This window comes from Rhinatrema bivittatum, chromosome 15 (assembly GCF_901001135.1).
Source record: "Rhinatrema bivittatum chromosome 15, aRhiBiv1.1, whole genome shotgun sequence".
NCBI lineage: Eukaryota > Metazoa > Chordata > Amphibia > Gymnophiona > Rhinatrematidae > Rhinatrema > Rhinatrema bivittatum.
In genome coordinates this window covers 25594113-25738291 of record NC_042629.1, presented here as the reverse complement: position 1 = coordinate 25738291, position 144179 = coordinate 25594113, and positions in this window count along the sequence as shown.

The following is a 144179-nucleotide window of genomic DNA, read 5'->3' as shown; positions in this document are numbered from 1 at the left end:
TCAGAATTGTGTAATACGTTATCAGATTCAGTATAATATTCATGAGCCTCCTTGTTCATTTTCATTTACGCGGAATCTTTCTGTTAAGGTCGCCAACATCTGGATGTGGATAGAGGAGGCACACTAAGCATGCTTTTAGCATGTTAATGGTTCAAACGAAGAGCAAATCATTTTTAAAAGGGTTTAAAAAACCCCTACTGGTCTGACAAAATCCATTGTACATTTCTGCTGACTCATGATGGAATTCTTTTTGCCATTGTCACCTTTTCTTGCTTAAAAAAGAAAGAGCTGTAACTTCCCCCACTCACATTCACAGATGGTGAGGAATTCTACAGGTTTTGATGGAAGTGAAACTGGTGAGACAGATCCACCTGCTCAATTGTCGGGGTCTGATTCAAATACCACACAGCAGTCACATTTTTCAGTAAGGTTTAATGGAAGCAACAAAAGTTCATAACATAAGATGGGTTTCCTGACTTATAGGTTACAGAAAACAAAACTGGATAATCCAGTAATGTGGATTCTCTTACCGGCCAGGCAAAGGGGAAAATCCAGCACAGCCCTGTGTATCCAGCAGGACCTGTTCTGTACAATCAAATAATGTTGGGCCTGCAGGGAACTCCCTGCTGGCTATCACTTAAAAGCAGCTGCGCAGATAGGGTGGGTCTACCTGCTAACCAATAACAACCTGCTTTGTCATAACTCCACCCATGAATACCTAATACTGGCTGCTTTCTCCGTTCCATTCATCTGCTCGTTCTCTGTTAGAACTTCAGGCTCACACCTCCTTATGGACCTTACACCATCCCCCCTTCCAAAAGGGGACCCCTGAGCCAGAATGGGCTATCCCAGGGTTTTCACCACACTTCCAAAATTCAGCAGCCTGCAACTCCCCCCACCTCCCATTCTGCAAGGCACATATCACATATGGACACAATAAAGGAGAAAGAAAAGTCAAAGTTTTTCTTTTATATGTCATTGCTCCTGAAGGATGTGTCTGCCGTCCTTTCAGTCTCCTTACACTGTTAATATTCAGTGGAAAACATTTGACAAGGCTTCTACTGTTCACATGTCTGTGTACCTAAGATTATCTCCGCTAACTTACCGATCAGAGGAGTCTCGGCCCAACTCTGTACTTGGAACTTGTCTTCTTGCTGCTGCTAACTTTCTTCCATCACAGGTTGCCTTTTTCCAGTGTTCTTTTCTCGTAAAGGCAAAATCCCCCCCCCCCCCCCCCCAACACTAATATTGGATCTTGAGGCCTGTCTATGCATGTTCCGGCCTCTGCTGCACTGTCCTTGGAATCTGTTAGTAGTCACTCTTGGAGGTCTTGCGTCACTGCCCATAAATCTTTTTGAATGATTCTGATGGACTCATTCAGATTACATATGACGGGAATGACTTCAGTGTCCAGCTCATCTCAACGTGAGATGAGAAGTGCCATCACCTCTCCCTATCTCTTGGATTCAGGATTTTTGGGCTTGCTCCGTGAGTTCAGACAGTTTAAGGTGACCTTGCTGCCTGGCTGTTGCCACTTGATACTGTATTGCTCAGGTAATTCATTCTCGTATGATTCCTACCCCATTGTTATGTGGGTTCATTGGGCCATGTCCTTCTCCAGTCATTTGAGGTGGCAGGTTGCCTTTCGGAGCCAGTCTCCGGGGAGGACACTGGACCATGAAGTACCCCAAGCCCCCACACCATAGGCAGTGGGACCGGGCCCATTGTTGTGGTCGTCGACTGTCATTTCCTGCAGCTGGTTCCCAAGAAGGAGTAGAACAGATCTGCATAGGCTCTAGGGTGTTCTGTATGTCAAATCCTGAAGGATAGTTCTATAAGAAGGGACGGGATCACCCTAGGTTCCCTCTCTTTTCTCCTTGGCGTTCTTCCAAACAAGTATCGATTTGAATGCAAGTGTTAATTAAATCTTCCAAAGAGGAGGGGAATTCTATCTGAGCCAGTTCCTACTTGATCTCTTCTTACAGGCCCAGTCAGAACTGATGCCCTAGAGGTTCTTCACCCCATCCCACATCCACCTGTAACTGGCAAAAGCGAGCCACCTAGGATAGTATAGAGTCCATCCCTTGTCATAGGTGTAGTAGGCCCCTCTCTGCTGCATGTTTCTGGTGGGGATCAGAAAACATTTTTTTAATTCCAGCATAAAGGAATTCCATGTAGGGCTTGGGTCCTGCTCCATCAGGGTGGCAGCCCATTTTAATGCAACTCCTATAAGTAATGTTGTCACCCAATATATCTTCTTTATTTCATCTGTAAAATATTCTCAGAGCAGCTTAAAATGGAGTTTACATTGATGGAGAAATCCTCTAAGGTGCTCTCTATCCCCATCAAATCATTCAGGAGGTAGCTGGTTAGGAGTTGGAACATTTTTCCTATTTCAGCCTCTAGCTGAAGACACATTTGCTCATAAAGTTTGTGCATCTTTCAGTTGCTGACATTTTTGCTGCCAAGATTTCATAAGCTCTTAACCTGTATTTGCATTGTTCTTGTAGCAGAAACTGAATCTGCTGCTGTTGAGCTTCTGATGTAGTCATCTTTTAACTTGTAAGGGGGAAGGCAGAAAAACTGTTTTTACTACAGTGGTAATTAAAATATTTTTCTCACTTCCCAGCACAAAGGAATTTTCAAAAGGTGCTGACACAGGGTGTGGTCCTCTTGTCAGTCAATGTTACAACTGGCTGTGCTACCAGGAGGAAAAGAAAAAATATCTGAGCTCTTCCAAGCTTTAACTGCCTGACTTTAGTTTCCCTTTCTATCTTCTACTAATAAATGAAAAAAAATTCACCTGCTGGATCTCTCAGGCGGGCTGGCACAATATGTCAGGGCAGGTTGTGCCAGCAATCATGAAACAGTCACACTTTTCAGTAAAGTTTATCTATTTATTTAGTTCTACACACTTGATTAATCATCTATCTTACAATTGTAGCCTAAGTGATATACAATAAAACATATTCAAGCTTTTTCATGGCCTGCACTGTGTACGGTCATAAGTTTAATTTAGGTTTCTGAGAGGGAGGTGTGACTTGTTACAGATTCCTGGTGAGCTTCTGTTGCTGTATTCTCCCTTTTGTAGTTTGCTATTTGAAGTTTACATCTAATCCATAGTAAATAGTGTGGCTCAGCCATGGGCCCTTATTTTCAGAGCAAGGATTTTTCCATTCCATTACATCAATAACGAGGCTCAGTGATTCCACAGTCACTCATCCTAATTTATTATTCTCTGAATACATTAATAGATTTATTTCAGCCTTGACTACGTCTTGTCTGTGGTGCAGACCTTTGGTGTACAAAGCAGTAGGAAGGAGGTGGGGGCCTTGTTGCCCAGATCTCTCTAGGCACCAAGCAGAGGACACCACTTTCCTTGGCAATCTGCATAAAATGTGCAGGAGAATTATAAATGTTTAGGACTGTGTCTTGCAGGAAATTTCAGGGAAGATATGCAAGTAAATTCCAGACTAGCTGAGTGGTGGTCTCATCTGTGTCTAAAAATAAATATTATGAATGAAGATATAATAGACCAGAAATAAATCTGATAATTAAATCTCTGAAATAAAGGAAATGAAACTTGAGTTCTATGAAAGATTGTTGTAGTAGATTAAAAACCTTTCTTTTTGTGTCTTGAATAATGAGGTGATAACTTTCCGTCCATCCTAAAATGGCAGCACTCATCTTTCTTTTTTCTCTCTGTTTCTTAGGGTTCAAGTAGCCCTGGATAAAACCTGAATTCTTCACAGCTCGTGATGCCTTTTCTTGGATCAACTTTTGAACTTTCCCAAAACAATGATGCACGTGAGCATCTGTAATCACACAGGTTCCCATCTTTGAATGGGACACTTCCATGCCCATAGCACCACCAGTGCCTTTTGCCATCCCGAATATGTGCGGTGGGAAGATCAAGAGACGTCGATGTGGTTGCACCATCACTCTCGCGTCTCACAGGTCAGTGAAAGAGCTGGTTGATCATCTGTGAAGAAGTATTTATAGGTGGGAAACAGAGTGGCTGCTGAACTAAAACAGGAAATCAAATGACTACAAAATACTTTCATATGAAAGAAAATGCTCATTCATATAGCCCTATTTATGATGTCCAGGGTTCTCATACATTATTGGCTGAAAGCTCGGTTCCTAACCAGAGGTAACGTGATGAAAGCATGGAAATCAGGGAGAGTAGTAGATAACTACAGCTCTTGGCCCTGGCAGTTGGGTCAATGACTAGTTCATCACCATCTCTAGTCAAGCAGCCAAATACATCCACAGAATTCCAGCAGACAAGCAGAAGGACTAAAACTCTTATGCCCCCAACTCAGAAATTTAGCAAAAAAAAAGTGTGACTGTAAACAATTGGTTTGTTCATCCTCTCTTGCTCTTAAATCATAATAAAAATAGAAGTGACTAAGAATTTACAGCTCTAGAAATTACATTTTCAAGTTCTCATTTCTCAGTGTAATTGAATGTTATTAGTGGGGTGTGCAGTGCCAGTGCTTGTATGAGTTGCATGCAGTACATTTCCTCTGTATAATTCATCCTTGAAAAGTCATAATGAGGACTGTTTAATTCAAGCTTTAATCAAACATCTGACATATCATCAAAGAGCCTGGCAATGGGTTAGCTATGCAGGCCATGGTTTTCTGCATGTAACCTGTGTTTAGGTTTCTGTATCTGATTTTGCTTAGCTTTATTCTAGCATGGTTGAATTTTTCATGTCTCTTTACATACTGACAAGTAAAATATTTTAATTTGAATTGCTACCAGCCTGTCTTTAATTGTTTGTACATGGCATATTATTTGAGGATAAATTTGCAAGTGATGATGCTGATTCTCATGTTCCAATGGAAGGGTTTCATTTTGTTTTTCTTGTTTTCTTAAAAAAATTTTTTAAAGCTATTGTATTGGTCCTTATGGGTTTATGTGAAAGGACTAAGCAATGTTACTCTCTAAGCTAGCGGACTGCGGGCCTTGGCTGTCCAGAGGAAGATGCATTAATCACCATCCTGAAAACGTGAGTGGGTCCTATAGTGCATCGACTGGGCGGCATTAAGATGGGATGTTCTTGTGGTTAGGTTGGGATGGAAGAGAGAGTTAAGGAACATGCATGTAGGGCAATTTTCAAATGCACGCTTGCTATTTTGACCTTTGTGGCAATCCATATAAATGGCGGGCATAGAGCACACCAATGCCTGTAGCGTGCACTCTTTACATGATTTGCAAAGGGAATGAGTACAGGTTGGCTCCCCTTTGCATAAAGGATACGAATTGAAAGCACCTGTGTTGCTATTTGACATTTACCCCATAGAAATCCTGGCCCTGTCATTCTTCTTTTTCTGGGAAATTTTCCCCTCACTGACAGAGATACAACTGTGGGACAATAGGATTTTGTAATCTTTTATTGCTGTAAGATTTCATAATAGCTGCCTGATATATTTAGCTTCATGTGGCTTGTCCTAGTTTATTTTAGATGAGGAGCTTCTAAATGTTTTATTATTGAAATGCCTGTTCCAGTTTTTCTTATATTTTTAATTCTTAGCTTCTGAATCAATAATTTTTATTCTTCGCTATTATTGAATGGCATTGCTTTGTCTATCTGTTTTTGTTGTTATTGCTGTACTTTTATATAGTTATTTATGTTGTAATTCACCTTGAACTTATACTGGGGAAAGTGGACTACACATTAAAAATAAATAAATACTTAGGGGTAGATATTCAAAAGCCAATTAGATAACTAAAAAATTATCCATCTAAATGTCTAAGCTGCTATTTAAAAATTTTAACTGACTATATTCTAGCCGGATACAGAGTATAGGACTGGTCTAAAGTTAGCTGGATACACTTATCCAGCTAACTTTAAGATTTCTGGTTGCTGCACCGCTGAATATCCTAGGTATATCTGGCTAACTTTACTAGCTGCTCAGTGACTGAATATGGACCCGATAATATCTTGGTCACTGTTATATCTTCCATTCTCTGACCTCGTTTGGCGGTAAGGGTGGAATTTAACTCTTTCATATGAAGAGAGGGGTAGAAGAGATGTTCTATGTGAATAACAATGGCTCCAGAAGGGAGAATGCAGCATGTATGCGCAGGGCAAATTGCTTCCATCACCAGAACTAGAAGGGAGAAGGGTTTACAGAGTAATGTTACTAAAAAGGAGTAGCTGATAGAGAAAGAAAAAAGGAACCAGATTAACATAAGAATAAGAATTGCCATACTGGATCAGATCAAGGGACAATCAAGCCCAGCATCCTATTTCCAATAGTGGCCAAGCCAGGTCACAAGTACATTGCAGGATCTCAAGAGGTAGAGAGATTCCAAGATGCTTATCCCAAGAATAAACAATGGATTTCTGCAACTCTTTTTTAATAATGGTTAATGGACTTTTCCTCCAGGAACTTGTCCAAACCTTTTTTAAATGCAGCTACACTAATAGCTTTCACCATATCCTCTGGCAATGAATTCCTGAGCTTAATTATGCATTGAGTAAAAAAAATATTTTGTTATTAGTTTCTTTGCAAATTGTGTATTCCCTTTTACTGGATCATTGTTAATAATTAACCAGGCATAATCTTGCATGTGCAGAGTGACAGAGGTCTCTTCTTCAGATATATGAGACAACAGAGGGACAGCTGCATGGTTGGTGAGGATCAGACCTTTGAACTCATGATATAAAGCTCCAAGGCGATAGAGGAGTAACTTGCAGAAGTTACTTCTTTTGACAAAGTGTTCTCAAAAGTTCATGCCTCAATAAATTGGTTAGTCTATAAAGTGCCTCCTGCCTTGTCATTTATGCTACACCACTGCGAAGGAGTTAGAAGGAAAAGTTTGCCTTTCTGCAGATGATACTAAGATCTGCAACAGAGTGGACACGGCTGAAGGAGTCGCGAGAATGAAAAGTGATTTAAGAAAAATTGAAAAGTGGTCGAATATTTGGCAGTTGCGATTCAGTGCCAAGACGTGCCGAGTCATGCACCTGGGGTGTGAAAATCTGAAAGAGCTGTATGTGATTGGGGGGGGGGGGGGGGGCTGAAAGTCTATCGTGCATGGACCAGGAGAGGGATTTTGAGGTGATTGTGTCTAGTGATATGAAGGTTGCAAAGCAATGTGACAAGGCGGTAGCTAAAGCCAGAAAGATGCTGGGCTGCATAGAGAGAGGTATAATTAGCAGGAAAAGGAAAGTGATAATGCCCTTGTACAGATCTTTGGTGAGGCCTCAGCTGGAGTATTGTGTTCAGTTCTGGAGATCATATCTAAAAAAGGATAGAGTCTGTCTAAAGGAAGTCGACCAAAATGGTGTAGGGTCTGTTTCAGAAAACCTATGAGGAGAGGCTGAAGGCTTTAAATATGCACACCCTGGTGGAGAGGAGGTGCAGGGGAGATTTGATACAGACCTTCAGATACCTGACAAACATCAAATCTTTTCCACTGTAAAGGAAAGAGTAGAACTAGGGGTTATGATATGAAACACCTGGGGAGGGACAACAAATAAGAACCAATATCAGGAAATATTTCTTCACAGAGAGGGTGGTGGATGCCTGGAATTCCCTCCCATAAAAGGTGGTGAAGATGAGAACAGTTAATGAATCCAAAAGTGCCTGGAACAAACACTGAGGATCCTTAAAGACTTAAAGAAAGGGATAACATTTCTGCATGTGGGTAACCTGCACGGAGTGGCAGTTACTACCCTTAACAGACACATGGGGGTAATCTGGAAGAAGCGGCAGTTACTATCATAAGCAAGTTACTTGGTAGACTAGATGGACCATTTGGTCTTTTTCTGTTGTCATTACTATGTTACTATGTTAACATGGCTATCCCTCTGAAGATCTTCACAGAAAGAATGGTGTGGATAGTGGAATAGCCTCTGGGGCAAACAGCAGCAGTATGAGACTTGAAGAAAGCCTGGGATAAGCACAGAGGCTTTTTAGTAGGGAAGACGGGAAGGTAAAACTTTGTAACCCTCTCTTCAGGGACCTTCCAGAATGCAGGGGCACACTGTTGTCCCCAGGGCCACTTTTTTCACCGAACTCCCTTTTCTCACCACAGTCACAGTCCACTTCTTCAGGGGTGCCGTGGTTTGTTCTGGCGGGGAGAAAGATAAACTTCAAGGGCCCTAGGCTCATGGGGGTGGGGACTTTTAAACTCTCTTGATCCACTGTACTCGTGCTTGGCAGGTCATTTCTTCAGGACACTTCTGAATTTAAATGAAGATGCTGGAAACTCTGGTTGGGTGTTCAGGAAAAATGTAATGCAACTGAAAAAAAGTCCAATTCATTAATCTTCTCACAAAACAAACAGGCCAAAAGTGCCTTTTTCTCAGTTCTGTTAGCTAAGTCAGTGTCCATTAGGATGGAAAAACTAGGTAGACCCAACACTCTTGAGAAAGAGTGGGCTTCTAGTAGAGCTGGGATCTCTTATCTGCTTCTGTGATGGCAAAACCTTGGACTTTTGTGATAGAAAGTCCCAAAAAAGTATTCAAAATCCAAACTCTCAGAGGGGCAGCTCACTGATCTCTCTTATGAGAGATTCCCCTTCCTTCCAAATTCTTTCTAGTTATCTTGTTCTCACTTTCTTATTAATATGGTGAAGCAGAAGGAGAAAGTAAGAGCTTACCTGACTGAGCTCTCTGATACCCCACCGGGACCTATCGAGCACTTTGTCGTCCAGAAGAACACCCAGCCCAATGCCTCTGTGAGTTCGCCTTGCAGTGAGATAGTAGGGAAGGGTTTGCTACCATCTCCTTCGGTGTTGGATACCTCACTGAACCTGGAGGAGAGGAAAGCCCTGGCGATTTCGATTGGAGGAATTTTTTCATCCCCAGGTGATGACATCATTCTTGCCGACACACCGAGGAGGACATAGATGGAACCCGCTGTGATGGTGGGGGCATGCAGTTCCAAAGAGATGACGGTCAGGCTGCCGAAGACTAACCATTTGGATGCCCAAGAGATGGCAATTGCTCAAGAGGGAGTCCAACTGCTAGAAGGTTCAGATGAAGCTACAAGTACTGTTTTTTCATTGCCTAAACCTCAAGAGTTTTCTTTGGAGTTAATATGGCTGGTGAACAAAGGACTTGAGAGAACTCTGACTACACAAATCTCCCAAGTTGCTATTAATATAAAAGACACTAATCTGCATCTTGATGCCCAGGAGAAATTATTGACAGAACACTCTAAACGTGTAGATGAATCCCCAAAAAGAATTCCACTTCCCCTGGCTGTGGGCCCAACAATGGGAAGAACTCCAAACCTGTAACTCATCACTAAACGAAACCCACAATGTCCCACTGCTTCTCGTCCACATCCGGCTTTTATAGTGCACTGCTGACCAATCCAGACAAAGCCTTTGTGGAGGTGCCTGCAGGGATGGTCTACAAACTACTAAATCCTAACCTAGGGATTTAGCTAGGGACCAAGCTGGATAGTAGAGGGCTAGGGGTCTCTACACTTAGAACAAATCTGGTCTGTGGTATTGCAACAGGGCTGGAAAATTGGCCGACTAAGATGAGCCTTGCAGTCTTTATCTGCTTTAGTATTCTATTTATTTATTACATTTATACAGAAGCCTGAAAGGGGGAAACAGTATTAAAAAATTCAATCCAACAATAAAACATTTACAAATCACATACAGCAGTAATAAAAAAAAATACACAAGAAATGACCCATTAAAACATAGGACCCACAGATTACTCATACTTTTCATATCCAAATAACATTTAAAACCCAACCCCTCCTCCCCAGTCATATTCCAGATTTTATTCTCTGTTTCTTTGCTGCTTTGGAAGGTTGTCAGGCTATCAGATAGTAGAATGGGCACATGAGGAAAGCACGGAGAGGTATAAATGTCTGCATTATGATTAGATGAACTAATATCCCTGAGTTTTACAGATGCTGCCTAACCTCACCACATTATGCCTCTCCTGGAGCCCGACTATTTATGATTAGCAATAAAGAACAGAAGTTTTCCTTAATTCTAGAAAATCAGTTAATGTCCTTTTTTTCATAACTATAATTAACATTTTTATTATGTTTCCATATCTAGGGTGGTTTGATTCAAGAGATGTTTTTTTGTGTGTCATTTATTAGTCAATCATTCTTCTGCTTATTTATTGCTTAATTACTTGCTCTACTTTCCAAATATGCGACTGTGTTTCATTCATATTTTGTGCTGTAGCAGCCTAACCCCTGCGTCTCCTTTCCGACCTGTTGTCAAAGTGCTTTGGAAACTGGAGAAGGCTGTGACTTTATTCTGGGCAGGCAAATCTGGCTGTCAAACATCAGCATTGAAAAATATTGTCTGGGATTGTGTCCAAGCTTTGTTAATAAGTTTTGAAGCAATGTTTTCAATCCTTCGCCCACCTCAAGGTTAAACTTTTCAGTAACTGTTTTGTTCCATTTTGCGCCTACTCAGTGACATTATGGTAACTAATCAGTGCGGCTTCAATTCAGCCTCCTTTCTCTGAGGACAAGCAGACTGTTATAGTCCTCATAGGTGATTAATGTCACCCAGTGGAGCCCAGCCAGTGAAGTTTTCTACAAAGCTTCAACACGCTCTATATTTGTGGTGCCCCCTCAATTCTAGTTTTATCATGGAGCCTAATGCTTGCAGTTTTTGTTACTGATTTTTTTTTTTTTGCGTGTTTCATCACAGGGCCTTCTGGTTCACCTTCTCTTACCCTTTTTAGGTTTGCTAGGTAGGCTTTCCTTGATAAAGTTGTCATTGTTTTTCGTCGTCCACCAGTGCATCAAATGGTAACAGTAGGGTTGTTTCTAATATCGAGCCAAGTCAAGCATGCATGGGACAGGCACAAAGGGATTGCAGTGGGAGAGAAAGAAGGCCCCATAGATCAAGTAAGACCTGTGGCAGCACAGGAGACTGGTACAAATGGACAGACTGGATCTACCAAGTGAAACGTTTCTGCCAACATCTGTGTTTGTATGTACCCTGCAAACAATCTGGAAAAACCCTGTAAATAATTATTTTTAATGGGTGTCCCTGCCATATGTAGGTATAAGGAAAAAAAAGGATATCATCATGGTCTTTTGCTAGGCAGTAACAAGGATACTTTCAGAATTACAACTTACATTTTGGCAATCCAGACTCAAATATCTTGGCAAAGAGGATTCTCATTGTGGGGAAAATGAGGGTAAAGTCAGGTATTAAGCAGGGTTCTTGGGTATTGCAGAAGGTAGAGAAAATGTTGGGCCTTGCAGTGTTTATCTGCCATTATGTTTCCATGTAATGGCCTATGCCCTTACTGGCAGGTACCAGGGATATAATTGATGTCTTTATGGAGAATTGTGCCCTTAAGAAGTTGCCAAATGAAAGTTGTCCTCATGACCTCTGGAATTTGAAAAGGACTTGTTGGGACTTCTGGTTATAGCAGCAGGGTGATCATTGCATGAGGAGAGAACTCCTGACTGATTTCCTCCAGCATACTATTTTCCATCGGATATTTGAGATTTCAGCTTTGCTGAGCTGTAGCTTAGTGCACCGCGAGCAAGCAGTGGTGTTCCGGTCATATTTTGGCAGTCGGTGCACAAAAAAAAAATGCAGCAATTATGAGCTCAAAGCCACAGTGTAGTACCAAAGAGTAGCGGCGTGCAGAAGAAGTTCTGCAGGCCACTACGGAACCCACTGAAAAACATTTTGCAGTTATGTCGGAAGAGATGCTCTTCCAGATTTCAAATGCTGTAATCACAGGTTTGGATGACTGTCCCATTAAGCTACAGGCTGGTATAGATGACTTCAAAAGCAGCTTAAAGGCCCAAGCACGTCAGTTGTCATGACGGAGAAAATGCTCCGTGACCACAGAGACAGGATGGTGCAGATGGAACAGCAGGTTGCATTACTTCAGACACAGAACCAACGCCTGACAGATCAGATGGAAGAACAAGAAAATCATGGACGCTGGAACAACCTAAGAATAATTGGGCTGCCTGAGACAGTGAAAGAGTCTGAGCTGGTCTCAGTTTATGAACAATGGCTGCCACGTGAGTTAGGCCTTGAAGGCCACGATATGGCACTCATGTGCAAGCACGCCCACAGAATCGGCTCACAGAGAGATCAGCAAAATAGGCTGAGGCCGGTTATAGGCCGTAATCTTAACTGGTCACAAAGTGCAACTGCTTAAAAAATATCCAAAAAAGGCACATTGAATTACAATGGGCATAAACTGCTGCTTTCCAATGATTTTTCCCAGCATGTGGTAGCACTGCGTAAGAGCTTGGTGCTGCATCAAAAGGGTTTCCGTTTTGTTTTGCTCTATCCAGTAAAACTACGGGTTTTCTGTGAGGGCCATTCACACATGTTTCTGGAGAAAACTGGCAATGGAATTTCTGCAGTAGATCAGTGTGGCCGACTGAGCAGGCAATATGTGTATGGCGCTTTCATGTGGTCAATTCTTGAATTGAGAATTCTGGCATGCTGCAAACTGTGTCTAAATGTTTGCCAAGTTATTTGGTTTAGATGGACTTTTGCCTTGCAAGGGTGCTTCTTATTGTTTCCCTGAGTAGTGAAGAAGGGGGAAGAGAAGAAAGAGTGGCATGTTACTGGCCTATATTTATTTATTTTTATTTTTCTTGGGTTGCTGACTGCAAGGATCTTCATCCTTGCAGTCATCGGATGACGTACGAGGAGAGATTGAAGAATCTAAATATGTACACCCTGGAGGAAAGGAGGAGCAGAGGTGATATGATACAGACTTTCAGATACTTGAAAGGTTTTAATGATCCAAAAATGATACAGACTTTCAGATACTTGAAAGGTTTTAATGATCCAAAAACAACGACAAACCTCTTCCGTAGGAAAATAATCAGCAGAACCAGGGGTCACGATTTGAGGCTCCAGGGAGGAAGATTCAGAACCAATGTCAGGAAGTATTTCTTCACGGAGAGGGTGGTGGATGCCTGGAATGCCCTTCCGGAGGAAGTGGTGAAGACCAGAACTGTGAAAGACTTCAAAGGGGCGTGGGATAAACACTGCGGATCCATAAAGTCAAGAGGCCGCCAATGAAGAGTGGGTGACTCGCCAGAATGATAGCTATTGACACAATACCCTTATTAAATAAACATACACATGCTTACTGTGACTCCTACATCGCTCTAAGCTTCAACAGCAAGAGGTAATAGAAAAAAGGATTTGCACTCACAAAGAGGGGAGTAGCTGGCTTGTTACGGCGGTTACTACCCCAAACCAAATATGCCTGATACTTCACTTTCAATGCATATACAGCATAGCTCTCTGCTTCAATGACAGGGGAGAAGAATAACTGATACTTCACACATCCAGCAGAGCTCTCTGCTACAACGGCAAGGGAGAAGAAAAAGGGTTCGCACTCAAAAAGCGGGGAGTAGCTGGCTTGTTACGGCGGTTACTACCCCAAACCAAATGTGCCTGATATTTCACTTTCCATGCATATCCAGCATGGTTCTCTGCTTCATCGGCATGGGAGAAAGACTGATACATCACGCATTTCCAGCATAGCTCTCTGCTTCAACAGCAGGGGAAAAAAAAAACAAAAACAAAAAACTGATGCTTCACGCATATCCTGCATAGCTTCAACGACAGGGGTGAAGAAAAAAAGGATTCGCAATCACAAAGCGAGGAGTAGCTGGCTTGTTACAGCGGTTACTACCCCAAACCAAATGTGCCTGATACTTCACTTTCAATGCATATCCAGCATGGCTCTCTGCTTCAACGGCAGGGGAGAAGAAAAAAAAACCAACAAGGGCTGTACAACATAGTCTAGGTAAAACAAATAAGCATGGGTGTAGCTTGCTTATCGCGGCGGTTACTGCCCCTACTACCCCTAACTAATCAAGCTAGATATTTCACTTGGATGCAGCTCCATCACTGCTCTCTACATTAATGGTGGGGGTGGAAGGGGAATAGAACCAAGAGCTAAGAGAAACAGATAAGAATGAGAGAAAAATGTGTGAGGCTTGCTGGGCAGACTGGATGGGCCATTCGGTCTTCTTCTGCCGTCATTTCTATGTTTCTATGTTTCTATATTTTGTTTTCCCTTTTTGGTTCTTCCTGGGAATTCTTCCTTCGGCTCCTGTGGATCATGTTGTATGAGAAAGCAAGGGAAGAGCTCAGTAACCCCCAATCCAGTGGGAGCACTGAGAGGAAAGGATCACCTTGCTGGTGGCTGAAAAGAATCAGTAAGCTTGGGGAAATTTTCAAAACTTTAAAGTATTGGGGAGAAGTAAACTACTGGGGTATATTATTTAGCATGTTTGCATGTTTTGTATTAAATAGGTAGTCAGAAAGGCAGGCAAAAAACAGAAGTTTGTGTGTGATTGACAAACTGAAGAGTAGTAAATCACCTGAACCGGATGGGTTCTGCAAGAACTATGAAATGAAATTTCAGACCTACTTCAATTAATTTGTAACCTATCATTAAAATTATCCATTGTACCTGAAGATTGGAAGATGGCCAATGTAGCCCCATTATTTAAAGGCTCTAGGGAGTGACTTCAGTGCCGGGAAGAATCGTGGAAACTGTTATAAGAACATAAGAACATGCCATACTGGGTGAGACCAAGGGTCCATCAAGCCCAGCATCCTGTTTCCAACAGTGGCCAATCCAGGTCATAAGAACCTGGCAAGTACCCAAAAACTAAGTCTATTTCATGTTACCATTGCTAGTAATAGCAGTGGCTATTTTCTAAGTCAACTTAATTAATTGCAGGTAATGGACTTCTCCTCCAAGAACTTATCCAATCCTTTTTTAAACACAGCTATACTAACAACTTGAACTAACCACGTCCTCTGGCAACAAATTCCAGAGTTTAATTGTGCGTTGAGTGAAGAAGAACTTTCTCCGATTAGTTTTAAATGTGCCACATGCTAACTTCATGGAGTGTCCCCTAGTCTTTCTATTATCTGAAAGACTAAATAACCGATTCGCATCTACCCGTTCTAGATCTCTCATGACTTTAAACACCTCTATCATATCCCCCCTCAGCCGTCTCTTTTCCAATCTGAAAAGTCATAATCTCTTTAGTCTTTCCTCATAGGGGAGATGTTCCATTCCCCTTATCATTTTGGTCGCCCTTCTCTGTACCTTCTCCATCTTAATTATATCTTTTTTGAGATGCGGCGACCAGAATTGTACACAGCATTCAAGGTGGGGTCTCACCATGGAGCGACACAGAGGCATTATGACATTTTCCGTTTTATTCACCATTCCCTTCCTAATAAGTCCCAACATTCTGTTTGCTTTTTTGACTGCGCAGCACACTGAACCGACGATTTCAATGTGTTATCCACTATGACGCCTAGATCTCTTTTTTGGGTGGTAGCACCTAATATGGAACCTAACATTGTGTAACTATGGCATGGGTTATTATTCCCCATATGCATCACCTTGCACTTATCCACATTAAATTTCATCTGCCATTTCGATGCCCAACTTTCCAGACTCACAAGGTCTTCCTGCAATTCATCACAATCTGCTTGTGATTTAACTACTCTGAACAATTTTGTATCATCTACAAATCTGATTACCTCACTCGTCATATTTCTTTCCAGATCATTTATAAATATATTGAAAAAAAGGGTCCCAATAAGGATCCCTGAGGCACTCCACTGCCCACTCCCACTGAGAAAATTGTCCATTTAATCCTACTCTCTGTTTCCTGTCTTTTAGCCAGTTTGTAATCCATGAAAGGACATCGCCACCTATACCATGACATTTTACTTTTCCTAGAAGCCTCTCATGAGGAACTTTATCAACCGCCTTTTGAAAATCCAAGTACACTACATCTACCGGTTCACCTTTATCCACATGTTTATTAACTCCTTCAAAAAAGTGAAGCAGATTTGTGAGGCAAGACTTGCCTTGGGTAAAGCCATGTTGACTTTGTTCCATTAAACCATGTCTTTCTATATGTTCTGTGATTTTGATGCTTAGAACACTTTCCACTATTTTTCCTGGCACTGAAGTCAGGCTAACCAATCTGTAGTTTCCCGAATCACCCGTGGAGCCCTTTTTAAATATTGGGGTTACATTAGCTATCCTCCAGTCTTCAGGTACAATGGATTATTTTAATGATAGGTTACAAATTTTTACTAATATGTCTGAAATTTCATTTTTTAGTTCCTTCAGAACCCTGGGGTGTATACCATCTGGTCCAGGTGATTTACTACTTTTCAGTTTATCAATCAGGCCTACCACATCTTCTAGGTTCACCGTGATTTGGTTCAGTCCATCTGAATCATTACTCATGAAAACCTTCTCCGGAACGGGTATCTCCCCAACATACTCTTTAGTAAACACCGAAGCAAAGAAATCATTTAATCTTTCTGCGATGGCCTTATCTTCTCTAAGTGCCCCTTTAACCACTCGATCATCTAACGGTCCAACTGACTCCCTCACAGGCTTTCTGCTTCAGATATATTTTAAAAAGTTTTTACTGTGAGTTTTTGCCTCTACGGCGAACTTCTTTTCAAATTCTCTCTTAACCTGTCTTATCAATGTCTTACATTTAACTTGTCAATGCTTATGCATTATCCTATTTTCTTCTGATGGATCCTTCTTCCAATTTTTGAATTAAGAGCTTTTGGCTAAAATAGCTTCTTTCACCTCCCCTTTTAACCATGCCGGTAATCGTTTTGCCTTCTTTCCACCTTTTTTAATGTGTGGAATACATCTGGACTGTGCTTCTAGGATGGTATTTTTTAACAATGACCATGCCTCTTGTACACTTTTTACCTTTGTAGCTGCTCCTTTCAGTTTTTTTTTTTTACAATTTTTCTCATTTTATCAAAGTTTCCCTTTTGAAAAGTTTAGCACGAGAGCCATGGATTTGCTTACTGTCCCCCTTCCAGTCATTAATTCAAATTTGATCATATTATGATCACTATTGCCAAGCGGCCCCACCACCGTTACCTCTCTCACCAAATCCTGTCCTCCACTGAGAATGAGATCTAAAATTGCTCCCTCTCTTGTCAGTTCCTGGACCAATTGCTCCATAAAAATGTCATTTATTCCATCCAGGAACTTTATATCTTTAGCAAGTACCAATGATACATTTACCCAGTCAATATTAGGGTAATTGAAGTCTCCCATTATTACCGCATTACCAATTTGGTTAGCTTCCCTAATTTCTCTTAGCATTTCACTGTCCGTCTCACCATCTTGACTAGGTGGATGGTAGTATACTCCTATCACTATAGTCTTCCCTGACACACAAGGGATTTCTACCCATAAAGATTCAATTGTGCATTTAGTCTCATGCAGGATGTTTATCCTGTTGGACTCTATGCCATCCCGGACATAAAGCGCCATACTGCCTCCTGGGTGCTCCTCTCTGTCATTGCGATATAGTTTGGATCCAGGTATAGCACTGTCCCATTGGTTGTCCTCCTTCCACCATGTCTCTGAGATGCCAATTAAGTCTATGTCATCATTCACTGCTATACATTCTAATTCTCCCATCTTACTTCTTAGACTTCTGGCATTAGCATACAAACATTTCAAAGTTTGTTTTTTGTTTCTATTTTCATTCTGCTTTTTAATTGATAGGGATAAGTTAGAATTTTTTAGCTCAGCTGAGTTTTTAGTTACAGACACTTGGACTACTTTTCTTATAATTGGAACCTCACTGTCAGGATGCCCTAATTCTAATACATCATTAGTATCCTTTGAAGTTACCTCTCTCCGAACCATGCGCTGCCTAGCGACTTTCGGCTTTCCCCTTTATTCTAGTTTAAAAGCTGCTCTATCTCCTTTTTAAAAGTTAGCGCCAGCAGATAGACATGGTTTAATGGAACACAGTAAACATGGATTTACCCAAGGGAAGTCTTGTCTCACAAATCTCCATTTTTTTGAAGGGGTGAATAAACATGTGGACAAAAGTGAGCCAGTAGATGTGGTGTATTTGGATTTTTAGAAGGCGTTCGACAAAGTCCCACATGAGAAGCTTCTAAGAAAACTAAAAAGTCATGGGATAAGAGGCGATGGACTTTTGTGGATTGCAAGCTGGTTAAAAGACAGGAAACAGAGAGTAGGATTAAATGATCAGTTTTCACAGTGGAAAAAGGTACACGGTGGATTGCTTCAGGGATCTGTATTTAGACCGGGGCTTTTTAATATATTTATCAATGATCTGGAAAGGGGTACGACGAATGAAATGATCAAATTTGCGGATGACACAAAATTATGCAGGGTAGTAAAATTTCAAGCAGATTGTGATAAATTGTAGGAGGACCTTGCAAGACTGAGACTGTGCTTCCAAATGACAAATGAAATTTAATGTGGACAAGTGCAAATTGATGCATATAGGGAAAAATAACCCTTGCTTTAATTACAGAATATTAGGTTCTATCTTAGGAGTTAACACCCAGGAAAGAGATCTAGGCCTCATGGTGAATAATATATTGAAATTGTCAGCTCAGTGTGCTTTGGCGATCAAAAATTGAACAGAATGTTAAGAGTTATTAGGAAGGGAATGGCAAATAAAACGATGGATGTCATAATGCCTCTGTATCGCTTCATGGTGAGACTGCATCTTGAATACTATGTGCAATTCTGATCACCGCATCTCAAAAAAGGTATAGTTGGTACTGGAGAAAGTGCAGAGAAGGTCAACCAAAATGATAAGGAGCATGGAATGGGTGCCCTATAAGGAAAGGCTAAAGAGGTTAGGGCTGTTCAGTTTGAAGAAGAGACAATTGAGGGGGATATGATAGAGGTCTACAAAATCATGAAAAGATTTGAAAAAGTTAATGTAAATCGGTTATTACTCTCTCAGATAATAGAAGGATTAGGGGGCACTCCATGAAGTTAGAATGTAGCTCATTTAAAACAAATTGAAGAAAATTCTTTTTCTCTCAATGCATAGTTAAGCTCTGGAATTCAGTGCCAGAAGATATGTTTACAGCAGTTAGTGTAACTGGGTTTAAAAAAGATATGGATAGGTTCCTAGAGGAGAAGTCCATAATCTGTTATTAATCAATAAGGAATTGTAGCTTGGAATCTGTTTAGTGTTTGGGTACTTGCCAGGTACATGTGACTTGGATTGGCCACTGTTGGAAACAGGATACTGAGCTTGATGGACCCTTGGTCTGACCCAGTATGGCATATCTTATGTTCTTATGTTCATGGTATAGCTTGCAAGCACAGCTGTTTCATAAGCTGATGGTGTTATTTGCCAAACTGTTTATATGTTTTTAGTGGAGGAATCAGCAAGGGTACACCCCAGAACAGGCAAAAGAGTGGTTTGGGGGTGTGGGTTCTTGGAGCATGTGTGAGGGAGTAGTTGGGACAAGGAGGAGGGGAGGGAGGGATAAACTGATAAAACGGTTGTGAATGGGTATGTATGGTGTATTTGCTGGGGTGTGTGAATGGATTAGTGTACTTGAATTCATCCACATTGACTTGTGCTAGAACTTTGCTTATGCTATTTGGGCAGGGATGGGGGTCTGTCTGGGTGCTGAGGCTGGGCGGCACTTAGGTTTTGCAGGTTATTGCTCAATCAATTCTGCTTAGTCAGAACTATTACACGTTTGTGAATTGGTAGACTATGGCTAATTTGAATGTGTATTCTTTAAATGTTGATGGGATTCATTCCCCTATCAAGCGTAAAAATTGCTTGATATGTTCAAAAGACGGAAGGCGCACGCAGTCATGTTGCAGGAAACTCATTTGAACAAAGAGGAACATCTTAAGCTAAAAAGGGACTGGGTGGGAAAGGGTTATAGTGCTTCATAAAATCGCAGGCAGTGAAGCGTGGTGATCCTTGTCCATAAGCAAATACCATTTCAAGTGGACCATCAAATTGTATATGATGAAGGGAGATATGTTATGATTTTTGGCACTATTAACTTTGTATCTGCAGAGTTGGGGTTGGTGGACATATGGTGGGTGTTGCATATTTTACATTTTATTCCAACCCCTTAAATGTTTTTCCAGATTAGACTACATATTAATATCCGAAGAGCTTTTTTCTAAGGTGGGAGAATCTAAAATTGAGGTAATAGAGTTGTCTGATCACACACCACTGATAGTGGACTTGAATTTGGGGAATACAGGTCAGACAGCACTGAATTGGAAGATTTATTTATTTATTTATTTAACAGTTTTATATACCGACCTTCATAGTAAATAACCATATCGGATCGGTTTACAATTAACAAGAATAAAAAACTGGGGTAACTATTCAAGTAAACGAAAGATAAACAGTAAGTAGGAATGAGTCAAAGTTACAATCAACAGGGAAGATGAGCCATAGTTTATACCAAGGGAAAAAATTTCATGAATACCTGCGAGCCAAGTGGGCAAGGATTGTAGATTTTAACGATAATGGCCAGATTATTGAGGCGATTGTGTGGGAGGCTAGTAAAGCAGTCCTTTGTGGACACATCATAGTTTATGTTTCTAAGAAAAACAAAGTCAGAGACACGGAAATAATACCCTTATTACGATTGGTTAAAACAGCACAAAGTAAATGATAAGCAGGAGTGGGATCAAATTCGAGCTACATTGAATGAGTTATTATTTCAGAGGGCGAGGAAATCACTTTCTTTAAGCACAAGCTTTATAAATACAGCAATAAAGCTAGTAAACTAATTGCCAACTTGCTGAGAATTAAAAGTCAAAGGTCAGTTATTGTGGGGTACAGGACAAGAATGCTCAGCGGAAAACCGCTGCTAAGGAAATTAGCGCCTATACAGTAAAATGGGTTGCGCGGGCCTAACGCTTCCCTAACGCTTCGCAGACGTGGTTTGCATTTGCAAGCAATTTAAATAGAGTATCGAGCGGTATGTCAAGAGAACTGTGCGTGCGGGGAACGAGGGTGCGCCCGGCACTGCCGCACTCTTTCTAACGTGGCATAACTGTATCGACCTGTGTATCAGTTGTACATGTTGCCTTGTTGACTCCTTCCAAAAGATCTGGCTACTCTCAAATCCACCATTCTCTGCTTTATATAATGAGGGAAAAGAGCCAGAATAAGCTTTCAAAAATTGACGAATAAGCAGAATGGGGGACTTGATCTCCCAAATTTTCAACTATATAATTCAGCGTGCCAGTTGCGATTTGTGGGGGAGTGGATTTCATATAAGTATAATTTCTGTGTGAAGAACATGATTGGCTCTATGGTGGCTCCCAGGTCTCCTCTGTATGTCCTTCATGACAGGATGCAATCACTGAAACAATTGAAAACTAATAATGTGTTGCTCTGGGCAGTTGTTAAAGCATGGTGCTGGTTCAGGAAATCAGGAGCTAGACCCATTTCAAATTCCCTATTATTGCCCTTCTTGGGGAGCAAATATTTGTAGCCAGGAACAGAGTACAAGCCCAGTTTTCAAAATTTGGGCAAAAAAAAATTGTTGTAACGTTGGCACACATAACTGATGCTGCTCATATGGCATGTAGATTTTTCAAGATTTACAATCTCAATTTGGAATTCCACGCACCCAGTTTTTTTGCCTACTTACAGGCCCGACACTACTGGCAATCCCACAAATGGTCATTGGAGGATGTTTGTTATGAAATTGCTTTGGCAGATTCAATACAAGTTATAGGAAAATCCAGGAACTCAATTTCTCAGTGGATTGGGCTCTGCAAACGTCTGCAAAACTTGGATGAATTATCCAGTGAATTATCCAGACTGAATTCTTTTTTGAGCACTGCTTTACAAACAGTTGTTGCTGCAAAGGAGCTGGGGAAGCTTTGTTTGGATATATAGAGGCTACACACTGATACGACTTTGAGGAAGATGCATATTAAGATCCTGCACAATGTGTGCTGGGCAGAGCTGTGGACATATCACATGAAGCTAAGTCTCTTCTCCGATTTGCTCTTGGTGTTATCAAGATAATGAGATTAAGATACATTGTTTTTTTACGTGCTGCAATATTCAGCAGTTTTGGGACCAGATTTATTAGGCTATATACACTTGCATGGGATTAACATTGCCTCCAAAGGGCAAAATAGTTTTATTAGGAATCATTTCCAAGATACCAGGGATAGCAGGGGGAATGGAATGTGTTATTGCTTTAGTGCTGGCGGTGGCAAATGTGGTAAATGTGTGCTCTTGACTTGGACTGAGAACATGCCACCTACGGTCTCTATGTGGCAGCGTAAAATGGTAGAATATATGATGCTGGAAAGGATTGACGTAAAATATGATAAACGTAAGGTTCCTGATGAACATAAAAAGTTCTGGTTCGATTTTCTTGAGTACTTGCCAAACAAGCTCTGTACTGGTATACTACGGATTGGTAGCAGGGTTGTTTTTTTTTTCCTAGAGCTATTAGCGTTAAAATGAAAGACATGGGAATGTGCGTGTTTGAGGACTTAGAAGGGTGTTATGAATGGTAGTATGAATGTTTTTGGATGAGTGCTGGGTTGGATGTTTAAATCTTTAGAGATGTGGGATGTGGTCAGACCATTTCCTTATTCATTCCAACGTAAAATTCCTTAAACCGCAAATCAAACAAAATCATAAACCCATAGAATTTAAATATCGACCACCTTTCAATATGGAAAAACTAAACGACAAACTAGAGGAAAAACTAACTAATATTGACTACAGCAACTGCAGTTCTGCCACGGAAACATGGTTAGACACAACCAAAAAAATAGCTGACGAAATAAATCCTATCAAATCAATACGGAAAAGAGAAGCAATACCAAACAACCCCTGGCATTATGAAAAAGTAAAAAATGCAAAAAGGACTCTCAGATCAATGGAAAAAAGATGGAGAAAAAACAAAACAACCGATACCCTAACCAAATACAGAAAACATCTAGCGTTTTACAAACAACTAATTCTCAATGTTAAGAAAGAATACTTCAGCAATAAAATGGAAAAGTTTGCTAACAATCCAAGAACCCTATTCTCAATAGTATCAAACCTAACCAATGACAAACAAGAATCACCTCAAAATCTACCAGAATCAAAATGTAATGAAATCGCCAAATTTTTCAACGGCAAAATTACTAACTTAAGAAACAAACTTCCAAACACTGCCAACCAAGAAATTAAAATGCAAAAAAGAGATGTAAAACAATGGTCTTTATTTACTGAGATATCCGAGATGGAGGTGGAACACATGCTAAAAAACATTAACCCAGCCCCACACAAAATCGACTCAATACCAACATTTGAACTTAAGAAATCAGCTAACACAGGGCCTCATTTTCCAAGCCGCTCGCACGTGATAAGGGACCTTTCGCACGCGAAAAGTCCCTTATCGCATGCGATACCAGGATAGGGGGCGGAGTCGGCCCCGGAAGAGGAGGAGTTGGGGCGTCACCGGGGCCGACTCTGCACTGACGCTGCGGACAGCGAAAAGGTAAGTACCTTTTTGCTGCCTATTTCGCTCCCAATAGCTACACCTCCTATGGTGGCGCTATAGGGTGCGAAACCGGCAGCGATTGCACCGCGACGGTGCAATCGCTGCTGGCTAGTGCAGGCCTGCCCCCTGTTTCGGCCCCCCGCCCCTCAACTGCGATACTTTAGAAAATGAGGCCCACAGTCTCCCATACATTAACTAAGATCATAAACCTATCCCTAGAAGGAGCTATGCCAGATATACTGAAAGGAGCAATTATAAAACCAATCTTAAAGAAAAAAAACAGTGATCACCTTATCCTGAACAACTACCGCCCAGTGTCAAATCTTCCCTTAATAGCCAAACTAATAGAAAAAACAGTACAGAAATAGCTGGCTGAACACCTAGATGACAATAACATATGGTACCTATCTCACAACACCGATTCCGAAAGCACTACATCACTGAGACACTACTTCTATTGCTAACAGATAACATTCTAAGAGGTTTTGATAGCGGTAAACACTACATTCTAATAATGCTAGACTTAGCAGCAGCCTTCGACACAGTGAACCATAAAATACTACTAATTAGACTAGAAGAAATCGGATTACACGGCAAAACATTAAACTGGTTCAGTTCATATCTAAAGAATAGGTTTTTCCAAGTCCAGGTCAACAACGGATTATCAGAAAAAGTCAATCTCAAAACAGGAGTACCGCAGGGATCAGCCCTGTCTGTAACCCTCTTTAACATATACATGCTGCCCTTATTCCATCTGCTTGCAGGACTAGAAATCATACATAACATTTATGCAGACGATATTCAACTAATCCTACCCATAGAAGACACATTAGAGAAAACGTTAAACCTAGCTAATATGTACCTAAACATTATAAGACAACTACTAAACCAAATGGAACTTGTAATTAATATTGATACAGAATTTCTATACTTAGAACGGAAAAATACTGAAATCAGCCAAACTCCAATAATCCTCAAAGACAACCAGAAAATTGAACTAGCTGAAAAAGTTCGTAAGCTTGGAATAATCATGGACCCTGAAATCAATCTAAAACAGCACATATCACTGAAAGTAAAAGATGGCTATGCAAAACTAATGATCCTCAGCAGGCTAAAATCACTACTAACACCAAATCATTTCAGAACAGTACTTCAAGTACTAGTCTTTTCCAGCACTGAGTACTGCAATGCACTTTTACTAGGCCTCCCAAATACAACATTAAGACCACTTCAAATACTACAAAACACAGCAGCCAGAATACTAACTGGAAAAAGAAGGAAGGACCATATAACAGAAACTCTAGTGGAATTACATTGGCTACCCATTGAACACAGAATAAAATATAAAGCCTTATGTACCATACATAAACTAATACATGATGAAAAATCGGACTGGCTAAACACAGCATTGCGAGTACACGTCCCACACAGAAACCTTCGATCAGCAAATAAAGTACTCTTGACCATTCCTTCAGTAAAAACGGCAAGACTAACCCAAGTGAGTGAAAGGGTCTTATCATTAGCTGGCCCAACACTTTGGAACACAATGCCTACAGAGATTAGAGTACAAAGGGATCTCAAGACATTTAGGAAAAGTTTGAAAACATGGCTTTTTAAACAAGCATTTTATAAAGAGATGGGACAATAGAAAACATTTAAGAATAGGCAGAAGAGCACCGATGCACAACACGTAGAAATGTGCAGTAGAGGGGTCTATGAACTCTACATCACTATAAACATAATGGTAACACTATGAATAATGAATTTTACCCGTAAACAGTACCTTCCTGGTACACCCGGTCATGACCTACTTCACTAAACAATTGTTTGTCTTTAATGATTTATTGTAACTGAACCTTTGACAGCACCTGTTAGAATGTACTATAGTACACTTTTCCCTACGTTAATTTATGTGCCAACATGTAAACCGTTGCGATGGTAGATAACTTAGCGACGGTATAGAAAAGATTTTAAATAAATAAAATAAATGTGTTGCATTGTGGATGTCCAATGTAGTAGAGGAGATAGGAGGCCGGAAGGTAATGTAGAAAAAGGGGGGGGGGGGGGATGATTTTAAAAGGTGAAGGGGATGCTCATGATCGCAACCACCTACAGAGAAAAATAAAAAAACAAGATGCTCACAGAGCTGTAGGGAACTCTTCACATGCATGGTTGCACGTATGATATTGGATTGTGTATGTAGTTTTTTTTTAATCACATGTAGAGGATGTCTAAATTCTAATGATGAATTGTATGATTAACTTTACCTTACAATTTTGTTGAATACAATTTTGTTGAATACAATTAACTTTACCTTACAATACCTTGTTGAATAAAAATGATTTTCAAAAAAAGGACTTGTTGGTCCTCGCCCCTCAAAACCTGCTTGTAATTCATCCTCCTGAAAAGGGTTGTAAAAGTCCAAATTATTTTACATAACAACCTCTGCCTGCTGGATGGAACCGACAGTTAGAGAAAGTGGAATATGTTAAGGAACTAGAAAACCCAGGGAAACAAGGGTTTAAGTCCCACTGTTGCTCCTTGTGACCTTGGGCAAGTCACTTTACTCTCCATTGCCTCAGGTACAAAATTAGATTGTAAGCACTTTGAAGTGCTGAAAAGTGGAATATACAAATCAAAATAAATAAAATAATCTGTGAACACAACTAGGTCACCGTGCCTATCTCCATAAGCATCATTTTGAATATGGAAAAAACTGGGGTGGGCAGTGTTGCAGAAAAATAGAAGCCTGATTTTTTCTCTGTTTAATTCATGCAAATAAACCAATATGAGGTTACTCTATGTATTAGCTATTTGGCAAATATAGATTTTATTGTTTAGCTTTCCTGAATTATTGTAGGGATCTGAAACGCCAGGTTAGGCAGTAGTTTCATAATGCAGACAAAACTGAGTCAAACTGTAAGAACAGACTCATGCAATTGTGGCCACTGGAATCAGAAATGAGAAGCTGGTGAACCAATTTATTATAATTTGTAGACACTAGTTAAGAGATGCATTTGCTACCTGCTGGGTCACTAATGACGGAGGGGTTTTCATCTTTCAATTATATTGTGGGCTAATCCTGCTATTTCAGAGGAAAGATCATTGAAGCTAATGGAGGTAAATAATATAGGTCAGAGGGTTACTGCCTTTCTAGGAGGATGAGTTGAGTTGTTTGAAGTGGTAGCTTTCTCAGATTATAAAAGTGCAGTATTTGGGAATATGTGAATGAGTCTATAAATAAATAAATAAACAAAATATTCTTTAGGTAACTGTCCACAAAGAGAAAATATGGCTATAGCAACTAAACTGATCTATTAAAATCCTAACTTCAGTGCATATATAATTTATGATTTTCCGTAGGCCTGCACTGTGGGTAGACTTAAAAAGCAGATTGCCTGGGTGGTCCATGACTGGACAGAGCCTTCATTTGCCATGGAAATTTGCTCTAGGCAGCGATTGTGAGGAATCCATTTGCGTTGCATAATATAAGGTCTAGTTTGATCATCTTCTTCCTTTACTAATCTGGTTCATTAATCCTAATAAATTATTCACCGTGACCGTGGATAGCTACATTTCCAGGCTCACACAATATTTGGCTTCTTTTCTAAGAACATCAGCTAGAGGGCTAATTAATACCAATGGTGACAATGGGTCCAGTGACATGCACACCTAACCATTCACAGATAACTAGCTTCACACTAGTGACTTGGCGACAAAAGATTTTTGCCCCTCAGTTCCAGTAATATATTCATTTGTCCCTCTTCCCAAATACTACACCTTGAATAGTGTGTGCAGTTCTGGTCACCACATCTAAAAAAGGATATAGCTGCACTGGAGAAAGTGCAGAGAAGGGTGACCAAAATAAGGGGCATGGAACGGCTGTCCTGAGGAAAGGCTAAAGAAGTTAGGGCTGTTCAGTTTGGAGAAGAGATGGCTGAGGGGGGATATGATAGAGGTCTACAAAATCATGAAAGGACTTGCACTGGTTAATGTAAATTGGTTATTTACTCTCTCAGATAATAGAAGGACCAGGGGGCACGCCATGAAGTTAGCAAGTAGCTCATTTAAAACAAATCAAAGAAAATTCTTTCTCTCAGCGCATAATTAAGCTCTGGAATTCATTGCCAGAGGATGTGGTTACAGCAGTTAGAGTAACTGGATTCAAAAAAGGTTTGGATAAGTTCCTAGAGGAAAAATCCATAAACTGCTAATGCTAATTAATAAGCAATAGTAGCTTGTGATTTATCTAATGTTTGGGTACTTTCCAGGTACTTGTGACTTGGATTGGCCACTGTTGGAAATAGGATACTGGGCTTGCTAGACCCATGGTCTGACCCAGTATGGTATATCTTATGTTCCTATATTCCCTGCAAAAAGTCCCACCTTGGACACCAAAGTGACAATTTATTGGGACTGGAGGTCACCTGGTGCATTATCACCTAGTCACACTGTGTACACAATTCAGCTTCCTTGCAATCAAAGAGTTTTGTTACCTTGCTAGACATGAACCTGCACAGTGGTGCTATCTCTTACTGTCAGTGTATGGAGCAGAAAGCAAGGACAGTAAATCAACAGGCTTTCTGTGATACTTTTGAATAAAGTAATGTGGTTACCTTGTCAGTCCACTTAAGTGCACAGAAATAAAGGTAAAAAAAAAATATAGATAGGTGTATGGTGATATCTTTTTATTGGACTAATGTAATACATGTAATGAGTTAGTCCAATAAAAAAGTATCACCCTATTGGGCCGGATTTTAAGAGGTACACGCGAGCGTACATTTGTGCGCGCAACCCGCGCATGTTATAAAATCTGGGGTCGGTGCACACAAGGGGGTGCATACTTGTGCACCTTCCACGCGCCAAGCCCTAGGGGAGCCCCGATGGCTTTCCCCGTTCCCTCCGAGGCTGCTCCGTTTCGGAGGGAACTTTCCTTCCACCCCCCCCCCACCTTCCCCTCCCTTCCCCTACCTAACCCACCCCCCAGCCCTATCTAACCCCCCCCCCCCCTCACCTTTGTTTAATAAGTTGCACTTGCCTCTGGGCAGATGTAGATTGCGCGTGCCGGCGCGCGATCCCCCAGCACGGCCACTGTGCCGGAGGCCTCAGTCCCGCCCCGCCCCACCCCCTTTCACAAAGCCCCGGGACATACGTGCATCCCGGGGCTTGCGCGTGTCGCTGGGCCTATGCAAATAGGCTCGGCGTGCGCAGGAGCAGTTACGCGCGTAAATCCTTTGAAAATCTGGCCTCATATTTTTTCTGTTGACCTTTATTTTTGTGTGTTGTACTTTAAAAACCAACACAAAATTGAAATAAATCCTCTCTCAGCACACATTTATCATCCCATAATGTTCATCTGGGGATAGCTATCTATCTATTTATTTATTTACAGTTTTTTGGCCTATTGCCTCAAGCCTCACTCTAAATGGGTATTATGTGACAGAAGCACAGGCTATATAAAGATATATTGATGATTATGTTTCCATTAAAGGTTGCTGCCAAATATCTCTACTGATTTTCCCTTTTTTAATCCTGTGGTTGAAATAAACCTGTTGAAATATCCCTGTGGTTGAAATAACCATGAAGGCATCTTTATCTTCTTGCTCTGTTACTTGTCGAGTTATTTAAACTTACACACAACACAAGGATTTTATTTTAGTATTACCATCATAGATTAAACAGCATTGTTCAGCCAAAAGTAGGAGGACAAGGATATCAAAATCAGAAACGTGAACAGCTGATTTGATACATGTAAGAATTGCAAGAAAATAATGAGCAAATACATAAATAAGTAGTCTGTATTCGTGTTCATATTTTCGGTTTTGCGTGTACATTTATCAGCCCAAAAAAAACGGATGGTCTGGGGCATTCCAGGGCGGAGTCAAGATGTATGCGCAGAAGTTGCTGTTTTGCAACAAATTTACATAAAGACAGTAGCCAACTCATTCGTGCCCTTTTACACCTATTAATTGATTTTAGCAAGTGAAATTTGACATCTGATATTTTTGAATGGGAGGTCTGGATGAACTGGGCGGGAGTTCAAGGTGAAGTACTAGGGGGACCAGGAGAACTGGGACTGGGTGAACTGGCGAAGGTATCAGCAAACTGGTGATTTCAAGTACACACATATATTTTGAAAATATATCTGCCTCTACGTATAAATCAGGGTTTTACATATACATGTTGCATATTTTCGCACAGCAAATATATGCACATATGCTTATAAATGTGTAGACAAAATATGCACTTTCTTTATATTGGAAATCTTTGCATGTACTGACACATACATGTGTACTTTCAGAGGAAAACTAAGCGATCTGTTATAAAACTATATAGCTCCTGACTCACAGTTCATAAAATACTAGAGAAAATTTGTATACGTCAACTCACGTAGGTAAATTCTCTTCTGCGAATAGTTTTGAAAGTTATCCTCTAAATGATGAGAACTCTGCCCCCAAGAACATGCAAATACTAAAACTATTAGGTATATTTTCATTAAAGAATAATCTCATTGATTTGATTTATGCATAATATAATAATCAAGGTTTGTTCAGTTCTTCCTTGTTTAAATCCTTCTTTTGTATGAAATTGCTCATCCTTGCATGGATATTAATGATACAATCTAGAATTTATCATACTCACTGAGTAGATTTTTTTAAATAGGATTAACAGTGGCTAATTATGTGCACAGTTCAAATCAGGGAAGGATTATGCACAAGTCATTAAATGGCATACTGTACAGATATAGGCAACAGCAGGCTTAATTGCGTGTCTAATGATGGATTTGTGGTTTCATTTTAGTCTTCTCTCCTTGGATGCTGAACATGCCAGCATGTAAAACCTAAAATATGTACAGAGGCAATTCATCCCTGTCTACCCTATTGAACTGGAGACATCCACCATGAAACATTGTTTAAAAAAATATTATAAAAATGGAATCAAAACCAGAGGTTCCAAGATCCTTGCTCCTGAAAACTGCATGAGACAGCCATAATATTTAAAGACGATTGTTTTTAGCTATTTAAGGTGAGAGTATTGAGATAAATGAGATTGTAAGGCCTAAAAGGCAAGAGGACAAGAGTATTTTTTATTATCTTCTAGAAATAAAAATGCAACGACCAAGAAATTGTTAGTGTTTTGCCAGGTGGACACTCAGTAAAAATCTCAGGTTTAAAGACAATAGGCTAATCATCCATTTTATGAAACTGAAAAGTGCCTAGGGACCAGACAACACAACAGAAACCTCTGGAGAAGCTTAAGGACAACTGGTAGGGAGAGGTCTTATCTGATTCTGCTGTATTACTATATTATGTTATGACCATAGCCTTTAAAAAGCCTTTCATGCCTCAAGTTGGCCAACAATATTATTTCTCACACAGTGACCATGAATTTCAGATGTTTTATAATTCCTCACTTAAGCCACCAAACTTCTGCAAGGAGCTTCCTGGATGCTTTACTTTAGATAAGCCTCCTGGAATCTGTCTATACTTTCAGTAATGTACAAGAATTGAAAAATTGTTCCAAGCATAGCTATCTACAATTATTCAGGTTTCTCAGCTATTGACATAGTGTCATCTAATATGAGCTCCTTGAATATATGACTCTGGGCAAGTATTCTATTAATGTCTTATTCCCTGCAAGGGAATGTTCTTGCCTTATTATTAGTGCTTCCTGCCAGTTTCTCTGAAAGAGGCCATCCTAGGATAATGTAGCTAATGAGTAACAGCAGTGGCCTAGAAAAAATTGAGAACTTCAGTAGCAAAGCCTGAATAAACAAACAGTTGTTTCAAGAATACTACATTATGAAGTACAAAATATATTAAATCTCCAGAGACACAAGTAGCATAGTTGGCATAAAGGCAAGTGAAGCAGGCTAATTGAAGTTGCTAAGGGCCCCATAGCTTGAGGGTGCCGGCCTTGTGACTGCAAGAGTACAATCATGTCCCCATAGTTCAGAGGGTATTCCTGAGCATAAACCATGTTTGGTTGGGGGAGGGGGTTTAATTTACTTAATTTTATTTGGTTGTTCAGTTTTTTCCTTACCCAAGTCAATTTTTTTGTGTCAGTCCCTCACCTGGAGCTAGTCTGTGCTTTATGAAAACAATATTTATAGCAGTCTAGTTAGGTAACGAAGGTGTTATCTGGCCAGGTTGCCCTGGTTGAAAATTGCAGCTGGGTTTTTTTTATAACATGCATTCCTAGAGCAGGATTAAAAAGAGGCATTCCCGGGTGAGGGTGTAGGGCAGAGAAGAAAAACATGCGTACATTTGATTTTTTTTAAATGTATGACCATTGTTTTGCCCTCAGTCCCCACCCATATAAACAGCAAGTGCAAAGTTCATGGCCACTTTCTACCAACGTACCTTGTAGACAGTTTTCAAAGGAAAACGACTCTCATTGAAATTTACCATTAGGTATGTGAACACAAAAGTGCATGCGTACTTTGTCCACTAGGCAGCTTATTCATACCTGCTCCCTATCTTTGTATCTAAGGTGCCTGCAGTAGTGATGCAGACTATTAAGGCTGACAACAGTACAGTGGCTTACTTCTTTTCTTGTAATCGTTCTCAGCAAGTTATCTCAGGACATGTTTAGTCTTTGCCATGGATTTTGGAGTGTGGGAGCCCATAGGTTTCCATTCTCCTTATTTGTTTAACGTTTATGTGATGCCCTTCTGTATTGTTTTAAGATCAGTGGATCTTAGATTTCACATTTTTTCAGATGATATCCAGATCTACTGCCCTGAAACTCATAATTGGAGAGAGGAATTTGAGAAATTGAATAAGGACTTGGAGGTAGTAGAATGTTGGTAAGGTAGGAACACATTGCAATGAATGTAGGTGAATCTATGGCCCTTTGGGTAGGACCTATAGCTTTATCAGATGCTTTTCAATTGAAGATGAAAGATCAACAATTATCCTTTTTTGATGTTGTGCAGAATCTGGATGTTTGGTTGGATTCAGATTTGTCCTTTCAAAGGCAAAAAAAGTGATTTGGGAATTTTTGCTTGTTTCGTCGGTTGACTTTTGTTGTCCATGCATTGATTACATCTTGGTTGGACTATTGTTGTAGAAAACCTATCAATAGTAACCCATATGACCGTGTGACCCTTGGATGGTGGCAGGTCCACAATGAAATCCGTGGAGAGATACATCCATGATTCTTCGGGAGCTGGAAGTGATTGGAGCAAACCCCATGGTCGACCGACCAGGGTTTCTGTTGAGTGCAGGTATGGCAGGAATCGACGTATGCTTTAGTGTAGAGACCATAGTGGGCCACCAGAAGAACCACTGGAGCAAGGCTAGAGTTCGTGCTCGCCCTGGGTGGCCATCAAACTTGGAATCGTGTGCCCACTGGAGGACTCTTTCACAGAGGCGATGGGGCACAAAGGTTTTCCCAGCTGGAACTGGGTGAGTTGCAGACAGGCAGATACAAGCTGGGTCAATAATATGACTGGGTTCTTTGTGAATGTCTTCTGGTTCGAAGGAACGTGACAGAGCATCTGCCTGAAGATTCTTTCCAGCTAGACGATAGCGAAGTTCAAAGTTGAACCTAGAAAAGAACAAGGCCCATCGAGCTTGACGGGTATTGAGACGCTGGGCATTACTCAAGTGTTCAAGGTTCTTGTGATCGGTAAATATTGTGAATTTATGCTGAGCACCCTCTAGCCAAGGGCTTCATTCTCCAAGGCTAATTTAATAGCAAGTAGTTCAATGTCTCTGATGCTATAGTTTTGTTCTGCAGGGGAGAACTTGCGGGAGTAGAATGAGCATGGAACCAGGGATCTAGAGGTTGAATGTTGGCTCAGAACTGCCCCGGCCCCAATAGCAGAGGTGTTCACTTCGACCAGAAAGGGGCGGTTTGGGTCTGGATGGTGAAGGCAAGTTCCAGCAAGGAAGGCCTCTTTGAGGCACTGGAAGGCTATGACAGCTTCCGGGGTCCAGTTCCAGGTATCTTGGCCCTTGTGGGTCAACGCAGTAAGAGGAGCCACCAAATGTTGCGTCCGTTGGTCTCATACGGCTTCGATCTCTGTGCCTCACCTTTCTCTCTGCTCTCCCCGCTAGCCTTGGGAAGATGGCTACCATCACGTCTGTTTGCCGCTCTCTCCGGCGTCCCCGGAATGGCTATGGCAAGGCTATCTGCCATGTTTCTCCTGAGGGCCTCCTAGGGTACGCGCGCGCCACCCACGTCTTTATCCACGTCATGGCAGGAACCTCAGGGGCGTCCCCCTTGAGTGAATTCACGTCATCCAGGTATTTAGTCTGCCTTTCGTTTGCTAACAATTCGAGTTAGCAAGGATTGGAATGCCTCCGGTCTAAGCTACTCTGCTGCTTCTGTGCTGCCACTGGAAGCTCTCTCTGCCCTTCGGGGTATTTCATCTAACCTGGGTACCCGCTTCTCGGGGGCCCTTTGCTTTCTTACAGGTGCCTAACTGGGATACCAGGTACTCGCTCCCTGCCTTGGTGCCTGCAATCCAACTACTTCTGCCTGCTGGGATCTACATCTATACAGCTACCAACTAGCAGGCCAATACAGTACAGTGCGCATCCAAATGCTGGTTAACAGTGCGCTCCGGTGGAGCGCACTGTTAACCAGCATTTGGATGCGCATTTTCGACGCGCTAGCTTTACCCCTTATTCAGTAAGGGGTAATAGCGCGTCGAAAATGCGCGTCCAACCCCCCCGAGACTAATAGCGCCCGCAACATGCAAATGCATGTTTATGGCCCTATTAGTCATTTCCGCACGATACAGTAAGTAAGATGTGCAGCCAAGCCGCACATTTTACTTTAAGAAATTAGTGCCTACCCAAAGATAGTCATTAATTTCTGCTGGCACCGGGGAAGTGCACAGAAAAGCAGTAAAAACTGCTTTTCTGTGCACCCTCTGACTTAATATCATGGCGATATTAAATCGGAGGCCCCAAAAGTTAAAAAAAAGTTAAAAAAAAAAAATTAAAAACGGGCCCACAGCTCGTGGGTTGAAAACTAGATGCTCAATTTTGCCGGCGTCTGGTTTCCGAACCCGTGGCTGTCAGCGGGTTTGAGAACCGACGCCGGCAAAATTGAGCCTCAGCTGTCAAACTCGCTGACAGCCGCTGCTTCCGTTAAAAAAGAGGCGCTAGGGACACGCTAGTGTCCCTAGTGCCTCTTTTTGCTGCGGGCCCTAATTTAAATAAATTAAGTTACTGATTCGCACGCACAGGAGAGTGGCCTGTGCGCGCGCCGGGAGAGCGGGCACTCGCCCGCTCTCACGCGTGGTGTACTGTATCGGCCCGTTAGTGAGTAATCTAACCTTTATCAGTCTGTCTCATCTACAGCCTACACTGGGAACCTGCAGCCAGAACTCCCTCTACTATTGGGTGCTGCTAATATCTACCATTTTGAGACGGGTCTCCTCTGCCGAGGGCCCTGGACTGCTACTACTGGATCACCTCACTATTGCCACCTCTGGTGGTATCATCCAGCTGTATAATAAAAGACAAATCTCTGTGTTTGTGTGTCTTGAGTCTAGCCTAGTACTGTGGTTCCTCACGGGGCTCCTCCCCTTGGGTGTAACCATCACTACAGTACCCAAGAATCCACTCCAACACAAAACCATAAAACCAAAGTTGAATAATGGGAAATGAAATGGCGGTAATAATTCGTGAATCCAAGGAATCATTGCAGCGCTTTAAGGCCTACAGGCCGAGGCCAGTCTTGGATTCCTTTTTCGGGATCCACGTAGAATCCTCACTGTGAAATTATATACCCTAGGAAGGGCAAGCTGGATTTTTCAAAAAGGCATTTGTCCAACTTTGTGAAAAGATGATTCTCGCAGAGACGTTGAAGGACCTTGCCTATGTATGCTACAAGTTTAACATACAATAGATCTATGAAGATTTCATTAATCATCTGTTGAAATACTGCTGGAGCATTACAAAGGCTGAAGGGCATCACCAGATATTCGTAATGCCCGTCTCTGGCATAAAAGGCCGTTTTCCAGATATCTTCGGGGCGGATACACACCAAGTTGTAGGCTCCGCGCAGATCCAATTTGGTAAAGATGGAGGCTCCTTGTAAAAGATGGAATAGTTCTGAGATCAAGGGCAATGGATACCTGTCTTTGCGGGTGATGGCATTCAAGCTGCAATAATCAATACATAGCCTTAGGGATCCATCTCTCTTTGTAATCAAGAAAAGTCCTGCTCCAGGAGGAGATGTTGATGGTCGAATGAACCCTTTAGCAAGGTTCTCTCTGATATATTCCATCATAGCTTTGGACTCAGGAAGTGACAGAGGGTAGGTATGCCCTCGGGGAGGCCTAGTCCCAGGCAAAAGTTCAATAGGACAATCAAACCTCTGAAGAGGTGGCAGGATGGCTGCCTTCTGCTTTGAGAAGACATCTTCAAAGTCTGCATAAGGAGGTGGTAGCCAAGGGAACTGTAGGAGGTGGTACCATCTTTTTTAAACAAGTCTTGTGGCAGGTGGGACTCCACTCCATCAGCTGGAGTGACCCCTAGTCAAACTGAGGGGAATGAAGTTGAAACCAAGGTAGCCCCAGGACTACCTGTTGAAACGATTTTTCCAAGACAAAGAGTTCAATTTCTTCAACATGGAGGTGTTATAATTAGTAAGGTTTGGGTGGACCCTTGGACACTGTGGCAGCTGACCACACCCATGGGGGGAAGTCCCGTGAGGATCCACAGGTTAGGCTCAGCTTAGGGCACACAAACACAGAGATTGATCTTTTATTAGACAATGTGATGAAGCCACCAGAGGTGGCAGTAATGAGCAGTAGAAATAGCCTGGCTGGGCTAGTGTCCCTCAGGTGCTGGAATAGCGACTCCTCCAGTAGCAGTGCTGTAGTGGAAAGAACTGAGAATAATGAGTACAGTGGAATATGCACAAAGCCCCAGTATGGAGAACCCCAGGATAGGGAGAGCAGGCCCTCGAGGAGCGAGTACCTGATCCCTGAGAGCTGAGAGGCGTGGAGGTAATGTACTCATACAGCAGTTCCACATAGGAGATGGCACCAGGGCTGGAACAGAGGCAGGCCCTCGAGGAGCAAGTACCTGGTTCCAGGGAACAGCTCTGAGGTGAAGTTGGTAGTACTCACTGGTGATGAAGATAGCGAATCCTTCCAGGCAGAAGAGAAGGTAGGAGCAGGAAGCGAGTCAGGGAACATGGGCCCTCGAGGAGCGAGTACCAGTTTCCTGATAGCGACCTGAAAAGCAAGTGAGGCCACCGAGGAGCGGGTACCCCGTTACCATTAAGAGTCCAATGGAAATTGGAGAGGCAGAGTAGCTAGGTACGGAGAATCCCATCCGTAAGAATCCCCTTGCTAACTCAAAGGCTAGCAAACATTGTAGACTTTAAATATCCAGGCAGCATGACGTCATCACAGGGGGACGCCCCTGAGGTTCGCGCCAAGTAGGAAATAAGAATGAGGGCCGCGCGGCGCGCGCACCCTAAGGTACCAGTGGAGCATGGTGGGAGGCAGTGCCCAAGCCGGTCCGGGGACGCCGGAGAGGATGGCAGGCAGACGCTGCGGCAGCCAGGCATCCATCGATAGCGAGTGGAGGTGCAAAGAAAGAAAGGCAGAGTGAAGCCGTTGGGAAGGGACGGTTGCAACAGTACCCCCCTTCAAAGGGCGATCTCCTCTGTGGGTACCAGGTTTTGGTTTCCATCTCTCGCATCCAAGGATGCGAGAGATGAAACTGATGGAGCATCTCTTTGTCAAGGATATTAGCCTGAGGCTCCCAAGAATTTTCTTCGGGGCTAAAACCTTCCCAAGAGAGAAGGTATTCCCAGGTTTTGCCTCGTTTGCAGACATCAAGAATGGCTTTGACCTTGTATTCTAGGTCATCTACTGCATTGATAGGAGATGATTCCTGAGATTTGGAAGAGAATTAACTGATGAGTGGTTTCAGAAGTGAAACATGAAAAGCGTTATGGATGTTCAATCCAGGTGGTAACTTCAGACTGTAGGTAACATTGCCAAGACATCGGAGGATTGGAAATGGTCCAACGTAGCGAGGAGCAAATCGAGAGGAGGGTAACTTCAGTCTGTAGTGCTTAGTGGATAGCCAGACTTTGTCACCAGGTTAAAAGACAGGCGCTTTGGAATGATGAGCGTCATAAAACCTTTTGGCTCGATCACTCGCTTTGAGTGGCATTGCTTTCGTCTGAATCCATAATTGATGGATTTCTTCAGCAGTGGATTGAACTGCTGGGGACGTCACTGAGAGCTTCAGTAGAAGTGGTGGTGATGGTGAAAGTCCATATATCACTTCAAATGGTGTTGATCCAGTTGATATTGCTGGATGAGAATTAATGGCGAATTCAGCCCATGGTAACAGTTCGGCCCAGTTATTCTGACGGCAACTCACATAGGCCCAAATGAACTGTTTCAGGGTCCTATTCATCCATTCTGTTTGGCCATTAGATTGAGGATGATAGGCAGATGTATAATCTAGAGAGATATGATGTTGAATGAAATATAGTTAATCTAGAGAGATGTCAAAGAGTTTGCACAGGGCCTTCCAGAATCTTGCTGTGAACTGTGATCCTCAATCCGAGACTATGTGCTTCGGTAAGCCATGGAGGCGAAAGATATGGACTATGAAGAGCTTCACAAATTCCTAGGCTGAGGGTAAGCCAGGTAGTGCCATGAAGTGGGTCATCTTGCTGAAGCGGTCGACTGTGACCCAGATGGTATTCATACTTCCAGAAAGGGGTAGATCAACTACAAAATTAGTAGCGATATGCATCCAGGGCTGTTCCGGAGCTGGAAGCGGTTGCAGCAAACCCCACGGTTGGCCAGAAGTAGGTTTGTGCTTGGCACAGTTGGCACAAGATGCCACATAGGAGAGTGTATCTTTCTTGATAGTTGGCCACCAATAATACTTCTGTAGCTTCAGCAGGGTACGGCGTTGACCAGGATGGCCAGCCAGCTTGGAATCCTGCGACCAACAGAGCACTTTCTTTCTCAGATGCTTTGGCACGATGGTCTTACCAGTGGGCACAGAATGAGTAGCCGCTAAGACGATTTTTTTTGAGTTGATCCGGGGCAATATTTGAGCACGAAGTCAAAGCGATTGAAAAATAAGGACCATCTAGCTTGTCTGTGGTTAAGACTTTGCGCATGGTGGAGATACTCTAGATTCTTATGGTCCGTAAACACGGTAATTTGATGTTGAGTGCCTTCGAGCCAAGGCCAACATTCCTTGAATGCCAACTTAATAGCCAGGAGCTCTTTGTCACCGATCCCATAATTCTTCTCTGCTGGAGAGAAACGTCGTGAGAAGAAAGAGCAGGGACGTAAGGACTTTGGAATCTCCAGTCTGGCTCAGAACAGCCCCCACACCGACGTCAGAGGCGTCGACCTCTACGATGAATGGCTTGTTGGGGACCGGATGACGTAGGCATGGTTCCGTGGAAAAGGCAGTCTTTAAATCTTTGAACACAGAAATGGCCTCCGCAGACCATTTAGTAGCATTGGCCCCTTTCCGGGTCATAGCAGTCAACGGCACCATTAAAGAAGAATAGTTCTTTATAAAGCTTCTATAGTAATTGGTGAACCCCAAAAATCATCTCAGGGCCTTCAGGCTGGTAGGTTGGGACCAATTCTTGATACTTTCTAATTTTTGGGGATCCACCTGGAAGCATCTTTAGACACAATGTAGCCAAGAAAAGGCATGGAGTCTTTATGGAATTTGCACTTGGATAGTTTGACGTAGAGTCTGTGTTCTCGGAGCCTTAGTAGAACTTGCTTGACATCTTCTAGATGAGTAGACAGATTCTGAGAAAATATCAGGATGTCATATAGGTACACTACGACACTCTTGTATAACAAATCCCGCAGAATGTCATTCATCATGTTCTGGGACACAGGCCGAAGGGCATTACTAAGTACTCAAAATGACCGTCTCAAGTGTTGAAAGCTGTTTTCCACTCGTCACCACTGCGAATCCGGACTAAGTTGTAGGCCCCCTTCAGGTCAAGTTTCGAACATATCTTGGCCCCTTGAATCCGGTCAAACAGCTCTGAGATTAAAGGCAGGGGGTAACGGTCTTTAATCTTAATCTCGTTCAGACCTCGATAGTCGATACAAGGACGTAAGGTTCCGTCCTTCTTCCCCACAAAGAAGCATCCTGCACCGGCTGGCGACTTCGAAGGTCTAATGAAACCTTTTTGTAAATTTTCCTTGATGTACTCAGACATAGCCTTATTCTCTATTGCAGAGAATGGATAGACACGTCCCTTAGGAGGTTCAGTGTTTGGTTTCAGTTGAATGGCACAGTCATAAGATCTGTGTGGAGGGAGGATGTCAGCAGCTTCTTTGGAAAACACATCGCTGAATGATTCGTATTGAGGTGGCAGTCCTGCCATCACTGGAGTTGTAGGCATGCAGAGAACAGGAAAAACTTCCTTGAGGCAACTGCCATGACAACCTGGGCCCCAACGGGAGAGTTCTAAGGTGGTTCAGTCGAATTGAGGCTGATGCAACTGCAACCAGGATAACCCCAGAAAGATAGGGTGCATGGCCTTCTCTAACACAAAGAAGGGGATTGTCTCCATATGGAGGGCTCCGGTGCGAAGAGTCACTGGTTCAGTGCGTAAGTCACATCACTTGGCAAAGGCTCTCCATGGATGGATGACAAGAGTAGTGGAACTTCTAAAGTAACAAGGGGAATCCTCAAATGTTCCACTAGGCGAAGTATAAAGTTGCCTCCTGCCCCTGAATCCACAAGGTCAAGAGTTTGGATAATAGACGGTCAGCAAGTCAGGGAGACTGGTAGAGAGAGCGAAGGAGAAGGCGTGGTAAGGCCTAAGAACAGACCTCCTGCAGGACTTAGGCCCGTCCATTTTCCGGACAAATAGGGCATGTTGGGACATTGTGACCAGTTTGTCCACAGTACATACATAAGCCATGCCTCTTCCGAAGTCTTCTCTCTTTTGAAGTCAAATGACTGTGACCAACTTGCATCGGTTCTTCTCCACTGGCAACAGGTACTGCTGGAACCATCCGAGGTGCAAGTTTAGCACAAGTCTCCTACTGAACCGGTAATTTAGTAGGCTTGAGTTCTTTCACCTTATCATGAAGCCGGTGGTCAATTCTAGTAGCCAAAGCCACTAGTTCATCCAGCGAGTCAGGTGTCTCACGAGTGGCAATCTCGTCCTTTAAGTGGGTATTCAGACCTCTGAAGAAGAGCATTTTCAGGCATCTAGGTTCCCAGCATAATTCTGTAGCAAGAGTCTTGAACTCTATTGCAAAATCAGTCAGTGGTTGGTTGCCTTGCTTCAGGTCCACCAGGACAGAACCAGCATCAGTCACTCGAGCAGGATCATCAAAAATGGATTTAAATATTTCTAGAAATCCATCAATATCCTGCAGTATTGGATCCTTATGTTCCCACAGCGTTGAAGCCCAAGACAAGTCCCTTCCATCAAGATAAGAGAATATAAGTAGACTTGGCATAGGCTGTGGGGAAGTGTGCAGGCTGCAATGCAAAATGCATGCAGCATTGGTTTAGGAAACCTCTAGTTCTTTGAATCTCTCCAGAGAAATGAACTGGAGCAGCCAGAGATACCATAGTCTTTATAGTTACTTCAGGTAACGACCTTCATTACTGGAAGTAGCGCCTTGCGTCTTCTGTGCTTGTAGCTGATGAAACGCTGAAGTGAGTTTTTCCAATGCATCTTGTAGTTCAGCAGTGCGTAGGGCCAGGCCTGGAATGGCCTGCAAGGCATTGAGCTGTGCCGGATCCATGGAGTTAGCAATCTGTTATAATTAGTGAGGTTTGGGTGGACCCTTGGACACTGTGGCAGCTGACCACGCCCATGGGGAGAAGTCCCCTGAGGGGCCATAGGTCAGGCTCAGCTTAGGACACACAAACAGTAGAAGTAGCCCGTCTGGGCTAGTGTCCCTCAGGTGCTGGAACAGCGACTCCTCCGGTAGCAGTGCTGTAGTGGGAAAACTGAGAATAATGAGTACAGTGGAATATGCACAAAGCCCCAGTATGGAGAACCCCAGGATAGGGAGAGCAGGCCCTCGAGGAGCAAGCTGGGTATGGAGAGCGAATCCCATCCATAAGAATCCCCTTGCTAATTCAAAGGCTAGCAAACATTGTAGGCTTTAAATATCCAGGCAGCATGATGTCATCACAGGGGGACGCCCCTGAGGTTCGCGCCAAGTAGGAAATAAGAGTGAGGGCCACGCGGTGCACGCGTCCCAAGGTACCTGTGGAGCATAACGGGAGGCAGTGCCCAAGCTGGTCCGGGGACACCGGAGAGGACGGCAGGCAGACGTCGCGGCAGCCAGGCGTCCATCCATAGCGAGAGGAGGTGCAAAGAAAGAAAGGTAGGTGGAGTGAAGCCGTCGGGAAGGGACGGTTGCAACAGGAGGGCGCCAGTGAGGAGACTAACTCGATCCGTAGTTAAGGAGATATGGCCAGGTAATGGATCACCATAAATCGAAGCAATACACAAGGAAGTTTCCAAGGGATAGGTATCAATACCCAAAAGTTGAACTAGATCCTTAATAATAAAATTTCCTCCTGCTCCGGAATCCCCCAGAGAAAGGACTGGGAAGGACCGGGAATCCCCCAGAGCGAGGACTGGGAAGGACCGGGAATCCCAGGTCAAGGTGACTGCTAAGGACAGTTGAGGGGCCGGTGAGGTTGCGCCCAAGTTCAGGACCCCTACTGAACTTAGGCTGGGTAGTTTCCCGGACGGACTGGGAAAGTCTGTAGATGATGGCCAGATGCTCCACAATCCATATTGTCTCTGGAGGCTCTCTTCCGGGGACAGCCACCCACAGCCCAACTGCATGGGTTCTTCCATTTTGGCCACAAGGGGAACTCTACCGGAGGCAGGGCTAGTGGTCGGTGGTGAGCGGGACCGTACCCGAGAGGGCCTTCTGGGCATCTGATTCTCCCGGTGGCACTCTTGGAGATGATGGTCAATTCGGCCAGTCAGATCGATAAGATCCTCAAGCGAGGGCGGGAGCTCCCGAGCTTTCAGTTCATCCTTCAGCTATCGAGATAGTCCATCCAAGTAGATAGCAATCAGGCAGTCTTCCTGCCAAAAGAGCTCGGTAGCTAAAGTCTGAAATTCAATCCTGTAATCAAATAGGCTCCTTTGGCCTTGTCGAAGATGAAGCAGATTAGCACTTGCCATGGCATGCCGCCCAGGGTCGTCAAAGGTCCACCAAAACATGGCTACAAATTGAGAGAGTTCTTGCAGGAGCGAATCCGATTGCTCCCATAAGGGCGAGGCCCAAGCCAAAGCCTTCCCCTCCAGACGAGACAAGATGAAGGTGACCTTCGTAAATTCATCTTGGAAGATGGAGGGCTGCAGAGCAAACTGCATGTTGCATTGGTTGATAACCCCTTTGCAGAGCTTTGGAGTCACCATTGAAATGAGGAAGAGCTGGTAGGGCCAGCAAGGCCCTGGAGGTTGAGGGAGACTGCTGTTGGTGGGAGGAACCCAGTGCTGGAACTGGATTACCGGATTGGGCATCAAGACGAGCGTGCAGTCGCTCGATGGAGGAGGTCAGTGCCTCAAGAGATCGTTGCTGTTCTTGTACCTTAGAAGCCGGGCCAGGAATAGCCTGGAGGGCACATGGCTCCGCCGAGTCCATGGCCTTTGCAACCTTTTGCCAGGAGGTGGACCTTGGGCTGAGGTGGGGTTGATGCTACCCATAGGAAATATCCTACAGGTTCCCACCGTCGGCAGGCGGAGTGGGCTGACGAACGGAAGCCAACTGGAGCTTTGCCAATACCAGCCCTCGTTCCCTGCAGGTTGAGCCTTTGGGTACTAGGGCCAGCTGGACTTAGGTGGGCCTCCATATGACATCGTCAGTGGAAGGATAGAGAGTCAGCTCAGAGGCAGCAACAGTAGAACTGGAAAGTCTGTATTGGGCGAGGCGGAGTCCCAGAGACCCGGGCGCCAATAGAATTAGAGTCAGACAGGGGGTGCCAGATCAGGAAGAGGCTGAAGCCTAAATAGGCCAAGTCCAGGACGTAGACAGCAGAGGCGTCGTAGAGCAAGCTGGAGTTAGGGCCAGTGGCAATCAAGGAGTGGTGGCAAGGCAAGGCTGAGGTCTGAACTAGGAGATGATCAGTAGCGAAGTCAGGCAAAGCGGAGGTCTGGACAAGGAGATAATCAGTAGCGTAGTCAGGCAAAGCGGAGGTCTAGTCTAGGAGATGATCAATAGCGTAGTCAGACAAAGCAAAGTTCAGGTCCAGGAGAAAGTCATTGGCGTGGTCAGATGAAGCAGAGGTCGGGTTCAGGAGAAGATCAATGGCGTGGTCAGATGAAGCAGAGGTCGGGTCCAGGAGAAGATCAATGGCATGGTCAGACGAAGCAGAGGTCGGGTCCAGGAGAAGATCAATGGCTTGGTCAGATGAAGCAGAGGTCGGGTCCAGGAGAAGATCAATGGCGTGGTCAGATGAATCAGAGGTCGGGTCCAAAAGAAGATCAAGGTAGGAAAGGTAGAGAACAGGAACTCAGGAATGGAGAAAACCAGGAACAGGAACTTGAAGGGAACAGGAACCAGGAACGTGAGGAAATCACCAGGAAGCAACGAAGTACATGACCAACGTGGAGACCTGTTGCAAAGGCAACTAACAGGAGCTGAGCCCGGCCTTATATACCGGAGCTTCAGCGACGACATCATCCAGGGCCGCGGCCAAGTTCCCACCGCGGGCGCTTTAAAACCAAGAGTGATGCGCGCGCGCTCCTAGGGAGGGGTGCAGCACTGAACGACGGCGTCTCTCTGCGCGCCACATGGAGAGGCCTGTCGCGGAACATAGGAGCTTGTCGCAGTAGCTAGAGCACTGGGGGTGGCCCGAGGATGGAGCCGGCTGTCCACCGCTGCAAAGGACATAGAACCAGATGCTGGATTCAGCAACGGAAGGTGAGAGGGCCAGGCCGTAGGCCTTCCATGGCCGGCACAGGCAACACTTTTTGTCGTCTCTCATTCAACCAGTTTCTAACCCTAGTCACACTAGGGTCCGTACCATGGGTGCTCAATTTATTTATAAGTCGCCTATGTGGAACTGTGTCAAAGGCCTTACTGAAATCTAAGTGCACCACATTTGGTGTTCTCCTTTGATCCAACTCGCTGGTCACTCATGTATCTGATTTGTCTGTCAAGATCTACTTCTTAAAAAAACATACTACCTCAGACCTTGTCTTTTGGATTCCAGAAATTACACTATCCTCTGTTTTGGCAGTGATTCCATTAATTTGCTCACCACAGAGGTCAGACTAGTTCCCAGCCTCCTCCTTACCTACACTTTTATGAATAAGAACCACATCCACTCGTCTACAGTTCTCTGGAACTACTCTCAACTCTAAAGAAGTATTGAAAAGATCAGCCAGCAGAGCTGCCAGAACTTCTCTTAGTACCCGAGGATGTATCTCATCTGGCCCCACTGCCTTATCTACTTTGAGGTGTAAGATAGCCGGATAATCCGGCTAACTTCCATGGGATATCCCTGTCAAAATCTCCACTCTGTGGCAGGTCTAACTTATCCAGTTAACTTAACTGAATAAGTATGAGTATCTCTGCTTATCCAGCTAAGTTAATCACATAAGTTGTGCCATCCTGATCTGTCCACTGCCCGCCCACAACTTATTCAGTGTATCTCTACCATGTAATATACACATGTATGTATGCTTACCCGTGAATACATGTAATGCATTGAAACCATGAACTGCAATGCATTGAATGCACATACTTTTCCTACCTATTTAAAAACATATATGTGCATATATTATATGTGTAAAAGTAAAGTAGCACTTACTTGTGTAAGTCCTGATTTATGCGCATATTGACCAATTTTAAAACATTTCACATAAATAAAATTAACCAGTTCACCAATTAGTCCACCAGTTCGACCAGTTCTTCTCCATGGTCAACAAGACCTTCCTGGTTCTTCTGCATGATCTCCACCCAGTTCACCCAGACCTCCCACCCAGTCAGAAGTCTACACAATTAACACATTTAATATCATGCCAGATAATTAGTAGGTGTAAAAATATGCAAATCTACATGCGTGTCTTTTAAAATAGCATATGTGCATAAATGTTGGCCCCATCCCCCGAATGTCCCTAGACCATCCCTTTTTGATGGACGAATCTGGATGTGCGAAAGTAAAAATTTGCGTATATTTGTGACTTTAATAAAATATGGAATATGTGAGAGAGGCTACTTACTTGTGTGTATGCTAATTTTACATGTGTAAAGTTTGAAAATTCACCCTTTAGTTTGGAGGTCGTCATGGTGTTCTTTCTCTGTATAGCACCTTGAGATGAAATATATAATGGTTTGCTAAACACATTTGAGGTCAAGATTTAGGGTTTTCTTGTGTGCATTCTTAGGAGGTCTTCACTGAGCTTTTGCTTGATACACACTGTCTGAAGGTCAATATCTAAAGAGATGTGGCAAGGGTAAAACGTGTTTCAAGTGAAATGAAAGAATTCCAAAAAATTTACCGGATTCACAAGAAAACTCCTCTTACAGTAGAATAGCCCAGCCCAGACTGAGATGTTAGGAGACTGCAATACAGCAGCCGTGACAAGCTAAGAGCACTGCTTTATAAACAAGTTTCATTTTACAACTTTTGATTAATACTAAAGAAATAAAGTGTCATTATGTCACAAATTCAGTAATTTCCTCCTCCCCCAAAATAATAATTCTTCTGTAGTTATATTCAATCAAGTTAAACACACCATGGACAACAGTAATCGGTGATTTACCAGATCAAAAGCTTTTGTCTAATTGATAAAGCTGTTGCCATATATTGATCACTGTCCCTAACTGAGAAATCAGCAGAGTTTGCCTAGAGAAAAAATTGTGGTCATTAATGATACTAATAGGCTAAAATTTCTTAAAAATTAAAACAATAAAGTTCACATGAAATATGAAGCTGTCATTTTAAGAAATGGAGTTTTCTGGGTGTCAATTCCAATGTGTTCTTGAGGGTTAGATCATTGTTAGTGTTACGAGAGGGGTGTTTAGTGGGCCCATGGGCCTCAGCCCGACCCCAGACGGATCCAGGACCGAACCAAGGGTTGATGGCGTGTTCCAGCATGGTTGATGATCTTATCCTCTGCCAGGACTGCAAGCTTCCAAGGCCAACAACATGATGATGTTGGAAAGTGAATGGGCCTCTGACCATTCCGAGCCCTTTCGGACCTGCCGCTTGGATCGGCATGGAGCAGCAGGCCAGGCCTTAGGTCGAGGGCAGACGGAGGCCTTGACACGAAGACATGACACCAAGGTCGATGCTACGGCATCGCAGACGAAGACATGACACCAAGGCTGATGCGGACGGCATCAGAGACGAGGAAGACGAAGTCCAGACAAGACGAGAAGCTGGGAAGAAAGACATTGGCACTGTCTCTCAGGGCGCCCAACACAGCCCATCTTCACAGGCGGACCCAATGGGCTGGTCACGGACCACCCTGTCCCACTACGCGCCCTACACAGCCCGAGGAGGCTGGTCACGGACCATGCTGAGAACGGGACAAGCGCAGGGAAGAATCCAGTCAAAATGGGACTCCGACAACGAAGGCAGATGTCGCCCGAAGCACCACAAAGGCTGGCAGGACATGACGGCTCAGGAGCACAGGACACCAGTCCACTGCCAGCATCTCCCATGATGAAGCTGCGTCACCAGGAGATCCACGGCCGGCAGAACAGAAGGCTCAGGAGCGCTGACGACACAGGAACAAGCAACCAAGGGAACAGGAACATCAGGAAATGGAGGATCAAGACAAGACATCAGGACACCTGGACGAGGACCTCAGGCATGAAGACATGATTCAAGACACAGATGAGACGAGGAGCTCCACGAAGAAGACAAAGGCCTGTCGGAGCACTGGACAGCAGGAGCTTCCAGAGACAAAGTAACTCCGATGCAAGGCAAGGCTGACTGGAAGTTGAAGTCCTTTTATAGGGCTGCAGACCGGCGACTCCCTGGGAGGAGTTTGGATGGCCCACACCTAGCTGGCCCTATAACTACGGAGGAGTGCTGCAGGCCAGCCCCTAGGGAGAAGGGCATGGCTCAAACCAGGAAGTCCATGCAAACACAAACAGGCAGGCCCCAAGAACATAGAGGCCTCCCAGGCCCTGGAGCAAATCCTGGATAGTTCGTAGACGAGACCCCGGCTTCGGAGCGGCCTCCAGGAAGAGGTAAGGAGCCTCCCGTAGCACCGCCACAGGAGGGTTCATAACAGTATTTTTAAAGGGTTATATCATTAAATTGTAAAAAAAAAAAAAAATCCTTACAATTCATTCTTGCATAAGTAGGAAAGGTTCCATCTCTTGCTACAATCTGAAATACAGTTGTTAAAATACCATTTTCCAATACTGAAATGAATTTAGAAACAGGAACATGCTGGCAGATAAATGTTACGGTCGTGGATCCTTGGGCTGGCCGAGACAGCAGATGGTATGCTGTGGAGACCTACAGCGAACGTCACAGCCAGGAGGCGGCATGGAAGAGATTCAGAAGAGGCTTCACCACTGGAAGTCCAAGGTCCCCCCAGGAGGAGCCCGTAGGCACCCGGACCGCTTGGACTTAGGTGGGACCCTATGCGACCAAGGATCCAGGCTGGGCCAAAGGGATGGAAGAAGGACGGCTGGGCCCAGGTAGCTGCAGAGTCTTCACCCTCGGAAGCCCGCGGCTCCCCTGGGAGGAGCCCATGAGAGCCCAAGCCACTGGGACTTAGGAGAATCCTCTGGGCCAGCAAGTACCGGATACCTGAGGTGGTGGAAGAAGCCGAAGTCAGAGTCCAAGAGCGAAGCCAGGTCAGAAGCCAGAAGCCAGAGATCCAAACCAAAGCCAGGGACGAAAGCAGAAGACGAAGTCGTGGGACGGAGCCGGATCAGAAGCCAGAGGTCAAAACCAGGAGCGGAAGCTGAAGAGAAGTCAGGAGACAAAGCCAGACCAGAAGACAGAAGGGCAATCCAGGGACTACAGCAGCAACTAGAGACTCAGCAAACTGAGGAACCTCGTTGCAAGGCAAAGGTTAGGACCCAGCTGCAGGGACCTAACGTCATCCGAGGGGCTGTTTCAGAGTTCCTGCGCTGGCCCCTTTAAATCTGGAGCCCCTGCGCTGGCCCCTTTAAATCTGGAGCCCCTGTGCGTGCGCGCGCGCCTAGGGAGTGGGGCCAGCTATGGAGAATCGACGGCATCTCCCTCGCAAAGGGTATGCCGCGGCAGGCTGAGATACAGGCCTGGATGGCCTGGGAAGAGACCGCGCGGGCTGGGCCAGCCCCGAGGTAGGAGGAGGGACCGGGGCACGGCCCGGTCCCGTAACAATAAAGACCATACAGTCCATCTATTCTGCCCATCCTCATCTCCAGTTCAGCTATGTAGTCCCTTTCTCTCCTTCAGAGATCCTCTGTGCTTGTCACAAGCTTTCTTGAATTCACCACCTCCATAGGGAGGCTGTCTATGAATCCACTGCCCTGTCTGAAAAGCAATATTTCCTTAGATTACTTCTGGGTAGCTCCTTTCATCCTCATCATATGATACCTCATTGTAGGCCTCCTTTACTTTGCTAGAGGCTCCCCCCCCCCCCCCCCTTTTGAATTTATATCTTCAAGGTATTTAAAGTTAACAATCATAACTCCTCTTTTCCTCCTTTCCTCAGGAGGAAAGTATCTTTAGGTATCTTCCCATATGCTTTATGATGAGAATACATGGCAGTTACTACCATTAACAGAAACATGGGGGTAACCTGCAGGGAGCAGCAGTTGCTGGGCAGACTAAATGTATTACAAACTGGCTAAAAGACAGGAAACAGAGAGTAGGATTAAATGGACAATTTTCTCAGTGGAAGGGAGTGGACAGTGGAGTGCCTCAGAGATCTGAATTGGGACCTGTACTTTTCAATATATTTATAAGTGATCTGGAAAGAAATACGACGAGTGAGGTAATCAAATTTGCAGATACAAAATTGTTCAGAGTAGTTAAATCACAAGCAGATTGTGATAAATTGCAGGAGGACCTTGTGAGACTGGAAAATTGGGCATCGAAATGGCAGATGAAATTTAATGTGGACAAGTGCAAGGTGATGCATATAGGGAAAAATAACCCATGCTATAGTTACACAAAGTTAGGTTCCATATTAGGTGCTACCACCCAAGAAAGAGATCTAGGCGTCATAGTGGATAACACATTGAAATCGTCGGGACAGTGTGCTGCGGCATTCAAAAAAGCAAACAGAATGTTGGGAATTATTAGAAAGGGAATGGTGAATAAAACGGAAAATGTCATAATGCCTCTGTATCGCTCCATGGTGAGACCGCACCTTGAATACTGTGTACAATTCTGGTCGCCGCATCTCAAAAAAGATATAATTGTGATGGAGAAGGTACAGAGAAGGGCTACCAAAATGATAAAGGGAATGGAACAGCTCCCCTATGAAGAAAGACTAAAGAGGTTAGGACTTTTCAGCTTGGAGAAGAGACGGCTGAGGGGGGATATGTTAGAGGTGTTTAAAATCATGAGAGGTCTAGAATGGGTAAATGTGAATCAGTTATTTACTCTTTCGGATAACAGAAAGACTAGGGGGCACTCCATGAAGTTAGCATGTGGCACTTTTAAAACTAATTTTTCAGTCAACGCACAAACTCTGGAATTTGTTGCCAGAGGATGTGGTTAGTGCAGTTACAGGCCGATACAGTACAGTGTGCTCCGACGGAGCGCACTGTTAACCTGCCCTTGGACGCGCGTTTTCCCTTACCCCTTATTCAGTAGGGGGCAGAAACGCGCGTCCAACCCGTGGCACCTAATAGCGCCCTCAACATGCACTTGCATGTTGAGGGCCCTAATAGGGCCCTATTAGGTATGCCCGAGCGATACAGAAAGTAAAATGTGCAGCCAAGCCGCACATTTTACTTTAAGAAATTAGCACCTACCCAAAGGTAGGTGCTAGTTTCTGCCGGCACCTGGAAAGTGCACAGAAAAGCAGTAAAAACTGCTTTTCTGTGCACCCTCAGACTTAATATCATGGCGATATTAAGTCAGAGGTCTCGAAGGGTAAAAAAAGTAAAAGAAAAAAATTTTTTTAAATGGGCCAGCAGCTGTTGGGCCGAAAACCGGACGTTCAATTTTGCCGGCAAAATTGAGCATCGGCTGACAAACCCGCTGACAGCCGCCGCTCCGGGTCAAAAGGAGGCGCTAGGGACACGCTAGTGTCCCTAGTGCCTCCTTTTGCCCGTTTCTACCGCACCACCTAATTTAAATACAGAATCGCGCGCACAGGTGAGTGGCCTGTGCGCCCGCTCTCCCGGAGAAGTCCATTACCTGCTATTAATTAAGTTGTCTTAGAAAATAGCCACTGCTATTACTAGCAATGGTAACATGGAATAGACTTAGTTTTTGGGTACTTGCCAGGTTCTTATGGCTTGGATTGGCCACTGTTGGAAACAGGATGCCCGGCTTGATGGACCCTTGGTCTGATCTAGTATGGCATGTTCTTATGACCATTTGGTCTTTTTATGCCATCAATACTATGTTATGTTATGTCACTATTTAATTTCAGATTGCAGGGAAGACGATTCAGGTGCAATCTGGCCTCCAAATAGTAATTCATTATAATCCTATTATGAAGCGTTGGACTTTGTTTTTTTCAAAAGGTTTTGCCTAATTTGGTATGTTTTAAGAAAAAAAGTTTTATAATTTGGAACATGCGTTCTTTTGTGGTGCTTGCTGGTCTTTTTTGAATCCTTCCAAGGATAGGGTCATTAGGGATTCTTGGAACATAAGAAGTTGCCATACTGGGTCAGACCAAAGGTCCATCAAGCCCAGCATCCTGTTTCCAACAGTGGCCAATCCAGGCCATAAGAACCTGACAAGTACCCAAACATTAAATAAATCCCATGCTACTAATGCCAGCAACAATCAGTGGCTATTCTTTATTGATTAATAGCAGGTAATGGACTTGTCCTCCAGGAACTTATCCAATCCTTTTTTTTAAACACAGTTACACTAACTGCACTAACCACATCCTGTAACAGTGAATTCCAGAGCTTAACTGTATGTTGAGTGAAAAAAGAATTTTCTCTGATTTGTTTTAAATGTTACTTGCTAAATTCATGTAGTGCCCCCTAGTCCTTGTATTATCCAAAACAGTAACATTTACCTGTTCAAGTTCTTTCATGATTTTGTAAATCTCTATCTTATTCCCCCTCAGCCGTCTCTTCTCCAACTGAACAGCCCTAACCTCTTTAGCCTTTCCTTGCCCTTTATCATTTTGGTTGCCCTTCTCTGTACTTTCTCCAGTGCAACTATGCCAGGTCTCTATATAATATTTATCCATGAAACTTATAATTGTGCATGACTTCTTTTTTTCAATTAAAATGATTCTCCTTCTAGCTCTGGCATTCTGCAAAGCGCTGAATAGCAAGATAAAAACTTTGTTTTAATTAACGTCTCTGGCAAACATCCTAACCTCAAGGTATGAGCCATGGGTTACAAAACCGTATTGCTGAAGGCTTGCAGAAACTGTTTTGTATTCACCTGGTGCTTCTGTCAGAGATGTGAGGTTGATTGGCAGGGGGAGCATCAGAATAATTAATGAGCAGAGGGTATGAGCTTTCCTGCAGTTAGTGCTGGGAGTTTGGAGGACTTGAAAGCTTTTTTTTCTTCTTCTAAGTTTTGGAATTTCAGTCTCCAGCTCCCTCCACTTGCACCACACTTGTTCATTTCCTTACCTTCCAACCAGAGAATTAGACTACCAAAACCGGTTCAGGGAGCTGCATCGTCTTGGCCAGGTCCAATCAATTATAGTGGGGATTTTAACATTTTATCCCTCAGGTTTTCCATGACTCTATTGGCATGATCTAGGATCTCGATTTGATAAATCCTGTATGCGAATACATCTCTGAGTTAAAAGAGCTATTGCACAGCCTTAACCACACCTTTTTGAATAGTGTTAAGCTGTGTGACTGGCCTATTCTAGGTGAATGAATGAGAGAGAGAGAGAGAGAGACTGAGACTGGCCATAATGTCATCTCCCTAGATAGGTATTTGTATCCCTATGGTAGGCCCACCTAGTAACTCGAGGTGAGGTTTAGGTATTAGTGTAGGGGTTAGTGGCCACTTTGACATTCAAAGTGAGACGTACAAACAGAACAGTGGTCTCTTGTCTAGATTTGATGACCTACGGAGTGAGGAAACTCACTCCAAGATGAGATTTGGGCAGTGTTCTCTCAACCTAACTTGATGGACTCTCTACCTGGGTAACATCAAGCTAGGTAGAGAGAACATTACCCAAATCTCATCTTTGTGTGAGTTTCCTCTATCTGTAGGTCATCAAATCATTACAAGAGTGCACTGTTCTGTTTGTATGTCTCACTTTGAATGTCAAAGTGGCCCCTAACCCCTACACTAATACCTAAACCTCACCTTGAGTTACTAGGTGGGCCTACCATAGGGATACAAATACCTATCTGGGGAGATGACATTATGGCCAGTCTCTCTTTCTCTCTCTCAGAAATACAACAGGTCTGGTACCTATCACAAAAGTCTGATGATGTAATAGCTCTTCACATAGGTAATTAGCACAAATTACAATAAACTGAACATTTGCATAAACCAAACTGTCAAGAGTCCCTTTTCTTGTACCAGTTTTTCAGATACTTTCATACATCTTTCTGTTTGAACTCAATGATGTCACATTTCATAGGAAGATGGGATTTGCAAAATCTAGGTGAGAAGAGATAGACTGATGCATGTCACTTTCAAGCGTGCCAAATGCTTGAGAGTATCTTGGAGCCAATTAATTGTTTTTAATCTTGATTTTTTTTAATCCTAGGAGATTTATTTAGTTGCTTTTATGTTCAATATGTTTTATTAAGTGATGCGCATAATAAAATATACAAAAATCACAATCAACGAGAGATAACTTACAAACATTATCAAAATTTTTGTGGTTACAGATGACCTTAAATATGCAATCACTGTTTTTCCCCAATTAAATGTCCCCTCCCCACACCCACTTGATCACCGCAGTCAACCTCCATTTTGAGTGAACTCCGGTGCATTGTTCCTTTGCATCTTCGGGGTCTGCAAATGCACCTGTCTGAATGAATAGACTGCTTGAGCCAACCCCTACAACTCCCCCCCTCCCTGCCCCCCCATAGGTCCCCCCCCCCCCCCCCGATCCCAAGAGGTTCAACCTAGATGAGTCGTGTCACTATCCAGTATGCATATTGTACTACAGTGCTATCAGGCTATCTCTTTACAATGTGACCTTAGCCATTGAGTATTAGGCTTCGGGCTCAATGAGGCAATGATTGTAGATATGGGTCCCAGGTCTGTAAAAAGGAGTGCCGATGTCTAGGTGAAGTGCGGGAGGACAAATTCTCCATCTGCATCAACCAATGAAAGTGGGTTTGCCAAGTCCAGAACGAAGGTGCCGCCGTATCCCACCAGTGGAGAAGGAGAACTTTTTTCCCCACCAGTTCAGCTTTTTTCAGACAAGTACGTGAGTCCCCTTCCGCCACCAGATATCTGGTGACACAGTGAAACAGCCATAAATAGGGAGACATAGGTAATCTGACCCTGACCAGTGTTTCCAGATAATTTACAATCTTTCGCCAATAACTGTGTACAATAGGGCAAGCCCAGAATACATGGGACAGAGTCACCACGGACATCTGGCAGCGCAAGCATTGCTTAGAGGAGGCAAGGCCAGCACAAAATGCAATTTGGGGAGATACATATGCTCTTCTCAAAAATTTTAATTGCATTTCTCTAAAGTACATGTTACTAATAATGGGAAGCATGCTCCTTATGCTGAAAGAAAAAAGTTTTTGTCAATACAAAAACCCCGTCACGGTTCCAGCATTCCACGACACCTGATACATGTCCGCAAAAATGCCACGGGCCAACCATTGGTAGTAAATCGAGAGGGTGGGAGGGTTCTGATGATCAAATTGAAAAAACCCATCCAAGGCCTTAAATGCTGCCAAATGGTGAGTGGGGAGCCCCAAGGATTGTACATAATGTCGGAGTTGCAGATACCCAAACATTTGAGTCCCTGATAACCCATACAACTCCTGCAAATAATCAAAAGTTAGAAGATAACCAGTGGCGTCTAGAGCATGGCCTAGGTATAGAATTCCTTTCCTCCTCCAGGCCTGAAAACAAGCAGAGGTGGATCCTGGGGAAAAGTCTGAGTTGCCTCTGAGAGATATAAAGTATGTGCACACTCTGGGAATCTTCAAAAAAGTGGTAAGATGAACCCATGCTTTCCTAAGAGGTAGTATTAGTGGGTGTTGTGCCAGAGTAGATGGGATGCTTGCCCTTGGGCTCATGAGAACATAACTCAAGGCCAATGGGGATATCAAAGTATTCTCTGCTAGAATATTAACAAAAGGTGATTTCCCCACAAGCCAGCCCCTAACCAAATGGAGATTAGCCACGATCCCATAACAGTGAAGTTCCGGTATTCCCATACCCCATCTGGCCCAAGGGAATTTCAACACCATCTCACAATGGGAATCAATAATCATCAATACCACAAATTTCTGAAACAGTACGATTCATTATGTACAACAACATGTATATAAATTCCATGCAAAAGAGAATCTATTTAATTTTTATTTTATATATTTTATTATTTAAATTTTCTGTTGCACTTATTCCTATTAACACAATACATATATAGTGTACAATTTAATCTCAAATAAACATCATCATTCATATACTTGTGGATATGTCACTACACTCAGTTCAGTATATGAATGATGATGTTTATTTATTTGTGATTAAATTGTACACTATATATGTATTGTGTTAATAGGAATAAGTACAATAGAAAATTTAAATAATAAAATATATAAAATTAAAATTAAATAAAATAGATTCTCTTTTGTATGGAATTTATATACATGTTGTTGTACATAATGAATCGTACTGTTTCAGAAATTTGTGGTATTGATGATTATTGATTCCCATTGTGAGATGGTATTGTGAATATTGGGGGGATCTGTGATATCTCTCGTAGTGTTTTGCCAAGGGAATTTCAGCCATTGCAATGGTATTCGGGCCTTTTTACCCTTCCAGATAAACTGACGGATTAACTGATCTACGCGAGAAAGATTCTGCATGCGTAGCATTAAAGGGAAATTCTGGAGTATATACAACCATTTAGGTAAAATCACCATTTTAAACAAGTTAATTCGTCCTCCGATGGAGAGCGGTAAATCGCGCCAGAGTCTGAGTTTCCCCTGAGTGAGTTGTAACAGTGGGAGGACATTGAGAGTGTAGATGCCATGGATATCAGTGGTGAGATGGATCCCCAAATATTTAATAGAGCCTTGGGCCCACTTCAATGGGAAGGGTCCCCCCCCATCGCTCCTTAAGGGTCTCTGGGAATGCCAGCGCTTCAGACTTGTCCCAGTTAATGCACAGGCCAGATAGCACTGTATAGTCCTGAAAAAGAGCGAGAAGAATTGGTAATATTTAGTTGCTTTTAATTAATATGGTTGTGATATAGATTCCCAATTTTATTTCTGTTTTTTCATGTTAAGTACATTTTCAAAGTACTTTATTTCAAATGTTTTAATTTAACTGATGTGATGTGTAATTTTTTCATATGTGATATACCTTGCTTGCAGCATGTTTGAGCAAGCGAGTAACTAATTAGAGCTGTAATGCAATGTAATGTTTGCTGGTGGAAAGAAGCAAGAAAAAGCACATCTCCCCCCAGTGTTTGCTTTTGCATTGATTTGACTTTATAAATTGTCAATGTGTCGGATTCTAATTTGAGATGTTTGGCTGTATTAGCCTTTTATACTACGTTATCTGAATCCATTTCCTGAAAGGACATTCCTTCTGGAAGCATCTTTTTCTGTCAGTAAGCAGGCTGAATTAGCCATGCTGTCTGGGAGTCTTCCGGGCGGCTCATGGGTGTAGCTTCTCTCAAAGAATATAGAACTTTGCTTTGTGCAGCTGCATGGCCGTTCCCATGCAATTGGCCTGGTTTCCTCAGTTCTTTTTTCCATGCAGCTCACTGGACAAACAGATCGACTTCTCTCTTCTCAAGTCTCTTTTCTTCACCTTGATGAATCCTCAATAGCACTTTTCAGTGCTCAAATGTGCCCACTACCTAGTCCATTGGAGGAAGGTTTCTCTTTACCTTCAAATCCTTCTCCAGTTCCAGAACATAATAGTCTGCAACACCTGGATCCTAGTTTTTCGCTGGAACCAGACAAGGAGTCTCCTGACTCTTTTCTGATTTCCCCGGGTTCTTCAATGGGGATTCTGTTTGACACCCCTCCCCCCCCCCCCCCCCCCCCCGAGGACCCGCCAGAGCCTTCATCACCTCCAGAAGACCTGACTTATTCCAAGTTTGTCAAAAAGATTGGCTCCATTCTCAAAAAAGAAATAAGAAAGGTGCCTGATTCAAAGACTGAGGTAATGGGCATTCTAAAGATCTTCGACGTTCCATCAGAACCTACTGCACTTCCGTCCCATGTGGTTCTTGATGCAGTAATGGATAAGGCTTGGGAGTCCCCATTTTCCAGCCACTCCTTCTCCCAAAAAACTGATCTAAACTTCCGTATGAGGAAATTTTGTTTTATTTATTTGTTTTATTTAGGCATTTTATATACTGTCGTTCCAAATGAAGATCACAACGGTTTTCAATTTCATCATTCGTATTCAAGGTCTAAAACCACCTACTGTGGGATAGATTTTAAAAGGAGTGCGTGTGGCCTATATATGCGCATGCTACCCGGCGTGCGCACATATATACCTGATTTTATAACATGTGCACGCAGGCGCACGCGTGTTATAAAATCCTGAGTCAGCGCATGCAAGGGGGTGCACAATTGTTCACCTTGCGTGCGCCAAGCCACACTGGCTTCCTCTGTTCCCTTCTCCCTAGCCTGACCTTCCCACCCCTTCCCCTAACCTTTCCCCCCTAGCCCTACTCTAACCCCCCCAATCTTTATTTTACCTTTTGCTCCTGCCTCCGGCCGATTGCTGGCACACGATCTATGACACAGTGGCAAATGGCCACTGAGCCAGGAGCCGCTGACCCTGCCCCCACCCCGCCTCTTTTTTCCAGCCTCAGGACTTACATGTGTCCCGGGGCTTTATGCGCGCCACTTGGCCTTTTGAAAATAGGCCTGGTGCGCATAACCTCTCTACAAGTGTAAATCTTTGAAAATCTGCCCCATAGTGTTAACATTCGCATTCTAGGTTAGCACCACAATAAGTATATGTTCTAGTTCATATTTATAAGTAAATGTTTTAGTTTTTATTTACAAGCAAAAACGGAGAGTAAAGCTGCACTCAAGGATCAGCTACACATTCAGGAGAGATGCAGAAAAATTCAAATCCTTGCATCTAGAAATCAAGTGTAGATATAAATGTAGATATAAGCTTTATTTGGCATGGTATCTCCGCTGTTTATTAGCAACAGTAATGCTTCAAACGTGTCCCCCGACATGGACTCTGTTTCGCCGAAAGGCTGCGTCGGGAGGGACAAGTACACAGCAAGTTTCAAATCTAGAAAAACAAAACACAATTACACAATACCAAGACTATCAAGTCATAGGGGAAACAGTGATACAATATCAAGGGTACATACCTCAATCGATGTTAACGTAAGCGTACAGGGAGCACGATCAGTACATACAGATACACACATTTAAAAACGCTGTCAAATGGCGTGAAAGTGAGTGTCCAATCAGAGACCACCAACAAGGTGGAATCTAACCAATAACAGCCCGGTAATGCAACTAGAGTGAATGACTGAAACGTGCCTGGAATGTAATCGTGAAGTAACTACATTCTATTTCATTATTTAGGCCATTAGGGGATAAGCTGTCCAATATATATATTCCTTACGAATTAAAATCTCAGAGAAATTACCTCCCCAGGAAGAAGGGGGTAACACGTCAATTACAAAGAGCTTTAAATCATGTTCGGTATGAGACAGAGAAGAGCCATGAGTAACCAAAGGGGCAGATTCACGGTGAATGTTAATACTAGAGCGATGTTCAATGGTCCGAGCTTTTACTCTCACTCCTTATCTCTGACATGCTTTGAACATTTGATTACTCACAAACGGTATTTTCTTAATTTTTCTACCAATTATCAGTCTATGGGAGTAATTTATATCATCATTTGTTCATGTCAAAAATTGTACATCGGCAAGACTACCCATTATAAGGGGGATAACTTGTTCGGAGATAGACTGCGGGAGCTGAAAGAGCAAAATGTAGCAGCAGTTTCATAGCTCACTTCACCATTGGAGCAATAGTCCTTTTCTAAGAGATTCTATTCCAGTTATAAAAAGCCTTTTTACCAAATATATCAGTATAAGTTCAATACTCCTTACAGATCGCCACCTTACCAGCTCCCAAGACAACAGGGACTGCAAGCCCAATTTAGGGGGCCATCAGAGAAGCTAGTGTATGCAGAAGCAACCACAGGGGCCCAGCCAAAAGCCACAGCAGAAGTTTTGAACATAGTTCAACTACAGCTATCCTCAAAGGTAGGGGCAGATTATCCCATTTCTACAGTGTCTCCATCTCAGAGGACTGTTTGGTATTGAATCTGGTTCACAAAAGGTACAGAATAAACTTCAGAAGGAACCCTTCACTCCCCCACCTCATCCCATTGTTTTGGAATCATGTGCAGAATTTGCTTCTACAACAGGATGGTGCATTTGTTACTTCACCAACAAGCAATTCAAGTGCTACCTCCGCACCAGCACAACAAGGGATTTTATTCCCAATACTTCCTCATCCTGAAGAAGAGAGGATATCTCCATCTAATACTGGACCTCAGTGCCCTCAACAAGTGCATTCGGAAGGAGAAATTCAAAATGATATCTCTCAAAACCATTCTTTCCTTCTTCCAACCAAATACCAATGCACAAATCTTCTTGGTGCTACCTGTGTTTTCAGGCCAGTGCTCAACACTACCAATACAAAGCCTCCCTTTTGGCCTCTCATCAGCCCCCAGGTTGTTCATAAATGCCTAGCTGTAGCTGTGGCCTACTTAGGGTATATAGGTCTTCCGGTTTCTGGATGATTAGCTTCTTGTTTCCTTCAATTACAAAACACATCTACTCCAGACAATAAGCTGTCTGGTCAGCCTCCAGCCAACACAAGTGCTTCAGTTCATAGGAGCAAAGATAAATTCAATCCTCTGTAGAACTTTCCTTCCCACCGAGAGGAACCAAACATTTTGCGTGCTAGCTCTCCAATTACAGCAATAGTCGCACCCCTAAGCACATCAAATACTCACTCTTTTGGGACACATGGCAGCAGCAATTTACGTCATCCTGCACACTCACCTTCATATGTGTCGTATGCACTGGGGGCTCAAGGCCCAATGGTCCAGTGCAGCCAAATGATGTCCATAAAGGTAGCTATGACTCAATCTATGAAGATAGACATAAAATGGTACTGTCCCCATCGTTTTTAGAAACAGGGACACCATTTTGCACCCTGATGCATCAACTCATTCTAACCACGGATGCATCCACAAGAGAGTGGGGAGTTCATCTACTAGATCTGAAAACATAGGGCCTATGAACTTCAATAGAGAGGACCTTCCAGATTGACCTACTTGAGTTAAGAGCAATAAAAAACGCAATTTACACATTTTGCCTCAACTTCTGGGAAAAAGAGTGATGATACACAAGGACAACCAAGTAACCATTTTTATATAAACAAGGAAGATGAGTCAGGTTCCAGGATACTGTGCAAAGAAGTGGTGCAGATTCTGGAGTGGGAGAAAACACACTCCATACAACTACAGGTAACTTGCCTTCCTGGAGTAGTAAACACGGAAGCTGACAGACTCAGCAGGATTTTTCATCCTCATGAGTGGTCTCTACATCAGGAGATGGCAAATCTTTTCAGGACATGGGGCAACCCTTGCATGGATCTCTTCACCTCAGAAAGCACAAAGCTGGCATGGTTTTGCTCTGTGAACCCGAGTCCGCACAGATTCTCACAGGATGCCTTCTTGTGCTTGCTATGTTAGTCCACTTGGATATGTGGAATTAAAGGTCAACAAATAAGTTGCAGGTGATACCTTTTTATTGGATTATCTCAATACATCTGTGACAAGCTTTCAAGAGTTGTCCTCTCTTCATCAGGTTGTCTTTTTTTTTTTTTTTTTTTACTAATGTAAGGCTGTTTAATCTTTCACCATTCCAATAATGGGAAGTTCCAGGGATGTAGAGAATTTTTTGATTGATTTTCCTGGTCCATCCCAAAAAAATGTGGGTCTCTGTCTAAAATATATAAAGGTGTCTGCATGAGGCACTAAAGACAGTCATCCTCCAGGGAGCTGGAAGGAAGCAGCAAATGGCTGAGCTCTCAGGAATGGTAACTTGCGCATATATGCACACAAGTTATAAAATAGCCTGGGCATGCTCACAAGTGTGCCCAACTTTAAGCTTTTTCTCACCCAGCTGTGTAAATCGAGTTTCTTCCATGTAAGTCAGGGAATTTTATAACTGGCACATGTCCACACTCATGACCAGTTTCACCAGTTTGTTCACTAATTCACCCAGTCTACAGCTATGTCCTCAACATCCCCCTGGTTTAATAGCCTGTACTCCCCCCAGTTAACCCAGATCTCTCAAACCCTTCAGTGATGCCTGGAAACACTTTTATTTAGACTTACATTTCGTCAATAGCAGAAGTAAAGTTATATGGCATTGGACCAGGGCCCACACTCAGGCATGTAAGTATTTTTGTCCACATTTCTTGATCCTGCCTTGAAACACCCATGCCCCACCTAGACCACACCCTTTTTGTCTGAGTGAGATATTCCCATGTGCATAAACCCTACTTGTACGCACATTCCCTAATTGATGCTCACGCCGGGCTTTTAAATTTTACCTTAGGGCTCCCAGAGAGGAAAAGGCAGATTGCCTTTTCTCTCCACGTGAGAGCATTGGTTTGCTTTCACATAAATGGGTTGGATTGAGCTCCAGGAGGAACAGTGCTCAGGAGAGTTACTTTCCAAAATCCAAAGAAAGAAGGAGACTTATCTGGAAGTTGAGTGCAACCAACCAGGTTTTGTGATTCCAACTGTCTGTGAGAGAATTCCTATACTTGTTACTCAAGTAGCCTGAGAAATTGACTTTTGGTGAGTTTTCTCTGCTTGGGACTTTCTGTCTATTGATTTTTGTGAAGAACTGTTTTCTTGTGTTTTTCTATTTTTATATGGCTGAAAAGTCTACTTTTGTTTTCAGAATAGTATATTTTGTTTTGTAGCACACTTCACTGGATAGTTTTTATTAGAAGCCTTTATGAATGATTCCCTTACTAATTTGCTATTCCCCACAGACAAATACTGATCTGAGTCTGCAACCAGGTTTTCCTCATCCCCTGCAGCATCAGAAGGAAACTCAGTTCCCTGGGAGAGACTGGAAAAAGGGGGTTATTCTAATTTAAATGTATTAAGCTAGATGGTATTTGCTAGTTTGAATGCACTTATTGTGGAATCCCTGTAGGACCATGCAGATCATCCTTAGCATTGGTATCAGAATCTGACTGCCTGCTTGTTAGGGATTGAGATGAGGTGATACTATATTGTTCATAAGAGAGCAAAATGGCATAGGGAAGGGGCTATGTTACTCTTGACAATTGGGTAATGACTGTCTCCAGCTTAATGGTAACATTTATTATTGTTGCTATTAATACAAAATGCCTACACATCCCTTTTGGCTTTCCTGTATCTGACTGCTGTATAACTTCAACTGCACATCAATTGTATAATTTTATTATGAAAATAATGAATAACAAAATATAGGCTGATACTTTTTTATTTGATCAACAATACATGACTTGACTAGCTATTGGGAGGTTTACACTCCCTTCCTCAGGTCCCAAATAAAAAGAGCAAAATATGACATTTACTAGAAAATACAAGTGAACCATAAAGTGCATTCCAGTGGTAGCAGGAAGAGGAAAGGGGAAGGATGCTAACATAGCAGCCACCTGACTTTCTCATTTTCCTTATTTATTTATTTATTTAAGTAGTTTATATACTGCTTAGGCTGCTCCAGCGTCTCCTGCAGTCTTTTCAGCAAACCTATTTCTAAGAGAGGAGTGAGTGCAGGAAGGAAACAGAATCAGCATTGCTTGCTGATATAGAAATGCTTCAGAATGGGAATGGGCCACTCATATAGGAGATCCTGCTGCTGCTTTTCAGAATGAGACAGGATCATAGCACAAGTGAACCCTGACATACTGATAATGCATGTGGGCAGAGACAGACAGCCATGGCCAGGCTGCACAGAGGCTTTATGGGGCTTCTACATGACTTTCACTGGACGTATTCTGCAGTTACATGCCCCATTTCATCTGAATTCTGTGATTTAATGGAGCAAAACCTGCAGAATGGGCATATCAGCACTTTGTCATAAAGGTATTTGTTAGGCTCATTAACCTTCTTAAATAGTAACCTCTTAGTTACATATCAATTGAGAGTGTGTGTGAGAGAGAGAGACTAGAGGAGTCCTACAAGGTCTTCTCCTTGTATCTTGTCCTCTGGCTCTCCAGAAGCAATTGCATGCATGAGGCTTGCAATATTTTCTGTTTCCTTACACTTCCTGAATATATATATATATATATATATATTTGACAAAGAAAGCAGTGAACAGCTGTAGCAGAGAGAGCAGGCTGCTTCTCTCATAAAAACATAAAAAGTGCCACACTGGGTCAGAAGAAGGTGGGCAGAGTAAAGTCACCTTATTAGGTTTATCTGTTTGAGGATTGCTTTGGGTTACCTTTCATTCAGGCACATACCTGGAATAGCTTCATACAATGAATAAGGCTGTGGCCACAGCCCAGAGATTCGAGCAAGTTAAGGGTTTATCGCCTTAGAAGAAAACACCAAGCCAGAAATAACTCTAGTACAACCCTGTTAGTGAGGATTTCTCAATTATACAGAGGACATCTTGTGAATTGCCTTTTCTCCAAAATGAAAACGAAAGGAGCAAAAGTCCCTATCGGGGTTGTTTAAGTAAACAATTCATATTTATATGATTTATATTCATGGGAACACTACTTATACTGGAGCATTTTCATCTATGTTGGTCCAGGTAATATGCATGTAGCCCCTATCCTGTTCTGGGCCTGAGCAAGGAGCACACGGGGAGGGTTGCAGACCATGCAAGACCCCATGATCATCCTGGGGCTTCCCGCACAGGTGGATGGAAACACAAGTTTTCAAGGCCCTTAAGGTTTTTGCTCAATCAGGGGATTGTTCTTCACACCAGGCACTCAATTTGCCACTGTAGAGAAAAAAATAATTCTTCAGTCAAACATTGTTGTTCAAAATTAAGTCTTTATTCAACATGGATGATAAACATAAAACCAAAACCCAGCACACTTGAGCAGGGCACCAATACGGCAACAAAGTCCTAAAAATCCAAAACAGAAAATCATGATCTCTTCCCTTTTGTTTCCAAGCAGTCAGCTTTCTGGGCAGGTATCACCTTCTCCTCCATGAACCTGTTGGGATAGCTGTCTTTTGTCTTCTCTGCAGTACACTTTTTTTCTCTCACTGCTTGGAGTCATGTGCTGATGATAGTGCGATCCAGCCCTGGATTTAGGTATGGACAACAAAGGCAATTGCCTAGGGCGCCAAATTTTGAAGGCATCAAATACCCAGGCCAAAGGAGAGTAACTGTGCCATTGAGGATATTCATTGCACTCCGGCACTTTGCAGGATGTTGGGAGGAAAAGGATTCCCTCTACATGGCAATCTGCAGTGTCTCCCACCTTTCACTCTCCAACCTTACCTATGGGTGCAAAACTCTTAAGTCTGACCCTGGTGGGATCAGTCTATGACACTAATGACCTTCCTAGGCTTGATGATCCGCCATTCAGCAACCCCCCAGTCCACCGGTCCACTGACTCTGGAAATGTCTTTTATCCCAGGACAGGCAGGATGCTAGTCCTCACATATGGATGACGTCACTGACGGAGCCCAGCGTGGGAAATCTTTCTGTCAAAGTTTCTAGAAACTTTTGACCGGCCATGTGAGGCCACTGAGCATGCCCAGCATGCTATGATATTCTTTGCCACAGGTGTCTCTCTTCAGTCTTCGCTTTTCTGCGCTGCCGTTCGCATTGCGGGACTGGAGCCGTTGTGTTCTTCGCAATCCTTGTGACTGAAAAAGTCGATATTTTCCATATTTTTTATATTCTCTTTCATAGGAGTCTCTCAAGCTTGCCGGCTGGTGAGTACCATTCCCTTGATTCTCATATTTTCAAGGAATCTCTTTCCTCACATTCGCATCCATCAACGGCCGTCGATTCCAAAATGGCGACGGGATTCAAAAAGTGCCCTATTTGTAATAGAAATATGTCGATAACCGACCTGCATTTGGAGTGTGTACTCTGCCTTGAGAGAAAAACACGATGTCAGTACATGCCCCAAATGTGCGGAAATGACAGTAAAAGGACGGAAAGCCAGACAAGAGAAGATGGAACATTTGTTTCAACTTCAGTTAATTCCTTCTCCCTCGAAATCATCGAGGTCGTCTCCGGCCGGAGTGACCAAGAGAGCTTTACTTAAAAAACCACGTCCGGATGGATCTGGTGATCGCCCGTCCTCACCATCGTCGGTGCTAGCGACTAAATCGACAGAACACCAAAAATCCAAGCATTGGCATCGACATTGACGTCCATCATCTTCCACATTGATGTCCCAGGACGAATCGATGCCAAAGCGGCCCCGAGAACAGGAAACACTGGCACCTTTGATATCTGGGCCTTCGTCTTCGCCGATTTCAACTACAACCCACACTTCGTCGATGGAGGCCTCCGTACCGCCACCGCGTACAACATCGGTGACTTCACCACTTGTACAGCCGGAATTGTCTATCTTAATAAGACAAGCGGTCATACAAGCTCTTCAACAGCAAAATGTTCCGACAGTTCCGTCGATGCCGACACCTTCCATGTCGATGCCGATGCTTTCAGCATCGATGCCAATACCTGCTCTTCAACAGCAAAATGTTCCGACAGTTCCGTCGATGCCGACACCTTCCATGTCGATCCCGATGCCTCCAGCATCACCGATGCTGGTGAGACCACCGATGATGGCGCCTTTTTTACCGCCGAGGACTTCGACCAGTTTCATAACCACTACACCAAGGCTCTGGACACAATCAACATCATTCTTTGCTCATATTCCATTGAGCCCCTTGATGTCAATACCTATTCCATCGACGTCGATGACTTCGGTGCCGATTCCACCGACGACAATATCAAGAACATCCCCGATACCATCGGGGCAACCTGCATTAGAACCTCCAGAAGTTCAAGATGAGGCCTTTTATCGACGCCTTTTACAAAGGTATCAGAATGTAATCGACAAATTACCATCTACTAGGCCACATACTACTTCTGCAGGATTTTCCATCGATGATCCACAGCCAGGCCCTTCAGGCCTCATGTCCCATCTAAATCAATGCCAAAATCACCTTATAGAGAAGATTCTGATGATTCCTGGGATGATGAACCCTTGCATTTTTCTTCAGAGGAATTCATGTCTAACCCTTCTTCTCCAGATCAAAGAAAGAAGTCACCCCCAGAGGATCTTTCCTTCTCCTCATTCATACAAAGCATGGCTGACTCGATTCCATTTAAGCTTACAGCAGAGGAAGACACCAGAGCACAAACCCTTGAGGTTTTACAGTTTGTGGACCCACCCAAACAAGTACTGGCAGTACCAGTACATGAGGTTTTACTAGATCTCCAAAAATGAATTTGGGAACACCCAGCTTCTACTCCTGCAGTAAATAAACGTGTGGACACTACTTACATAGTCCAACCAGCTCCAGGCTACCACAAGCAGCAATTACCGCACCAGTCTGTAGTAGTGGAGTCGGCACAGAAAAAATCTAAACGTGTGCGCCCACACTCATCCATCCCACCTGGTAGAGACCACAGATTCCTAGACACACTTGGGAAAAAGGTCTATCAGAGTTCCATGTTGAGCACCAAGATTTCTGCTTATCAACTCTATATCACTCAATACCAGAGGAACCTCTGGAAGCAGATGGAAGAGTTTGTAACCTCCTTACCCACTCAGTTCCAGGAGCCTGCACAAGCCGTAATAACCAAGGGACTAGAGGCAGGCAAACATGAGGTGAGAGCAGTCTATGATAATTTTGAGACTGCTTCCAGGACAGCAGCAGCTGGAATCACTGCTCACAGGTGGGCCTGGCTCAAAGCATCTGACCTCAGGGTTGAGGTACAAGAAAAACTTGTGGACCTGCCCTGTCTTGGTGACAATCTGTTTGGGGACAAAATTCAAGAAGCTGTACAACAGCTTAAGGACCACACTGAGACTCTACGTCAACTGTCTCAAACTCCACAAGAGCCTGCTACTCACTCTTCTCGTCATCCTCCACGAAGAGATATGCGACGTTCCTATTACAGGCCACGTAGATACTACCCCCACACTTCTAGGGGTAGGTCCACCAGACCTACACAACGCTCCCAGGCCAGACAATCAAGGCCTGCTCGTCCACAACCTCCTGCACAGACGGGCCCTGCAACAGGCTTTTGAAACAAAGACCAGAGAACAGACCCAAACTTTCAATCCCAAGCCAAATCTACCAGTGGGCGGAAGAATATCTCATTTTCACACAAATTGGCAAAACATAACATCAGATCAATGGGTACTTTCTAGGGATGTGAATCGTTTTTTGACGATTTAAAATATCGTCCGATATATTTTAAATCGTCAAAAATCGTTAGAAGCGCGATACAATAGGAATTCCCCCGATTTATCGTAAAAAATCGTAAATCGGGGGAAGGGGGAGGGCGGAAAAACCGGCACACTAAAACAACCCTAAAACCCACCCCGACCCTTTAAAATAAATCCCCCACCCTCCCGAACCCCCCCAAAATGCCTTAAATTACCTGGGGTCCAGAGCGGGGGTCCCGGTGTGATCTTTTACTCTCGGGCCTGCGGTGCGTTGTAGAAATGGCGCCGGCGCTACCTTTGCCCTGTCATATGACAGGCCGGCGCCATTTTGCGCAAAATGGCGCCAGCAGTACGGCAAAACGATTCGACTGCAGGAGGTTGTTCCGGACACCCGCTGGACTTTTGGCAAGTCTTATGGGAGTCAGGAGGCCCCCCCAAGCTGGCCAAAAGTCCCTGGGGGTCCAGCGGGGGTCCGGGAGCGATCTCCTACTCTCCTGACGTCGGGGGACAAAAAACAAAATGGCGCCGGTGCTACCTTTGCCCTGTCATATGACAGGGCAAAGGTAGCGCCGGCGCCATTTCTACAACGCACCGCAGGCCCGAGAGTAAAAGATCACACCGGGACCCCCGCTCTGGACCCCAGGTAATTTAAGGCATTTTGGGGGGGTTCGGGAGGGTGGGGGATTTATTTTAAAGGGTCGGGGTGGGTTTAGGGATGTTTTAGTGTGCCGGTTTTCCCGCCCTCCCCCGATTTACAATTTACACGATATTTACAAAAACAAAACCGCGACGATCCGATTCCCTCCCCCCCCAGCCGAAATCGATCGTTAAGACGATCGATCACACGATTCACATCTCTAGTACTTTCCATAGTCTCTCGAGGCTACAAATTAAATTTCACCTCAATTCCTCCAGTATTTCCACCAACTTCCTGCCCATGACAAAATTCTCAACTGCATCAATTACAGGCAGAATTATCCACCCTTCTGAGAGCCAGGGCCATACAACCAGTGCCCCGGACACAGCAGGGCAGAGGATTCTACTCCCGATACTTCCTCATTCCAAAGAAAACCGGAGGCCTACGTCGCATCCTAGATCTCAGAAATCTCAACAGATTTCTGAAGAAAGAAAAATTCACGATGGTATCTTTAGGCACCATGCTTCCACTTCTTCAAGCAAGAGATTGGCTTTGTTCTCTGGATCTTCAAGATGCTTATGCTCACATTCCAATATACCCCCCTCATCGCAAGTACCTGCGCTTCACGGTAGACCATCAACATTACCAATACAGAGTTCTACCCTTTGGACTTGCATCTGCTCCCAGAGTCTTCACCAAATGTCTAGCGGTAATAGCAGGACACTTACACAAAGAAGGTGTCCATGTTTTTCCATATCTAGACGACTGGCTCATAAGGAGTCAATCTCAACAAGGAGCTCTCACTTCTCTCACTCGAACAATTACTCTACTTCACTCCATGGGATTTCTCATCAATTATCAAAAATCCCATCTCACTCCAACTCATCTGCTTCAATTCATAGGAGCAGAATTGAACACAGATCTAGCAAAGGCCATTCTACCTATAGATCGTGCAAATGCCCTCATTCTACTAGCAAACTCCATTTCCTTATGGACACAAACCACAGCCCATCAGTTTCTGATACTGCTAGGTCATATGGCATCCACGGTTCATGTTACACCAATGGCAGGACTTGCCATGCGAGTTGCCCAATGGACTTTAAGATCACAATGGATTCAAGCCATTCAACCACTACATTATCCAATTCAAGTGACCCACCAACTAAGATCATCTCTACTTTAGTGGACGGACAAAGACAACCTGCGCAAAGGCCTACCCTTTCAACAACCAGTCCCAGAGATAACTTTAATTACAGATGCATCCACCTTGGGATGGGGAGCTCATGTAGACAATCTCCACACTCAAGGGACTTGGACAAAACTCGAAGCAACATATCAAATCAATTTTCTGGAACTTCGAGCTATATGTTATGCGCTGCATGCGTTCAAGGACTGCCTTTCACACAAGACTGTTCTCATCCAAATGGACAACACAGTAGCCATGTGTTACATCAACAAACAGGGAGGTACGGGCTCGTATCTCCTTTGTCAAGAAGCTGCACAAATTTGGGGCTGGGACCTGAATCACTCAATGTTCCTACGAGCCACTTATCTCGCAGGCATACACAATGTAGTAGCGGATCGACTCAGTCGTCAATTCCAACCACATGAATGGTCCCTGGATCCTGCAGTAGCGACCAGGATATTTCAGCATTGGGGACCCAACAATAGACCTCTTTGCTTCACATCTGAATCACAAAGTGGACAAATTCTGTTCTCTTCACAAACAGAAGAATCAGCCAGCCAGGGACGCCTTTGCTCGCCCTTGGAGCTCAGGCCTACTATACGCGTATCCTCCGATACCACTCATAACCAAAACTCTAGTGAAGCTACAACAGGACAAAGGGTCCATGATACTCATAGCCCCATACTGACCTCAACAAGTATGGTTCCCCACACTGCTAGACCTCTCAGTCAGGGATCCCATTCATCTGGGAGTAGCTCCCACTCTCATAACTCAGGATCAGGGTCGGTTGCGCCATCCCAACCTTCAATCCCTATCCCTGACAGCATGGATGTTGAAAGCTTGATCTTGCAACCACTCAATCTTTCATCCAATATATCTCAAGTGCTTATAGCTTCACATAAACCTTCCACACGAAAGAACTATTCTTCTAAATGGAAGAGGTTCACTTTGTGGTGCTACGAAAAGAACATAAATCCTTTCACCTGCCCCACAACTTCTCTACTAGACTACTTATACCATCTTTCGGAATCTGGTCTCCAGACTTCATCGGTAAGAGTACATTTAAGTGCAATCTCTGCATACCATAACAAGGTAGGAGATGCACCTATTTCCACACAATCTCTCGTAAGCAGATTTATGAGAGGTTTAACTCACCTTAAGCCACCAATTCGACCACCTGTCACAGAATGGGATCTGAATTTGGTACTAACAAGACTCATGCGTTCTCCTTTCGAACCCATTGATTCTTGTGATCTTAAATTTCTCACATGGAAAACTATCTTCCTTATAGCCATTACATCAGCTAGAAGGGTTAGTGAGTTACAAGCACTTGTCATATACGCACCTTATACTAAGTTCCTACATGACAAAGTGGTTCTTCGTACACATCCAAAATTCCTTTCCAAGGTAGTTACGGAATTCCACTTGAATCAATCCATAAATTTACCCATATTCTTTCCAAGGCCTCATTCCCATCCAGGAGAAACAGCCTTGCATACCTTGGATTGTAAGCGTGCACTAGCTTTTTATATAGACCGCACTGCAGTACACAGACAATCCACACAGCTGTTTGTATCCTACGACCCAAACAAACCAGGTAAAGCAGTGGGTAAACATACTTTGTCAAATTGGCTAGCAGATTGCATACAATTTTTTTATGAAAAAGCAGGCCTTCCTCTCCAAGGGCGAGTAAAGGCGCATTCAGTACGAGCAATGTCAACCTCAGTAGCACACTACCATTCAGTGCCTATCCTCGACATATGTAAAGCAGCAACATGGAGTTCTCTTCACACGTTTGCAGCTCATTACTGCCTAGACAAACAAGGATGACAAGATTCGGCCTACGGACAATCTGTCTTAAAAAATTTGTTTCCAGCTTAATCCCAACTCCTTCCACATCCAATTTTCTGTGATCTCCGGCTGTATTTTCAACAACAATACTTCACAACACAAGGACTCATCCTCTAGCTTGCTATTCACCCATATATGAGGACTAGCATCCTGCTTGTCCTGGGATAAAGCAAAATTGCTTACCTTGTAATAGGTGTTATCCCAGGACAGCAGGATGTAGTCCTCACAGAACCCACCCGCCATCCTGCGGAGTAGGGCTCATATCCTTTTATGATTTCATTACTAAACCTTTTTGCTACATACTAGACTGAAGAGAGACACCTGTGGCAGAGAATATCATAGCATGCTGGGCATGCTCAGTGGCCTCACACGGCCGGTCAAAAGTTTCTAGAAACTTTGACAGAAAGATTTCCGGCGCTGGGCTCCATCGGTGACGTCACCCATATGTGAGGACTACATCCTGCTGTCCTGGGATAACACCTATTACAAGGTAAGTAATTTTGCTTTCTCCTCTTAACTCCCAGAAATTTCCACTCTGGATCTCTTCTCCTCTTTTCAGATTTCTTCGGACCCTCTCCAAGAGAAACAGGTCCTAAGGAGCCCCTCAGTAGGAGAGGACTGAAGAAACCACTTAAGACTCTCAGGCTTAGAATCCTCCTCCCAATCCAATCCTTAAATTCTCCTATTCACATGGGAGCAAGGGTTTTTATATCACTCTTTTACCCCTCCTAATGAGGAGTAGTGCTCCTTCCTAACACACCTACCACTATTCTGACATCACTAATCACAAAGGTCTGGTGAAACCTCTGTCATTATGAGGGCACTCAGACCATCTGAAGCTATATGCTGCATGCTTGTGAGGGGCAGGAAATGGCACTCCCTCTACATGCAGTACCATGAACACAGCAGGGGTACTTTTAATCCAGCTAACCAATTCAGATCTCAATCTGATGATGCAAATATGGTAGTGGTCACTGTATTCTCACGGTAAAGTTCTTGTGAGGAATGGACTTTGGGACACCTTACAAGAGGGGTATATAGCTCTGTGTTGCAACAGGTTAGCCAAAATATGCAGACTAATCTGATTCTTGGACCAAGTATATTCAAATACACCTGTTCAATAGTCATTCTATACTTCCTGGAAAGCAGGCCGGTAGACATCACTGCTCTAGAGATGCTTCGGCCAGGACTGGGTTTTCTTCTCACTTGGTCTCAAATGTAGTTTTAAAAACTCTGTGTGTGTCTCCAAGTCACGTTGATCAGTGCCACTAGAAGCCACTAATATGTGGAGTCCTAACTGCCACACAGCAGAGGGGCAAAGGATGAATGCAGGGTGTCCTTCGTGACATTCTCATAGTGCCATCTGTGTGAGATAATTCACATGACAGCAGTTCCAATGAAGCATCAGTTCCCCCAAAGGATGGGTACCAGTGAGAGAACAATCAAAATGCTGAATTGTTGCAAAATTCAAACCAGTTTCTGATGCAGATGGGTAGTAAGATGCAAGCCCTGGTAATTATTAATGTGTGGTAGTGGAAGTATTTTCAAAGCATGCAGTATATGCATGGTACACATGCATTTCTTTATGATTCTATACTTTTTTTATATTGCTATAATTGTAATTAGTAATTACAGTTCTTTAATGGCAGATATAATCTACTTTTTGTTGCCACAGTAATGTTTAATTCATACACAAATAAAATTGTTTTAATGGGGATTTAGATGCACTTCATGCATTGTCAAGTTATTGACAATGATCATTTGTTAGAAAGCATTTTAGTCTTAGAAGGAATTAAAAGTCTGTTTCCAGGTGATGTGCACAGGAGGGTATGGAAGGATCTTGTTTATCACCAAGAAAGATGTAGGAAAACTGTGGCCATTCAGATTTCTCTAAACTAGAAGTCATGTTTTTTAGGGGTTAGTAGTTAGATGGTTTGTCCGGCTAAGTTAGGGACTTAGCAGGACAGGCCATGGGTTTTTAAATTCCTGCTGTACTGACCATCTCTGACATTGGGGAAGAGTATAACACTAGGAGTTTACTACCGTCCACCTGGCCAAAATGATGAGACACTGTGAAATACTAAGAGAAATTAGGGAAGCTAACCAAATCAGTAGTGCAGTAATAATGGGAGATTTCAGTTATCCCAAATATTGATTGGGTAAGTTAACATCAGGACATGTTAGAGAGGTAAAGTTCCTAGATGGAATAAATGACAGTTCTATGGAGCAATTGGTTCAGGAACCAAAAAGAGAGGGAGCAATTTTAGTTCTAATTCTCAGTGGAGCGCAGGATTTGGTAAGAGAGGTAACAGTGGTGAGGCTACTTGGCCATTTGACAATAGTGATCATAATATGATCCACTTTTAATTAATGACCGGAAGGGGGAGAGTAACTAAATCAAAGGCTCTAGCACTAAACTTTCAAAAAAAAAACTTTGATAAAATGAAAAAAATAGTTTAAAAAACCCTGAAAATTGCAGCTATAAAGGTTAAGAGTGTGCACCAAGCATGGACATATTTTACACATTAAGAAAGGTAGAAGGAAGGTCAAGCGTTTGCGAGCATGCCTAAAAAGTGAGATGAAAGAGGCTATTTTAGCCAAAAGATCTTCATTCAGAAATTGGAAGAAGGATCCAACAGAAGGAAATAAGATAACGCATAAACATTGGCAAGTTAAATGTAAGACATTGATAAGACAGGCTAATAGAGAATTTGAAAAGAAGTTGGCCATAGAGGCAAAAACTCACAATAAAAACTTTTAAAAATATATCTGAGGAGGTAGAGGGAGTCTGCCTACCTGGGATCGTGAACAGTATTTTCCTTTCACTAATTTGCAGCAGGACTGTGTTTGGACTTCCGGGGGTAGCTTGCACTGCCCCGATGGTACCAGCAGCCAACCACTAACTGCCACGTCGTAAGGAGGAGCCGGAAGAGGTGGTTAAAGGGGATCTCCTATGGCGTTTTTCCTTGAGGTAGAGGGAGTCTGCCTACCTGGGATCGTGAACAGTATTTTCCTTTCACTAATTTGCAGCAGGACTGTGTTTGGACTTCCGGGGGTAGCTTGCACTGCCCCGACGGTACCAGCAGCCAACCACTAACTGCCACGTCGTAAGGAGGAGCCGGAAGAGGTGGTTAAAGGGGCTCTCCTACGGCGTTTTTCCTTGAGGTAGAGGGAGTCTGCCTACCTGGGATCGTGAACAGTATTTTCCTTTCACTAATTTGCAGCAGGACTGTGTTTGGACTTCCGGGGGTAGCTTGCACTGCCCCGACGGTACCAGCAGCCAACCACTAACTGCCACGTCGTAAGGAGGAGCCGGAAGAGGTGGTTAAAGGGGCTCTCCTACGGCGCGTAGCTGCCGTCGGCGCACGCGGCTTTGACCGGCTTTGACCGGCTTCGACCGGTTCGACTGGTTTGATGGTGGACTCTCATTAAGTTTCTGAAAAACAACTCCAGGTAGGCTGCAAATACTCTCAAATACCTCCCAGGAGATAGTAATGTATACTGTAGGATAACCGCTTGACATCTTTGGTCAGAAAGTATTTCCTTGTTAGATTACATACTTAAATGAAGGATGCCGCACACTAAGAGAAAGGCGAAAATAAGGCCTGCTCTGGGTGCCTCATCTGAAATGATCCAAAGGACAGTGTCAGAGTGGTTAACACCCTCCCAGAATAACCCCGTGGAGGGAGCCGCTCTAGTTGAGGTTTTGGAGCAAAAGCCTCAACTTATGGCTGAAGACATCTCACTTAGCCCCGGGGCGCCTGAAACACCATCTCCACCTGGTAACAGTGGGGAATCCCCCCAGGAGTTACCACGAACGCCCCAGCAGAAGCAAAACCAAGAGTCTCAGGAAGAAATTCACATAACAGAAATATCATCTGAGTTAAGAGATGATAGTAATCAATTGTTCACACCTGATCAGAAGAGCACCCCGAAGGTTAATAAGGGATAAGTTCAAAATATTTGTCAACAAAAGGGGAAACAATTGGATAAAGGATCCCCAAATATTATCATAAAACCTGGAAACATTACATTGGCGTCATTGTGGACTTATATTGCTAAGTTAGATGCTTCAATCATGAAACTTGCTGATGTTGTGCAGGAAACTAATGTTGTAGTTAAAAGAAATTCAGATGTATTGGAAACTCAAAAGAAACAAATTGTTAAGATAGAAAATCGTGTAACACAAATAGAGAAAGTTCAAAACTTACAAATAAAAGCAGAAGGAGAAATTCAGAGTAAAATAGAATTTTTAGAAAATCATACCCGTGCTCTTAATTTGAGGGTTACAAATTTTCCTAAGATGGATAAAATGAGTCCAACTGAGTTATTTAGATCATATGTGGTACAAATATTGGGGATACCAGAAAAATGTATACCTACTGTAACAAGAGCTTTCTATTTGAATACATCTGTAAAAAGTAAAGAACCTGAAGATCAAAGAGAAGGGGCTACTGAAACATCTTTGAATTTAACAGACTTCTTGATGAAGTCACAGGAAGAAATAAATATTGGTAAACGAGCTACCTTATTGATTTCCTTTGCATTTATATCAGACAAGGAAAATGTATTGAAAATGTTTTTCGAAATAGAGAGAAAAGTTTTTATGGGCAAAAAGTCTGGATTTACCCAGATTTTGTTAAATCCACACAACTAAGGAGGAAGAAGTTCCTAAATTATAGGAAAAGGGTAATAGAGGGGGGAGGACAATTCCTATTAAAATACCCATGTAAATGTTTTGTTAAAGTTAAGGGTAACAATTATGTGTTTACGACTCCGGAACATCTTGGCGCACTGCTGGGAAATGAGACTCAGGCAAAAGAAAGTAAATGAGGAGGGATACCTACAGTTTTCTATTGTTTAGTAATTGATTTAGTGCAATGCTCCATATAGTTTACTACTCCTGTATTTCCTATTTGGTCAATACAGAAAGATGATGCTATTTAAACTGAAGTTGTTAAATCTTAGATTTGGATAATTTTTTCTTTTTGATCTGTATTGTTTCTTGTTACAAGATGTTTTTATGTAACTAATTGTTTAATAATTGATAAAGAATTAAAAAAAATATATATATATCTGAAACAGAAAGCCTGCGAGGGATTTGGTTGGACCATTAGATGATCAAGGGTTTAAAAGGGCACTTAGGGAAGATAAAGCCAACGTGGAAAGGCTAAACGAATTCTTTGCTTTGGTGATTACTGAAAAGGATGTTGGGGAAATACCTGTTCTGGAGACGTTTTTCAAGGATGACAATTCAGATGAACTGAATCAAATCATGGTGAACTTTGAAGATGTGGTAAGCCAGAATGACAAACTGAAGAGTAGTAAATCACCTGGACTGGATGGTATACACCTCAGAGTTCTGAAAGAACTAAAACACGAAATTTTAGACCTATTACAATTAATTTGTAACCTATCATTACAATCATCCGTTGTATCTGAAGACTGGAAGGTGGCCAATGTAACCCCAATATTTAAAAAGGGCTCCAGGGATGATCCAGGAAACTATAGACCAGTAAGCCTGACTTCAGTGCCGGGAAAAATTGTGGAAACTGTTATGAAGAATAAAATCACAAAACATTTAGATAGACATGGTTTAATGGGACATAACCAGCATGGATTTACCCAAGGGAAGTCTTGCCTCACAAATCTCCTACATTTTTGTGAAGGGGTGAATAAACATATGGACAAAGGTGAGCTGGTAGATGTGGTGTATTTGGATTTTCAGGCATTTGAAAAAGTCCCTCATGAGAGGATTCTAAGAAAACTAAAAAGTCATGGGAAAGGAGGCGGTGTCCTTTTGTGGATTGCAAACTGGCAAAAGACAGGAATGAAGGAGTAAGATTAAATAGTGTTGCGCTGCGGATGGAAGAGAGCACCAGAGGGTGCTCTCCAGCGCGGGACGAGAGATGTGTGCCCACTGGTGGTGAAACGTCATTACCCTAAGCCTCAACCGGAACTGCACGCTTCCTTGGGACCACCAACACAATGGTGGTCTCTGAATGGTCCTCCGACCGTACCAAGCCCTTTCGGACTGCTGCTAGGGTGCAGCAGGAAGCAGCAGGCCAGACAGAGGACAAGGCAGATGAAGACATCAGGCGTAACAAGGCAGACAAAGACATTGGACTTGGCAAGGCAGATGAAGACATCAGACATCAGGAATGGATGGACAACTGGACATCATGAACGGGCAGACAACTTGACATCATGGAACATCAAAGAAATGCAGAGACCGGAACATGGAACGAAGACACGGGATCCTACATGGAACAGAGTGCCTAGGAGGAGAAGCAGACAAGGAGTCCTAAGGAGGACTTACTCCTTGTGAAGGCGAGGAAGGAATGACGGTGGAAGCCTTTTGTAGGCTGAAGCAGGAAACACCCAGGTAGGAGCTTGCAGGTGGGACCAGAGGGACCACTCCCTCCTGGCCCTTTAACTTCGGAGGAGAGATGCGGGCCAGCCCCTTAGGAGGAAGCAGGAAGTAGTGCAGGACACTGGACAGTGGCCCTGCTGCATAGGAAGACACCGAGCCAAAGCAGGAGCTGAAGGTAGGCCTCAGGGCAGGCCCTGATGCAAGCACAACTTCTGACCACTGAGGAGGAACTGCCAGCGGCTCCAGTTGTCAGGCGAGACCAGGGATGGTAGGCCTCATCCCTGCCAGAGGCAAGGTAGGCGTCGGTGGCCTCCGGGCCAAATGGAAGTCAGTAGCATGGCTCTGGCTGTGCAGGGGGAAAGCTGGCGGCCTCCAGCAACGCGGCTCCAGCCACGAGGGACTGTGTCAGTGGCCTCTGGGCCGCACAGGATAACGCAGTGCAGCTCTGGCCGCGGAAGGGAGCCCCAGCACGGCTCCTGCCGTGCCGGAAGGATGAGGACAGGGGTCGAGCCAGCTGGCCTGAAGAAGGGTGAGAGCCTGCTCGCGGCCCTGCTGCGAGCAGGATCGCAACAGTACCCCCCCTTTAAAGGGGGTCCCCTCCCTCCTCGGGAGGTTGAAGATCCAGGAACATAGATGATGCAGGCACCTCCTGCAGGTCGTGAAGAAGCAGAGAATAAAATCCTGGAGAGAAGAAATCCCCCCCCCCCCCCCCAAAAAAAAATTCTTCTTGAGACCAGAAAAAAAGTCCAAGACAAGACCCGGGACAAGGATATCCCACCAGGCCACATGTACTTCACAATCTGTTGTGCTGCAGATGGAAGAGCACCAGAGGGTGCTCTCCAGCGTGGGATGAGAGATGTGTGCCCTTGCGGTGAAACGTCCTTACCCTGAGCCTCGACCGGACCTGCATGCTTCCTTGAGACCACCAATGCAATGGACAAGGCAGAGGACAAGGCAGAGGACAAGGCAGATGAAGACATCGGACGTGGTAATGCAGACGAAGACATCGGACGTGGCAAGGCAGACGAAGACATTGGACATCAGGAACGGATGGACAACTGGACATCATGGAACATCAAGGAAATGCAGAGACCGGAACACGGAATGAAGACACGGGATCCCACACAGAACAGAATGCCTAGGAGGAAAAGCAGACGAGGAGTCCTAAGAAGGACTTACTCCTTGCGAATGCGAGGAAGGAATGATGGTGGAAGCCTTTTGTAGGCTAAAGCAGGAAACACCCAGGGAGGAGCTTGCAGGTGGGACCAGAGGGACCACTCCCTCCTAGCCCTTTAACTCCAGAGGAGAGATGCAGGCCAGCCCCTTAGGAGGAAGCAGGAAGCAGTGCAGGACAGTGGACAGCGGCCCTGCTGCACAGGAAGACACCAAGCCGAAGCAGGAGCTGAAGGTAGGCCTCAGGGCAGGCCCTGATGCAAGCACAACTTCTGACCACTGAGGAGGAACTGCCAGTGGCTCCAGTTGTTAGGCAAGACCGGGAGGCAAGATAGGCGTCGGTGGCCTCTGGGCCACGTGGAAGTCAGTAACATGGCTCCGGCCGCGCAGGGGAAAAGCTGGCGGCCTCCGGGCCGCAAGAAATGCAGCAACGCGGCTCCAGCTGGATAATGCAGTGCGGCTCCGGCCATGGAAGGGAGCCCGGCACGGCTCCTGCCATGCCGGCACGATAGTGGCCTCCTGCTGCTGCAGGGAACCCTGGCACGGCTCCTGCTGTGCCGGAAGGATGACGACAGGGGTTGGGCCAGCTGGCCTGAAGAAGGATCACAACAAATGGTCTGTTTTCATAGTGGAAAAAGGTTTCTCATAGGACAAGCAGGATGGTAGTTCTCACATATGGGTAACATCACAGGATGGAGCCCAATCACGGAATACTTTTTGTCAAAGTTTCTAGAACTTTGACTGGCACCTACTGGGCATGCCCAGCATGGCACTAAACCTGCAGCCAACAGGGGTCCCCCTTCAGTCTTCTTTTGTTCCGCACAGCAGTAGCCACGTGCTTAAGGAGCTCCACAGAGATTCCTGACAGGAATTTTCCTCACGGAATTACTAGAACTTTTCGCGTTGCGGTACTCCGGTAAGTTTTCTACCCATTTTCGGTCGATTCCCGTCGAGTTTGGCCCTCACGGCCTACAGGAAATGGTACCGTGGCTCAAATTTTTCATGGCCATGGCGTCAGGGTTCCGTTGGTGCCCGGACTGCAATTGCACCATGTCCATAACAGACCCTCATAAGGTCTGTGTAATGTGTCTTGGATGTGAGCACGATGTCCTGACTTGCACCAAATGTGCCCTAATGACACCAAAAGGTCGCAAGGCCAGAATGGAGAAGATGGAACTTCTCTTCCGTGCTCAAACCCCGATGCCGTCCATTGCATCGACGTAGTCAGAACCGGCACCGTCAACTTCGCGCCAGTATCGACCACTGACCGGTGACCGTCCGGCATTGATGACTTCTCAGCCTTCAACCACCTCTTCTCCCCCTCAGGACCAAGGGGATCGTAGAGAGAAACATCGCCACCGACATTGGAAGTCTCAGACCATCGAGGGAGCAAAATCATCGACCTCACCATCGTCTGAGCCGCCGTCGAAGAAACCCCGTCCAGAAAAGGCACCGACCTTTTCGGCGACCGGGTCACCAAGGCAACCCTCACCCGAAAGGGGATTGGGAGCCGTGACTCCACCTTTAATGATGGTCCCTCCGGCTATGCCTCTGTCTCCTCCTTCTGTTCCAGAGCTGGGGCTGCTTGCTCCAGGTCTCCGAGAAGAACTGGACTGGCTGGTTCAGGATGCCATTGACAAGGCGATGCATCGACTCCAAGTTCCTCCGGCACCGACACCGGTACCGGTCGTGGAACCGACCACTGACCCGATTCCGGCAGCGTTGGCAACATTGCTCTCGAGGATGGACGTGCTCATTGCCGCTTTTCTACCGATGGATCCCGGGTCACCGATGGCTCCGGTGACCTCTCCGCTTACCTTGTCATCGGGAGCAGAAATACCGTTCCGCATCCCTCCATCGGGAGTCCTACCGATGCCTCAGCCATCGATGCAGATACGTCAGTCGGTGCCACCGATCCATCGATGCCCTCGATGCCTGCACCAGTGCCTTCGATGCCTTCATCGGTGCCTCCAATTATTCCGATTCCTTCGGAGCCTAGACCAGGACCTTCAGGGATTCCACCGTCCCGTCCCCCTCGGGCTCCTAGAGGGGCAGGTGCTGAGCCCTACGATACCTGGACTGATGATTCTTCACCAGACACCGATGACCTGCCTTCACCACCTTCTCCTACTGAAAGCAGAAAGCGTTTTCCTCCAGAGGACCTTTCCTTCATAAATTTTGTGAAGGAGATGTCTGAATTGGTTCCCTTCCAAATGCAGACCGAACAAGATGACAGGCATCAAATGATGGAACCTTTGCAATTCCTGGATGCTCCCAAGGAAATAACCTCCATCCCTATTCACCAAGTTCTTCTGGATCTCCTCAAGAAGAACTGGGAACACCCTGGCTCTGTTGCTCCAGTCAACAGGAAGACTGACATCACTTATTTGGTACAGTCAGCCCCAGGTTTTCAAAAACCTCAATTGGATCACCAATCTGTGGTTGTAGAATCTGCCCAAAAGAGGGCAAAAAGATCAAAACCCCACACTTCCTTTCCCCCAGGCAAGGAGCAAAAGGTTCTAGATGCCATTGGTCGCCGGGTCTTCCAGGGCTCAATGTTCATCTCCCGAATCACCTCTTATCAGCTCTATATGACCCAATACAAAAGGGTCTTATTTAAGCAGATACAAGACTTGACAGACTCCCTGCCTCAGCAATTTCAAGATCAGCTCCAAACTCTAGTAAACAAGGGTTTTGAGGCGGGCAAGCATGAGAAAAGATCATCTTACAATATCTTTGACACTGCTACCAGGGTATCTGCAGCTGCTATCTTGGCAAGAAGATGGGCCTGGCTCAAGTCTTCAGACCTTCACCCTGAAGTGCAAGAGAGATTATCCTACCTGCCGTGTGTAGGAGACAATTTGTTCGGCGAACAGATTCAACGAACGGTGGCGGAACTCAAGGACCATCATGAGACCATGAGACAGCTCTCTCTGATGCCTTCTGAGTACTCCTCAAAACAGCCTTTCCGGAAAGACACTAAGAAGTCCTTCTTCCGTCCGAAGAAATCCTACCCGCCACCGGCTAGAACTCGCTCTACGAGACCATTTCAAAAAACTCAGTCTCATCAGATATGAAAACAAAAGCTGCAAGCAGCTCCTCAGCTGGGCCCTGTTTCCAGTTTTTGACTCCTGCATAGAGAGCAGCAGCCAACTTCCTCTGCCTCACATACCAGTGGGAGGTTGATTGTGCCATTTCAACAACAGGTGGCACTCAATCACCTCAGACCAGTGGATCCTAGAGATAATCGCTCAAGGTTATCATCTCAACTTTCTCTCCATCCCACCGGACTCCCCACCTCTACAACATGGAGAACATCCGATCACTCCATCCTTCTGGAACAGGAGGTCTCCCTACTTCTCCAGTCCAAGGCAATAGAACCAGTACCCTACTCTCAGCATGGCCTAGGGTTCTATTCCCAAATTGGGAGGCGTTCGTCCAATTCTGGATCTACGTGCCCTCAACAAGTACCTCCATCGAGAAAAGTTCAAAATGGTAACCTTGGGTTCTCTTCTTCCTCTTCTACAAAGAGGAGACCGGCTCTGCTCTCTAGACCTCCAGGACGCATACACTCATATTGCGATAACTCGATCTCATCGCAAATACCTGAGATTTCTGGTAGGCCCCAAGCACTATCAGTACAGAGTGCTTCCATTCGGCCTCGCGTCTGCACCATGAGTCTTCACAAAATGTCTCGTAGTAGTTGCAGCCCTCCTCAGGACGTACAACTACCCCTATCTAGATGATTGGTTGATTAGGGCTCCCACTCAGCAAACTGCTCTGTCGTCCCTACATCTTACCTTACACACTCTGATTTCGCTAGGATTTCTCATCAACTACGACAAATCCTACTTAGTCCCATCTCAAACCTTATCATTCATAGGGGCAGACTTGGACACCTTGCAGGCAAAAGCTTTTCTACCACGACAACGAGCTCTCACTCTTGTCTCTCTCGCACACCAGCTGCAGTCTCAGCGCTACATGACTGCACGCCGCTTTCTCATCCTACTGGGACACATGGTGTCCTCAGTTCAGGTCACCCCAATGGCCCGCCTAGCCATGAGAGTCATACAGTGGACTCTAAGGTCACAATGGACTCAATGCATTCGGCCCCTGTCGACCATTGTCCACGTCACCAACTCACTCCGTCAGTCTCTCACCTGGTGGAAAAATCAGATCAATTTCCTCCAAGGCTTGCCCTTCCAGGCTCCAGACCCTCAAATAACTTTCACCACTGATGCTTCCAACCTCGGCTGGGGAGCTCATGTGGCCAATCTGCAGACAGAAGGATCTTGGTCTCCAGAGGAAGCCAAACACCAAATCAATTTCCTGGAGCTTCGAGCAATCAGATATGCTCTCAGAGTATTTCAGGATCGCCTCTCCAACCAAGTCATCCTGATTCAGCGGACAACCAGGTGGCCATGTGGTACATCAACAAACAGGGAGGCATGGGCTCCTACCTCCCATGTCAGGAAATTGCGCAGATATGGGAGGAGGCCCTCTCCCACTCGATGTACCTCAGGGCCACCTTCTTGCCGGGAGTGGACAATGTGTTGGCAGACAAGTTAAGTCGCACCTTTCAACCGCACGAGTGGTCTCTCAACCCCTCAATAGCGGACTCGATCTTCCAACAATGGGGTTACCCTCAAATAGATCTCTTTGCGTCACCTCAAAACCACAAAGTAGAGAACTTCTGCTCTCTCTCACTCACAGCCAACACTATCAGCCAAGAGATGCGTTCTCCCTCTCATGGGCAACTGGTCTCCTATATGCATTCCCTCCACTTCCACTTCTCTCAAAGACTCTCGTGACGTTACGTCAGGACAAGGGAACCATGATCTTGATAGCACCTCACTGGCCATGCCAAGTGTGGTTTCCAATACTTCAGGATCTCTCCATTCGCAGGCACATTCCCTTGGGAAAGGACCCACTTCTGATTATGCAAAACAATGGGTGCCTGCGCCACCCCAATCTTCAAGCCTTGTCCTTGACGGCATCGATGTTGAAAGGTTAATCCTTCAGCCACTTAACCTTTCTGAATATTCACAATTTAGAGCAGGGGTGGGTAATTCCGGTCCTCAAGGGCAACCAACTGGTTGGGTATTCAGGATATCCTTAATGAATATGGATAAGACATATTTGTATCCAATTAAGGCAGTGCACATGCAAAACATGGGGCGGCACGGCATTTGGGAGCATTCTGGGGGCGGGACCGTGGGCGTGGTGCCGGCCCGGGGGCATTCTGGGGAGTGGCCGAGGCCTCCGAAGCAGCCCCTGGGCCGGGGAATGGCACGCCAGCAGCCGGCTGGCGCGCGCAAGTTAGACATACGCCCGTGCGTATGTTTTAAGATCTGCCCCTAATTTTGCAAATAAATTGTGGAGTGACAGCTCTACTCTGTACTGGCTGTATAAAAACTGGACCAAATGAATATATTTGAGGTGTGATTTGAAACAGCATTTTTAACCAAACTCTGTTAAAAAGGTGGGTACATTAACATGGTATTATGTCTTTGTAATCGTTTAGCCCCAAGGGATTTAGATATGCCCTTGCAATAGTATTTATACCATCTTATTTTATTCCAGATGTGAACACATCGAGGCTCAACGACTTTCTTCTTAGTCCCTGCATGCCCCTTAGCCCTGGTCAGGCTCTATGGGATTGCAGACTTACAATCTAGACAGCAGTAGAGGGGAAGCTAGCAAGGATCAATAAACAGAGGATTTAACTTGTAAGAACCTTCCATTTTTTATTTTTCTTTTGAAATGTTTTCCACTGTGGTTCTGCCTGTAGTTAACAATGAAGCACTGAGCCAGAAGAGGAATATAAAGAATAAACCAGCCCTGCAATTGCAAATATTCACAAAAAAGTCAGACTGCCATAATTCACTTGTTGATTTTTGAGGCACTCAAGTCCTAGGGTCAGCCATCCAAACCTTGCCTGGCTAGGGGTTCACTGAACATTAGAAAAGCATGAATTAGTGAATCCAAAACCTTAAGACTGTTAAGTGAATGTGAAGTTGGCAGGAGGGAGGCTGAAAAGAAATGTGAGAAAATACTCTTGCACTGGAAGAGACTTGGTGGTAGGAGACAAAGCAATGCATACTTGAGACGGACACAAATGGACCTTCATGATAGACCAAGGCTGGGAGGGAAGGGGCCCGGAGATCGAATAGGGTCCGTGGTAGCACAGTAACAGGCCGATACAGTACAGTGCGCTCCAGTGGAGCGCACTGTTTACCCGCATTTGGACGCGCGTTTTCGAAAACTAGCTTTACCCCTTATTCAGTAAGGGGTAATAGCACGTCGAAAACGTGTGTCCACCCCCCCCCCCCCCCCCCGAAACTAATAGCGCCCGCAACATGCAAATGTATGTTGATGGCCCTATTAGTTATTCCCGTACGATTCAGTAAGTAAAATTTGCAGCCAAGCCGCACATTTTAATTTCTCTCGGCACCGGGAAAGTGTACAGAAAAGCAGTAAAAACTGCTTTTCTGTACACCCTCCGACTTAATATCATGGCGATATTAAGTCGGAGGTCCCAAAAGTAAAAAATAATTAAAAATTTAAAAAAAAAAAATTTTAAATCGGCCCGCAGCTTGAGGGTTGAAAACCGGATGCTCAATTTTGCCAGCATCCGGTTTCCAAACCCATGGCTGTCAGCGGGTTTGAGAACCGACGCTGGCAAAATTGAGCGTCGGATGTGAAACTCGCTGACAGCCGCCACTCCCGTCAAAAAAAGAGGCGCTAGGGATGCGCTAATGTCCCTAGCACCTCTTTTTACTGCGGGCCCTAATTTGAATAATTTTATTTACTGAATCGCGCGCACAGGAGAGTGGGCGCTCGCCTGCTCTCCCGCGATTTTTACTGTATCAGCCTGTAAGATGGGCGGCCCGAGTGCATTGAGCAGTCCTCTTATCTCTTTAAACCTGTCATGTTTCTGTGTGCATAGTTTCTTCATTTTCTACACAGCCTTGTGTTCTTGGGTAACTAGGAAAACATTTTTAAATAAAATGTTAAAATCCCAATCTATTAATATGAATCTGTTTATATGCTGACATCATCACTTTTGTTTGACTGCAGACCAATGCCAAAAAACAAACAGGATAGCATCAGCTGTACAAAGCTCAGCAAAAAGGCACTTTCAGGGTGCTAAGAACATCTTTATCTCAATATCTCAGATTTTTGCTGAGCTGTGTGTACAGCAAAACAGCTGCTTTCCCAGCTAGTAGTCTTGGGACACCTTCATCAGGACTCATATTGCTACACTCTAAAATAAATAAGATTTATTCATTAATAGTAAATCCACTATCTCACATTTTCATGGGAATTACTGTTACAATGGATGGGTTAGTATGGCAAATAAATCTCTTTGGTTTATATACTTGAAAGTTCCAATAAAAAACAATCTCACATTTTAGCAAGATAATAGGCATCCTGTTGACCCACTCTCTTATCACCTGTTGTCTTTGCATAACGCAACGTTTATAACACCTTACTCAAATCCTGGCTTCACTTGGCTTTATCTTCATTTAGTTGGGTTTACCCAAATGTCATTCTGTTATTTGCCTACAGTTTATTTATTCTGTTGTGCATTACGGAGAAATAGAAATTAGCCTCTACAAAGAATTGGAGCCAAAGCTGATTAAAACTGAAGATGAGATAATTTAAGAAATTTAACAGTGCAGGCTAATGGACAGGTAGAAAGAAGTAATCACACCTTTAAAATCTTCCTAAGAGCCTTTACCATTGCCTGACAGATCTCCTCTCGTGGGCAGAATTTTCCCACAATTCTCCCTTCAATGCAGCCAGGGGCTCCTCCCCATTCCTGATAGTCTATGGGAGACAACCAGCTCCTCTGCTCCCGCTACCACTCTCAGTTGCTTCACTGGCAGCCCAGTTGACAGCTACAGAATTTCATGTCCTCTGGTGGCAGACCGAGAAGATGATCCGGGAGCAACCCTACAGGCTAAAAGAATGACAGACCGGCATTGACGGCTGGTTCCACAATTCAAGCCAGGAGACAAGGTCTGGCTGAGTGCGTGCCACATCCATCTTTGCGTCCCCTGCAAAGAGAGTGCACCCCAGTGGCTCTGCACTAAAAGCCCTGTCCTCTAAGACCCGGAGCTGCTGCTTGGGATTTGTATTGGGACCTGTTCTTTTCAATATATTTATAAGTGATCTGAAAAGGAATACAATGAGTGAGGTAATCAAATTTACAGATGCTACAAAATTATTCAGAGTAGTTAAATCACAAGCGGATTGTGATAAATGCAGGAAGATCTTGTGAGACTGGAAAACTGGGCATCCAAATGGCAGATGAAATTTAAAGTGGATAAGTGCAAGGTAATGCATTGTTATCGATTTGCTAGGTAGTTAGCAATCTGTTATATATCTGCTGCTCGAGTTAGCAATCTGTCATGAATCTGCTATGGAGAAGATGCTTGATGGGAGGAGCAATCAGATAGGAGGAGCAATCTGTAGAGAAAGCTCTGTGTAGCGGGCTCCTGGAGAGGCAGGAGTCAGCAATCTTGTAGTGTCTCAGATATCGTCTTGCTAAGAAGTAGCAATCTGTAATGAATCTGATATAGTTGTGGGTGGATCCCTGGGCCGATGGCAGATGACCACGCTCCCGGGAGGATACCCCGAGAGGCACCACCGGCTAGGCTGGAGTATGGAGACAGACACACATTAGTTCTTTTATTAAACAGGTTATTAGAAACCACCAGAGGTGGCAGTAGTGAGCTGATATGCCCGGCAGGACTGTAGTCCCTCAGGTACTGGAACCATGATCCAGGATGGCTGAGCTGTTGAGAAACTGTAGAAAGTGAGTAGGCAGAGTAGGCAGAGTTCATGAATAGAACTAGATGACAAAACTCACATAAGGTCTCAAGTAAGCTCAGGAGCTGGAAAGGATTAAGCCCTCAAGGAGCGAGTACCTGGTTCCAGAGAAAGCTCTGAGAGAGCGATGGTAACTCACAGTTGTTTGTAGCAGTGATAGCTTCCAGGCAGTAGAGAATCTTCAGAGTGTCCAGGAACATGGGCCCTCGAGGAGCGAGTACCGGTTCCTATCTATAATCTGAAAGTAAAGAAAAGAGCGAGGCCCCGAGGAGTGGGTACCTCTGGTAAGTCCGAGGAGGCAGAGTAGCTTGTAATGAATCCCTTTGCGTATCCTTGCTAACTCAGTTTGTTAGCGTTTTCAAAGACCTTTACATATTGGAAGCAGATGACGTCATCTCAGGGGGACGCCCCCTGAGGTTCGCGCCCTTGCTGGTACAAGAGTCAGGACGTGCGAGCGCGAACACCTTAGGCTTCAGGACAAGATGGTGGAGTTGCAAAGTCGAGCCGGTCCAGGGACACTGGAGGGACACTGGAGGGGACATGGGAGGGAGACGCCACAGAGGTAAAGAGGGCGGAGTGAGGGCGACGAGCAGCGACGGTCGCAACATGCATATAGGGAAAAATAACCCATGCTATAGTTACACAATGTTAGGTTCCATATTAGGAGCTACCACCCAAGAAAGAGACACCTGGACCGGATGGTTTACACCCCAGGGTTCTGAAGGAACTAAAAAATGAAATTTCAGACCTATTAGTAAAAATTTGTAACCTATTATTAAAATCATGCAATGTACCTGAAGACTGGAGGATAGCAAATGTAACCCCAATATTTAAAAAGGGCTCCAGGGGCGATCCAGGAAACTACAGACCAGTGAGCCTGACTTCAGTGTCAGGAAAAATAGGGGAAACTGTTCTAAATATCAAAATCACAGAACATATAGAAAGACATGGTTTAATGGAACAAAGGCAGCATGGCTTTACCCAGGGCAAGTCTTGCCTCACAAATCTGCTTCACTTTTTTGAAGGAGTTAATAAACATGTAGATAAAGGTGAACCGGTAGATGTAGTGTATTTGGATTTTCAGAAGGCGTTTCACAAAGTTCTTCATGAGAGGCTTCTAGGAAAAGTAAAAAGTCATGGGATAGGTGGCGATGTCCTTTCGTGGATTGCAAACTGGCTAAAAGACAGGAAACAGAGAGTAGGATTAAATGGACAATTTTCTCAGTGGAAGGGAGTGGGCAGTGGAGGGCCTTAGGGATCTGTATTGGGACCCATACTTTTCAATATATTTATTAATGATCTGGAAAGAAATACAATGAGTGAGGTAATCAAATTTGCAGATGATACAAAATTGTTCGGTGTAATTAAATCACAAGCAGATTATGATAAATTGCTGGAAGACCTTGTGAGACTGAAAAATTGGGCAACGAAATGGCAGATGAAATTTAATGTGGATAACTGCAAGGTGATGCATATAGGGAAAAATAACCCATGCTATAGTTACACAATGTTAGGTTCCATATTAGGAGCCTACCACCCAAGAAAGAGATCTAGGCATCATAGTGGATAACACATTGAAATCGTTGGTACAGTGTGCTGCGGCAGTCAAAAAAGCAAACAGAATGTTGGGAATTATTAGAAAGGGAATGGTGAATAAAACGGAAAATGTCATAATGCCTCTGTATCGCTCCATGGAGAGACCCCACCTTGAATACTGTGTACAATTCTGGTCGCCGCATCTAAAAAAAAAAATAGTTGCGATGGAGAAGGTACAGCCTCTTAAATGCTTTTGACTCTTAAATGCTTTTGACTCTTATATTGAAAACCTGGGCAGGGAGAGATGGAACCCACCCTCTCATGTGTTTTTCCATTAGGTGTGCCTCAGGAGGGGACAGGATAACCAATAGATTCTGGCTAGTGGACCAGAGCAATTGTGAAGGAGTATAAAATCTGAGAGTTAAGTTAATCCATGGTTCATTGATGTTCTCTAATAAATTAGGAATAATAACTACTAATTTGTACTGTATGTGTCAGTGTATAGGGAGCCAGTAGTGTGTCTACAATACAGGGGTAATGTCATTGTAAGATTTCATGCCTGTAAAAATCCATGCAATAGTCTAAACTGGCAAGTTGTAACGATCAGAGAATTGTGTGGAAGTCAGTGGGATCAAGCAAGGTCCAAACTGCTGGGTTTTCAGCTGTGGGATCTTGCACGTGGAATTCCACAGCATGTAAGCAGAATCGTACAATGACATTTCTGCTTCTGCTCTCAAAGATAAGTGTTTTTGTTGCTCTGGTAGATAAGAACCATTCTCAAAGGCCTTATGCTAGTGTCACCCAAGAATGATTGCTTTCTGTAGCACTGCTGAGTACAAATGCTTTTGCACTTACAGGTGATTTGCTAATTAATTTCAGTGCTTTATGTCACTGCTGTGCAATTATGTTTTAATTAATAATTTAAATAATTGTATACATCACACAGCATAATATAGATGAAGCTGTTATTGACTAGCAAAGCTTACAGTGTGCCCTAGGATACAAACAGGCCGATACTGTACGGATGCTCTAAAAAGGCGCATCTGTTTTCGGCGCCTGCTCTTTCAACGCGCGCACAGCTGCCTCTCCTGGGCATGCGATTCAGCATGCAAATGAGGGGTTATGCTTTTCTGTATGACCCCTCATTTGCATGCTGCTTTTCTGTACGGAAAAGCAGTATTTTCTGCTTTTCAGTACACTTTTTCAGGTTGGATCGGGTGCACATTTTCTTTACAGTATGTGGGGTGAATGACTAATAGTTTCATCAACATGCATTTGCATGTGATGAGCGCTATTATTTTGGGGGGGAGGGGTTGGACATGCGTTATGGACATGCTAAACCCCTTATTGTAAAAGGGGTTGTGGGTGCACGTCCAAAACATGCATCCAACCCGGGTTAAACAGTATGCTCAGCTGAGTGCATTTTACAGTATCGGCTTTAAAGTGAGATGAGAAATTATATGCTAGTGAGAAGCTAGAGGCAAGCATAGAAAAGGTTTGAAAAAGGCCCAGGATCCTTCCTCTTGCTTTATCAGTGCATAATGTGGGACTTCAAATCCCAGGTGCTTTGCGTCAGGAGTTGAAAAACCAGGTCAATATACCCCAATGGAATTAGATTTAGTTGAGAATTATATTTGAATCCAGGGGTATAACAAGGTCTGGAAGTGCTTTCTGGATGTGCTAAATATGTTGGGAGACTGTAGATTTGCTTTCCATATTTTCCTTGCCAGCAGCACCCTCCCCTGCCTTTTGTTATCTGTATACATGTGTGCACAGATGCACACGTACCCTCCCTTGCCCTCTCTCAGATTGCCATTCTTGCTCTCACTGCTGGCTGCTGGTGGGTGCCTGTCCATGGAAACTGCACTATTTGCAGGTGGCCATAGAAAGCATCATTGATGAATGTAAAGATGGGAGGAAATAAAACAACTCAGTTATGGATCATGATTGCAAACCCTACCCAAATCTTCCCTATACAATAACTAGTAAATACATTAATAGTAAAAGCATTTAGGGTCTGATTCACTAAGGCTTTTCTCCCATTCTGTATCTTAGGGGTGGGAAGAAACATAGTTAGCTTAGTAGATCAGACTGTTAGACACACAATTAAAATATGTTCCTATCACAGATAAAGTAATGCCTGTAATCTTAAAATTATGAGTGGGTTATTTCTAATGGTGAATACCGATGTGAAAGTAAGAACATAGGAATATAAATGCCATACTGGATAAGACCAAGGTCCATTGAGCCCAGCATTCTGACCCCCACAGTGGCCAGTCCAGGTCACAAGTACCTGGCTGATCCACAATAGTTAATCTCTTTCTTGTGAATAGATGACTTGCTCATTCATCTGGCCCCATGATTGCTGTATTGTAATTGCTGTGTTTAGCACTTCTATATAAATACAGTAGAGTCCTTTTTTATAAAAAAAATAAAAAAAAGTCTTTTATCACTTTCCTTCCAGAATTAGCTCTATGTGAAAAAGTTCAGGTACAAGAACTCCTTCCAGGGTTTTCCTTTTCCAACACAAATTGGTTCCTTCATTCCTGCATTGACTCCAGGAGTCGTGTTTCAGCAAGCTGACCCTATGAAGAATTATTACTGGGTTACTGCAGCATTGCCTGGAACACTTAGCACTTTGTTCCTCCAATATATTGTGTTTCTCTGCTCTTGTGATCTGAGCATCTATGCATCAAAGTCACTGTCAGCTGCAAGAGCAATTTGTTGTGGCATTGCACAAAAGGAACGAATCACTGCAAAATACATCCCATCATGCCAACACCTAGCCAGTCAAGCTAGTATATATAGTACATATGGAACAGGCTTGACCTGTTTTCTGAGAAGCAGGTAGAATCATTGCATGCCCTTGTATGTGGCATTTGAGATGACTTTTGATGGTCAGCCTTGAGTACAGAATTAAAGGGGAACTCTGCTCCTTCCCAACCTTAAAGTATGCTTTTGGGTAGCACTTCCAGTTTTCAAATCCTGATTCAAGTTTGAAAATAATAATAAACCAATTGCACCAGCAGAATACTTCCAAAAGGAATGAACTGTCCAATATTCATGACATCATTGTTTCCTGAGTAGGAAAAAAAAATGACTATCTTCTTTCCCCTCCCCAAACAAACGTCATCAGTCATGTCAGGGGAGAATGCAAAGTTCTTAGCTAATGTCAGTGAAGGTCACATACTATCTCTATTCAAAAATAAGATCACCATAAACTGTTATGTATAATCTCTGTAGGTCAGTTTTCAGCTTACTGCACAGCTGATGGTTGTCCTTAGACTGTGAGTAACCAAGACTGGGGAGGAAGAGTGGGAGTGAGGCTGATGTTTATAATATCGTTTAGCATGAGCTGGATTTACTTTTGAATTCATGGGGATTGCTGTCAAATAGATAGCAGTCTCTTCCATCAGGATAACACCCTGGTTCATCTGTAAATCATATAATATTCAGAATAATGCGAGGGTAGAGTTTTTGGTTAAACAAATTGATCTTTGTAAAAACTGACCCTCCTAACTTTCTTTTGAAGGTGAAAAAAGAGAAACTTTTCAAGGGGCAGTAGTTCTACCAGTGAGCAGAGGAGAAGGCAGTCATTTTACTTGAAGAGGGCAGTCTTCAAAGGGGGACTTCGGTGCCTTACTTGAATGGCTTTCTAGAAAATATTGCCTGCATACAGACTGTACAAGCGCACTTTTATGTGGATGGGGAGAGGCGTTCCAAGGTGTGGAGTCTGGGAAGGGTTGGGGCTTAGATGCACACTTTTTGATTTTGAAAATATCTGTGCATAACTTTGCATATCAAAACTGCTGCATGTGCCAAATTGCAGCTGTAATTTTGCCCACGTCATTTTGCCCACATAATTTTCAAAGCAAAAGTGTGGCGTAAATCCTCTTTGAAAACTGGTGTAACTTTATGCGTGATGTTACCAAATAACCCCGAAAAAGACTGTTACCCAAATAGAATCTGAAATTCCCTTCTAGAACTAGTATGCATTCTAGACCCAATTCTTATAAATGGCAGTAGTATTTCTGAGAGATGTATTGATGGAATACCAATAGAGAGACGCCAACATGCAATCTAAAAGCTTTAAGAGGTGAGCATTTGTTAACCTTGTGCATTAATTTGCCAAGCTACCGCTGGCTCCATGATGCTAACCGAGCAGACATTAAAGCAGAGTTGGAAACCACCAGGGACAAAGCTTTGAATTGTTGAGAGTTGATAGTCAGTGAAAACTGCAGGTTGACGCATCTTGTGGTTGTAGGTAATTATTGTGCATAAGCTGACAAGAGAAAAAAACCTGGAATTCTGACATCTGTAATGCTAAACAAAAATGAGCACCTTTAAGTACCATGCTACACTGCATGGTATACTCCATGAGTACAGCCAAAAATGGACACCCCACAGGACGGGGAATTCAAGTAAGAAATCTCACCTGTACGAAAGTCTGGGCAATGGCATGCATTATGTTCTCTAAAATCCATTCAGAGATGCCCTGCGGAAATCTCTTACATTGAGAAGAGATGTCAATTTGTATATTTTTGTATTTATATATTCTTTTTTAAATTCTCTTCAAGCTTTCTCTTCTTTCTTCTTTCTGTCCACCTATAGCTACCATGTAGGTGGATAGAAAGGTGACAGTGCTCATTTTCTGCCAGGTTGCTGACCGCCAACCTGGAACCTTTTGGAACTGTGCCAGATTTTGCTTTGTTTTCCCCATTGCAATGGGAGTGGAAGATCGAGACTTCTGCTAGCTCCGACCTGATACTTTTATTTTTCTGCAGATAAGCAGGCTGAATTGGCCATGCTCTGTGGGACATCCCCTGGCAGCCTGATGCGGAACTCTCTCAAAGTATACAGAGCTTTGTTCTATGCACCTGCACGGCCATTCCCGCATGATTACCCTCCTCTTGTCAGTTTTTGTTTCTCCCGCTCAGCTCACAATTGTGGCTAGTCTCTCTCGTGCATATTTTCTTCTATTTTTGCTTCTATTTTTGCTTCTTTTGCATACTTTTGTGTACCCTAAAAAGCACTTTTAAGTGCTAACATGGCTCCGAAGGCACTAGGGTTTAAGTTCTGCCAATGTGGCAAAATTTTGTTCTTCACAGACAGACATAATTATTGCTACATTTTCCTTGGGCCGGACCATGATCAGACCTCCTGTTGTGTCTGTGGCAGGATGTCTCCATGAGCCCAGAGCAAAGGGCAGAAAAAAATGGAAAAACTGCGGAGCGACCCGATGGGCTCCTATGCCTCAACCCACCATTCCACACAAACCTTACTGGCTCAAAAACATAAAAAGTGAGCACCAGGTAAGAGTTCAACATCGTTGGAACCTCAACCCAAATGTAACCAGCTCGAAGTTCCTTGTAAAGAACTGAGCAGAAAGGGTTTGGGAGATAAATCCCCAAAGACCCTAATGCATCGCAAAGACCCACAGTGGTGGAGCCGGAGTCCAAGATCAAGCATGGCACAGACTGATGCACAGAACATAGCTTGGAGAGTCGACTGATACACAGTGTCAAGTTGATCGACGCACGAAGCGCCGAATCTTCCGACACTGGAAGTGTTGAGTCATTTGACGCATGCAGTGTCGAGTAGATTGCTGCACCAAAACATGTGGTGCCAGAAGACCACTGATGAACAAAGCATGAATCAGGGCGTTGTCCAACGCAGGACCTAACACCAACGCAAGTAGTTTCCGCAGAAAGACGACCACACATTATCCAACCATCCTTCTTCAACGCCATCGAAACATACAAAACTTAGAGACAAGGAACAACCCAAAGGGGGTAGTCAATCGCAATGGCATCCAGACCAACAAATGGTATTTACTCTTGAGGAATTGGAAAGTAATTCAGACGTAGATGTCCTTAGAGTAACAGAAAGATCTTCATTTGCCTCCTCAAGAGACAGTATGTACTCAGGCCTGTCGCAGGTATCAAGGCGTAAAAGAGAACAATCTCAACTATGAGCCCCTGATAAAGCGGCACAAATCCTGTGAAGAGCCTCATGTCTGATAAAACTCCCAAAGGGAACCAGATTCCACAATCCTTCTGGCAGTGCTACCAAGAAAGACCATATCTGACAGTAGCCAACTACATGGGATGAACCACCATCCTTCCCTGCCCAGAGGAGAGGGAGCAACCTTGCAGGGAATATCCCAGATCTCTGATATACTGAAGAACTTTTTTGTTGCAATACCAGACACCCCTCGGAACAAGATTCCCTCAAATGAGTCAGAGGGCAATATCTCCACAAGGTTGTTATCATCTTTCCCCCCAGGTAATGAAGGGGCAGAGGAAACTACTGCACAGGATTTTAATCCAGCAGACTTGGAAAGAGAAGTGAATATCCATGCCTCTCCACCATCATCTCCTGGGTCATCTACAGGGATGCTTTCAGATCCACCTGAAGAACAACTCCAACCGTTTTCGCCTCCTGTAGACTTTACATACTCAAAATTTATAGAAAAGGTAGAATCCTTCCTAAAAATTGAGACTAAAAAGCTACCAGATCCCAGAGTGGAAGTTCACGGAATATTAAAGATCTTCGATATTCCATCAGAACCTACAGCAATCCCGCCCCATGCAGTTTTAGAGGACGTACTAGATAAATCCTGGACTTCACCATTTTCCAGTTCTTCTGTTTCCAGGAAAACAGATTTAAAATTTAGAATGCATAAGTCCTCCCACTATGAAACATAGAAACATAGAAACATAGAAATGACGGCAGAAGAAGACCAAACGGCCCATCCAGTCTGCCCAGCAAGCTTCACACGTTTTTTTCTCTCATACTTATCTGTTTCTCTTAGCTCTTGGTTCTATTTCCCTTCCACCCCCACCATTGAAATATCTAGCTTGATTAGTTAGGGGTAGTAGGGGTAGTAACCGCCGCAATAAGCAAGCTACACCCATGCTTATTTGTTTTACCCAGACTATGTTATACAGTCCTTATTGGTTGTTTTTCTTCTCCCCTGCTGTTGAAGCAGGGAGCTATGCTGGAAATGCGTGATGTATCAGTCTTCTCCCATGCTGTTGAAGCAGAGAGCCATGCTGGATATGCATCGAAAGTGAAGTATCGGACACAATTGGTTTGGGGTAGTAACCGCCGTAACAAGCCAGCTACTCCCCACTTTGTGAGTGCGAACCCTTTTTTCTTCTCCCCTGCCGTTGAAGCAGAGAACTATGCTGTATATGCATTGAAGGTGAAGCATCAGGCTTATTTGGTTTGGGGTAGTAACCGCCGTAACAAGCCAGCTACTCCCCTCTTTGTGAGTGTAAATCCATTTTTCCACATTTCCTCTTGCTGTTGAAGCTTAGAGCGATGTTGGAGTCACAGTAAGCATGTGTATGTTTATTGAATAAGGGTATTGTCTCCAGGCAGTAGCCGTCATTCTGGCGAGTCACCCACTCTTCATTGGCGGCCTCTTGATTTTATGGATCCACAGTGTTTATCCCACGCCCCTTTGAAGTCCTTCACAGTTCTGGTCTTCACCACATCCTCCGGAAGGGCATTCCAGGCGTCCACCACCCTCTCCGTGAAGAAATACTTCCTGACATTGGTTCTGAATCTTCCTCCCTGGAGCTTCAAATCGTGACCCTTGGTTCTGCTGATTTTTTTCCTATGGAACAGGTTTGTCGTTGTCTTTGGATCATTAAAACCTTTCAAGTATCTGAAAGTCTGTATCATATCACCTCTGCTCCTCCTTTCCTCCAGGGTGTACATATTTAGATTCTTCAATCTCTCCTTGTACGTCATGCGATGAAGATCTTCCACCTTCTTGGTCGCCCTTCTCTGTACCGCTTCCATCTTGTCTTTGTCTTTTTGTAGATACGGTCTCCAGAACTGAACACAGTACTCCAGGTGAGGCCTCACCAAGGACCTGTACAAGGGAATAATCACTTCCCTTTTCTTACTCGATATTCCTCTCTCTATGCAGCCCAGCATTCGTCTGGCTTTTGCTATCGCCTTGTCGCATTGTTTCGCAGACTTCATATCATTAGACACTATCACCCCAAGGTCCCTCTCCTGCTCCGTGCACATCAGCTTTTCCCCCCCCATCGAATACAGTTCATTCGGATTTCCACTCCCCATATGCATGACTTTGCACTTCTTGGCATTGAATCTGAGCTGCCATATCTTCGACCACTCTTCCAGTTTCCTTAGATCCCGTCTCATTCTCTCCACTCCTTCCGGCGTGTCCACTCTGTTGCTGATCTTTGTGTCATCCGCAAAAAGACAAACCTTACCTTCTATCCCATCCGCAATGTCGCTCACAAAGATATTGAACAGGACCGGTCCCAACACCGATCCTTGCGGTACAGCACTTAAAACCGCTCTCTCTTCAGAGAAGGTTCCATTTACCATCACACATTGTCTTCTGTCCGTCAGCCAATTTGCAATCCAGGTCACCACCTCGGCCCTCACTCCTAAGCTTCTCGTTTTATTCACCAGTCTCCTGTGCGGAACCGTATCAAAAGCTTTGCTGAAATCCAAGTATATGATATCAAGCGCTCTTCCTCGATCCAATTCCTTGGTTACCCAGTCAAAAAAGTTAATCAGATTTGTCTGACAGGATCTTCCCCTGGTGAATCCATGTTGCCTCTGGTCCATCAATTCTCCGGACTGTAGATAGTTCACTATTCTCTCTTTCAGCAGTGACTCCATTACTTTTCCCACCACCGAAGTGAGGCTAACCGGTCTGTAGTTGCCAGCTTCCTCCCTGTTCCCACTCTTGTGAAGCGGGACCACCACCGCTCTTCTCCAATCACTCGGCACCACTCCCGTTTCTAGGGATCTATTGAACAGGTCACACAGCGGAGCTGCCAGAACATCTCTGAGCTCCCTCAATATCCTTGGATGAATCCCATCAGGCCCCATGGCTTTGTCCACTTTCAGGTTCTTTAGCTCTTCCCACACATTTTCTACTGTAAAAGGATTTTCATCCATTCCACTTCCCTCCAGTTTCTTGTTGTGTAGAGATGGTCCTTCTCCAGGGTCTTCTTTAGTGAACACAGAGCTGAAGTATTCGTTTAATATTTCTGCCATTTCTTCGTCTCTCTCCACACATTGATCATTACCACCTTTCAATTTCACTATACCACTTTGGACCTTTCTCTTTTCGCTGATGTATCTGAAAAATGTTTTGTCACCATTTTTTATCTCCTTGGCAATCCTCTCTTCTGCTTGACTTTTTGCCAACTTGATTAATTTCTTTGTCTCCCTCAGTTGATACAAATATTCTTCTTTGTGCTCCTTCCTTTGGGATCTTTTATATTTCTTGAATGCTATTCTTTTAGCTTTAATTTTGTCAGCCACCTCCTTTGAGAACCAGATAGGTTTCAATTTTCTTTTGCTTTTCTTTACATTTCTAACATATAGAGCAGTTGCCTTGGTGATTGCTCCTTTTAGATTGGTCCACTGTTGATCCACATCTCTCTCGTTCTCCCATCCTTTAAGTTCTTCCTCCAGGTACTTCCCCATTTCCTCGAAGTCTGTGTTTTTGAACTGTAAAACTCGGGTCTTTGTGGTTCTTTTCCCTATTCTTTTAGTGATATTAAACCATACCGTTTGATGATCACTACTGCTGAGGTGGGCGCCCACCTGGACATCTGAGACATTATCTGCATTAGTGAGCACTAAGTCGAGTATAGCTCCTTCTCTCGTGGGTTCCAACACCATTTGTTTGAACAAAGATACTTGCATGGCATCCACTATCGCTCTACTATTTTTAGTTTCTGCAGATGGGATTTTCCAGTCTACATCTGGCATATTAAAGTCACCCACGATCACCACTTCTCCCTTCTTACCTATCTTATGGATGTCCTCAACCAGATCTCTGTCCAGCTCTTCCTTTTGGTTTGGAGGCCTGTAAACCACTCCAATATAAATGGACGCTCCGTCATCTTTTTTTAGGTCGAGCCATAGAGCTTCTTCCTTACCCCAACTTCCTTGTAGCTCAGATGCTTGGATGTTGTTTCTAACATAAAGAGCCACACCTCCCCCTTTTCTATCCTCTCTGTCCTTCCTTAACAAGTTGTAGCCTGGTATTGTTGTATCCCATTCATGAGATTCTGTGAACCATGTTTCTGTGATAGCAACAATGTCCAATTCTGCCTCAGTCATTAGGGCCTGCAGATCTGGGATTTTATTTCCCAAACTATGAGCATTTGTGGTCATAGCCTTCCAGGTACTCTCTTTAAGATTATTGCTTTTCCTGGACTCCTTATAAGGTATTAGTTGAGATTTGTTATTCACTTCACTCTTTCTTTTTGTAGATGTGCCACTGTTGACAGAGTTATTCATCTCAATTAGATTTTTCTTTTGGTTATGGATCTTGAAATACTGCATGCATTGTATTTTCTCTCTCTTTGCTGGTAACACTTCAATGTTTTTCTCAAGAACTTCTTCAGTTTTTAATATAGAGAAGGCTTGTTGTTCTTTTTGCATTTGGTACATTGTGTGTCTCCTCATCACAGGTCTAATTCTACCAGAGCCCACTGTAATCCTGGATTGTAAAGAATTTCTTAATGACCTGTTTGAGTGGGGGGGTATACCTCTTGGCTGCCCATCTGTCAAGAATGGGTGACTGTGGGGCCTACCTGAGCCTACTGAATCTCCTTTTCTTGACTCCTGGCTTTTCTGTGATATTGGGGAATTATTTTCTGAGTAATGCAATGTGGGTGTATTACCTTTAATTGAAGCTAATTGATCTTTAATCTCAGTCAGCTCCTTTTTCAAGGAAGAGAGTTGTGCACAAATTGGGCAAGCCCTAAGTTTCCAGATGACTTCCCTGACAATAAATGCTCCACAATGGTTACATTGGATAGTCCTCATTTTGATAAATTTATCTGATGGATAACACCTAAGGAACAACTAAATTACCAATTTATCCTGTTTCCAATTGTGGTTAGGTAGACTATATTAGAACAACCAACCTAGGGGTGGGTATCAGACAGAATGGCAAAAGTAAAGCTATGTAAAAAGGCTTAATGTAAAGAAATCTTAGCTTTGCCAAGTAAGTTGGACTGTAGTCTCTCCTCTCTCTTTCAAGCAGACTGACTAGAGCTGGCCTGATCACCTTCTATGATGCACAAGTCACCTGTGAAGTGTCTTGTTAAAAACTCCCTCTTTTTTTTTTTTGGTATATTTTGATTGCTTTTGGATCAGGCTAACACAAAACAATTTAAATCACTTATAACAATATCTGGAGAAATAAGCATATAAGAATAACAGCAGACAGAATGGCAAAAGTAAAGCTATGTAAAAAGGCTTAATGTAAAGAAATCTTAGCTTTGCCAAGTAAGTTGGACTGTAGTCTCTCCTCTCTCTTTCAAGCAGACTGACTAGAGCTGGCCTGATCACCTTCTATGATGCACAAGTCACCTGTGAAGTGTCTTGTTAAAAACTCCCTCTTTTTTTTTTTGGTATATTTTGATTGCTTTTGGATCAGGCTAACACAAAACAATTTATTTATTTTTATTTATTTATTTAATTTCTTTTCCTATACCGATGCTCAAGACTAGGTCTTATCGTACCGGTTTACAATGTAACTGAGGGGAAACCAATTAACATCAAGGTAGAAAGTAAAGTTACATTAAACAGGGAGCATAAAACCTGGGCAATGGAAGACAGTACAGAGTTTAAACTAAGAAACAATTAGAGAGAGATAAATATATAAATCAACAAAAACAAAAAATTTAAATCACTTATAACAATATCTGGAGAAATAAGCATATAAGAATAACAGCAAACAGAATGGCAAAAGTAAAGCTATGTAAAAAGGCTTAATGTAAAGAAATCTTAGCTTTGCCAAGTAAGTTGGACTGTAGTCTCTCCTCTCTCTTTCAAGCAGACTGACTAGAGCTGGCCTGATCACCTTCTATGATGCACAAGTCACCTGTGAAGTGTCTTGTTAAAAACTCCCTCTTTTTTTTTTTTGGTATATTTTGATTGCTTTTGGATCAGGCTAACACAAAACAATTTAAATCACTTATAACAATATCTGGAGAAATAAGCATATAAGAATAACAGCAAACAGAATGGCAAAAGTAAAGCTATGTAAAAAGGCTTAATGTAAAGAAATCTTAGCTTTGCCAAGTAAGTTGGACTGTAGTCTCTCCTCTCTCTTTCAAGCAGACTGACTAGAGCTGGCCTGATCACCTTCTATGATGCACAAGTCACCTGTGAAGTGTCTTGTTAAAAACTCCCTCTTTTTTTTTTTGGTATATTTTGATTGCTTTTGGATCAGGCTAACACAAAACAATTTAAATCACTTATAACAATATCTGGAGAAATAAGCATATAAGAATAACAGCAGACAGAATGGCAAAAGTAAAGCTATGTAAAAAGGCTTAATGTAAAGAAATCTTAGCTTTGCCAAGTAAGTTGGACTGTAGTCTCTCCTCTCTCTTTCAAGCAGACTGACTAGAGCTGGCCTGATCACCTTCTATGATGCACAAGTCACCTGTCACCTATGGAGCGGTACAACTGCCCCATGCTTTGGTTGTCGTCGAATCAGCAATGAAGAAAGGAAAGAAGACAAGTCTGTACTCTAACACACCACCAGGTAGAGACAGCAAATACCTAGACAACTTTGGAAAGAAAATGTTCCAGGGGGCCATGCTGAATATGAGGATTCAGTAACACCAATTTTATATTACTCAGTATTTGTATGAGTGTTTGCAAGTGTTGAAACAAGGAAGTCCTCCTAGTGCTGACGGACAATCACAAACTCAGATTAAATTGGACATGGAGGAAGGTTTATGCCATCTACTTATAACAGTCTATGAAGCCTTCGACACTTCTGCAAAAAATGTCAGTAGCCGCCATAGCAGCTCATAGAATCACCTGGCTCAGAGCAAGTGCCATAAGGGACGATGTCCATGAAAAATTGGCTGATCTCCTTGTGGCGCATGCAAGATGTGTGGGTTATCATTGGTTGGCTTAGTATGGCAACATCCAGGTTCGAGACGCAAAGTTTTTTTAACTAAGTCCACAAATTGCAATTCGAAAAACGTAGTGTACATGTACATTGTACAATGCCCATGTAATTTGATTTATGTGGGACGGACCAAGCTTAAAATTCGGATGTGGCTGCTTGAACATAAGAGTTGTATAAAAACCTCTAAATTGACAGCCCCATTGGAACTCACTGCATAGATAAAAGTAATCAGTTTAGAGATTTTCGTTGGACTATTTTGGAGGCTTCTAGACTCCTCAACTCTGAAAATGCTTATTTCACACCTTCAGAAGACCATAGCCTGCTTGGGATTCATAATCAACTACGAGAAGTTGCACCAAGTTCCCACCCAAGACCTCCAATTCATTGGAGTGTTTATAAACTCCAAGCTCTGCAGAGCTTTTCTTCTGGTGGAGTGGATCCAGACCTTCCACAAACTAGCTTCTACATTAAGGAGTCACTCATGTGCCCTGGCTCACCAAATTCTCACACTGTTGGGTCATATGGCAGCAGCCATGAATGTAGTACCACATGCCCATCTTCATATGCGTCGACTACAGTGAGGACTCAAAGCTCAATGGTCTCAACACAACCAATCAAAGTCTTGTTGAGTTCTGATAACTCACTCCATGACTTCAAACATAGATTGGTGGCTTTCTCCCTGAGTTTTGCAGCTGGGAGCTCCATTTCAAACAGCGGAATACCAAATCACTTTGATGATGGATGCATCCACTCATGGCTGAGGCATGCATGTCCTACACCTGAAAGCTCAAGGAGTTTGGTCACCACAAGAAAAACATCTGCAGATAAACCAGAGCTGAGAGCAATCAGGAATGCAATCTATACCTTCGCGAGTATCCTCACTGGGAAGTGAGTGATGGTTTACTTGGACAACTAGGTAGCCATGTTTTATATAAACAAGAAATTAGGGTCCAGTTCAAGGACACTTTACAAGGAAGCAGTACTGATACTGGAGAGGGCATTGAACCACTCCATCCAATTGCAAGCAAAATATCTATTGGGTATACGGAACTCAGAAGCCGACAGAATCAGCAGGATATTCCATCCCCACAAGTGGGAACGGAATTGCGAAATAGCGGATTGTCTATTCAGGAAGTGGGGAACACCCTGCATAGACCTCTTCACAACAGAAGCCAACACAAAACTGCCAATATTTTGCTCCATCTACCCCAGCACTCGCAGGATCACCCAGGATGCCTTTCTGATACCCTAGATGGAGAATCTCTTCTATGCCTACGCACCGATACCCATGTTGGGAAGAGTATTCCAGAAGTACATAGCAGATGAATCAGATCTCATTCTCATTGCTCCAGCATGGGCCAGACAACTGTGGTATGCCTACCTTGTCCATTTGGCAATTTACACACCGATTCAGTTGGAAAACCAGGAGGAGCTTATCTCACAAGGCCTTAAGTCACCTCACTCTCCCATTGAAAACATTCTTTTCTGCTAGGAAACCATCTACATGGAAGAATTATGCCGGCAAATGGAGCAGATACTCTAATTGGTGCACTAGTTCAGCAGTAGACCCCACTTGGTAACTCCCCACAACAAATTCTTCAATATCTCCATCTGTTTGTATTCTTCTGGGCTAGCAGTGTCCTCCATTAGAGTGCATCTCAGTGTGATTGCAGCATACCACCTTTCGTCACATGGAAAATCCATTTCTACACATCGATTGGTATCTCAATTCATGAGAGGGACTATGAGACTTTGACCCCCAATCACCAAACCAGTGGTTCCTTGGGACATTAACATAGTTTTGGAAAAACTCATGTACCTGCCATTTGAACTGCTACACTCCACCTCATTGAAATTCATGATGTGGAAAGTCTTATTTCTAGTGGCCATCACTTCAGCAAGAAGAGTCAATGAGCTACAAGCCTTAGTTCATTACTCTCCATATTTACAGTTCTACCATGATAAGGTTACTTAACAAACCAACCCAGCTTTCCTCCCTAAAGTAGTCTCAGCATTTCATCTGAACAATTACTTTACCAACTTTTTTTTTTTAAGCCACTTGCTACGGAGAGAGAAAAAACTCTTTCAACCTTGGACTGCAAAAGAGCTTTGGCTTATTATATTCAGAGAACTCAATACCTGAAACATAGTTCACAATTGTTTCTCTCTTTCAACCTGAATTTGCCAGGTTTGCCAATCTCTAAACATAATTGATGACTTGATAATCCTAGTGTATTAACTTCTGTTACTCATCGCACAAGGATAGACTTCCAGATGGAATAAAAGCACATCAAATCCGAGCCACAGCAACCTCCATAGCTTACCTACAAGATGTACTGATTTTGAATATCTGCAGGGCAGCCATGTAGTCCTCTCTGCACACCTTCACACTGCACTATTGCCTCAGGCAGCAGACCAAATCGGATGCAGCAATGAGAGAAGCAGTATTACACTTCGCTACTCAGATGTAAGCTGTCCACCACGAAGAATAATTCTCTCACACATGTTTCTCCCTCTTCAGAGAGCACTACAAATACTTTGAATTAACAGTGTGCTCTATAATTCTTAGCTGGGGACTCCCAGAGAGCATGGCTAATTCAGCCTGCTTATCTGCGGGTGGGGGTAAGCAAGTTTGCTTACCATAAACAATGTTTTCCATAGATAGTAGGATGAATTAGCCTTGCGTCCCCACCCTCCTCCCTGGACAGCTTCTACCTTAATTCTATCTCTGTTCTATACTCTTCTCCATTCGCTGCACGATGATGCTTTACTTTAACTGACGAGAGGAGGGTAATTGTGTCGGGGCCATCTGGAGGATGTCCCAGAGAGCATGGCTAATTCATCCTGCTATCTACGGAAAACACCGTTTATGGTAAGCAAACTTGCTTTTTTTTTTTTTTTAGAAAAGTATTACTGGTTTCCTGCACATTCAATTTTTCTTCCATATCCCTGCTAGAACATCTAGAAGAAATACTGTACAATATATCTTCAGAGGGATAGCGTATTAATCTGGTGTAGCAAAAAATGACAGGAGTCGGGTGGCACCTTATAGACTACCCAATTTATTGAAGCATGAATTTTTGAGGACAGTGTCCACTTCATCAGATATACAGTATATATTCATTGTGCCCACAAGTAGCAAAAAGAAGTTAAACTGCAAGTAGGACTAGAGCAGGGGAAGGCAAGACTGGTCTTCAAGAACTACAAGCAGGCCTGGTTTTCTGGATTTCCACAATGAATATGCATGAGATAGATCTGCATGCACTGCCTCTACTGGATGCAAATACATCAAACCTTTTTGAGGCACTGGAGAACCAGAGCTGCCTACCCCTGGATTAGGGAATGCACAGCAGACTGGAACTGGTATCCTGCATAGAGCATTTAGGAAGGAAATAAGACTGAAGAAATGTGATGGAACAAGACAAACATGGCTAATGCAGAAAAGTATCGGAGAATGTTAAATAACAGGGTACGGAAAGTACAGCAATGATACAAAGTTGAAGTCTCATACTGAAGTAGACTGCAACGTGCAAGAAAAAGATGCCTGCAGGATGAAGCAATAATAGAGATTTGGCAGCCTCAGGAGAAACAAACTGCAGCTGAGGACAAAATTAGTTAGTGAAGTAATTCTAGACATATCTTTTAGCCTGGTGTGCATAAATAGATCAGAAATGCACCCCCTCAAAAAAAAAAAAAAAAAAAAAGAACTGCACAGAACTACAGACTATTAATCATGGGGGATTTTACTCACGCTAATTAAAATACTGGTTAATGCTGTTTTAATTGGGATAATAGTTACAATGACAACCTGAGTCGCAGTCCCAGCTGGCGCAAGATGGCATCTGATTTTGCGAGCTATCTCATGCTGAGATGCATTGATCAGATATAATTGCTCACAGTGAACAGAAGTATCGTGCAGTAAGATATGTATGACTGCCAACTGCTATCAGAAGTCAGTAATACTCATCACAAGTTTACAGCCTGTGAAAAAACCAGGGGGAGGCAGAGCAAGGCCTTCAGGACTGACACTGCACCAGTGCTTCCATAAAATAGTCAACACTGTCATGCTTTTCTCAACGCTTCAGGCTCAGAAAGAAGCCGAGTGGCAGTGGGAACCAGTAAAACAATTCTGTAGCTGGGCATCATTGATCCGTAAATTGGAATTGCCACAAGGGTGTGAACAGGTCTCAAAGTAACAGGGAGATGTTGAATTTTAATGAAGGGTTTTCACATTTAAATCCCTCCAAAGATATCCAAACGATATTCATGTTTCATGTTTGATTTAGTTTTTCAACAACAGCAAAAGGATCTTAAACAACTGTGTGGTACAAAATCAAGATACGTGAACAAAAACAGCAGTCAAAAAATGTTCATAAAAGAGGTCATGAAATCTTAGCAAAGGTCCAAATGTGCCTACATTATAGCAATCCTCTCCCCTAATATAAAGTGAATAATAGTGCAAAATCTTAAGTGCAAGAAACATAGAAACGTGATGGCTCATCCAGTCTGCCCAATTAATTTAGCTTTATGATTCTCATCATTCCCTTAGAGATCCCCTGTGTTTATCCTATACTTTCTTGATTTCAGATACGGTTTTTGTCTCCACCACCTCCACTTGGAGGCTTTTCCTCTCTGTAAGAAATATTTCCTAAGGGCTTGATTTTCAAAAGCCTTTACACACGTAAAATCGAGTTTTACAAGTGTGAATGCGCTTTACTCATGTAAGTGGGCTTTTGAAAACTGCTACAATATAAGCCATTGAATTGTCCACAGGATGTATTCGTGCTAAGTGCACTTTATATGCATAAATGGCTTTTGAAAATTGCTATGATAGTATGTGAAATTTACACATGCAACTCCTTTGAAAATTCACCTGTTTGATTACTCCTGAGTCTGCCCTCTTTCAACCTTATCTCATGATCCCACAATCTAGAGCCTCGTTTCTATTGAAAAAGGCTCACCTCCTGTGCATGTAAACTTTGGAGACACTTGAATGTCTCTATCGTATCTCCCTTACCTCACTTTTTCTCTAGGATATACCTGTTTAGATCTTGAAGTCTATCCCTATAGGCTTTAGAACAAAGACCAAGGTTTCAGCCATGGTACTAAGGATCTCATGTACTAACGCTTGGTTGCCATTCTATGTCTATGGGAACAAAACCTAGAAAATCAGGCCCTAAGATTGCAAAAAAGTTACACAAAAACTTCTTAGTGTTTCCATGCCCTGGCCACATCTTGATGCACTATTTATGTCAAAGAGGAATTCCTTCCATGCTACACCCACAAGGTTGACTGATTCAAATATCACTTCCGAAATTCCAAAATAGGTGGTGGGGCAACTCAAATGTTTCTATACAGAGCGTTAATTGATCCTCTATTCATTTTATACTCTCCTGATAATTCTAAGAAGTCCCATGATGTGGTAAGGGAAAACCCCATTGGTAATGAGGACCACCATTCTGCATTGGTATTCAATCAAATAAAAGCATTTTGATCTCCTCCGTTTCAGCAAATTTGGTTACATCATTGCACACTTAAAAGCACTGCAGTTTCATTTCCTACACTTCTACATGAGATGCTCGACTGCAGTCCAACACAACCATAAAGGGACTGAAAAATCAATCAACACACTAAAGCCAAAGGGAACAACAGAATCAAATCTTCATATCCATTTCTGCTGTCTCCACAATTTTCTCATGTCTCCGCATCTTTTCAGCTTTCCAGTTTTATCAGTTACAAAAATGTTAACTTATTAAACATATGCAGTTTACATTGTTGCATTCTTGTGTGACATTGCAGAGAGAACAAAGATAGATATGGTATTGAACCCTTGATGGAATGTTCTGCCCACTTTGGGCTGCATTCCCAAACAGCAGGAAGGCCTGATCCTGGCATGGTGGGGATAAAGTATCAGCCTAACTCTATGTACAAGTTGATTCTTGGTCAGAAGGATCTGGGCCTATGAGCAGCACCAGGAAGGTGATCTTTTTTATGTCTCATCTCTTGCACCCACTGCTTGGGGTGAGGATTTGGCTCTTCACGAGCCTTTTCCGAGGGCACCCTGGTTAGTATCTTTTCCTTCGCTTAGTACAGTATGCTAAATTTAGCAAGTTCTTACTTTTGATATGCAGGAAGGAGGAGTTTGATAGAGCAACAGAGCCCCCTTCTGTGCATCCAGGGATGGTTTGTGTGGCCCAAAAGGAAAAGAGACTGACAAACCTGTTGACGAACCCAGTGGCACCTGCAGCAAGGACAGGTCCTTTTCCACAAAACCCACTCAGGAGAAGGCAAAGAGCTGAATTGTGGGCAGTCATGTGTCACCCCAGACCACCACACAGGGATCCCACAAGGTCACAAGTGTGTACAGGACACAAGGTTGTTGAAGATGATGCACAGGATGACAACCTCACTGTTGGGTATCCCATGTTGGGTATCCCATGTTGGGTATTCCATGGGTATCCCAGGATATTCCTGGGATACCCATGGAATATCCATGGAACATCACTCCCATGATTCCAGAGGACAATCCTGGGGATGGGAGGTTAAACCCCTTCTCCTTCATTGCAATGGAGGTCCAGGAGCTACAGATGTAGCAGGAGAGGAGAGGCAGTGTGAACAATGGCAAGGGCAGTTGACCAGAAGCAATAATATTTACAATGGTATGGATGCAGCACTTAGGAGATGCACTATGGGGCTTTTCATATTTTTGGTCTTCGTGAAAAATGTGTAGTATATGTGGCCCTGTGTGTGCAATGAATGCCAGAAACAGTCTCCCCTCCCCCCCATTTCACAATGCACATACACACTTCAGGTGCCCAGTCAGGCTTATTTTGGTCGGTCTGATAAATAAGCATAAACACATCTGTCTTACGTTTGGCATGTTTTGCATTTCTAATTTTCTGTCTCTCTCTTTGCTACCAAGAGCATCTGTATGCAAACAAAATCCTTCATTACAATTCACCTTCTCCAGCTGCTCAATCACCTTAGTGAATGTTTAATTATGTTGCTGCTAATAATCTATAGAGTGCTATTGGTACACACAGTACGGTTTAAGATAATTTGCCTGGTTACAATGTTTAACTTGTAATCATTTTTCCTTGCTATTTCCTTTTCTGTAATTTCTGAATGGGGAAATATGACACAGAATTTGAGAAATGTCAGAGCTCCCAAGAAAGGTCTTTGCTTCTTGGTTGTGTTTCAAGCCTTTCACCGAGACGTCTTCTTCAGTAAGAAAAGTCCCTCCATACGCTTACAAGTGGGGAAAGGCTTCGAGAGTATTACACTGGAGGGGGGCTGTACACTCATCATTTGATTTTGTTTTGTTTTTTCCAAGTTTGGTTTGATTTCATTCATTTTGTTTCATTTCTTTGAAACAAAATAAACAAAAGATGGCATCACGTTTGGGCTGCTTCCCCACCTTCCCACCAAACCTGTGTCTTTGGGACCCCCCTGCAGACCCACCAGATTCTCCCTGGACCTCTTGCTCCCCTCTCCCCATCTTACCTCCGTCTGTGGGGTCCAAAGGGGGCAGGAGCGATCCCCAGGGGCTCCAGGGCCTACCAGGGCATACTTGAAAAATGGCTCTGGCAGACCTGAGGCTGGCACCATTTTGGACTATGGCACTGGCGGAGCAGGAGTGAGTGGGGGTCGCTCCTGCCCTCTTTGGGCCTCTCGGATAGGGTAAGATGCAGGGGCGGGAGGAGGTTAGAGGAATGGGAGCAATCCGAGGAGGCTTGCTTTTAGAATTTGAGGCATGGGTTAAGCCATGGAGGCGGGCAGGGCTGGATGCTTAGTGGTTATTGAAAGCGAAAATGCCAAACAAAGAACATTTCATTTTTCACTCATTTTGTTTTCAAAACAGAATGAAAGCATGTCCCTGTCTCACTGTACCGCATGTCAGGAAGAGAATAACAGAGAGAAGGTGGCAGTCTGCCCATTTGTGTCTGTATCCTGTGCTGCTACAGGTTCACCCCATCTGTGGTCCCTCCCTCTTCCTACCGCTAAGCTCCCTTTGCGTCTGTCCCATGCAGGTTCTTCCCCTATTTGGCTCTGTGAAATACTGGAACTTGTATGGGGCAATGTCGTATCAATTTTTTTTTCCTCTTTGAATTTATTTCCAGCAGCTGCTGTCCCAGTGTGGCAGTCTCTTCAGCTCTCTCTCGGTCCGTGTCCTTGAGATGGCTCCAGCATTCTGCATTTGCCATGCGAGGGCTGTCACATTGGAATGTGCTGGACATTGTATTTCTTGTTCCTTGGCAACCATCCTGATCGCTTAGCAACAGGGAAAAATAAAAGTGAGAAGCTTTTGAAAAGAAGTAATAATAATAAAAAAAGAATACAAAAGATGGAACGTAGAAAAGCTTTCATAGTTAACCTGCAGCCGAACTCCTATGAATGTGTAGCCTGTCCGCATTTGTGGCCTGCATGTGATTTTGGCTTCCTGCTGGGCCTATATGTCAGCAGGGCAGGTGTTAGTATGTTCGTTACGGTTACCTACCAGCTTGATGATGCAACGTTAATCATCATGTTCCTTAGCAATAATCCTCTTCAGAGGAATGATGTCATCTCTTGGCTGGCACAAGAGAGAGGTAGACTCATGTCAAAACATCTTCACTTACGGTAAAGCGACACTGCACACTAAAGTTCTGATGCAAAGGATTTGATCTATGGGGGTCTATTTACTAAAGGTGTGATAACACAAATTATTTCATCGTAAACACTGAAACCAGCGATCAATGCACGTTAAAAATGCATTCTTGTGTGCGATCGGTAATATACTTTTCCACATTACTGATAATGCAGAAAAATACCAGGCCAATGCATGCCAAAATGAATGAGCTGCATGGCATGTAGAGAGTTCATTTTGAGGAGGAGGGGGGAGAAGGTTAAAAGTTAGGGCGTCATGCTCCTTACCAGGGAACAGACCATGCATTTCCGCAGGTGGAACTCCATGGATGCTGCCTAGTAATGTCATCCACATGTTTCCAGCTGCAGGAACAACCTACCATCTTATTCACGAAACTGTGATAACTACTGCAGTGTAATGAATTCCATAGACTTCCAGATTAGAAATGCTGTCGCTGCTCTTCTGGCACCCAGCTGTGCCTTATATCCATGGGAAATGAATCGAGTAGCTAAATACCCATAGAGCTGGATGACAGGACCCAAGAAAAGGAAATGAAAACAGAGGAACTGCCAAAAACTGAGAGTGGAAGCAAAGAACTTCCAAAACTGCTTTCCTTTTCATTTTCCTTTGGTTTCAAATACCATGAAAAAGCTTCCAAAAATGAATTCCAGCATAGAACATGGACGCCAGTCCTTAAGTGGGTTGCTTGTTAATGGTGTTGATGGCAATAGTTTGCGGGAGAGGCTAGGAGGTGAAGGTGCCACATGCAAGGCCATGTTCCCTTCCAGGATTTCCTTTCAAATGGCATTTTCCCATATCCCAGGCTGACCAGGCAAATCCCTGGACACTGGAATAATTCTGACCTCTTCCTGCCTTCTGACATTGCTCTTTTTCTTTGCTCCTTAACAACAACAAGGATAGATGTTGCAACACTTCCTTTTGCAAGTCAAGCCATGCTTTGGGAGTGTAAGCAGATGTGTGTGTGTGGCATACTTACAGAGCAAGAGACACTCCCAAGAGCACATATCATAAGTTGCCCAAGAATTAGATATTTCTGCTGCTTTATCATACATTGGAAAGGGGGGCGGGCATTCTGGAGGAGCCAATGGTGTAGCAGGATTGGGAGGCAGGGGAGGTGCCAATCTTTAAAGGATTGGCTGAGCAGCCCCATCCCCAACCCCGGTGCACTGTCATGTCACTAATGAGTCAGGGGTTTGTGAGCGCCGGCTGAAATACATGTACTTGTCCCTCTGAAAGTACTTTCCATCATTCAAGTTGCTCGTTCCTTGATCATAGCGCATGGGGCGGGACATCGTGAGCAGCCTCGTCTCCTTTTCATTCCCTTTTCATTTCTGTAGTAAAACACTAAGAGGTGGGTGCCAGGGCTTGAATGAGTCATAAAATATGCACTGTCAAATGATTATTAAAAGAAATTTAACAAAATGGTCCCACTAGCTGCTTAATTAAAGGAACCTCCCTTGAGATCAGCTGTCGAATAACTGAAGGTCATGTTACCCCCTTATGTTACTGCTGAAAATCTTAAGCTCTTCTCCGAACGGTAACAACAGTGAGGTGTGCATGTGACACTTTCTGTCTGGGCTTGTTTTAGGGACCGGGTGCACACCTGTAAGACACAGCACACACACATGAGTCAGTGCATCTAAAATGATGTCTGCATTTTATAAAGTGTGCAGTGGGAATTGCACCATTTATAGAATACCACATATCTCTGCCCTGAAAGTATGTGCACATGTTTGTAATGCAGGGAGCTGCACATTTCCTACACTTATTTTAGAAGAGTATACACACTTATTTTACATGTAAAACAATTCTAAAGTGCACATACTTACAGCTGGTTGTGTGCGAAGGCAGGTCATTTTGTAAAGAGAGCGCATAAATACGTGAGTATGCTTGGCATCACCAGTTCACCCTCACTCCTTCCCCGCCCTCCCCCTCACCACCACTACTCAACCCAGATCTCTCACCCAAAAACTGCAGACAAGACAAGTGCAATTTCATTTCCGCTACCCAATCAGTGGGTGTGAAAGCACGCATACAAATGCGGTGCTGGGTGCAGGTGCACGGCTGACAGAATACTAACCTGTGTGCGAGCTTCAGAAGCACGCCCCGGCTTGCTGTAGACACGCCCTCTGTGTACGCACCCACGTTTCCGTGCAGCGGCACCTGTCATTCTAAACATGAGCTCTGTGCAGGGCGCGTGCAGGCTAATCCCGCACATCAACCCACATTTTAGGCACGCAAACCCCACGCAACTCTTTAAAGATTGAGCCCTCTGTCTGCTGCAGGAGAATGAGCTGCCGAGTCTTTGGCCTTCCTTGCCAAGATTTCCAATTGTGGGCCATAAATTGGGAGAGTTGTTCTGATTCCATGCCTTACCCCCCATATCCAGCAGTTCTGCGTGCAGCGGTGGCCCTTGTTGAGGAGCCGGCGAGTTGTGATATTTCCACAGCCGGACGTGGTGAATCAGCCTTTTTAAAAGCCCGTGGCATCACTTCTCTCTGGCATCTGATGCTGGTTAAATCCATGGAGCAGAGCCCTGGCAGCTGAGAGAAGATTTCACTTTGTGGGACAATCAGAATCAATCAACACTAGAAGTCGAGGCTTATCAAAGCTGGCTTGGCTTGGTGGGGTGTTCTACAAACTATTTGGTCGCATTAACGCTAAAAAATTAGAAAAAAGAAGGTTTTGCCTGAAGCATTGAAATCCTGCTGCCTTTATGGCGTTCAGTACTCTTCCAACCTATAGTCATCACTTAAACAAACAAAATGTGCATTGTAGTCACCACCCTTGCCAAATTGTGCATCTTAAGAGGGTAAATGCTTCTGGGGTGTGGCGGAAGGCAGCGAGATGTTAAACCTTCGGTGCGAAGCTGACAGCCTTGGCCTGGTAACCCCTTGGGGCAGAGAACCCTCTTCTAGATGCTCACATGACCATCTCCCACCGAGCTCCACTGGGCTACAGTTGCCATAGCACTGAAAGGCAAACCTAGCAACGAGCAGACAGTCAACCCCTCTGCTCCACAGCTTTAAGTGACCGTCTTCCAACCTGTTTACTCAAGATCGCTTCAGCCCAAGAGAAAGAAAGAAATTACAAAATGAATACACAGTGTGTTCATAAAAAGAAACAAATAGCATGCTCAAGTTACATATTGGGAAGCAGATAATTAAATATGTAACTTAACCACAATTAAGAATGTTTTAGTAATGCACCGTGGATCCTGAAAGCCAGCATAAAGGCACTTTTTTCCCCTGTGTTACTGGGTTTTTGTGTAAATGTGCTTGTTTTTCTTTCCAAAAATTGGAATATTCTGAATTAAATACCAAATGATTTACTATTCAGGGATATAAAGTATCAGACTCCCTTCCCTCACCACCACCACTTCTAGTTACTGCATGCCCAGGGATGATGAAGTGGAATCCATTTCTTGGAGGGAGAGGGGGGGGGGGACTTCTCCTGGATTTTGAATTTCTATCCCAATGCACTGTGGGATTTGTAGTCTTGCTTCTTCCATATGCCATCACACTCAGGCCGATTCAGTAAAAGTCGCGGGAGAGCCGGCGAGCGCCCGCTCTCCCGATGGACGCACAGGCCACTCTCCTGTGCGCGCGATTCAGGAGGGAACAACATGCAAATGAGGGCCCGCGGTAAAAGGAGGCGCTAGGGACACTAGAGCGTTCCTAGCGCCTCCTTTCTGACAGAAGCGACGGCTGTCAGCGGGTCTGACAGCCGACGCTCAATTTTACCGGTGTTGGTTCTCAAACCCGCTGACAGCTATGGGTTTGGAAAATGGATGCCGGCAAAATTGAGCGTCCGTCTTCCGACCCTCTGGCTGTGGGCAGATTTTAAATTTTTTTTTTTTAATTTTTACTTTTTTTTTACTTTTGGGGCCTCCGACTTAATATCGCTATGATATTAAGTCGGAGGGTGTACAGAAAGGCAGTTTTTACTGCTTTTCTGTACACTTTCCCGGTGCCGGCCAAAATTAACGCCAGGCGTTAATTTCTAAAAGTAAAATGTGCGGCTTGGCTGCACAGTTTTCTTTCTGTATCGCACGGGAATAACTAATAAGGCCATCAACATGCATTTGCATGTTGCAGGTGCTATTAGTTTTGGGAGGGGAGGTTAGAAGCGCGTTTTTGACACGCTATTACCCCTTACTGTATAAAGGGTAAAAGTAGCGAGTCAAAAATGCGCGGCCAAATGCGGGCTAACAGTGCGCTCCACCGGAGCGCACTGTACTGTATCGGCCTGACTTCAGGTATCAGAATGCGGCTGAAAAAAAAGCCAGGAATGGTCTAAAGTCTTGCTCTGGGAACCCGATGATCCATAGAAATATTGAAAACTGAAACAGGAAGGTGGAGGAGTGGATGGTCCATTGCTGAACTCACAGGGTTATGGCAGCAATAATTTGAAAAAAAAAATATTGAAACACAAGAAAACTCTTCAATGTGCTTCCTCTGAGGCCTACACACTTCTCCAACTTGTTATGGTTGCCTTGGGCAACAACTCTGCTTTCAGAGCAGTCACCTTAATGGGAGCTGAAAGCCATGCCTGAGAGCTCTGGCCAGACAGATTGGCAACTGCTTTGACTAATAGGATTTTTCCATTCATAAATCTATCAGGGCTAGGCTGATGCACAGTTTCACCTCCTTGATCATTTTATGTATGCTATTATGTTTATTTATTTTGATGTTATATTTATTAACGTACCCTGTTTTTGTGTTTTCTTTTGTAATCCACCGAGAACAAGTTTTTCGGATCTGTGGACAATAAGTACATTTAATTAAAATAAATATATGTATATCTTTCTTTTCTATGATGTATTTTTATGCTGCATCATATTATCATAACTTTTGACACAGCATGAAAATAATCAGAGCACTTCTTATCCTCCCTTTCCACTTCAGAGATGGGAGAAAATGGGAAGCATTTCTGATCAATGATGTGATTGACTCTGCAGGGTGTTGTTTTAACCAGGCAGAAAGAATAGCTCCACAGGGCTGCTTTGTCCACTTCTGAGCAACTGGAATTACCCGTCATGTGTGCTAAGGACAAAGCGGCTGAACGACTAATGGTTGCATTGAAAGGTTATTCTTTACTTCCATGACTTCTTTCTCTACACCCCAACCGAGCCTGCTTGACGACTGTAAAAGAACGCTCACCCCAGATCAAAACATTCGATAATACCGCACAGGAGTTGAGGAAGAAATGTTAAATTAAATTTAATGCACTGTTTATCTGTCGGTGCGTTAGGAGCTGACAGGAGGCTGACGGAAGCGTAGTCTTTAAAAATAGAAATAGCTGTGCTGGGGTCATTTGCATGCGATTGAGTTGACAGATCCCCCACAGAAATTCTTGGGAGGCAGCAGACGGTAACACTTTTAGGGAACAGGAGAATCCCATTATCTGTACATCACAGGGATCGGAACAAAAAGTAATATCACTCCATCTGTCTTTTCACTTGATGGAACAAAAGAGAGAGGAAGCAATACTTTACATTTCTTTTGGAAAACAAACAAGCTTGCACTTTTATTTATTTCAGCATTTGTTTACCATTTTAAGCCAAGGTGCTATATAATGACCCGGCTATATGAGTGCTTGCATTTCCGCCAGGTCTTCAAGTACAGAAGCCACTAGAAGTCCCTGCAGAAACCCAGGCAGGCTATGCAGAGGACCTGGGTGGCAGGATGTTCAGACAATACCCACGCTAGGGGGCCGATACAATATAAAGCGTGGAAAGCGGGCGCTGAAAAGTCAGCGCCCGCTTTCCTAATGCACGCATGGTGCCTGCAAGGGGGGGCGCCATGCAATATCCAAATTAGGGGGTCATGCTAGCAGGGAGGCGTTAGGGTCACTTGCTCGACCTTAGCACCTCCTTGCTAACGCAACCCTGCCGTGGCTGCCGGTTATGAAGACCCACGCCGGTCATTTCGACGGCTGTTTTCATTACTGGCAGACGGCCGGTTATGAAAACCGACGCCAGTTTACCAGCGTTGGACTTCATAACTCGGCGGCCACAGCGGTCGGCAGTTTTTTCTGCTTTTCTATACCTCTTTTACCTGCGCTCAGCTATTAACGCCTGCTCCACACATTCATTTTTTTGCATGCGGAGTGAATGAGTAATAGCCTCATTCACATGCATTAGCACGTGATGAGCGCTATTGCATTCACTCCGCGTCCAACGCGGGTTAAATAGGCACTAATCCCCCTATTGCATTAGGGGTGAATTAGGGCCTATTTAACCTGCGTTGGAGTGCTGAGCACACTGTATTGCATCGGCCCCTAGTATTGCTGGCTGTTTACATTATTACAGAGATTTGTGGCTAGACATTAGAAAGGTATGTCACACTCTGTGACTGACAGCTGGGATGTATCCTTAGCAATGTGGCCAGACTGCAAGGTCTTTCCCCACTGTCATCTACTGTGTTAATATGTACAACGACTTAGTGTTGATGAGCGTATAAGCTAGATGGATACCTGAGGCGGTGGGAGATATGATGACTTATCCAAGGTCATGGCAAATGCCAGTGAAAGATGCAAATTTAAATCCTAGTCTGCACCCTCCAGGCTCCCAGCTCACTACATTGCATCACCTCTCCTTTTTAATGTTATTTTATTTTTGACTATAGAAAACATGAGCTTTATTAAGTGCAATTTATCAGACTGAAAATGTTGCACTGGAAGAAACATTTGTAATTCATTTAGGGGGCAATTCTGGGATAAGCATTAGTAATGTTAGCAGTAAAGGAGCATTTTTGAAATAAATAAATAAACCTGCAGACTTGGCATCAACTTGCAAAGGGAATGTTTGTGCATTATTTTGCTTTAAAACTTGCTGTGGGTACAAAGTGCTCATGGACATTTGCACCTGCTTTTCATGTGGGTACTTTTTTCATTCAGAATAATGTGCATAGATTTGAAAACGTCATCTCCATGTACTATTTCCCTCTCCCCAACCTAAATGCCCCCCCCAGGAATTTCCTTTCCTCATGCATTTTGGAATGACACACATACTTTTGGCAGTTTCCAGGCAGCTGATTAATAGGGATGTACATTTATTTTTAACTGAAATGAAAAATGCAGTGAAGCATTTATGTTTTTTGTTTAAAAACAAAAAGAAACCCCCCAAAGTTCTTTCTTTTTCATTGACTCTCATTTCAGAAAGACAATAAAAGTAAATGAAGATGCAGATTCTTCCTGCCAAGACTGATTCCCCACCCCGCCCAGGCCCCAGGTGCCCATTTCACAGGGCTCTCTTATGCAGAAAGGGTGAGGAGTGATCTCCAGTCCCTCCTGCCCGACATCCCTGGAGCTGCAGTCATTCTGGCCGATGCAGTGTCGGCGCGCAGAAAACAAGCGCTCGTGCTTGAGCGCCCACTTCTCCTAACGCGCGCTGCTGGAGCTCTCCAATGCGCCGGATGCAACGTACAAATGGGCTGCTGCGGTAAACAGGAGGCGCATGGGGAAATCGTGCTCCCCTAGCGCATCCTCAGCAGCAGACGCCCAGGAGAGGTGGCTCTCAGCGGGTTAGGAAAATGGACGCTTGTTAATTGAGCGTCCCTTTTCCTATCCTGACCGCGGCACATTTTATATTTTTTGGACGATATTGAGTCGGAGGAAGTACAGAAAAGAATTATTTTCTGCTTTTCTGCACACTTTTGGGGGTCCTCAAAAATTAACATCTGCTCCGGGGCAGGCGTTAATTTTGGAGAGTAAAACTATGTGCGTCAGGCACACATTTTGTTTTTGCATTGGGGGCAAATAGGTAATAGCCTCATCAACATAAATTTTCATGTGATGAGCACTATTAGCTATGCACTCTATTGGACGCACGTTATGGACATGCTAACCCTTGTTTTGCATCGGGGGTTATGGATACACATCCAAAACGCGTGTCCAATCTCATGTTGAGCCATGTGCTGAGGGCAGCACACGATATTGCAACGGCCTGATTGTGTTTTATGGCCATATAGAAAACTGAAATCAGCATTTGTTTGAGTAGATGAGAAACACATGTATAAAAGGATTTACATACATTTAGAAAGAATATGGAATGTTAAGTATAAGAGATTGAGTGTGTGAGAGAGAAAGTATAGATGTGATTACAATAACAATTAAATGTAGAAAATTCTGAGAGACAGTGCGAGCATTGTATAGGCTAATATAAGTGTTAGGGTAGACAAAAGAGTTTTATAATATGAGACTTGCCTTTCCCAGTAAAGAAATCAGTAATAATATCATGGAAACCTTTAGCCAGTGGTTAAAAATAAGGGATGGATCTTCAAATTACTGAAGGGGAGCAATCTGATAGCATGCATGTGCTTGCACTGCTGTTGCCTGTGCTGTACTGTACCATGGTGGGGCAGTGTTTGTGTGAGGGACAGTGGCACTGCTGATGTGTCACTGCTGCTGCCTGTGCTGTACTGTACCATGGTGGGGCAGTGTGTGTATGAGGGAGAGTGGCACTGCTGATGTGTCACTGCTGCTGCCGGTGCTGTACTGTACCATGGTGGGGCAGTGTGTGTGTGTGAGGGAGAGTGGCACTGCTGATGTGTCACTGCTGCTGCCTGTGCTGTACTGTACCATGGTGGGGCAGTGTGTGTGTGAGGGACAGTGGCACTGCTGATGTGTCACTGCTGCTGCCTGGGCTGTACTGTACCATGGTGGGGCAGTGTGTGTGTGAGGGACATTGGCACTGCTGCTGCCTGTGCTGTACCTGTACCATGGTGGGGCAGTGTGTGTGTGAGGGATAGTGGCACTCCTGATGTGTCACTGCTGCTGCCTGTGCTGTACTGTACCATGGTGGGGCAGTGTGTGTGTGAGGGACAGTGGCACTGCTGATGTATCACTGCTGCTGCTGCCTGTGCTATACTGTACCATACTGTACCATGGTGGGGAAGTGTGTGTGTGAGGGACAGTGGCACTGCTGTTGTACCACTGCTGCTGCCTGTGCTATACTGTACCATGGTGGGGCAGTGTGTGTGTGAGGGACAGTTGCACTGCTGATGAATCACTGCTGCTGCCTGTGCTATACTGTACCATGGTGGGGCAGTGTGTGTGTGAGGGACAGTGGCACTGCAGATGTGTCAATGCTGCTGCCTGTGCTGTACTGTACCATGGTGGGGCAGTGTGTGTGTGAGGGAGAGTGGCACTGCTGATGTATCACTGCTGCTGCCTGTGCTGTACTGTACCATGGTGGGGGCAGTGTGTTTCTGAGGGAGAGTGGCACTGCTGATGTATCACTGCTGTTGCCTGTGCTGTACCTATACCATGGTGGGGCAGTGTGTTTCTGAGGGAGAGTGGCACTGCTGATGTATCACTGCTGTTGCCTGTGCTGTACCTGTACCATGGTGGGGCAGTGTGTTTCTGAGGGAGAGTGCCACTGCTGATGTGTCACTGCTGCTGCCTGGGCTGTACTTACCATGGTGGGGCAGTGTGTGTGTGAGGGAGAGTGGCACTGCTGATGTGTCACTGCTGCTGCCTGTGCTGTACTGTACCATGGTGGGGCAGTGTGTGTGTGAGGGAGAGTGGCATTGCTGATGTATCACTGCTGTTGCCTGTGCTGTACCTGTACCATGGTGGGGCAGTGTGTTTCTGAGGGAGAGTGGCACTGCTGATGTATCACTGCTGCTGCTTGTACTGTACTGTACCATGGTGGGGCAGTGTGTGTGTGAGGGACAGTGGCACTGCTGTTGTACCACTGCTGCTATTCACCTGTACCTGATCTATGGTGAGGCAGTGTGTAAGAATGCACATTCATTTTAACTGAATGGGTAAATCGCGATGAATGAGTGCATTTTTCTATTGGTTCCAAATATGGAACCAACGAAAAATAGACTCATTCTGAAAAATCCGAAAAATATTTGGATTTTTATGTATTTCCGTTAAATATTGCACACTAGCAAATAGTTTGCATTGTTGTTACCCACACAACAGGCTTCCCTACTGCCTCCCTGCAGTCCCATACTCCCTCCCCCCGCCCAGCTCTTGCCCATCGGTGGTTTCTGAAGTAGAAAGGGGCAGGAACCAAGCCCCAGCCATTCCTACTCCATGAGCTGTAATTTAAAAATGGTGCCGGTCATAGGATCAGTAGGCACCAAGTTGTTTAAGGACCTAAAGCAAACGTGTTTTATGGCTGTGATGCTTTACGGTCATATTGCTTTCTGGCCCTAGAACATCTTGGTGCCACCTGGCCCTGTGACCAGCACATTTTTAAATTGCAGCCAGTGGAGCAGGAGCGATTGGAGCTTGCTCCTGCCCTTTTCTGCTTTGAAAACCCCCAGTGGGTCAAGTAGCTGCCAGAGGGAGGCGTGTGTGTGTGTGTGTGTGTGTGTGAGGGGGGGTATCTATTTATTATTTTTAATTAATTTTATGCCTATTTCATGAACAAACTTGAAATAAATAATAAACTAAATAAACCTAAAAAAAAAAACCCCACCCCAAAATGAAAATAAATAAACTAAAATATAACATTTCCTTCTGCACTTTCCTAGTTGTATGTGTGTAGCCTGGCACGTTTCATGAACACTAAAGTCACTAGAATTTTTTATTTTTTTTTTAAATTCTTGCATTGCAATCCGATTGCCAAAAAAAAAAAAAAAAAAAAAGAAGGAAAAGAAACAAAAAGCTGCCTTCCTCTCCTCATTCTCTTTCTTATAGTCATTATGAGTGCCTGAGAAGCACGTCTTAATGTGTTTGTCCATTGAGAGTAACCAGCAGCTGTTAAATTTTCCAAAACAGCTAGCTTTATTTATCCCTTCTATTAGCCCCCAGCCAGAGAGAACATTAACAGGATATACTAACTGTGCAGCTATATCCTATCAGACAGTGATATTATAATTAAGGATGAAGACTTAGCAGAGCTTTCTGCATATCATGAAATATCAAGCACTCAGGAAGGGACACTGCTACAGGAGTCGCGTTCTGCAGCCCCATAGCATTGCGTGCTTTAAGAAACATAAGAAACATAAGAAAATGCCACACTGGGTCAGACCAAGGGTCCATCAAGCCCAGCATCCTGACTCCAACAATGGCCAATCCAAGCCATAAGAACCTGACAAGTACCCAAAAACTAAGTCTATTCTATGTAACCATTGCTAATGGCAGTGGCTATTCTCTAAGTGAACCTAATAGCAGGTAATGGACTTCTCCTCCAAGAACTTATCCAATCCTTTTTTAAAGCCAGCTATACTAACTGCACTAACCATATCCTCTGGCAACAAATTCCAGAGTTTAATTGTGCGTTGAGTAAAAATGAACTTTCTCCGATTAGTTTTAAATGTGCCCCATGCTAACTTCATGGAGTGCCCTCTAAGTCTTTCTATTATCCGAAAGAGTAAATAACCGAGTCACATCTACCCGTTCTAGACCTCTCATGATTTTAAACACCTCTATCATATCCCCCCTCAGTCGTCTCTTCTCCAAACTGAAAAGTCCTAACCTCTTTAGTCTTTCCTCATAGGGGAGTTGTTCCATTCCCCTTATCATTTTGGTAGCCCTTCTCTGTACCTTCTCCATCGCAACTATATCTTTTTTGAGATGCGGCGACCAGAATTGTACACAGTATTCAAGGTGCAGTCTCACCATGGAGCAATACAGAGGCATTATGACATCCTCCGTTTTATTCACCATTCCCTTTCTAATAATTCCTAACATTCTGTTTGCTTTTTTGACTGCCGCAGCACACTGAACCGACAATTTCAATGTGTTATCCACTATGACACCGCGAAGGGTTTGTCTTGAGGTTTTAAAACCAAACAAAAGGACTGATCGTCTTAGGATATTCTTATTGAGTTAATGTATGTGCCCATCAAAATGCTGGGGGAAAACATCATCGCCTGCGGGGGAGTCCCCAGATCGCTCCTCCGTTCCCCCACAGCACTCCTTTTTCCCCGCTGCACACGAGGAGTCGCAGTCCACATGCTGTGGATTTCCTTCCTGCAGATCCACAGTGCGCATGTTCTGGACAGTGGGCAAAGGGGACGTGCGCTGTTCTATCTGCAGACCTGCGGGAAATGCACAAAACAGTCCAATCCTTTCAATCTGATTTCTCCCATAAGTCGCATAGTCCAATGGGACAATTTTGACTGAGAAACCAGGAGGCAAGCCCGAGGAACTGAAACCATTCACCAGGTCACCCACATTGATTTATCTTGTACACCGACATTTATGCTGACAAAACTCTGTCAATGTCATTAGTGCGTGATTTAATAATGATAAATAAGGCTTTGGTGATGCAATCCGAGTGATCAGTGTCCAGACTGTTGCATTCTTAGCCTATATCCATGCTGGGGAAACATCAGGAAGCTGTGGAGTTGGAGGAAAGCAATCCACATGTCCCTTATTCCGACTGAATCAAGGCATGGCAGGAAATCACATCCTTCTTGCATGCTGTTGGCCTGCCCCCCTCCCCCTCCCCGCCCAGAACACTTCCATGAAAAAGTGGGTAAACGCGTTGCCGCACAATGCAACATTTACTGGCGTACAGGCTGGGGGGCTTTTCACAAAGCCCCCCAACCTGAGTAAATGACTTTTCAAGATTGCCCTCCTTACATTTGTTTTGAATGTCGGATCATCTCAATTTCAAAGTCTTACATTTTTGGCTAGTTCTGAATTTTCCATGCGGTTTCCTGATCATGAGTTGTCTGTCTGGTCCTGATAAATATTCCCCCCCCCCCCCCATGGAATTGTTGCCTTGCCTTTCTTTGTGACGTGTTGTCATGTGTCAGTACAATACAGTCTGCCATAGAACTGGAATATCATTGAAAATGCCTGGGCTGGTACATCTCTGATACAGGGTCCCCAGGAGTCTTGGGCTAACTTCTACCCCCTAATGACTCAGACTGTATGATTGTCGCTATCTTCAGTTATCTGGCTACAATTCTTTCTTTAGAGGCTCCAGATCAGTTCAAAAAATCACTTAAGGTACATACAGAAAGTCAGTTATAATATAGGGGAAGGTGACTCGTTTGAGCTTCAGACTTCCTTTTCAATTCCCAGTTGCAAAAGAATTTTATGGGCTAAATCCAAATATTTTTCTTGGTTGAGCATTTGACTTTCTCCGGCACATTTGTCTGAATTGGCTCATTAGATTGGCTGGTTCAGCCTTTCCAGCAAATAAAGTCCCAACACATGGTTAATAGCTGTCTACACAACACTACTGACTCGAGCACCAAAGAAATTTGTTGAAAAAAATGTATGACTAAGTTGAAAAATTGGGATTTACCATTCGGCCTTGATGCTTTAAGAGGGATGAAATGGTTTTCTTCTGAAAGATCTGCTGATCCCGGATTTTGTTTCTTCTGTGAAGCAGCCAGGAATTCCAGGGTTATCCCAAAGTTGAATAAAGGGAGTTTAGGTTGGCTGAGTTTGTGAAGGGGTGGGCAGATTTCCAAGCCTGCATGAAATGAATAATTGTCAGGGAAGATTTAAGATGACTGCTGAGTCTAGCTGATCTCTCTAAGGATCTTTGGATGTGTTAGCTCATTTTCTGTGGCTAAAGTGAATAGTTTGTTCCTTTCTTAAATGCTTGTATCAAATAAACTACAGCTGCCTCATCTGTGTCTGGAGTTAAAAGTTTGCTAATGTGAACCTGCCTTTATCAGAAGACCCTACAGGCCACATCCATTGAGATATGGTTCTACTGATCTTCGGCTATTGGGGTGAAAACTAATTTGCCCCCTATTAACTATCTAGGCAGGCCAAGTATTTCCCCAGCAATTGCACATTCATAGCATCCTAAACACTAAGGGCAGACACAGGAAGTCTTTAAGTAATTGTTGGTAGCTCTTTGTCAGGTGGCAATAATCTAATACTTTGCATTAAGCCAGCGGCAGTGCCTGTTTCACAAGAAGCCTCACAGACAGAGCTTGCTGGTACTGTGCTCAGTTGCCACAGTGCATAAGAGGTACAGTCATTCGGTCTTGCCCTGTGCTGGAGTTATTTGGCAGAGCAGGGTATACTGATGATTATTTAATATCCTGAACCAGGACTGGTATACTGGGGTCTCAGCTAAAATGCAGTTTATGCCTTAGATTGACAGTTCATGTCCTCTAACAATGCAAACAGATATTCTCCAGCTACAGGATCAACAGCAGTCTCCACACAGAGACAATGATCAGAGATTTGTTTTCAATTTAGCAGTGTTAAAATCAAATCATCTGCCCATTGGAAAATTACTTTTTAGCTTTAATGTTATTAAAACTTGTTTAGCTACTGTGGATAAATACTTGCATTATTTTGCCAGGGAATGGTTATTACCCAAAAAAGTAAACTAATATTTTGTTTATATATAGAAATACAGTATAATTTATATGTACAATGTAGTATAATATTATATATGTACAAGCTGAAACCTGCAAGAGATTTGCAGTCAAATGAGTATTTCTATTCAAATACCTTACTAACGGCCCTCTGTTCTCCATTCCCACTCCTCTTATCATCCCCTCAATGATCTCACTGCTCCCTTCTCTTACTCCACTCTACCCATCTTCCCTCTCTTCCCTCTCCATCTCCACCTTAACCTCTCACTCCATATTGTTCCCTCTTCTCCCCCCTCTGTCATCTCTCTCCTCTCTCCTCTTTCCCCTTCACCACTACCAAAAAGACAAGCAGTTTCCTCTGACACCTCAGACTGGGGTTGTCTATCTGTGCTGCATATGACTTGCCATCATTCACCCTGTGAGTGTGACCCATGTTGCTGATGGAGCCTGTGATGCAGTGCTTGGCAGCTGCAGATGTTTCTGGTCCCATGACTTTCACCGTTGGCTGACACCATCTCCGTGCTCCTGAGCCACTGCATGTGACTTTAATGCAACTTAACTGCTGCCAGCACATGTGTTTCCCACTTGCACTGAAAATGTATGACCTGTATTGCCAGCAAACATATTCAGGATGAATTTATTGTGATAATTTTCTTGTGCCTGTTCAGGAAATGAGATAATACAGTACCAGCAATGGTCACAAGGTGTCAGTATAATCTATGAGAATAATAGTATACTACCACCATGTGGCCACTGTTGGAGTGTTCCTCCGTAGAAAGTCAGCGTTCACAAGCAAATTATTAGTATAATAACTGAAGAAGACAGCAAAGCCAATATATTCCTAGGATCTATATTGGACCCAATTAGTTAATCCCATTTCTAATCTACTATGGTCATAGACCACATTACTGGCATATTTATCGATACAAGTGAAATCAGACATTATTATAGTCGTTTCTAGCAACTTCAGTTGAAAAAGAAAAACACCAGCAAGTCAGAACTTAACTGACACTGTAAAGTGTCTGCATTAGCCTAGATTGCTCCCCTTTCCTAAGGGTTTTGCCAGTAAAATAAATCTTTGTATGACTCTAGAAAAAGAAACTGCCCTCCCCCAACACGATTTCCTGCTGCTAACAAGTCTTCATTATACTGGAAATTATTCAACCCCTCTTCACCAGGGTATCGCACAATGCAGGGGCAAAGTATTATTGGCAGCAGCTGTCAACCCACCTGCAGAGACAACTTCTACCCCTTTGCATACCTTGGATTGCTTGAGCGACTGGGCTAATGTTTACCCTTCCACATGGTGCAGTGAGATTGTGTGGGAGAGGAATCTCGGGGGGGGGGGGGGTTGAGGTGTCTAGAATCCAAGCTTCCTTCCTTCTTCAAATATTGAAGATGTATTCACATGCGCATATTCTGGAATTCTTGCATGATGAGCGGTTAACATCAGGAAGGGAGGAGGAAGCTGCTGTCCATACCTCCTGGCTTGGGAGCACTGTGCAGCAGCAAGTCGCTAAAGCTGAGTTGTAAGAGTTAGGAAGAATTTTGTCATAAGCAAAAAATAGGAAAAACCTAATGGAAAGAAAAACTCTGCAAAACTGTGCAAAGTATTCAGGCTATAGTGTATATCTCCCCTAGATGGAAGAATTTATGCGTAGGCCTCATAGCTTGATTGGGTCTTTGTTGAATAAGGTTCTAAGACTGTTGAGAGAAATGCGATGCCCTGCTTGACAGCAAAATCCTTTCAAGGTTTGGATTTTATTTTAAAAAGGAAACAGGAGAAGCCAATAAGGGCTATTACAAGTGAAACATACAGATAATTGAAAGGAAAGAAAAGAAAATATAGTTATTCATATGCAGTCTTCAACACACACATGTCGATGATTAATTATTGAGGGGGTGCATGCTGAAATTTTTCATTTAATTTCCTGTTTTGCTTTGTAATTTATTTTGTCTCGTTTCTTTTTCTTTTCTTTTTTTTTTTAGCATGCACTGTTTACAAAAGGCACACACTAAAATGACATAGCACTAATATTTCTTAGGCTGTTTTAAATGACTGCACATACTTAATGATTATAGCAGCTGCCAGTGGTACACAGGCCAAGTACAAAAGATCTGTAGTACCTGTAGGGTAAAGGCTTTTCTGTGTTGGACCTTCAGCCTTCCAGTCTGTGCTGAGGAATGGACAATAAATAAAGAGCAATTTAGTTGGTGACGGGCCAACACTGGCATATGGAGGAGTGTAAAGGCCAACAGGGTCCGCACCAAATTCCTTCACTCAAAAAACACACATGCTGTCCACTGAAATTTAAGAAAATCGATCATTATTTTCAGTAAAGCTATAGTGTCCAGAGCTTTTGCTATTTTCAGTTAACTGAGCCACTGGCCCTGCCAGAGTTGCTCTGGCCATGGAATCAAAATACCCTTCACCAGAGGATGCTTCAGGTAAGACTTGCACTCACCTACTGCCCCTTCCACCTAGGACCCTGCCTTGAAACGTTGGTACGTCTTGTGCATATACTTAGGTGACACCCTTTAAAAGGACTGTTTGTTTACTTTTTTAAATTTAACTATTTCATTCAGGAAATCGCATGCATTTTAAGCAAGTCTCTCGCAAGTGCTGAAACTTCACCAACTTTCACTAGATTAATACTTATGTTCACCCTGTGATCGTAAATGTCAGAAGACTCTTTAGTGCCTCTCTTGTGGATGCCAAACAATATTATTTTATCAAATGTATTTATTGCAGTTTTCTACACATCTTCTAAACCAATCCCAGCTAAAGGAAATGAAGAATAATCCCAGAAGTAAAAAACAGCATATGAATTTCTTATTTTCTGCTTAACAGCCAGAAACCTTTCTCTTTCTCTTTTCTCAATCATGGTATATACTGTAGGGGAAAAAAGCGAGAAAATGTCCACTAGCTAAGACCTACAATAAAAAGTAAATGGGGTTAGGAATGGGGAAAAGGGAAGGGAGAGAGAGTTTTTATTAGGTCAAAACCTTATCCTACAGGGGCAACTTTGACATGTCTGAGCACTTGAAATTAATCCACACAGCATTCAAATACATCTGTGCAAATGATTCCACTGGAATTATGGTCCACAGCTTTATTGAATCCCTGACAAGTGAATCTAACCTATGTACCCGAGTCTGCGTAGTTTCTAGGTACCTGGGTACAAGGTCCCTCTGGATGAGTGACCCACTCCAAGCAAGCAACACCATGGTCCTAGCAGGGGAAGAACTTGGTCCAGCCTTAGCAGACAAGTCCACCCTGATCAAGTAGGACTCTCACTGTTTCAGGGCCATAACACAGCTGCAGTAGGAATCACCAGCCTGCTACCAAACTGCAGCCTAGCGACCCTGATGGCAGATGTCTCCAGCCATACTAGTGGGAACTTTTACAGTAGCTGACATTCCCTAATGTTATGAAACCAAAACCTCCCCGGCTTGAGTACCATGTCTAAATGTGACAGTTGACACCCCAAAAGACAAAAACTATTATCCCCAATAATCGATTTAATCTAGCTAATAAATTAATCTGCTTTCTCCTAGGACAAGCAGGATGGTAGTCCTCACAGATGGGTGACATCATCAGATGGAGCCCAACATGGAAAACTGTTGTCAAAGTTTCTAGAACTTTGACTGGCACGCTGGGCATGCCCAGCGTGCCACTACCTATGCGTCCATGCGGGGTCCCCCTTCAGTCTCTTTTTTTTCCACGAAGTAGTTGCCTTGCGGTAGTGGAGCTCTGCTCTTAGCTCATCCTTTTCAAAGTATTTTCCTGGTCGTTTGTCAATGTTCTCAGCACTAGGTCCCATTTCTTCAGTTGGTGATGTCTGGCATGCAGTAGGTGTTTACATTTTACTTCATACGGTCGATTCCCAGCAAGTTGCCTCTCAGTGACCAACGGCCATTGACCACTCGCCAGCTATTTTTCATGGTGCCATCCGGTTTTCACCAATGCCCCCAGTGCCCGTGGACTATGTCAATTACTGATCCACATGAGGTCTGTATCCTGTGCCTGGGGGCATCGCCCGACGTCCAAGGGTGCCATCTGTGTGACCAGATGACCTCCAAAGGCTGTTGTGCCCGGTTGGATAAGATGGAAAAGCTTTTTGCCAGAAAGTTTGATGCATCTACTCCGGCATCAGGGGCGTTGACACATAGAGGCCGAGGGGAGCCATTAGATAAGATGTCCCTCTCTACCCCTTTGGTGGGTCCCTCTTGTGAAAGAGGAGCCGGTGACAGGCCAACTCCGGTGTCATCACACTCAAGTACATCAGGATCTTCACCTTCCTCAGCTTGGGGGAAAGACCGGGCAAACACCGAGGGAAGTCTCGCAAGCATCATCAACAGTCGCCGTCAGCGCATGACTCCAGGACCAGTGCAGCATCGGGGACTGCCATGCCACCACCGAAGCAACCCCGTGGAGAAGAGGCACCATCCTCTATGAGACCTGGGAGTCCAAGATGTTTCCCACCGGTTGCAGTGCTGGGCACCGAGCCTCCTAGGGGCTCTGAAGAGGTTCTGATGATGCCGCCTCCTCCTCCTCCTCCTCCTCCATCCTTCTTAACTGCAGCGGACTTTCAGGAGGAGTTGGACCACAGGTTCAGCAGGCGGTGCTCCAAGCCCTGAGGGGTATGGAGCAGCCGTCGGCACCGGTCCCCATGCCAGTGCTGCAGCCTGCGCTGTCTCTCTTGGCACCCTTGCTAGAACATCTAAATGTCCTTCTGGGCATACTTCCGATACAGCTGGTGCCCAGGGAACCATCAGTTCCCCATTGGCCATCGATGCCCCCCTACAGAGCAATTCCCATTATCGAGTCTTCCGAGGAGGAAGAATCCATGTGGCCAACGGTGCCCTTGGGGCCCTTAGTGCCACAGCTGGGGTTCCTCGATCCCATTCCTGGACCATCAGGGATCTCTGTGCCATTGATATCCTCGGGGCTGTTGATGCCCCCATTGCCACCATTGCCCTTGGAGCCATCAATGCCCACGGTGCCCTTGATGCCAAAACTGAGAGGCTTGGGCAGGTACCCTCCACACCCATATTGGCCGAGGCAAGTTTGGTTTCCAATCCTGCAGGACCTGTCAGTCAGAGAGCCCATCCATCTGAGGACCTCCCCCGATCTCATCACGCAGGATTGAGGCAGGCTGCACCATCCAAATCTCAGGTCAATAGCTATGGTGGCCTGGACGTTGAGAGACTAGTCCTGCGGTCCCTCAATCTCTCTGATGACATGTCTCAGGTACTGGTAGCTTCAAGAAAGCCTTTCACCAGGAAGTCTTACAAGCTCAAGTGAAGGAGGTTCTCCGTCTGGTGTGGAGGTCATGGCTTGGATCCATTTACCTGCCCAATGCTGCAGTTGCTAGACTACCTGTGGCACCTCTCAGAGGCTGGCCTGAAGATCAACTCAGTCAGGGTCCACCTGAGTGTCATCAGCATTTATCATCAAGGTATTGGTGATATGCCCATCTCTGTGCAGCAATTTATGTGGGGGTTGCTTCAGATGAAGCCCTCCATGTGTCCTCCTATTGTATCCTGGGAACACAATGTAGTGCTAGCGCATAGGTTCATGAGTGACCCGTTCAAGTCTATGCGTTCCTGCGATCTGAAGTACCTAATCTGGAACATTCTCTTCCTCGTGGTTGTCACTTCGGCTTGCAGAATTAGTGAGCTTCAGGTGTTGGTGATATATCCGCCCTATATGAAGTTATTTCATGATAGGGTGGTCCTGTGTACTTACCCTAAGTTTCTGCCTAAGGTGGTGACTGATTTTCATCTTAATCAGTCTATTATTCTGCCCACGCTTTTCCCGAGACCTCATTCTCACCAAGGCGAATGGGCTTTACACAGTTTGGACTGTAAGAGGGCTTTGGCCTTCTATCTCAAACGCACTGCAGGCCACAGGGAGTCCATGCAACTCTTCATATCTTTTGACAAAAACAGAATGGGTGATACGGTGGGCAAACAAACTGTCCAACTGGCTGGCAGATTGCATCTCCTTTTGCTGTGCGCAGGTGGACCTTTAGCTTGGAGGCCTCATTAAGGCTCACTCAGTGAGAGTCATGGTGGTATTGGAAGCCCACTTACAAGCAGTTCCCATTGCCAAAATCTGCAGAGCCGCAATGTGGAGTTCCCTACACACATTTGCTGCTCACTACTGCTTGGACAAGGATGGTCGACATGACAGTAACTTTGGCTAATCTGTCTTTCATAACCTCTTCCAGGCTTAAAAACCCAACTCTCCCTGCCTAGGGCCCATTGTGTGGGTTCTTGCTGTCTCCCTATCTTACCGACAGCAACACAGATTTTTTTGTGCCCGTTGGCACCCGTTTTCGATGATGTTGTTTTGTGTTCATTGCAGGGAGCAGCCTGTAGCTTGGTATTCACTCATTTGTGAAGACTACCATCCTGCTTGTCCTAGGAGAAAGCAGACTGGCTTACCTGTAACAGGTGTTCTAGGACAGCAGGATGTTAGTCCTCAGGAAACCTGCCTGCCATCCCACGGAGTTGGGCTCTTCTGAGTTTTGTTATTTTATTTTTTCGCTCGTGAATTCTATGTTGTAAGACTGAAGGGGGACCCCGTGTGGACGCGTGGATAATGGTATGCTGGGCATGCTCAGTGTGCCAGTCAAAGTTCTAGAAACTTTGTCAAAAGTTTTCCGTGCCAGGCAGCGGTGGATTCCCGAGGAAGACCGGCCCGGGGATTCGCTGCCCAGGCCGGCCCAGGACACATCACGTGGTCTGCCGAGCGCTGCTCCATCACGGCCGAGTACGGCAGACCACATGACCGGAGCGACCGGCCCACCGGGGGATGCCCGATCCCCCGATAGGCCAATCCGCCCCTGCTGCCGGGCTCTATCTGAATGTGTCACCCATCTGTGAGGACTAACATCCTGCTGTCCTAGGAGAACACCTGTTACAGATAAGCATCTCTGCTATCTGCACCCCAGTACATGGAAAGCCAAATCAAGAGAGGATGAGCAGGAGGGTGGGAAACTCACAGTGGTCTCAGCATGGGAGGCAGGAGGAGAGGTCAGAGCCAGTAGCAGCTACTCTTCTTATCCTCCCCACCGGCCTCCCTTCCTGCCAACCAATGGGACCATGGCCTCTTAATGGGAAATTCACCACAGCCAGGTGCATAGACTGCCAGTCAGTATAAGGGCTGCTGAACCCAATGGCACAACCCAGAAGCTAGCTGACTGCTTGGCCCCACATGTAACTGGGCATGCAATTACAGGCTGTCCTATACTGACTTCCCTGGCTTGATAACATCATCTCCTAGCCCCTCCTTGATGGAGAACAAAGTAGAGTAGGCCAGTATTGCTCAGACACCTCAGTTAATAACAGCATCTATTATCTCCTCTTTCCATTGAGAAAACATCTGCATTTAAAAATACAAAATATTTTATTTCCAAAATATAATCTTAACCAGCACATCTGAACAATATTACTGTACACAGTCCTAGTGTGTGATATAGACCCTTATATGAGACGCCAAGCACAATAATATAGGAGTTTATCAGCCCTAATTTATTTGCAATTAAGTTTTTTCTTTTCACAGTCTGTTCTTTGGGACTGCAGTGACAGAAGTTCTTGAATTATAATGACATTCTGTTTGGGAATAAATCCTTTGCCCAGTAGTGGAAGGAAATTGATAAAGTGGTATGGAACAGGCCTTATTATCAGCAAATCTGGAGCTAGATTAATTTCTAGGTGAAAGATGCTCATTAACATAAAATGCTGATTCACTTACTTGATGTGTGCATGCAACACTGAATCAGAAACAAGTTATTACCAGTACTACTTACATTCTATCCAATAAGCACTGTCAGTGCTGATCACTTAAGTGCTGCATTGTGATTTATGGTTCATCAAAAACATTTGTACATTTTTGTGCTGGTTAAGGAAGCAACAGTGAGCCAGGCCTGGTTAAGAAAAACCTTTTCTTCCAACAGCTTTACCCATTTGTTCCTCAGTTCAGCATGTATGTGTGACATTTCAAAGGTTTAAAATGCTGTTCAGCGATGTTCTGTCCCTGCTTCTCGTCCCATGACTTTAGTTTGCTGTATATCCTGTTACAAGCAGGCCAGGAAGTCTCCAGCATGATGCAGATCTTCCCCCTGTCTGTCTGTTTTGTGGAAGTCCAGCAGTCTAATGGGCAGGTTGGGTCCCAGCTGAGCTTAATGGAAAAAAGCTGTTTTGCAAATTTCTCTCAAATCTCTCATTTTTTAGAGCGCAGTCTTTATTTTTGGTTTGCTTTACAATGTGAAAAAGTACTATGGAGCTGGATAAATCCATCTGTCCTTCCTTCTGGTAGGCATCAGCAATCAGGTCCAAACACAGGGAAAACGAGAAGCATAGCCCATGCACGTTCACTATGGAAAGTGACCTTGACTTGACAAAGCTGAGGTCACTTTCAGTAGGGTCATAGTTGAAAAGCAGTATTAAATTCATACAGACGCATAGGTTCAACTTCCTTTCTGATCTGTAAAAAAAATCACCCAAGATAAATGCATTTTTTTTGGAGGGGCTGAAAGGGAGAAATCCTGGGACATAAGCTCAAGATCTCCTCCGCTATGGGCTCTTCATGTGACCCTGGGCAAGATACCTTCTCTCCTTGTGCCTCCAGCTGAAACAAGGTTTTTTTCATTATTTTTTTTAAATCTAGCTTTTATTTGTTTGGTTTACATGAATTACTTACAAACTTCAAGGCACCTGCCCACACAACACATAGTAATGAATTCTTGAGGGCACTTGGCCTTGCTTGTAGTGCCACAACACTTGATTGGCCGATGGATCCTGCAAATATAAGTATTTCTATATACCTTGCAATAGCACCATGTTGATTGTTATTAGAAAAGTCATGATGAGAACCCATAAGCCTTAGGGGATGAATGCAGGGCTTGTTATGCAGATCTCCCCAATGCTTAGAGAACCAACATGTATATAGACAGGTGAATTTGTGTGAGGGCTGTGATACAATACATTTTATTATCCACACATTTATCCGAGCTCTGGAAATTAAACAATTATTTTTCTACTATTTTTTTATATTGTGGAAAAACAAATAATCGTTTTGCTCCTTTTTGAGAATATGAAAAATCCCATACACTTGTATTATTATCTTGCTTATGAGTAGTATTTATCTTTGCACACATATACGCTTTTCGTTTGTTTTCTCACATATGCCTTCTTTTACAAAATACTCTCACATGGAATATTGTGTTCAGTTCTGAAGCCCTCATCTCAAAAGGATAAGGACAGAATGGAAATGATGCAGACAAAGCCAACCAAGATGGTGTGGGTCTGTATGGAAAGCTATATGACATGAGACTGAAAGACCTGAATATGTATAGCCTGGAAGAAAGAAGAGACAGGGAAGATATGATACAGATCTTCAAATACCTAAAAGGAATTAATGATGCACAAAAAATCTAATCTTTTCCAATGTAAAGGAAGCTATAAAACTAGGGATCATGATATGAAACTCCAAGAGGGAAGACTCAAGAATAAAGTCAGGAAAGGGTGGTGAATGCATGGAAGAGGGGTGAAGATGAGAACAGTAATGGAATTCAAAAGGGTGTGAGACAAACAAAGGATCCCTGCTAGCTAGAGAATAGAAATGAAGAAATGGGGTAACTTTCTATTATGGCTTGGGGGTGGCCAGCACAGAGCAGCAATTGCTACTACCCTTAACAGAAGGCTTGGGGGTGGCCTGCACGGATCGGCAATTGTTACTACCCTTACCAGAAGGATTGGGGGTAGCCTGCATGGATCGGCAATTGTTATTACCTTAACAGAAGGTTTGGGGGTAGCCTGCACCTAAGTGCAGTTTGGGCAGTCTGAGCGGTCTGAGCAGTGGAGAAAATGGCAAAAAGATAAGGACTTAGTAGTGCTAATGAATATAAGGGATTAGATGTGATAAACATATTGAGAAATTTGGTGAAAGATATCTGGAGCACTTAGGTGTTGGGTAATAGTTCAGATAAATACGGAGAGAGTGGTTTTAAAGAGTGGGTCACGTGATGGGATTTTAAAAAATAAAAAAACTAGGGATGTGAATCGTGTGATTGATCGTCTTAACGATCGATTTTGGCTGGGGGGGGAGGGAAATCTGATCGTCATGGTTTTTTTTGTTAAAAAAATCGTAAAAAATCATAAATCGGGGGAGGGCGGGAAAACCGGCACACCAAAACAATCCTAAAACCCACCCCGACCCTTTAAAACAAATCCCCCACCCTCCCGAACCCCCCCAAAATGTTTTAAATTACCTGGGGTCCAATGGGGGGGTCCCGGCGCGATCTCCCGCTCTCGGGCCACGGCTGCATTAATAGAAATGGCGCCGGTGGCCCTTTACCCTTACCATATGACAGGGCAAAGGTAGCGCCGGCGCCATTTTGGTTCCTGTCACCCGACATCACGAGTGCAGGAGATCGCTCCCGGACCCCCACTGGACCCCCAGGGACTTTTGGCCAGCTTGGGGGGGCCTCCTGACCCCCACAAGACTTGCCAAAAGTCCAGCGGGGGTCTGGGAGCGATCTCCTGCACTCGTGACGTCGGGTGACAGGAACCAAAATGGCGCCGGTGCTACTCTTTCCCCTGTTGGGAAAGAGTAAATGAGGTGACTGTGTGTGCTATATACATGATACTGGTTGCAGCCCTATGTGGGCAAGAGCCAGGCGACTGTGAGAGCACATTTATTCTGATATAATTTCCCATAAATAATTTTTTGAGCTAATATTGGTTTAATATAATTCCTCCCTGTTTGGGATGTGTTGGATTGATAGAATTATATGAGGAGGATTGGAAGCCTTTATAACTAACGTTGTGTGAGTTCATTACATAAATGCTGCCATGTATACTATATTGTGTTATTTTGACCAATATAAAGTATGCAGAATTTTGCGGGCCTGGGGAAAGAGGAGGCTCCTGTGACTAATGAGAATTGAGGTGAGAAGAGACTCTCAGGCCGATATAGTACAGTGCGCGCCGGCGGAGCGCACTGTTAACCCGTGATTGGATGTGTGTTTTCGACATGCTAGCTTTACCCCTTATTCAGTAAGGGGTAATAGCGCGTCGAAAACGTGCGTCCAACCCCCCCGAACCTAATAGCGCCCGCAACATGCAAATGCATGTTGATGGCCCTATTAGGTATTCCTGCGCGATTCAGAAAGCAAAATGTGCAGCCAAGCCGCACATTTTACTTTCAGAAATTAGCACCTACCCAAAGGTAGGCGTTAATTTCTCCGGGCACTGGGAAAGTGTACAGAAAAGCAATAAAAACTGCTTTTCTGTGCATCCTCTGATTTAATATCATGGCGATATTAAGTCAGAGGTCCCGAAAGTTTAAAAAAGTTAAAAAAAAAAAAGTTTGAAATTGGCCCGTGGCTCTCGGATTGAAAACTGGACGCTCAATTTTGCCGGCGTCTGGTTTCCAAACCCGTGGCTGTTAGCGGGTTTGAGAACCGACGCCGGCAAAATTGAGCGTCGGCTGTCAAACTCGCTGACAGCCACCGCTCCTGTCCAAAAAGAGGCGCTAGGGATGCGCTAGTGCCCTAGTGCCTCTTTTTGCCACGGGCCCTCATTTGAATACAGAATCACGCACACCGGAGAGCGGGCGAGCGTTTGCCCGCTCTCCCGCGACTTTTACTGCATCGGCCTGAATGAGAGTGCCTGTGTGTATGGAAGCGGGAGTGAAGTTGAATGAGTGTATACTGTGTATGCATGTGTGGAGGGGTGTGTGAAAAAGGGAGGGGGGTAGAGGAGGCAGGGGCACCATTTCATCCCTCGTCAGGCAGCAGATTGCCTTGAGCCGCCCCTGGTTGTTGCTGCTTGAGTGCTGGCAGTTAGTGCTGTTTTGATATAGAAAGTTTATTGTATTGTAATTCTGTTTTCTTGTGGCTTTCAGAGGGCCAAGCCCATGTCCATGGTGTGTTATAGAAGGCCTAATTTCATATGGGTTCCAAGTGTTTGTTTCGCTTTTTTGCAGGGTTATCTGGTCGACCCTATAGCATTGCATGTAAATATAACATACATATTATAAGTGATATTATATCTCAGAAGGCTATACTTGAATATCCTTTTTCATGTAAAATCTGTTATTATAAATGTATAATTTTTAATTGTGTGTAGGGAGGATGTGACAAGCTGGGATGGGGGTGCAAGGCTGTAAAGTTTGCCTAGGATGCCATTCACCCTTGTACCGGCCTTGGGCACTGCTGTACAAACATTTGTCAGAGTCTCCTAACTCACAGTATCCCGTTTTCTGAAATGGGTGAGGGCGCGGCTTTTCACTTTGCCGTGGGAGCCAAATTGCCTGGCTAAGGCTCTGCCGGCCTGTAACACTACAAGCTGTGGCTGAATCTGCCACCCATCAAGGCCAGCAGGGGTCGGGCATGCTATGGAGGTGGCACTCTTATTCTGAGGGAGAGGGCGGCAGCTTGCCACCACCCTGGTGCCCCTAATAAGCAGCACCGAGGGTCCATCTCAGGGGAGACATTGCGTGCTGCCTGGGCAAAATGGGAGGGAGGGTGGGTTTAGAAAATGGGAAAATATCGCCAACACGTTTGATGAGAACACAGATGAAAGAAAAAGATGAATTTCACAGGAGGACTGCAAATACAAAAAAAAATTATTATGCCACAGTTAAGATGATTCTGAATCATTTTGTGCATGATACCAGGATTGAAATCAGTGCCAGAAAGCAGACGTCTAGAGAAAACAATCCAGCACTGTCAGGTCAGGGCTTTGCAAAATTGCAACTGTGGTTTTATGTAAGACAGATGCAATGCTGAAAAAAGACAAGGTAGTATATTAAGCATTTTACAAGATGCAAGTGATAAACACGGGAAAATCGAACTGCTGGTAGTAAATTTCATACAATTAATGACAACACAAAGTGAAACGGTGCTCCAGAAACGGGAAAGCTGTCTGCACTGCTGCTTCCTTGTCCCTGCCATGTCTTCTCTTCCTCTGATACTTCTTGTCTGGTTCTTTGTTTTACATTCTGCAAGGGTGCTTGGTTTTAAGAGGGTGGGACATAGGCATGGATTGCCTGGTGGGGGCAAAGGGTAGGGAGGTTATACTGGCAAGGGGGAAAAGGGGGCCCATTTAGCACCTGTTCCTTGAGTATTAGGGAGCAGGGGAAATGCTGCCAGTCCATGGCCACCCCAAGCTATGATTCTGAGATGAGGGCAGAGAAATTAACAAATTGATGGTCCTTGACAGCAGAGTATATTCAGCAGCTGAAGCAGGATTAAGGGTTCTTACAATCAGATTGACTGATTCAGGCCTTCAGGCTGCTAGAGCAGCTAGATATATTTTTTTTTTTGCTGCATAGAGCCATGAGGGATGAGATGTGGTAGCCACTTGTGAACTAAATTAAATCGAGAGAAATCCTGGGAATGCAAGTTCAAATCCTCCTTACCAAGGTATAATCTTGGTTGAGTCACTTCATCTGCCCTTCGCCCAGTTTACTTAAAACTGTGTGACCCAGTCAAGCATGGCAGAGATAGACACAGAGGGACATGGTAAAAGGGTCAGGGAGGGGCGAGAAAAGGAAATGATGGAAACTGAGAAGGGCACAACTGGGAAGACTGAGTGGGCCAATAAGTTCTTTCCGGCCACCATCTGCCATGTTACCATCTCCCTTATCTCTTCTCTGCCTTGTGCCATGCTGCCAGTCCCTGCACCTCCCAGTTTGCTGCTGTGGGCATCTTTTCAAAGTGTGCAGTTCCAAGCACATTGGGATCTTTTGTGGAGGAAAGAATCTGTATCCTGGTTGCAGAACCCCCAAATTTAGTTTAAAAGAAATCCCATTGCACCAGATGTAGCAGTGATGAAGCAGCAAACTCACTGTGCCCTCTCTTCTTGCCTCGACCCTCGCCGTACAGATTTTATTGTGAAACACTTTGATGAAAATGATTCACTAGAGAAGAAATGGCAGAATTGTTTTCCTTTAGCAAAAATAATCAGTTCTACATTGTTACCATCATTATATTCACTAGTTTACCATGTAAATTAGGGAAAGCTAATTAGCCCGGATGCTAAAATACTATGAAACAAATTGAATGGCTGAAAGGACAATATTACTGATTGATTAGAGGAAGAAAATGCTGAACGTGAGTAAAAGGCTATCATGCAGAATGAGAGCCTACAGGGGGTTATAAAAGTCTTCAAGTTGGCCCTGGTTTGTTCCTCGAAGCCTAAACAGATCAGTTGCACAGAAAACAGCCGGCCCCCTAGGTGGCCCTGTCCAAAGCAAAGAACACCGCTCTGATTACTGAACTCCCGCTAAAGGGGAGGGCCTAAGAATGAGGACCATCTCTTCTCTGTGTACTTCCCGACTTCCTTTTTCTAGTCCATTTGAGAAAGGGTCTTTGGGTTCTTTCCCATCGTGGGTGGGGAAGGCAAGGAGGAGATGATACTTCAAGATCCTACTGGTAAGAACTGGCAAATGGCATGTCAGACTTCTTTTGAGTAATTCATGGTCACATGGGCAGATTTGTTCCCAAAATGGTTCTATTTGCTGTGAGTTGCAGAATATCTTTACAAAAATCAAAGTATTTAAATTTATATACAGTCCATCCAGTGAGCTATTGGCTGGATAACTCATTGATTCAGTGCATTAAACATTGCCAGACCTGCTAGCTGTAATAGCTGCAACAGCCGCCGCAGTGGTAGACTTTTGTATCATTATTCTGAAGTTGGTGAGATGTCTTCTACTTGAGCTGATCAATTTCCACTTGACCCCAATCCATTTTTGTCAAATCTGAAAGATGACTGTCACCTGGCCATCCATAAACCATTTGCAGCTTGGTCCTCGTTCCCACAGAACACTTTGGGAATTCCTCTTCTAATGAATAATGTCCAAGAAATCCCATCCACTGATGCTCTCTGAGATTTTCCAAACTCGCTAGATTGCTGTTCAAAAATATACAAATAACTTTTTTCTCCCAAGGTATTCTATATTCAAGATCCAGCTCCTCCATATGGATCTTTCTCTAGCCAAAGGATCTCAAATCTGGAGAACAACTCACTGTTGCCCCTCTCTCTCTCTCACCCAGGGCTATTCATTTTAATCTCTTTTCTTTTGTTTTTCAGATCAGAGAGACAGCTTACATTTGTGATCCTCTGTCTCTTGCTAAGGATGACTCTCTATATTACCATACGTCCATCCTCAACTCTTTCTAGTTATGTTCCAGGAGCTCCCCCACTCAAGGGGTATAAAGAACTGTACCTCGCCTCCCATTTGCCAAAAAGAAAATTGCATCAACATAATTCTAGTGAAGCTATGAGCCTTACATACAGTTGATAAACATTTTATGTAATGCCCATCTTCCTGTCACCGGGGAGTGGAGCAATGTGCACTATTCTATAGAACCACTTCGTGCCACCCAGTGTCCACACTCTGTGTGCTTTCCTACAGCCAGCAGAAGGGGAGAAGGAATTATTTTACTCCGTTTCAACCATGCAGCAGAGTTGCATGGTTTAAAAAGAGTAGCCGAAAGACGTGCTTATCTAGGAAGTGATGGGAGGATGAAGAAGCAGGCTGCCTTGGAGAGAGAAATGATAGAGGAGTGGGAGATTTGGTTGGGAAGGGAATAAGTGGTCTAGATTGTGGAAGGGGGAGATGTTTAATTTGTCTATATTTAATTTGAATTTTAGATGTATTAAATCAAATGATTCTCCTCCAAAACAGAAGGGGGGTGCTATTATTGCATGTATTGTTGCAGTCCCGGGCCGTGCCCCGGTCCCTCCACCTACCTCAGGGATGGTCCGGGCCGCTGCGACGCCTTTCTGGGCCTGCCTGGCTCCTGCCGCGGCACTCCCTCCTCAAGGGAGACGCCGTCAATGCTCCGTGGCTGGCCCCGCCCCTAGGCGTGCGCGCAGGGGCTCGACATTTAAAGGGACAGCGCGGGAAATTGCAGCACTGCCCTAGGATGATAGACAGGGTATTTAACCCTGCAACTAGATCTTCTCCTTGCCTTGCAACGAGGTTCTCTCTGTCCCAGAGGTTGCTAGTTGCTGTTCCTGGTTCCTGACTTCGGCTCGTCCACTGGCTTCTGACTTCAGCTTCATCCCTGGCGTCTGACTTCAGCTTCTGTTCCCGGTCCATGACTTCTACTGGCTCTTGGTGCCCTGTTCCGCTACGCCCAGGAGGCCTCGCCTATGTCCAAGCGGCTCGGGTCCTCACGGGCTCCTCCTGGGGGGACCTCGGGTTTCCAGTGGTCCAGTTCCAATTGGCCTCCTGGCTCCAGCTTTTTCTCTCTTCATTCCTCTGGAACTCCTCTTCAGACACCGGCCCACAGGAGACCGCACATAAGCCCAAGCGGCTCGGGTCCTCACGGGCTCCTCGGCTTCCAGTGGTGAAGATCCCTCCGGTCTCCTGCCCTGTGCCGCCTCCCGGCTTTGACATCCACTGTAGGTCTTCCCACGGTGCGTTATCATCCGTCCCAGCCGGCTCAAGGGTCCACGAATCCAACATGTATAAGGAGGTCAGACTCTTGTGATAGGATCACCTGATGATGGAATGCACATTGTGAGACTGCAGTAATAAGGCTCAGGTCTGCCTGCCTTATGGCATTGACTAAAGTCTTTTGTGAAGTAAATGAATTAAAAAAAAAATGTCTTCACAATCTGGGTGTGCCACTCATTTATGTGGATCCATAGATCATCTTGCTTTCCAGTTCTCTGCTTCTGCTTGGGCCTGTTTCGCTTGGCTGGTTTCATGATGGAATTGCAGTTAAAACTGACAGGACCGAGTGATCAACAAACCCATACATAAATTAGCTCAATTCATCCCAGGTTTTCTTGTTAGAGGACTCCTTCTAAGTTATTTCCAACTGAAATCACTTTTTTTTTTTTGGGTGGGGGGGGGGGGGGGGAGGAGAAGAGAAGGGTATGCTGGGATCATGTATGTTACATGAACTTCACTTCTCATGCTTTGGTTTAAAACTTGTCCAGACACAATGCAGTAATTATGTTATTTGGGTCTAATACCATACTTAAAATGTATATTTTTAATACTGTATGGCTTCTTTATGCCTTTTAGTCTTTAAGTAATAAACTGTGCCAGCATTAAATCCACTATGTCCTTCCAGCTTAAGCATGGAAAAACCTCAAAATCAGGTTTGTGGTGCTGCTATGAAGTATTTTCTTTTACCCAGACACACACATTTTTTATGATTACAGATAGTGATGGTAGAGCTATGCAAGCAAGCTGCACTGTCCTTACATTTGACTGGAAGACCGGACAACAATGGGGCATTCAGCTACTAGGTCAGTCAAACATATGCAGGGGGTAGTTCTTCCTTTTAAAGTGTAATACAACTCAGATTATTTTAAAGTAGGCGGCACGGAGTACAGGACACTGTGTCAAGGAATAATGCTAGCCAGATAGTGTGGATGTTTGGGGGGTTTTTTTATCTCTAGGAGAGAAACAGTGTTTTATATGGCAAGATTTCCCAACCCTGTCCTGGGGGACCCCACAGCATGGCATTTTTGATATCTGCAATGAATATGCACGAGATCAATTTGCATATGATGGATCTTCAATGTATGCACATTTATCTCATGCATATTCATTGTGGATATCCTGAAATTATGACTGGGTCCCAGAAGAGGCTTGGAAAGCTCTGCTTTTAAGATGAGCTTCTTTCAACAGGGAAGGGGGTTGAATGATGCTAGTAGGTGTAACAGAGTGAGAGAGAGAGACTACCTTAGCTTGCTGTGTTCTTCTGTTGCTTGGCCTTGAGATGCTGGCTAAACTGTAGGCCGCATTACATGATGAATAAGGTATTGTGCTTAACGTGTTAGTCCACATGGATACGTGGAAATAAAGGTCAACAAACAAGGTGAGGGTGAGACCTTTTTATTGGACTAACTCAATACATTTCTCTCTTCATATATATATAGAGAGAGAGAGAGAAAGAGAGCCAGAGAGGGCTCTCAAAAGCTAGTTACATATGTACTGAGTTAGTCCAATAAAAAGGTTTCACCTACTGCTTGTTTGTTGACCTTTGATTTCTACATGATGAGTAAGGCTATAGTTCTCTGCTGCAATGTTTGCCGTGTTCTTAGCCTGCGTTTTTAATCCTCCGTTTAACACAGTTATTAAATGAAATGAGCACATTTAAGCTAATTATCTTTAAGCAGCAGCAGAATGGGTCCTAAATCCTTGGGATTCAGGCTGCGTTCTCTCTCTCTGTTTTTATTGCTTAGTATTTCTTTAGGAGATAAGACTCTTGATGTTATCATCCGGTCTCCAAGAGCGTGCCAGGAGACAGCGGGCAGAGTCTGATACAATAACTCTTTTATTCTGTAAATATTTCACTTCCAAGGACCTGCTTCTCTCCACAGAGCTGAAAGGTGTGGTGCTTCTCACAAACTTTGCACTTTTCTGTGAAAATCACATACTAATATTTTTTTTCTGCCAAACTGCCTGAGAAAATGTTTGTGTCATGATCAGTCTGTCGTATAGAAACCAACCAGCAGCAGATGTTATTGTACTAACCACCTTGTTTATCCCAGAACAAGCAGGATGATAGTCCTCACATATGGGTGACATCACTGGACGGAGCCCTGTCACGGAAAACGTTCTGTCAAAGTTTCTAGAAACGTTTGACTGGCAAACTGAGCCCATTGAGCATGCCCAGCATGCCATGATCCCTCGAGCCACATAGGTCTCCCTTCAGTCTTTTTTTTCCACGCTATTAGCCTCGCGGTGAAGGAGCCCTGTGTGATAGTTTTCTCACGATTTTTTCCTGTCAGGAAAAGTTTCAAAATTTTTAAAATTTCCCCCTTCATAGGGGTCTCCCTTTCACTACCGGTCGGTGAGTACAAAATTTCCTCCGGTTGATATCGTTTTCGCATTTTTTTTCTTCACAAGGCCGTCGACGGCTGTCCAGCCTTTGAAATGGCAACAGGTTTCAAAAAATGCCCGAATTGCCCTCACACCATGTCCATCACCGACCCACATGTTGAGTGTGTTTTGTGCCTGGGCGAGGGACATAACATATCGATATGTCCACAGTGTGCCGAGATGAAGGCCAAAGGCAGACAAGCCATTAGGGATGTGAATCGTTTTTTGACGATTTAAAATATCGTCCGATATATTTTAAATCGTCAAAAATCGTTAGAAGCGCGATACAATAGGAATTCCCCCGATTTATCGTCAAAAATCGTAAATCGGGGGAAGGGGGAGGGCGGAAAAACCAGCACACTAAAACAACCCTAAAACCCACCCCAACCCTTTAAAATAAATCCCCCACCCTCCCGAACCCCCCCAAAATGCCTTAAATTACCTGGGGTCCAGAGCGGGGGTCCCGGTGTGATCTTTTACTCTCGGGCCTGCGGTGCGTTGTAGAAATGGCACCGGCGCTACCTTTGCCCTGTCATATGACAGGTCAAAGGTAGCGCCGGCGCCATTTTGTTTTTTGTCCCCCGACGTCAGGAGCGTAGGAGATCGCTCTTGGACCCCCGCTGGACCCCCAGGGACTTTTGGCCAGCTTGGGGGGGCCTCCTGACCCCCACAAGACTTGCCAAAAGTCCAGCAGGGGTCCGAGAGCGACCTCCTGCAGTTGAATCGTTTTGCCGTACAAAATGGCGCCGTACGGCAAAACGATTCAACTGCAGGAGGTCGCTCCCAGACCCCCGCTGGACTTTTGGCAAGTCTTG